The following is a 109634-nucleotide window of genomic DNA, read 5'->3' as shown; positions in this document are numbered from 1 at the left end:
GCAGTTAAAGTGCATGCAATATGTGAAGGAAGAAGCTTTAAAGCTGTATTTAAAAACTATTATGGGACAACAAATTGGCATCATTCTTTCTTTTAGATACTTCAAGCTATCAATGAGTAAAGCATTACTGGGAATTCATGTACCTAATATTGTAGCAACTGCTTAAAAGGTTTATTAATGAAAGTGCCGTAATTATTCATTTGCATAGTTCATCTTGTATATCGACATTAAACATTAATAGACATTCTTAGAGTAGCTTGCTGAAAGCCAAGATGAACGTGTGAGCACTACTGATTTACTCCACGTGTGTCACGAACCGAGGACACAGATAGATAAGGAACCCAGGTGCAGGGGATACGAGGGGCTCTGTCTGTACCCCACGATGCATGACGGCCTGGGGTTGTTACAGACAGGCGCAGGAATGAACCACAGACAGAAGATCAGGTTTAAGAGCTGTATTGCATGTGATGGTACAACAATAATTGAACAAGGAATGTCACTTGGCAGGAAGCCCTCTTGCGGGACACACGGCAGATAAGCCTTCTTGCGGGGCACACGGCAGATAAGCCCTCTTGCGGGGCACACGGCAGATAAGCCCTCTTGCGGGGCACACGGCAGATAAGCCCTCTTGCGGGGCACACGGCAGATAAGCCCTCTTGCGGGGCACACGGCAGATAAGCCCTCTTGCGGGGCACACGGCAGATAAGCCCTCTTGCGGGGCACACGGCAGATAAGCCCTCTTGCGGGGCACACGGCAGATAAGCCCTCTTGCGGGGCACACGGCAGATAAGCCCTCTTGCGGGGCACACGGCAGATAAGCTCCCTTGCGGGGCACACGGCAGATAAGCCCTCTTGCGGGGCACACGGCAGATAAGCCCTCTTGCGGGGCACACGGCAGATAAGCTCCCTTGCGGGGCACACGGCAGACAAGCCCTCTTGCGGGGCACACGGCAGACAAGCCCTCTTGCGGGGCACACGGCAGACAAGCCCTCTTGCGGGGCACACGGCAGACAAGCCCTCTTGCGGGGCACACGGCAGACAAGCCCTCTTGCGGGGCACACGGCAGACAAGCCCTCTTGCGGGGCACACGGCAGACAAGCCCTCTTGCGGGGCACACGGCAGACAAGCCCTCTTGCGGGGCACACGGCAGACAAGCCCTCTTGCGGGGCACACGGCAGACAAGCCCTCTTGCGGGGCACACGGCAGACAAGCCCTCTTGCGGGGCACACGGCAGACAAGCCCTCTTGCGGGGCACACGGCAGACAAGCCCTCTTGCGGGGCACACGGCAGACAAGCCCTCTTGCGGGGCACACGGCAGACAAGCCCTCTTGCGGGGCACACGGCAGATAAGCTCCCTTGCGGGGCACACGGCAGATAAGCTCCCTTGCGGGGCACACGGCAGATAAGCCCTCTTGCGGGGCACACGGCAGATAAGCTCCCTTGCGGGGCACACGGCAGATAAGCCCTCTTGCGGGGCACACAGCAGACAAGCCCTCTTGCGGGGCACACGGCTGGCCGCAACTCAGGAACATGGCAGGTTGCCCACTTGCAGGGCACACGGCAGGTTGCCCACTTGCAGGGTACTCTACTTGGGAGTCCACTTAGTGGGGCGCAGGCCGCAACTCAGGAACACGGCAGGTTGCCCACTTGCAGGGCACACGGCAGGTTGCCCACTTGCAGGGTACTCTACTTGGGAGTCCACTTAGTGGGGCGCAGGCCGCAACTCAGGAACACGGCAGGTACTGGAACACGGCAGGTACTGGAACACGGCAGGTACTGGAGCAAGGCAGGTACTGGAGCAAGGCAGGTACTGGAGCAAGGCAGGTACTGGAGCAAGGCAGGTACTGGAGCAAGGCAGGTACTGGAGCAAGGCAGGTACTGGAGCAAGGCAGGTACTGGAACCACTCAGGAATCAAACAGGTAGTCCTTTGACTTCAATGTCAAGGCCAAGACTGCAGGGCTGGGCAGGCTTATAAAGGCTGTGATAATCAGGTAAGCAACTGCAGCTGGACCTGATAATTGGTTTGAGTGGTTCTGAAATGCAAGGGCGGCCACTAGTGGCTGGAAACATGAAATGAGCAACGTAAAATATAAACAAGTCCGGTCAGCGCATGGGGAAACGTGACAACGTGCCACTACACAACATGCCATCGTGTGGGGTAAGATAACTATTGGGGAGAGGGAGAAGGTCCACAAGGATTTGAGCATGGTCATCAGTATACTATGAACCAACAGGCCAATCAAGCATGGCCGTCCAGAGAGGGTGGGCAAGCTACTACTACCATGATCATATATGTTTTCTTATTAATGGGTAACTAATATTTGCCTTTCACCAGGAAACCACCCCAGTATGCAATGGGGAGGAGATAAGAAAGTATTGGGTGGGAGAGAGGGAAAGTGGGGAGGATATTTAACCCCTTGGGGAAAAAATCCCAAAGATATCACTCTATGAACAGATTGTGATAAATTTAAGGTTGAGCACTACCTTTTTAAGTTGACACTTTATTATTCACCATTTATTTTAAATGTATTCCCATATGCCAAAAGGATAATCAATATAATTTAGTTTGTTTTTCTTATTTTTGTAATGTTAACAAAACATTATCTTTTCACCAGCCTATTGCATATTTTGCCACGATTCTCTGTATTGACTATGCAACTAATAGATAATTGGCAACAGGCAATGCTGTAATTCCTGTATTCTTATAAATTAATACATTTAGAGATTAAAGAAGCAGCTACAATTAATGAAACAAAAGGTTCATATATTGGGCCTATGACTTAAACAGACGAAGGCAGCTACTAGAATATGCCCTGCACTTATAGTACTTAGAACGTGGAAAGGTCCAGTTATCTACCAATGGTTTCAGGAATAAGGGATACACAATTTCAAATCTGAGATAGGAATAAAAACAATTCTGTAAAAAAAATCTCGACATGAATGTAGCTAAACTCTACTTCCCAGTAAGATTATAAAAAAAAAATCCATATTTGGGAAACGTCAGGATATTAATAAAACTGTCAGTTTACCTGGATTTACAATTTAGATCTAGTACAGTAACAAATATTCTCCCAACTGCTGGCCATATTGATCTATTTAAATAAGTTTCCTTATGTATTGGTGAATCAATAAAAGAAAAACAAAATATTAAAGGAAATAGGGGATTTCATATTTTATTGCAATGGTATATCAGTTGATATGTGCAAATTTACTAAATTGTTCAGTTTAACTGTACATGCACATTACATATTACACACCATGAGCTTTCAGGCTGATTGCATGCACAGTTACGTATTTTTTTCCCCAAATAAAATTTTAATTAAAAATGACACATGTATATGAAAAAGTACAAGATTATATTTACACAGTTGTCAACATTAAGAGCGGTTTTAACCACTAAGTGGTATAGTTGTGCCTAATGGATTGCCATGGCATTTGTCGCATTCTCCAGTGGCACCCAAAGGAAGACTACATGATAAAAAAAAATAAAAGTTGCAGTGTAACTTAACCCTTTGAAGGCCAGAGGAATGAACAAAATATCTTAACACTGTGCATTGCTCACCTCTGTGATAGTCAAGCTGTTAAAAGCTCAACAGGAGCACTTTCTAATAAAACTGTCCATCTTGTAAACAACACAGAATTGGGGGACCGTATACAATTTACAGTCTTAGTAGGAAATATATTTCAGGTTCATCAGTATTGCTTGGCTCAGTCTGATAATTGAAATGATCTATACAAAAGGGATCATTATATCTATATGTTTGAGAAGTACATGCACCCTCTGGTATGCCTCTCCTTTCAAGGCTCTCTCTGTTAATGTTGTTATAGTACCCTGCTATATAAGAGCCAGTGGAATGTCTGTTTATAGTCTGAGAAGGTGTAGGTGGTTTGTTTCGAAGAACAACTCCATTAAGGTTGGGATTGCTGTGTTTTTGCTTATTGGCCTCCTGGCGTTCCTTGGCACGGTTAGCAATGTTCCTGACCCTGCTTTGACTTCTAGAGGACAGCTTTCGGGTTAGAGGTTTAGGATCATCTTCATCTTCACAAACAGATGATTTACTACAGTCGTCTTTGTCAAACAGCATCAATTTACGCAACTGTTCTGTCAATGTATCCGTGGATTGAGGTCTACTTTTTGCCAAAAATGCATTTTCCTCCACAATGCCCGATGAGAGAAAGCCCCTGTTGATTCGTTTGTATTTGCTGTCAAAAGTACAAGAAATGTCATCTGATGTCAGATCACCAAGACTTTTTGATTTGCATGTACTGGGTTCCTTGTTACCTTGGAATGTTCCAACACTGGAATTGTTGAATGTGGACATGTTGCAGCTCTTCATTCTGGCCCTTTGGGGAACACACATATGTTGCTTTTGATAAAATTCTTGATGTTGATAAAGCTGGTCAGAATCTTGTTGTCTGACGGACACATGACTGGTTGAAAGCCCATATGATGTAGCCCCATGGACATCTGTGTGTAATGTATAATTTTGGAAGATTTTCTTTGGATGTTTATCTATGTTTAGTGTCTGTTTTTCTGCCAAACAAGGCAAGCGTTGCCTTTTATCTTTGGCACTTGAATTTATTGAAAATTGGGATGTATTACCATTTGCAGCACTTTTACTGGGACTTTGAGATCTATCAGGCTGGATCCTGTTAGTATAAGCAAATGAACCACAATTCACTTGACTTTCTGAACTCGCTTGTCGTATTTTGGCTGGGTTTGGTTTTAATTCAGGATAGGGGGATCTGCAAGGTGAACTTCTGACGTTATGTTCCGAACGACTTAATTGATTTGCATCCATCAATGAGCAACTAGCATCATGAGGAAGGTCTTCTTCATGAATAATTGTGTAGACTGAATATTCACTTGCTTCTGGCCTAGAGAAGACAGTAGTTTCAGCTGTTGAGTATACATTTTTTCCCAGCTTCAAACCCGACATGGACTTTTTAGGTGTGTAGATGCCAGGTGTGAAAATCTCAGAGTATTCACTAAACTTGGTGTGGCTACTTGGGTGTTGTAAACTTGAGACACAAGTCAAATTGGTTTTGTCTTCGGTGAGGTCAAACTGCTTGATTAGCGCAGACACTGAGCTTCCAAGCTCACTCTGAGTAACAGAAGGTAACTCATTTATAATATGGGAAATATCATTTTCCATCACAGCTACCGTGGATTGTAGATTATTGATGTCTGAGCACATGGTACTTGATAAAGCAGTAATCGAAAATAATTCAACTTTCATATCATAATCTGATGCTTTGTTTTCTCCAGGTATTTGAAACATGGAGCCATTCTGTTTTGGTTTTTCATTTTCGTCATCCGATTCACTGGTAAAGGTATCATTAAACTCTCTAATATCTTCATCATCACTCCGCTTCCCATAGTCTAAGTGTAAACTCTTCCATTTTTTATGTACAATGGGTTTGTTACATGTAGCTTTAGTCTGGCACAAATCTTTAGAAGTACATGCAGAAAATGGTGCAGGTGAATTATTTTCAGGAATCGGAAAATCCAAATCTTCTATAAACAACTTTCTTCTGACTTTACCATCCAATCCTCCTATGAAACCAAAACAGACAAAAAATAAATGAATTACATCATATATATTTTGTAAGACAAACAAATGGAAAAGTGACACAACATTATGATTCTGTGCATTGTGTAAACAAGGTTTGGTGTGAAATGAAGACACAAATCAAGAATGGCAACTTGGTTGGACTTTTCCTTGAAAGTCTATTATTACATCCAACATGTGATGTAATACTTGTTGCAAGTAATGGTAATATGATACCATACTGAATACATTCCATTACCTTGTGAAGTTTCCTAGTCAGATCTGTACTATAAAACATAAAATAACTATGTTAACATCTTAAAAGTAAGCATAATGACAGCAACATGGCAGCATAATAATTCACATCAAATCATGCAAATGATTTATAGATGTCAATGGGAATTTCAGGATTTGATCATTCCGAATACGGATATGTCCTCTTAAAAAATATGGGTTATTGTCAGATACATCAATTGCTTATTTTTTATTTAACACAAAGTTGCGTCTCCATGTATGTTAAAGACTCCCTTTAATAAGGCACTCACACATCATATATTTTTTCATAATAGGAAATCGGAGTCTCTGTATTATTAAGTAGGAAAATACAGAACTGCATTGCCAATAAGACACGAGGGAAAAATTCAATTTCCTACTGTCTGTGCAGATTAGAATCTAGTTAATTTCTGTAATGCGTATACATATAGACAGGTCCAGATTTCCCATAAGGCAGACTACGTGTTTGCAGAGGGTGCCATATCGAGTATTCCCCAAGAGGCAAACAATATGGCTTAATGATAATGTGTCTGTTACAAACATTTTCCTATTCTACTCCTTACTCAAGACCCTTGTGCAGAGCTATACTTATGTAAATAGTTCAAATGCACATTGTAGTTAAAAGTAACAACATAATAGAAAAGGTTAATTACTAGTTTATTAGATAAATAAACCATAGTTTCCCAACTAGGCCAGATGCTTGTCACAAAATCCAGTTAGGTACCCCTAGGAATTATACCTTCTTCCACCATTACAGCACCATGCTTCTTTTAAAGAATCACCAAATAATACGACAACAGAGATAAATGTATTAAATCGATTTTTGGTCTCCCCTTCCCCGAGATGTACCCCTTTTTCTAAACTCCCACAGGCGTAAGATATGGAACTACCTCTAAATACATAAATTGTGTCCTAAAGACATTAGCACCACAATTGCTTCATGCTTGTATGTAGTTCTTTCACTCAGCATTTACTAATGGAGTAAACCATTGACTGGCACACACATTACCTCTTCCCACTTCCAAACAGGAGAAGTTACACATAACCGTTTGTGGAAAAAAGTTCTTTTGACCTCCTATCCTAATAGCATATAGACCACATGGTTCTTACGGGCAACCCTGCAACCCAATTGGCATTGCATGTTGCCATAATTCCCCAAATCAATACAAGTCAAGTCATGTCTTTAGATGACATTAGAGAACATGCAGCAAACTGTTTTACACCATAGTCTCTTTTTGACCTGCATAAGTTATTCACTGATATGGCAAATCCCAAATTGAAATAAATAACCATTTTCTTTCTATGAATTTTACCCATGTTTCGCTTTACATTCACTCCTCTTATTTTCCTCAACTTATTCAGTTTTGCAGTCTAAGCTTTAGTCAATCTTTTAACTCATTTAACCTCTTCTTGATTTAATCTACCAAGCAGAAGGAATGGATTCGGTTCCACACTATTCTACGATAAGAATAGATCCCCCCTCAGATGCTGCAGTGTCACGTAGATCTCCATCTTTGTGTAGTCCCTTTATAGCATCTGCTTTAAAACACTTCAGAGAAGATCAAGAATTGCATGTGTGCTTTCTGCGTTCGATTATGTTCACACACATTATGGCTGAGACTCCATACTGAGCTATCTCACCTGAAGATGGGTCATGCATTTTGGTATCTTTTGAAGTATTTGACGTTGAAGGTTCAAAAGGCCCAAGAAGGAGCTTGTCCACAGGCATTGATACAGGGCGTGCTTGTAGGCTCCTGGAAGTTCTCCTGAGCACAGTTTCTTTTTCTTTAGCACCTGATACCTCACAGCTAATGTCTTTACTCTCTGTAGATTCTTGAAATACCATCTTGGTTTTCTTTCTGCCTTTTGCTGGTGCACTGGCAGTACGTCTCAAGATGCGGTCTCCGATTGATCTTTTCCGTACGTGACCATTGCTTTCAACTGAACTGTGCTTGGAATTCTTATGAAAAAGCCCTTTAAGACCAATAAACTGTCTGTTCTGTAAAGAGCAGAATACGAAATCATACAAGAGTCAAAACACTTTCTTTACACATAATGAAAATTAATAATGGATGAAAGACGCAAAAAAAAAAGTGTGGAGTACATTGAATATCAATATGAGCTGAAAAACTCATGCAGGGATGAAGAGTTCCAAGTAATTAAGCCACAGCCACCGTAACCCCTCACTGCATACAACTTCTAATTAGCAGACAATCTGACCTACAAAGTGTATGACAGTAATAGATTACGACTTGGAACAACTATGTTTAATGCATGGGATGCGTAAAATCACATTGTTCAACTATTTAATGCTCGAGTGAAGAGTGACTGGTAATGATAGCTGGAGTTAATTGACACTCAGCAGAAGCCATGATGTCTACCTTTGTAGCTCCTAAAAAGTGCAATATAGTATAACTTGGATTGAGGATTAAGGGGCTCCACTGAAATGGAAAGAAAAGTTAATTTTTAAGACATTTATTTAGTCGTACTCCATCATGCATATCACTATTTGGACTGATTCACATTTCTCGTCAAATTTTGTTTTTTAATGCACAATATTTATTTCACTTAGAGACAATATTAACAGAATAATGCTAAAAAAATTAGCCAGTGATTTCATGAAAGCTAGAATTTGGCAGGGAGATTGGTATTTTTACAATAGCATAACCACACCACTATCTTGCCAGCAATATTATGAAAGAGGGTGCTACTCTGAGAGGTGGCTATTGAGAGAACTATCATAACATATTCTAGCCTGTTATTTTTCTGTAAACTTTAGCAAGTAGCGCTTGATTTTCATATGTCATGGACTGGGAAGGACTTTAAAAGGCCATCAACTGGCAAATAATGTACACGCGGCGGATCATAACATTTTCATACTCTCGTGCGTGGCCAGCAGATGCATGTACCCAGCGAGTAGACTCTACAGCAGCGGTAAGCTTTAGTATGGGCTAGGTGGCCAGTTGGGGTCTGCAGGCTGTACACCTCCCCTGATATACACACACGAACAGACTGATTTAATGGGTGCTTCATACACGAACAATAACTACAACAAGTAAGGTGAATTCTATCAGTCTGCTAATTAGTGAGCCAATAAAGACATATATATATATATAAACTATATACACAGATCCTGAATAGTTGACAATCAACCATAGTAAGTATTTAAAACAGCAATATGATTGCAAATGTTGGCCTAGAGAGAATACATGACGATAACGTATATTCATCTGAGCCAATGCGTATTGCTAACATATGAACTCTGAATGTAAATAAGAGAAGTTTTACTTACTTTGCCATATATCTCATTAATAGTGACATGGACAAATATGGAAGCTTCGGTCAGACCTTCTAAGTAAACGTGGCGATATCCTGGTGGGATCAAAGACATTTTGTATTTAGGGACTACGTTTTGCTATATAATTGGTTACATATAAAATACCATTGTCTAGTTAAGAAGGGTAATACACCCGCAAGACCATACCAGGCTAGCTATCACTGTGCTTACCAGGCATGAGGCTGCTGAAAGCCACAGTTCTTTGTCCAACGAAATCCCGACCAATCGGATCGTGGTCCCACACTAAAAACCGTACCAATGCTATGTCCGCCATGTGAACGGTAAAGGTGAGGGTCTCTTCCCACACTGGATTAAAACCTGTAAACCATGAAGAACATTTCAATATCAATTCCACATACAATCACACTACAGGAGCTCCATTTGAAATCCACATGCATTCCTTAGCAGAATGGGAATTGCTCATTTACGTCTAGTGTTAACAGTACTTTGGTTACATATTAATAACAAGATTTTATGAAAGAGATGCATTTTATTTCTGCCCCATAGTTTCTCTCGATGCTCATTTTGATAGATGGCACAGCAAAGTTATCTTCCCTATACCAAGTACTCTAGGCAGTGCCGCACATGTCTGTAAACGGACAAGCTATAATTTAGCTATACCAATTTATAGCAACCTCAGTAAAAAGCACTGAAATGGAAAATGCAGTATTGTTATAACATGCGCAAGATGATAAATCCCGCTAAAGATAGGAATACTCTTAAGGCACTACAAGCTCCTTTCTCAAAATCTGGGGTTAGACTCAATGACCCTTAATTGGTGTTAAGAGTGGTCAAAAATGTACCATACAAAGCTGAAATAAATACGTGCTCAGAGGCAAAAAACACAGTGTACCAGCGACTATCTAACCTTCCAAAGCCAACATTACTATAATGTAATGATGCTCCTTTTTAAAACTTAATTATATTGGTTGATACATATTATAGGCTGCAAAAACAAAATTAAAATATCTAACACAGGAGTAAATAGAAGCATTAAAAGAAACTCACGCCACAAGCCAGTTAGGCATAATGAGCTTCAGCTGTGGAAATGCACATCAGAAGTTTGCCTTTGATGCTATCAGTCGCACGGTGGTTTCCACGTGCAATCAGTGCAGGCTGGGCATTCTCTAACTAAATATTTAGGTGCATTTGAGCAGTTAGCAACCGTCTTTGGATTTGTCCCTTGGGATTTTAACTGCTTTTAGTGTGCAATATTAATTTGCAGAAAAGGTCTGAATTTTAGACTGGGCATCGAAACAAGCCCATGGAATCTGGCAATTCCCATTAGTTTCATTTATAAAACAATACATTCTTAATAGTAAAATAACTGGATACAGTTTATCTTAAATAAAAAAAAAAAAGTAATAAAAAGAAACCGAAGTTAATAACTCCTACTCCTGAAAATTATATACATTATCTTGTTACTTTAAGGTTGTGCTGAGGCGTTCTTCTGTGTCTAATGTTTTAATTTCCAAATGACATTTAGTAATTTTTATGTTCCATACGGCAGGCAAGTGAGACGGTTGTGGTGTTCAAAAATGAAAAGAAAAAAACATTTCCAGTTGAAGAATCAGAGCCTGGATTGTAAATGGGTCACTGAATCGAGGCTCTTGAATCTGGCAACTCTTATTAGTCAATTTATAAAACAATGCATTCCTCAGACTATAATAACTGCACACATTTCTTATTAAATCATTTTCAAGACAAACCTTTTGTTAGTACTTGCAACTCCTACTCCTCATAATTACATGTATTATCGTGTTAGTTTTAGTTAGTACTGAGGCATTCCCCTGTGTCTAAGGTTTTTGTCTTCGAATGACATTAGGTAATTTTATTGTTATATATGGCAGGCAAGAACGAGAAAAAAAAAATGAAATGTTTTATCATTTGGATGGTTAATACAATTATATACAATTATATACAATTATGCCCTTCCAGCTGAAATATGCCAAATTAAGTCTTAGATATATCAAACGGAATCTGTAGTTTTTTCTTAATGGGAGTATTGCACATACTGTATAAAAGATTTATACTTGCAAGAAATAAAATAGTCATAAGCGAAAGCATAAGCATAGTGCAGGTTATTTAAGTAGCTGCATACATGATATGATTGCTGTGCGAAAGCCTCCGTGCAGTTTAACACTTACAGGGAAGCGCGGCTTCATCTACTCAGAAGATCCTGCTGAAAAGACCTGGATTTTAAAGGACTCCAAGATATGTTATGCTGCACCGAGAAGTCATTCGGGATCTCCGCACAATACAACAGACTACAGCGGGGCATCTAAGTAAGCCCTGTTACGTCAGTAGCATTTACTGATTAGAAGCTCATGTCTAGAATAAGATACATTGAATTCAAGAGCATTCTGAAATCTACCAACTAGAGACTATAGTATAACTGGGTGAACGGATATTTGGGGCTTATTTTTTTGGGGGGGGAGGGCAGTATGCAGGTTCTGATGTCTGTTTTTGAAGGAGACCATTGATCCTTCTCTCCCCACTTAGACAAGACCATATTAAAAATCTGTATTAAATACAACGGGATACATACTTTAAGAGTAACTTACCATGTGCTTTTCCCCCAAGAAAAAAAACCCTATTATTATAAATCAGATAATGAGAATCGATACTAGTTCACTAGTGCACTGTACACTACAGAAAAGACACATACAAGTACTGACAGGCTCAGCATTACAAGTAAAAAATAACCTGTTTTTTGTATATCCTTTAGTTTATTACTTATATTTTGGGTTTTAAACCCTGTTTCCTATGTGAACCCAGATGGGCAAACAAAGTATATTGTGTAGGCCTCTGCCAATATATAAGTTTTGATTTTATATTTAAAAATATTCACAATAAAATTGTTAATTTAAAAAACCCCACAGATTTGTTGGCAAATCCCAGATATTGTTGTAATGTGCAGTCATATACCATGCCAATTCCTATACATTGCTGCTGTTGACATCAGGGTATGTGAACTAAATGTTAAGGTAGAGTGACGGTAAATATGTGTTTTTTTTAGGCAAACTCATTGCCTCTGGGATGAGTGATATGCTATACGATTCTGTGCATCAACACACTCTTTACTGAACTAGTAGAAATACAGGTCAAACAGTCTGGTATATTTCATCGCTCACACTACATAACAAAAGAGTAGTAATCTTACCGTTGTCATCGACCACTCGAGTTTGCTCCTTGCAACAGTCCACGGGCAGTCCAATAATTTCAACTTCTACAAAAGGGTCAATGATCTGCGCAGCAAACAGTTATAATGATTAAATATGCACCAATGCTAAACAAAATAAATAAAAAAGGCTAGGGCTTTTTAAGCACCATGAGATTTCTGAGGGAAAAGCAAGCCTTCTGGCTTGTCTGGTGTGTGTAGATGTGTGTTTAATAATACTTCTACTACCCCTTAAATTTAAGTGGAAGGGTTTCCATCACCTTTTACCCACCATAACTTATGTAATGGTATTTCTTAGCAACCCCAAGCCTCATACTATTAAGCCAGTATCACAACCTCATGCTGACGAGTCCCATGAAGGACGAAACAGCTGTCCATGAGTGGTGATCTGGCTACTGCACCTCTTCCTGAGTTTAGTCTAAAGGTTGTCTTGTACAGCGGGCCATTGCTTTCAAGGAATCCATGTATAAAGTGGATATAGAGGCAAAGGTGATAATTGTTAACCTTGTTTGCATGTGCCTACCCAGAATCCCTTGTGGTTGTGAAAGCACCATGAGATTTCTGAGGGAAAAGCAAGCCTTCTGGCTTGTCGGGTGTGTGTAGATGTGTGTTTAATAATACTTCTACTAACTATTAATTATGGAATACTACTTAATTAAGTAAGTTTTTTTTTAACAAATCACATTAGTGCAGATAGGAATTCACCATGTTTAGCTCAGTATGTACCATACTATCAGTGTTATTAAAATAACGTACATAATTTTAAGCTAGCTTTGGGGGAATTTGTAATCAGAATCACAACCTTACCTCTCCTCTGTCTCCTAGCATTGAATCTGGGGGTTTCGGTAGCTGCTGTCCGCTTATAATTTTAAGAATAAGTTGTTTTTTAGGACTGGCAGGAAGGGGATCTCCAGAAAATGGATTAAACACACCTATAACACAATGGAAACACACAAGATCACATTTCACCAGTTATGAAACGTAGCACCAACCATTAATAATGATAAACGCCGATAATATCCCTAATTAAATCCACCACCTTAGACCTTACATTCAGAGTTTTGTGGACAAAATGTCATGAATTAATGCAGTTTGACAAGTACTTGGAAACTGAAACTGATTATACATTCTAGTTACTTAGATTTTCTGTTTAGAATATTAAGTTATATAAAACAAATGAACAGGCAGCCTAAATAAATAGGTAATTAAAACCCAATGCTGAGCAAGAAAAACTATTTAAAATGATCTCATTAAAATAGACGTAAAACAGGGCAAAGCTTTCCATAAGTCCAAGAAAGCACTGGCCTCACAAGGCAATTTGGTCCCTTCTCACAGACCATTTATTTAACGACACATATATCTATACAGACACAACATTTAAAGATACTCACAAACGTATACAGACAATAACTCACAAATAACGCTTTTAACAGCAGGAAATTGTAGGAAAATTGTCAGGGGGGATATAACATTGTGACATTTTGATGACAGATTGCCTTTAAAGATGTCTATATGTTGGAGGAAAGAGCTGAAATACCTTTGCACATCTGTTGAGGTTTAAGGACGTATCCACAATTACCATTCACCTTGAATTTTGCACGGTTTAATTCCATCATGCGTCCCTCTGTTTGATAGTTTAGGGCCACTGCAGACACAGAGACAATGGTAATCACACGAATACAATGCGAGAGAGAGAGGCAACACAATTATTATAATGAGTGCAGCATTGCCACTGCTAGAACAGGCACTCCGTGTGGGGGATAAGGAAGAGATGTGCAAAATGATTCCTCATTATTCCAAACTGGTATTTAAAATAGTGGCCTTTATTAAATGGAAGCCAGAGTTACTCTGCTTACCCAGCTGAATCCCTGCATTCCAATATGGCACGGGATTAAAATTGCTAGAGTCTATCCTGTACGCAGATGGATAAATCCTGGTGAGTTGTTTCTGGTTGTATAACATAAACGGTTCTGATTTCTGTTGAACCACCTGATGGGCTCTTGTTTCGCTGAAGGACAGAACATTTCCTCCAGAGCCTAAAAAAATATACATGAAAGTTGATTAAATCAGTCAAAAGCCAGATTTCATAAGAGAAGATGATCAGAAAGCTCGAGCTTTGATACACAGCAGGGCCTCTAATACTCGGATGCTGCATATTAAGTTTGAAGTCTAGGCACTAAACCAAAAATCCATCAGCTCAACCAACGGCAGGGCCACCATCAAAAATCTCTCCGGCACAGTGTCAACTTTAGGACCCGCATCATGTCACAGTCTATCATTGTAATCAACCAAGGTACCCTGCTTGTTAAAAAAGCACATCCAGCCCATTCCTCAACCCCACTATGGTAAAATACAAGTTGCTACCTTGAAAACAATGAATTGGTGGCTGAAAGTCTTATGAGGAAAGGTTTTATGCTTCTCGAAAGAGGTGGGTTTTCAGAGAGCTTTTGAAATTTGCATATGAGGGAGAAAATCTGACAGAACTGGAAGGGAAATCCAGAGAAAGAGTACAACATGGGTGAAACCCTAGATGTGGGAGTGGGAAGAGGTAATGATGGTAGAAGATTATAAGAGTTACGAAGAGAGCGGTTAGGGGTGTGTTTGGATAGAAGGGCAGAGATATAAGGGGGTGCAGAGTTGTTAAGGGTTAAATCAGGATCACGAGTTTGAATTGGATTTGGAGCGGTATTTTGGTTGTTTCCTATGTGAGTAATGGGCAGATTCGGGAGATGTTTTTCAGGTGAAAATGGCAGGATTTGGTGAGGGACGAAGGAGAGAGGAGAGTCAAGTGTGACACCAAGACAGCAAACTTTGCCAGTTGGTTGGATGGTGAAGTTGTCAACAGTGATAGAGAGGTCCGGTATTTTGGAGTGGATAGTGGGATTAACAGAAGCTCAGTCTAGGAGATGTTGCGCTTCAGGTTATGCGACACCATCCATGATGTGATTCAGGAAAGATAGCCAGTCAGACAAGTTAGAAGAGAGGGTGAAAGGACAGGAGAGGAGGTAAAGATTAGGGTGACGTCTGCATTTAGGTGGTATTGGAAATCAAAAGTAGATATGAGTTGTCCAAGTGAAGAGGTGTAGATGGAGGTATTAATAGGTTAAGCCACAAAAAATGCTGTAGAAAATGTTTTTACATCTTATATCCCACAAAATATATTCAACTACATTTTTTCATGGGGTATATTTCGCATGGCTCAGACTTGCAAGAACATTTTGTGTAAGTGAAAATCCACAGGTACAATTCCACAGAATTTAACCTTAAAATATAACACCAGCTTCCACATATAACTTATAACGCTGGTGAGAAAAAGAATCCTTGTTCACCCACAATAACCTTTACTTCAGGAGATGAGAAGAGATCAGGATGCTTGGTATATGAACCAAAAAGGTAAGAATAATGAAAAAAAAACAGAGAAAAATCTATGAACAAGCCATCTCTCTACCACTTACGCTCTACAACGGCAGTAAACCTTTAAAGGGTCATACGATGTTTCATCTAATCAGAAACACTGTAGAAACAGATGCTATCATATCTAGATTTCAATAAATCCCCACATTGGTTTATTTACTCTTTGCAGAGAGCCGCAGGATTACATAAATCATGGTGACCTGATTGCATCTGTATTTTATTATTATGTAATTATTGGGCATATTAATATAATACGGGACAAAAACAGCAAAAAAACCTCCAAAAACAGGTGTACGTTTATATCTCTTCACCATGCTATAGTCACTGAGCTTATGGAACAACCATTTATTTACGGTTGTTTATTTATATGGCTCATTGTAAATATAGGGGTTACATAAAAACGGGTATACTTTTAGTTTCCCGTTTCTATTTCCAGATAGTGTCCTATGCACATGCAAGTATTGCCAATCCTATAAAAAACCAGGTCAGCACGGTGCATGCATTTGATTTAAATGGAACCACTGGCCATATAATGCACTGGATAAAAATCATGCACCCAAACGACCTCAATGAAAATATAGCTTTATATTTTCATATATTTGTAACATAGCTATCTATTATAAATAGTTACTTTGTGTATCACTGCAAAGGAACAGAATACATTGTGTTTTCCCCAAAGCACACAATATCAAAGACTTACAAATGTTCTGTGTCATATAGTGCTTTATTAGCTCCAAATACCATTGTGCCGAGCGGAAAAGACTAAGGCAAACTGCTTTTGTATGAACCTTTTAAGTAATGTAATAACTGCGAGCATGATACAAAAAGGCATTTGTGTTGCCTAATTAAGATAAGCTGCATTGTTTGGATCGATGTCAGAAAGACACACAATTATTATAAATGCTCAAATCGCAGACCATAACAGACCCAAAAGCTTCTTCTACAAATCTAAATGCGTCAGTAGAAATGTAAATATAATACGGAAATAAGAATTTCTATGTGAAAATAGAGAAGAATACGAGTTCTATTGTCTGTTGACACGGCTAGTTCATCCGAAAATAGACAGAGCTTAACTCTTTAAGGACCAGGGTTATTTTATAATGTTTTCCAAAAACAACTAGAGTGATTTCCATGTTTTTGCAATATTTTTTTCTTTCCGGACACATAAGGCTTTCTTTTGAAAGCCACTACACCTTTAAATAAAATAGGGCCACAAGGGTGAACTAAATCCGAGAAAAAATATTATTAAAGAAAAAACAAAAGGAAAAAGGGTAGTTCTAAAACATAACCTTTATTTAATAATAAAATTAGTTAAATGGTGCAAAAAGCTGTCTGATTCTCAGGTAGGACAGGATATTTTAATAGGAATGGAAGTTAAGTTCTGTGTGCTAATCTTATACTAAAACATGTACTCATGGTCTCAATAACCTATCCAAGATTGCTACCTAGTCTGCACTCTCCCTAAAGAACCTAAGCCTACCCTATCTAAACACAGACTAGGAACTACGAATTTCAATACTTCTACTGAACTTTAGATTCATGAACAGCAGCCCATTCTAATCCATTATTGGTGTTATTATTAGAATTTAGAGAATTCTTGAAATCGTTTGTAGGAGCCAGTCCAGACTAGACTACATCATTGACACAACGGTCCCAGAACGCAATATACTGTGTGTAATGGTTTAGAGTGGATATGAACCATTTCCAGTCATCTCTCATGTGGACTATATTGAGGTTGGACTATAAGATTATTAGATATATACTGAGGGCCTGTTTGATGTCTCTTACAAGGTAATTGCAGGACATAAACATGACTACATTAATAAAGCAATGACATACCAAGTACAACATGAACATATCTCCCTAGAGGCTATCAAGTGATTAGTGGGGTTTATGTTTGTCCTCAACATTATTTTAAGCCTGTCACTTCCCACCAAGGTTTCAATTACGTCTTACATATTTTATTGTGGTGTTTGAGCTATGATTTAATGTCTGAACCAATGTCATTCTTCTCCCGACTTGTTAAATATATTATTGGTAATCATTCATCTGGGTTGAACTTGATAACAAACCTGTCATTGTTGTGGCTAATAAGGTATTGAAACCTAAATATAGGTGAAACATGCGTCAGAACTTTTATTTGATTTTCTATTCTGAACAAAAGCATATATAGATTTTAGTTTACTAGGGGCATCTTTTATTTAGTGACAATCATTATCTAACATTACAGTAAAAAAAATCACAAGCTATAACTAAATCGAATTGCTCTTTCTTTGTAGTTTTCTGCCATTTATACCCTATGACAAAGCTTTTATAACCAACAGAAAGTCAATCTATATATCAACATATTTGTAGACATAGATTAATTGATTATGATATTACTGATGATATACAATATATATAAAAAATATAACCAAAGCAAAGCCATTACATTATGCTGCACAAACAAACATTTATGTGGACAAACAAAATATTACTGTTACTACGAATGGCCATTAAAGCTATATGTCATATGTTACACTGCAGCATTTCAGTCCCTACATTGATCTACAGCATCTGCATAAGGTACATTTAGTAAAACTGTTCAACGGAATAACATTGGGTCCAATGGGCTTCTTACTCACAAGATTAGGTGCCATTAATAGCAAGTGGCAGATAGTACAGGACAACAAGTTCTCAAGGCTCTGCAGCCCTGTACCAAAGTCAAACCTTTTCCCTGGTGGTTTACTTTAACTTCCCATATCTAGCAGTTACTTTAACATCCATGTCTTAGCATAAAACAACCAAGAAGGCTAATAATAGGAGATAGGAGGATGTGACCCTTCATGTCTTTACGGCATTGTATGAGGTTGACTGAATTGCCTCCATTGTTAAACCATTCTTAAATATTACACATAATTGATGCATTTTTCTGATAAAAGATCAATATGTTCCAACCTTACCATCATCTATAATGTCCTGTGCAGCCACTGAGTTTGTGTAGACAACCAGATCTGATAAAGCTCGACACAGTTTCATGGTCTTCCTTCGTCGGCCCAATCTGTTGATGAATGTTACATTTCATTTCAAATAAAATAAAAAGATTTGAGGTTCACTTTCATAAGAGTAATGCTCAAAACTAGACAGTTATTCTCATGTAATGATTTAATTGTCACAAATAAAAATTGCTGTGTTTTGTTTTTGGGAGGGGGGACTTAATATATTAATGGCAGTGATACCTACATTTTAAATGTAAGTTCCATAAGGTATGCCTATGACACAGCAAGTAGCTGATGGAGGTTTATGGTATATATAGTCCAATAACATACGGCGCTCTACTTTTTTCTGTCCAAACTATAATATTGGGTTAAAAGTGAGGTAGACAGTTTACAAAACATCTCTGTGGTTTGTATACCTATTTGATAAACATCACTGATATAATACATAGGTACGCAACACATTCTTACCGGTAATGCGCATTTTCAAAGTCTTCTTCTCCACCAACCCAAGCACAAGTAAGCAAGATGCCATACGTGGCTTGGCTCCACCTACAGGAAGTAGGAGGTAATGACTTCATTTACGCTACCCACCCCCTTCATTTCCAATACTTCTTGAAAAGTAAGGCAAGAGTTATACGAGAACAAAATTCACAGAAAGAAGATAGAAAGAAACCAAGGAAATAAAGATTGACTAGTAGAAAATGAACTGTGAGCAAATCCAATTAGATTGTAAGAAGAAACCTGATGCCTCGCTGGTGCAATTCTAATAAAAAGTAAGATATTTTCATTTTCTCCCAATCAGGAGAGGAAAGATTGTCATTATAGAAGAAGGGAGAAGGAACAGCTGGACGGATGGATGGAAATGTTTATGATGTTTGTGAAAACTGATGTAATATAATAAACAAATGTAATAAAAGACACAGCCAATGGACAGAGCTGTTGAATATGATGTCACTTGTGTATTACAACACACACAACTGTCAAAGCCTGGGCCAGCGTGTTATAAAGAGGACTTCGTACATCAAGACCTTCATTATCGCCAACACAGCTCAGGAGTGCGCAGAGTTAAACTATAATGAAAAATCCTAGCAAATGTTTGCCGTTCACTTGATTGTGTTTTAGCTGCTTCTCTGTTTCTAATGTTATATTATGGAGCTTAAATTCTTTAATGTGGTTAAAAAACCCTATTCATAAGATAGTATGACATGATGGTTGTTGCCCAAAGTAAAATACCATAAGCTTATACCATTTTAATGGTTAGTTTTTTTGTTTGTTTGTATAAAGGGTTGATACAAAAGGTTAGATTTGGGTCAGTCCCATAGAATCAGAAATAGTACAGGAAGGAAAGAAAAAGGCATATTGGATGTGATGAAGGGGGGGAATTGCCATTTAAAGTGAATTTACACACTTTATGCGTAGTGGAAACGCATTTCTAGCAGGGGATTAATTTACTATTATTATGGCTCTTACCTGGGTTTGCATTGGTGGTGGAGAAAAACGTAGTAACTAAGAGTTACTGAACTGTAAACTAAATCATTCCAAACTGCATTTTTACCTTCATCTAGTATTATTTCCACATTAACCTCTGGGGCAAAATTAAATGCACCAAAAATAAATACAGCATGCACCATTACCCGCATGGCAGCAATTAGAATACTTTCAGCTAAATAGTAGAAGGTGTGCCATCATTTGTCTGGTCTCTTTAGTTTGTATTAGACCGTATCTGCAAATCTCACACTGGTGAAACGACACAGCTACATTTCCAGCAATAATTTGTTTGATAATTCATACTGGAATTGTCTTAAATTCTGTTGAAATGACGTGATATGGAAGGTCTGAATGTGGACATGATTTATGACTAATCAAGACGACAGGACAAATCAGATGACATCTGACGGGGGAAAAGGGGAATAGTAGGAACACTTTAGGCACCTTAATGGCATCCGGCTACAGTCGCATTATAGCTACAGGGCTGTAGGTTATTATACACAGCCTTATAATGCAGTAATTCATTTAGAACTTACCAAAGGTCCCTGAACACATGCCAAATGGTGAAAAACAAAAAAAATAGCATATCGAAGAGGTCTTGTTTTTTCCATTAGGTATGGTAGCCGAAGCATTAATATATCATTGACTTTATATCGTAACAAATTCAGACCTGTGCATCTGTCCTGCTTCCTTCGGAGGGGGATCTTCCTCTTCATCTGTGCTGCATGATTTTGACCTCGATTTTGAAGTCCGCTGTTGGTTAAACAAGAAGATAAATTATTATGCACATTGTGGTGTACATTTGGATTGACAATTTGAAAATTTCCATAATCACCACGACACATCTAATTACAGCGTTCACATGGTAATAGTAGAGTGCTTTGAAGCCAGTTATAAGAAGAATTTGAAAGCACATATATAATATAACATACATTATATATATATATATATATATATATATATATATATATATATATATATACACCGTACTTACCGGCGTATTACACGCACCGGCGTATAACACGCACCCTCGCCGGAACCGGAAGTGCGGGAGACGCGGCTGCAGATCGTGCAGCACAGAAAGTTATCGGCGTATAACACGCAGGTAGGGTTTAAACTTATTTTTTTAGATATAAAAGTGCGTGTTATACGCCGATAAATACGGTATATATATATATATATATATATATATAACAGATGATGACATTTCATCCATATATATTACAGAAACTAGTTTTCTAAATGCTCCAGAAATAAATAGAATGTAAAAATGTGTTTACAGAAAGTTTTGTAGATACAAAATGTCATGGAAATGCGTACAACAGTGAGTCTAATAAATCCCCTCCACTGACTGTGGTTAATATGACATTCAGCTTCAAGGGGTAACAAGCAGCGGTTCGCAGGCAGGGTATTTGTCTCTTCATATCTCTCTTTGGAGTTTAATGATTCCTTGATGATTCCATCTGGAAGCTAAATCCCTTCAGAAGTCCTGAATGTTGGCAGTGGCCTCACAGCTTATTTGAGAACGTAATTGGGCAATTGGTTACAGCACTGCTGTAATAGTTGATTATTTATGTGTCTTATGCTAAAATATCTAGTATCTAATTTGTATCTCAATATTGACTCTTATGATTCTATGTCTTTTAAGGTCAACTACAGTTATGCGATCAAAAATATACCCTCCCTACTTTTAGACTCTAACTTCTTAACAAAATATGGTATAAACTGGCTATGGAAAACCTCACAGCTACAAATTCAAAGTCAAGTAGCGGTCTACCATAAAGCTTGGGACCTAGAGTTGCAGGAGTTTTCGCTCTACAGCCAGGATCTTGATCCCTGCCCTCCGGTCCCCCTCTCATTTTCTTTGTACAATTACTATGATGGGCTAGTAATTGTGAGTTTTTATTACACCATTGTGTATGCCTCATTACCTTTATGGTGTCCTTTGGTAACCATACCAATAAGCATTCCATGGTTGGTGTTGACCTTCCCGACCTACCCACAGGTTAACAATAATTGATGCACTGTATTGGGCTGTGCTTTTCTTGTCCTGTTTTTGCCTTTTTGTCACCTTGTTTTAAGGTGGTCTGGGGCAGGAGGATTTATTTTACTCCCTATTTTTTATTCGGGCAGGGGGTAAAGGCTGCTGTGAACATTTAGCTATGTCACTAAATTGTAAGGTTTATTCTTTATAGCATGGGAGACATGTTACATATAATATTATTGGGAATATTATCTAAGAGTAGAATGCAAATGTCCGTCTTACCATAAACACAGACAGCTGCCTCTTGGCATACAACACACCTTAGCATAAGTGTTGCGGCATTTACTCTTCTTTTGATTACTGGTTGTGCCTTCATATTGAGATTTGTTGTTGGTTCAGAGTGGATAGCGGCACAGCAAAATTGAAAATGCAGGGTGCTGTGTGAACTTCACTAATAAAAAGGATTCATGGCCGTGGGGGGTTATTAATGTAATAGGTGCAGCAAGAGGACATGAAAGCTATGATTTTGTATCTTTGATGAGAAATGTTGATTACCCAAAGGCATGTGTGAAGAACAAAGTAGCTCTCTTCAGGGGAATGTTTTTAGAGGAAATAGTAAATTATTTGTCTAAATGAATTTTTCGTTTGCATACAAACTAACAAGCTAAACCGTACACATCGTAGATGTTTTGCAAATGCTCATTTTACATGGAAACACACTTTTACAGTACAATGTGGTATTTGTCTGTAAACTGTAATACAGATTCTTACATACAAATGCCCTCTTGTATAATTGTTTTAAGCTCAGGCATTTACTTAATTCTCTGAGGTGTATTTGCTAATTTTTCTGGTGAATGAAACAATTACGCTTTCCAGGTGGGAGTTTGCAAGAGAATTATGCTTTCAAATTTACTGACTTCATTATACATTGTGAATGTAACCTTAAACCCCAAAAGAGTTTGGTATGGCCCTAAACAATGCATAGTTAGACTAGGGAGATTTCCGTTTGTCATCTTGTCAATTAAGCTATACAGCTGAGCCCTTCTTGCAGGAGAAACTTGCCAGAGATGGTTCTCCATAATTTACAATTAATTGAATTAATGGAAACCACAATTCTCTAGCAAACCCAGTCTAAGACTCTCTCTTGATAAAGAAAGTTGACAATCTTCCCACTCAGCTGAAAAGATGAACAGTCAGGATCTTTTTGGTCCACCTCAAGAGTGTCATGAGGTGGGCCATTGATGTCTTCAAGGAGAGACACAGCCAAAGGGCACAACGACTCTCCATCCAAAAATAGCTGAATCATTTGGTATTTTCTGTGATCAAATTTGTGTCTGTGTCATCCTGACATTGTAATGTTAGATATCAAGAACAAAATCATGCAAATAGAAAAATATACAAAACCTAGAGGCACACATGCACAAAAGGAAAATTTATTGAGGGTAAGTTGCATATACACAGAGTAATCATTTTTTAAAATGTACCCCCCCCCAGATCTTTCTATTCCTTTCATCCCACCCATAACAATTGATTTTTGGCATGATTAGCAAGTTCCAAGACATGTTACGTTGGTAAGCTATGCTAAGCATTGCAATGTACCTGAATCACCACTAGTGAAATGCCGTTATGCCTGGTGGGCCAGTGCCCAATGGTGCCTCCCATGTACTTTTATTGGTCCTTGTGTGGCAGATACTGTCATTTAGTGTGCGGCTGCCAGCTCAACACATGCAGCTACATGCAACAAAAGTGTACAGCCACGCATTTTGGCCACTGGCTTTAAAGTGCCAGTGTCAATTTTAATCCCGTCTCTTCCTGCCATTTGGGATCTCGACCTGGAAACCATGGGATGCCTGCACTGATCTGTCTGCCGTAAAATGCATTGCAGTCCAATATGCACAATGGACTCCAATATTCTTTTAACAAGAGCACAGTGCTGTAGTAGATGATGGATTTCTCACCTTAGGGGAAAGCTGTCACCAGCATACGAATGGACATTTACTATCCTGCAGTGCAATGCAATAAAATAAATCACATAATGAGAAAGTACCCCTCAATTTCATTCTGAGTAATGCTTTGTAGACGGAAATCTTGCAAAATATACACTAGCAGGTTGTTTTCATCTTGACATGATTAGAAAAAAAAATAAAATAAAATATATATATATATCTGGTGATCTTACCTTGTGTTTAGTGATGTTACCCATCGAAGACCTTTTGGATTTCTCTCGATCTTTTTTGTCTGAATTCTGTGTAATATAATAAAAATGTTACCGCTAGAGTCTATTCTTTATCCCAGCCAACAAATTGTACATTGTCTACGGCTAAATGTTTTCTCTTGAGTGTAGAATGGAGGGGTGCTAAGTTAAGCGTCTCTCAACTCTAATCTTTTTATTGGGGACTGAACTCAGAGTGCTGATCCAACATTGCGCAAGAGCTGTCCCGCTGAGCTGTGGAATCATAGAAACATCTATGCTTTTTCAGCACATGCAACAATTGATTCGCAGATCCCACATGCCCACCTCACATCGTATATGATGCGCCTTCATGGTACCCTAGTTAACATAATTTATTTTAAAATTCAGATAAATAAGATATATAAAATGTTTTACAATTACGAAAGATAATCTAAAAAAGTGTGACCTAGTTAATGTTTAACTATTTGGCTGTCAGTACAGTCTACGCTCAAGAAATTAAGTATATGAACATAATTACCGGTATATAATAAATATCTAATTTCAAAAATGGCATTTTCGATTACAAAATATGTATAGTCAAGTGTCAGAGGCAGGTGTTTTTTCAGATACAAAAACAAAATGCACAGAGGGAATAAGATAAATGGAATTCCAAATGAAAAACAGTTCCTGGAACGTAACGTTTATCTAGAATCTCCCAGTTATGACTAAAGATGACATGTAAACAGTGAATATCCAGGGCTTTTTGTATTGTTGGGGGTGGTTTAAACAGAAGCTAATTTGCCAGTGGGCAACCGAAAGACAGATGTGGTCTTTATCAAGCATTCTGAATTTCAGTTCTACAAAGCTTCCCTGAGGGACGCTGCTTTAAAGCTGACCAAATTTGTTTTCTGTGCTAGCATAAAAAAAAAAAAAAAAAATCACTTATTTTATACCTAGAGGCTCTGCAACAAAGAAACCTAGTTCTTAATGAACCCTTCAAACCCTTTAGACCTTTTCCCAGAGCCAGGTTTAAGATGCTACTTGCCCTAAGCAGGGTAACAAATTAGGGTCCCCCTTGCAGGCCATTAGACTTTACTCACAATACAGGAGCTGCAGCTGGCACGTGCAACCCATTTAACCATACTATGACAACTGGCAGGACCACCATTGGGCCATGGGCCCTAGGCAGTACATAGTTACATAGGCTGAAAAGACATGCGTCCATCAAGTTCAGCCTCTACCACATCTGCTAATTGCTGTTGATCCAAAAGAAGGCAAAAAATCCAGTAGCTTTTTCCAATTTTGCAACAAACTAGGGAAAAAATTCCTTCTTGACCCCAGAACGGCAGTCGGATCTCTCCTGGGATCAAGAAGCGATTTCCCCACAATTTAAAAATTATATTTGGATAATCTATATTTGCCTTCAGTATCAAGAGCACAGAGAAGCCCCCATAACAATAAGTCAAAGTGTATAATGCGCAACAATGAACATAGTTGGAATATGATGTGGATTAGAATACAGTTTTGTGGTACTTGGCTAAAAATAATGAAAAAGCAGATGTTAACCGAGGCAGTGCAATTCTGTTATAAATTAGGATGCGTATTATACTGCAAGATTTTAATTATGTGCCTATTTATTTTACAAAATAATATAAGGTAGAAAAACAAAGATAGATTCATGGAATTAATCAGAGTCACTGAGGCAGCGATCTGCTTCCAGGAACGTCGCATGAAGATTGTGAATGCAAATTTACATCCTTGTAGCACGTTTTATAGCCGATGTAGGAAACTAGCGATGGGTTCATACGGGCACTCAAAATGTCCATAGAATGATAACATTTATATCAATTATATTAAATTATGGTTAGGGTAGCAGCTACACTGCACCTAAATTCTAATAGTGAAAGCTGCAAAATAATTGACTAGAGGCAATAAACATAACAATATTATGATAATTATTACAAATTATAACCTTCCCGTTTCTTAATATTAGATCTCTTCTGGGATTTTTTGTTACACCTGACAGACTGGGAAGTTAAAAAGTGGAACAAAGCAAGTAACACTAAAAGATAAGTATGAAAAGCGGTCTATAATAACGAAGCAGAGAAGCACAAATGGTTGTGGACATGATTACATTTGGAATTAAAAAAAAAAATCTATGAAAAAAAATATGCTTTCCCTTTAAGAATTAGTAATTCATTTATGAATTCTGTATATTTGTATGTAAAGTAAACTAAATAATTCATCTGAATGGTGCAGCACAGCATATTAATGTTCATAACAAGGGGTTTGGTTGGACCTGAATGAATTTTTAATTATTTTCAGGTGGCGGGATAAATTAATGGTATTTTCATCAACTGGGCATGACAAAGAAATGTTTAGTTCTGCCAGATACACAATGAGATTCAGATAATACACAGTAACTGAAAGTCTCATCAGACTATTTATGATTGTAGGTACAGGTGTATACGGGGACGGGGGAGCCTATTTGGGTGCGTAACTCTGGGTGTCTGCGGACGTGTCATCCTATGTAATTCCGGACCAGGGGGGGAGAAGAATCAGGAGCAGGGAGCTGTAGCTGGGGGGCTCACATACATATAGCAGCTGCCCCTATTCCCTTATGGAAGTTATGACTCTGTGTGCAGCAACCAGAACGTGGCTATGTCTTCTTTGACGGCACCAGAACATGTGGCTTCATTGGGGGCCACAGGGAAAAAATCTCGGTACCACTGGTATACTCGCAAAAGCTACAGGACATAAGGTGCTTTCCAGCTGCGGGTGCTTTGCAACTACGTAATATCTCTTCCATTTTTCATAACCACCGGATCACTTTAACATCACTGCAGGTTGGAATTCACACAGTTAGAAGGCGGCAGGCACAATTTCTAGGAAGCAGATGTCTGAAGTTTAATTACAGAAGCAAGGGTGGTTTTTCTTTTCTCTACCTGTTTCAGGTTCACATTCAGGCCTTCGTGTGTTGCCTTTAATAATGCTCTCACAGTAAAGCTGTCGGGATCTTCCTTGTCTCTGATTTGCGATTCCTTCAGTAAGGACTCCAGTTTTTTCCTTATGAAAGACTCCACCTGATGCTCTGTTGTACCGTTGCTCTGGGAAGGATGAACACAAAACCCATTAGTGTGTTGATTCTGCGTTCCAAGGCTTATTCATCAAAGCCTGTATAACTATAGCCGATTTTTTTTTTGTTTGTGTTCCAAAGCTACAAATTAATCAGTGTAATAGACAGCACCAACAGACAATTGGAGGTACATGCAATCAACAATGGCTGGTATCTAGGGTCCTAATGTGTATGCAAACAATTAATGATTTCCGAACAGAGCAGAGTGGCCTCCCCTACTGGTATCTCAGCTGGAATTGGAAATTTCTTTTTAGTATTTTTTTCTGAATGAAATTCAACCAATTCTCAGTAAACTAAACACATTCTGTTAAACAAGCAACACAAAGAATAATAATACCCTCAATGGAGCTTAACAAATATGCTTTCATGTCTAAATTGAATCAAGGAAATAAGACATTGCCTGGAAAGTTTACATATTGTGCTGGAAGGTGAATACACTCTCAGCATTAAGAAAACAAATTCTGAGCCTTATGTCTTGCATGAGCCCAACAATCTACAATTCCCTTCAAAACTATCATGCTATACAGTTACCTACAAGGAATGGGGAAGAGGCCATAGGGCACCCAGGAGGGCCATGGAGCCTGGGACTAGTTTTTAACTGCACATGGCTTTTAATCACTAATCAATGGGATGGGTTGCTTTAAATAACCTTTGGGTTAGTCCTGCAAGCTGGGCCAGTCTTTAGCTTGGGGACAGACCTGACATACCTGGTCCAATGTCACTAGGTACCACCCCTACGTAGTTCAAGGGCCTGGCACGGAGGTGCTAAGGATTGCCCTGTAACATGTAGTGTTATGCTTAACCTATATTGCATTTTGAATGTAAAAAAAGATGGTGTGGGGCCACCAGAGAGATTTGGTGCTATTTGGCTGCAAGAATAGCCAAGATGTCTCTACAGGATTCACATTAAACATAGTTTTGTCACCAAAAGGGACAACACGACAATTTGCTTTAAAATGCATTCAATGCCTGGAGTGTCCCTTTAACCTAAAAAGATATTGTCTACATGACAAGCATTTATTACACACACCTAAATAAGTGTTAACCAGTAGGTCTCCTAGACCTTTTACTGTCTCTTTAAGGGACATAATAAAAGCTTTCAATCCAGTACAAGTATTCAATGCAGCTGTGTGCAATCGTGATAAGAGACTAAGAGACGTTTGGTAATTTAAAATGCATTAACTTACAAAACAGTGGCTTAGTTTGCATTCCTCTTCTATCTCATCAGCACTGTCTTCATCGGAGACCTCTCCTTCTTCAACATCCTCTGCCAAGTCATATGGCAATTTCTTCCCCTGAAATAACAAGAAAAAGGGATATGATCATCTTAAACCAAGAGAATATGGTGTCTTTTGTCAAAGATCATACCTTTTATTGGGCCAACTTAGAAAAAGATGCAAAGATACAAAATTCACATGGAATGCTGAAAAGACATCTCAGATTCTGAAACCTTATGTAACGTTATTTTCTATGCTGACCAGATAAAGGGTATATTACCTTTCACTAAACATTACTGTGAAATACTAAAATTTACATTCAAGAAGATATTGGGATTTTTGTAGTGCCAAATGATATTGTTTTACAGATGATATTACAATAATGTGTAGTATTTGTCCTATAGGCCATGGTCTTCTCATGCGTTTGCTGAAAAATGCAGATATCTAAAGAATCCTCTATTTGTCTTGGATATCAGACCACCTCAAAACATGGCGACGATCTAGAGCTACAGATTTAGAGAGAGCATTTTACAATGGGGTACCGGGGGTCATCATAGTTTTAAAAAAAAAAAAAAAAATTGCTGTTAAAGGATGCAATTGCATTTAATTTTTTTTACAGCATGCTTAATTAGTAAATGGTCTAGTGGCTTTTGAAGAAATGTTACAGTTAAAGGACATTGTTCAAGCCTGCATTAAACGATTAAAAAAGCATAAAAAAACCCTGTTCTTCATAAGTCGGCCACCACAGCATTGTTAATTGATACATAATTGGGCTGCCAACCATTTCTCAGCCTGCTGGCATTTATATCAATATTAGAATTATTCATTATTCATTTTTACAGTCTTCACAATTCTCTTCATTAAACCGAGTTATGAGTTTATGCAATGGTCAAAGAAGCTTCATCTGCTATCCTTCTTACTTATTGACTTGATGTATCTCAGTATGGAACAGAGAGGCCTAATCTCTAAAATGCAAATTGGCACAAAAAATATGAGTTTGCAGCATCCATGCTAGGAAATTCACTAATATCCACTTGCAACCAAAAAACACTCAACTTTGATAAATTTGACTGCGGGAAAGTTGAGTTAAAAAAGGATGCAAAAGCACAGATTAGATCTCCAAAATATCTCCTGACAGCCCGGGGGAATAAATAAAATACATTTTACATTACGAGGAACCCCAATTAACCAGGGGAGTAATTAAAAGTATTTACCTTTACAAGTATTTTTCCCTTCAGAGCTTGGGGACTGGGAAGCTGCTTGGATTCTCCAACTGGAACTGATGACAAGTCAAGTTTATCACCAAATATTTCTTTAAGGTACTGAGCTATCTTTCTTTGCTGTTGAATGTTGCAGTGATTTTCAATAGAGAGTATCACGGGATACCTACAATATAAGATCATTTACTGATTATGTCATTAATTAGCTGCGGACACATAAGGAGTATTCACTTAATAGAGTTTTCAACTCCCTGAATCTACTATGGATTTGAAATAGCCAACCTCATTGAGCTTCTGCTAAATGAAGGCCTGAGTTGGGCCTGTATAATGCATAGTTAATACACAGAGATGACTTTCCAAAAATATGAGGACCAATGCCATTCTCCAGACAAAAGTTCACTGGCAATGTTGCAAGTTGATTTAAATTTCCCACAAACACCTGGTTTAGGGAATTCACCTCACAAGAATTGGTAAAATAAAATGTATTTGCTTTACTGGTCCATGTCTTTTAATAAAATAAAACAATGATTTACTGGGGGGGGGCTTATTTTTGCTTAAATCTAAAGATCTGCAGAGACACAACAAAAGAATAACCGTTTAAGCGATTCCAGCATGACCGCCAATTCCAGCTATCCATTAATAGATTCAAGCGGGTATTACTGGAGAATACAAAGGAAGGGCTAGAGAATGGTCATTGCAGGAGACCAGAAGGGGGGGTGTCCATTGCAGAAGACAGGAGGGGAATAGCAAAATATGGATGTTGCAGGATTACGGGAGAGAATGGTTGGAAGACATTGTGGGAGATTGGAGGGGAGAGAGATGGATGTTGTGAGAGGCTGGATTGGGTGGGGGCAATGCATCATGTTAGGCATCTCTAGGTGTGGCTGTTACATGCAGCTCCCAATAAATGATAGGATCATGGCGCTCCTACCAAATGATGCTAAGTATTGCCTATACAAGAGCTGTACATTATATATTGTATTACTTAAATCCAATAATTACAGAACACAATTAAAAGCAGTGCTGAACACCTGGCCCACTTACTCATTTTTCACAAAGGCATGCTTGTTGATGGCCTCAACAACATCCTTAAAGGGAATTTTCGAGGTGAGTGTGTACCCATGATGCACCACTGGCTCTCCATCTGGTCCATCCCAACAGTCAACTGTTAAAGCAAAAAAAAAAAAAAACAATAAATAGAAGAATTCCACTGTAAATCACCAGGGAACATGGCAGAAATTTCTAAATACACAATAATAAAAAAATACAAGGTGATATATGTGAAATATCTGCACAGCCCTTTCCTGCCCTTGCCATCTGTCTGACTCTGCACCTCCTATGCACTGAACTATCCTTCCTCTTCTATATTAAACTAGTTCTCTCGTCACGGAGGATGAGGTTTGTGCTCTGTCCTCTTGTCTAACCACATGTCCCCTCAACCCTAGGGTTTCAGGTTAGGGGCTATGGTATCAGTTGAGGAGATATGAGCTAGTGTACTGACAAGAGTAGATCAGAGAGACAGGGTAAGAGAAGAGACTCTTACCCTGTCTCTCTGATCTACTCTTGTCAGTACACTAGCTCATATCTCCTCAACTGATACCATAGCCCCTAACCTGAAAAAGCCCTCCCTGGACCAGACCGATCTGTCCAACTACTGTTGCATCTCTTTACTTCCTCAAGCCTACAAGCTGAATTGTATCCAAAAAGGTTATTGACTCCAACTCTTTACTTTACCATCTTCAAACTGAATTTTGCTCTCTACATTCTACTGACACCGCCCAATTACCAATGACCTACTATCTGCTAAATCCAAGGGCCACTACTCCTGACAACCCTGGCTTTTAAAGCTTTTTATAGTGGTTCCCCTACTTACATCTCCATTATCTCTAAATACACTCCCACTCAGTCTCCAGTCTCCACTCATACTTCTAGTGTGAAAAGTCCATCCCTAACAGCGGCACTTTTGCTGCTTGTGTAACACATTGTAACTTCCTCTAGATTGTAAACTCGTTTGAGCAGAGCTCCCCTTACCTCGTATTTCTGTAAACCAAATTGTTATGTTATATACTACTTCTTATGTCCTGTTTACCCATTGTACAACACTGCAGAATATGAAAAAACAACAATAATAATAACCTTCCTACAAGTTTGTTGACAAAAAAGATTCAAAATTCAGACAGGGAAAATGTACAGAGAAGAAAGAAAATATACATAAAATATATTTTGTTTTGGCTGATATGAAGTGCCTGTGAACTGTGTCTTGGAAAAAGTGTTGTTAGTGGAGTTCACAACAGCCGAGGCCAGCAGGATTTGTGTCACAGTTTAAGAGTAATTGGAAAGGCAATATCAGATGCAGAAACAGATACACTGTGTTGACACAAGAATAACAGCAGGCAATTTCTTCTTAACATGTAATCAAATCTCGTATCACAGAACAGCAGCTGAAGAATGCAGCACGCGATTCCAACTTTTCAATATTGTCTTCAGTTACAGGTGACAGAAGACACGTCATCTGCCTGTTTTGACATAAAGCATCCAATATATTCTAGCACCATTAGCCTAAGATGGCAAACAGCCTAATCACAAGGAGGTGTGAAACACGGTAGGTACTTTAGGGTGAGCGATTGTTTCCATTCTTACTGCTAAATTCTTAATGGGATTCATTTTTCTTGTGTTTATCACTATCATAGTGTAACCATAAGGCTGCCATCATTAGTCATAAATTGGACTGTTTAATATGGTTAGATTAATTTCTGCTCCAGGATGCTTTGTTTATTTATGATAGAGAAATGGGAAAGTAAAGAATATAAACTGCAATAAGTGTTAATGTAATTTTGCTTGACCAAAATCTGAGCTTGATGCACTGTTAAACCAAGCTGTGCCATCTCAATAAATAGTATAGTCTGCAATCTCCAAATTACTAATGAATACATCATATACTTTGAGACCAGTGTATTACCTCCAACATTTCAGGTGCCTAAAACAGGATACTTGTTTGGGGGTGACTGGTTTTAAAGTGGTCAAGGATATGATTAAGGGCAGCACACATCTTAACAGGCTTAAGACCTTGTGGGTGAGTCAGGGGGAGATCTTCTGATTTCTCTAACCAATCTATGATCCCCACAGGCTGCAAGAGCACAAAAGAGGGGCACTAACAGTGCCCAAAATTGTCAGGGCAGTTGGGAGGTCTTTGTCTCTTTATTGGTCTAGAACAGGGGTGTCCAAGTTTTTTCTGCAGTCGGCCACTTCATCAGAATTGTATACGTGCGCGGGCCGCACTCATTTTTCACTGTGACAAAAAATATGGCCTTTAATAAAATATGCAGATTAAAAAGTAAAATGACACAAAACCTTTACTCTTCCTCTCACTGATTTCTGGGCCTAGAAAGTTTTGCGACTACAAATTCAGGATTCCCTAGATTTATTCTAGGGATGAACTAAAATGAAAATTCTGGACCAAAATATTCAGGGTTCACTTAGCCAAAACCGAAAATGGCCCCCACCTTTAAAAATAATAACAAAAACTCACATTTTTAATAAAAGTAGGTAACACACAACTGGACAAAATTAGCAATATGACTTGGCAACCAGTAAATGCTGGCAACCCAGGCAACCAGTAAACGCTGGTACCTAGGCATGATGGGACTGTGCTCGCTGTGATTGCTGTTAGCAATCACACTCCTATCATGCCAAGTCAGCCAATACACGCTGGTACAGGGTGGCTGTAAGTGATGTGCAGACCCCATACTGCTGGCAGCATCAATACACAAGGGGGGCAGCTAGCCAGGTTTCAGCATGTACTGGCTGACTTGGCATGATAGGAGTGTGATTGCTAACAGCAATCACAGTCCCATCATGCCTAGGTTCCAGCACTTACACATCCATCCAGTAAATGCTGGAACCTAGGCATTATGGGACTGTGATTGCTGTTAGCAATCACACTCCTATCATGCCAAGTCAGCCAGTACATGCTGGTACAGGGTGGCTGTAAGTGCAGACCCCATACTGCTGGCAGCATCAATACACAAGGGGGGCAGCTGGCCAGGTTTTTAGCATGTACTGGCTGACTTGGCATGATAGGAGTGTGATTGCTAACAGCAATCACAGTCCCATCATGCCTAGGTTCCAGCACTTACACATCCATGCTAACACACACACACACACTCATTTATTTATATAATCATTCATTCACAGATTCATTCCCTCAAACACACACACTCATTCAAACACCCTCCCCACCCCCTTACCTGCACTGCAGCTCCTCGATGTCGCTTACAGACTTCAGCAGGGGGCGCGGCCTCCCTCTGCCTTCTCTGCTAAAGCACAGAGGAAGTAGGATGTCACGTGAACTCCGCTTCCTCTGTGCAGTCCAGAAGACCCTCCCACAAGTAAGTAGCAGGGCTTGAGGTGCGGCTCGCGTAAGATCGGTTGCCCTGGCTGCCAATCTTACCCGGGCCGCACCTCGAGGTCCGCATGTTGGACGCCCCTGGTCTAGAAGGTAGACTAAGTCTCTTTGTCAGTTGCCAGGGGAGGGTTGACACCTTCTGGTCCAGGGGGACATATGTACAGATGGTACAGATATGTGTACATACTAAAGCTTTCATCCACATACTCCTACCAAACACACACTTACACACCCATGCTAAAACAAACTCCCTCGCAAACATATACATGCTCACACACAAACGCTTAAACACACATGCTCACACACACACACACACGTATTCAGGCTCGCACACACAAAATTGTTTACAAAGCATTTGCTCCCTAGGTAAACCCTCAATTTATTTACAGGCCCTCTATAACAAGATATATGTGCATTATGACCACGTGTGTGCTCTTCATTTTGACATTTCAAATACATATTGCAAAATTTGTCATTGGAAATACGCATATATATAAAAAAAAATGAACATACCCTCTATGCACCGGCAGCCATCTTGCAACACCCAGGCATACATATCTACTTTCGACTGAGAAAGAAGTTGGTCCCCAGTTAAGTAAGTGTTATGGGATGAAGCAATATAGTAGTTGCAGAGTGGTTGATCCATGTCCTGGTAGACCTCACTATGCAACGGGTTAAAGATGTCCCCAGCAGGACTTCTCATGAAACTGGTAAAACCTTATGAAAAGAAAAATCAAAGTATGAAAAGTATTCTGTTTATATAATCACAATCCACATCTAAATCTTTAGCACTGGTACCCTGTTTCATGAGGTAAACAAGAGACTCTTGTCTTGGGGAGATGTATAAATAGTTGTAGAAAAATTCCGGTGACTAGTGACAGCAATCATATTGCCATCTGACTATACCACACTGGATTTAGACCTCAGGGCTTTCTAGGCACAAAGATTTCTGGGTTCACATACACTTGAAAACAACATATATTTAAAACATCCTAAAAGAGAAGGATGTATGAAATAATTGGTGTTACAGCCCTCCTATTTTGTGTCGTGTGTGTGTATATATATATATATATATATATATATATATATATATATATATGCCTCATTCTTCATGGCATACTTTCTACAAGGTGCTGGAACCATTCCTCAGAGATTTTGGTCCATATGGACATGAGGGCATCACACAGTTGCTGCCGATTTGTTGGCTGCACATCCATGATGCGAATCTCCTGTTCCACCACATCCCAAAGGTGCTCTATTAGATTGAGATCTGGTGACTGTTGAGGCCATCGGAGTACAGTGAACTCATTGTCATGTTCAAGAAACCAGTTTGAGATGATGTGAACTTTGTAACATGGTGCATTATCCTACTTGAAGTGGCCATCAGAAGATGGGTACGCTGTGGTCCTAAAGGGATGGACATGGTCAGCAACAATACTCAGGTGGGCTGTTGCGTTTAAATTAAGCTGAATTGGTACTAAGGGGCCCAAAGTGTGCCAAGAAAATGTCCCCCACACCTTAACACTACCACCACCAGCAGGATGGATCCATGCTTTCATTTTGTTTATGCCAAAGTCTGACCCTATCATCTGAATGTTGCAGCTGGAATCAAGACTCATCAGGGCCAGGCAATGTTCCTCCAGTCTTCCATTGTCCAAATTTGCACACTTATGCAACCAGGTTATTGTGAGGTGTTTTTGTTTATTTTTTCCCCTCAAAGATTTCAGTTTGTTTTGCGATTGAATTGTTCACATTAAAGGTGGAAAAAGTTCTGACATGATTTATCTTTGTCTCATTCTTTAACATCACAAGAACCTGGCATTTTAACAGGGGTGTGTAGACTTTTTCTATCCACTGTATATACACACACTGCACCACCCCAATAGACTTCTAATACTGGGATATTTTAGGATAATATATTATACTGCCTCTTGTCTGCTGAAAATAGCAGACCTTTAATTTAACTAATTACCTAGGTGGCATTTAAAGCTATGGGAAATCAATGAGTTTAAGGATCATAACAGTTGAAATGCAAACATTGGAATACACAGTATATCACATCAGGCCTCATACCCTATCATGTATCTATGGTGCACTGTGAAGCTTTAAGGATGCATTACTTCACATCTGGGCATTTAGCATCAAATGTAAAAGATAACAAATATATAGATACTGCATATTACAGTGCAGCGATATTTCTTGTAGCTTCCGAAACGTGACCTATTTTTGCATTTGTACGGATGGATCGAGACGAGAACGTTAAATAAAGTTAGTTTCAAAATTAATGTACCATCTGTGACCTGGATTTTTACAACCTTAGGGCTTTTGTAACTACTGCAACATTCAAAGAAATAAGACAATCATTTCCAATTCATTACTTAATAAAAAGAAATAAAGTTTCAAAGTAAAGTAACAGAAGTAAACAAAACATTACAAATCAGGGGAGCGCTAAGGGAAAGTCATTCTTGGGCAGCATATTGTAGTGTTAAACACGAATATGTGTTGTTTCTCACCTATACTATATATCTGCGGCATTCTTCACTGCTGTAAAGGATTCTCCATTAGAAATACTAATGACTATTTATTTATTTTACAATGTATGCACAGTTTGGCATTTGTGAACTAAATAGATATAAAAGTAAAGACATTTCTATAAAAGGAAAAAAAAAATTTGGTTAAAATAAGAAAAAGGGATTTTGCCACATGAAGACACTGAAGGCTAGTCTTTCCCACTTTATGGATAAAATTCACTTTATTAGAGGTAGCCCAATTACACACACATCAAAATCATGTGGTTTGTAAGGGTTTTGGTAAACTAACCTCCCCTAAACTAACCTGTTAATTTAAACATGACATTTGGTTCTATGGCCTGTGAACTAACGCATGGCACTGTATTCTAACTGGATACTAAATAAAATACTAAACCCATGACAAAAAAATAGCCACTAAAAAAAAATTAAATGGTCTTACCTTCAATTCCCAGCACGTTTTGTTCCTTGTTTTCCTCCGAAACTTCAAACTTCTGAATAATGTCAAGGCAGTACTCCGTCGTCACATTACTCATCTGTGTACACAAAATGACAGCGCAGGGTAAGTTCTATCTGTCCTGTGGAGCAGTGAGTGTTAATTCAACGGAAAATCTGAGCCCATGGCTATGGGAGAAATCCCTTTGATAAAGCTCTGGATGCAGTGAACCATAGATAAACTGTCAGCAAAACATTTATAAATATTGCATTTCAGTAGCTCTCCATAAATCCAACTTTTCATCTACAAAAAGACACAGTGCTTACAGTATAAAACAATAAACAGATCTGACGACATGTTGAACACACGGGACACATTGGCATGGCAAGGAATTTACAGGATAGAACTGTACTGCCAACCAAAGGTGATGGCAAGTCTTAGAAGGACATATAGATTTTCTTAACAAAGAAACATGATGGAATCTTTTTAATACAACATGTCTCTAACTGGAGACCTTGTATAATCTGAAAGGGTCACAGAGTCTTAATCATTCAATGTAGGCTCACTAAAAGGTATCACAAATATCTAAAGCCTCTAGTTTTAGAACGATCTGTTACGACTACATTCAGATTTGTGGAGAACAGGTATTAAGAGTACATTAATAGGTTGACTATCTTGTGAAGAAGTCATTCAAAACTTGGACCATGGCTCCAAAGAATTCGACTTATTGCATCTTTTGCTTATGATCCAATAAATGCTTGTGCTAAGATATATGCTATGCTTATGAAATGGACAATCATGTGGAGTAGGTATTCTTTAATACATATGAAGTTAAAGATGAGATATTAGTGAGATTTCAATAACTTCTTGACACCACTCCACAATAGAAAACGCAGGCCAACTACATTTATCTCACGAAATTGAACAAATTCAAGGTTTAGGATCGAACATAGTAACGAGTAATGTATTATTTTCTGAAAGATTTGTGTTATTATTTCACACACGCATATTATTTTAATTTCTTAAAGTCGATGTGCATGAAATATACAATACGCAAAGTAACATCATAATGAAAACAAAAAATGATTACTTTTACATTTCAGTAAATTTAGACCTTCGCCTACATGTTTTTGGTGACGTGTTAAGGACATTGACTGAAAGTTGCTTGCTCCTGTTTACAAGGAACTTATCATAAGGAAGCTATATTTACTTCTGACTTGAAAGGAATCTGTCATAACCGTTTTGCATAATCTTATTTCATGGTTAAGCCCGTACGTGCGAGAAGCGGATTCAACGCAATATACAGGCCTTATCATTTTCCGCTCAATATAGTCATCAAGTATGTTTTTGATTTGTGTCGCCACATGCATAAAAAGTATTATTTTTTAATACAGCAACATAACATTAGGTGCTTGTGGTATTTCCATTTAGTTGACTATACTTTTGGGAGAACATTTGTATAATGGCTTCTGAAGCAGAAATAAATAGCTTTTTACTGAGCAGAATTAATAAAAAGATATAAACACAACTAAGCACTGTGCAAATTGTTGGTGCTATATAAATAAAAGATAATAATAATAATTATAATAATAATAATCAGTAACAACTTGGCCTCCAATGAGGTCCTGCCTAAAAAAATGTATGTCTAACCTTTTGTTCCACTCTCAGAAACTGAGCAAGTTCTTCGACCGTCAAGTGATCTTTCTTGTCGCTGTAGCTTAAAAGCAGCAGGTACAGATCCCTCCGTAATGACATCATCTTGTAGAACACGGAGAATTCTTCAAAGGTTAAAGTTCCTTGGTTTTCATCAGTGTCTGCTTCCTGTGAGGAAAATTGTTCGCATCATTAGCAGCAATTAGAAACTTGCTATACATAAGTATATTTAAGTATGTATATATGTATTTTTATATAAGTATATTATATAGCATGTGCTAAATGTGCTGTCCCACCTTCTCAGCAGAATGTAACACTTTTGTAACTAAATCCATTATAAGCAACACAATTCTAAGTAGGTTTAATGTCCAAAACATGTACACATATTTGTTTGTAAAAATGTCCAGAATATTTGCTGGGAATACTCTGGTGTAACACAAAAGAAGGCAACGATAGAGAAAATAATTAAATGACAGATTGGCTAAAGTATATTTTGCTTAACATTTGATAAGACTTAAGAAATATGGGGACGTTCAGGGAAAAATGTAAAGCACCGTACAAACCACTTGGATTGTTGCGGTCTGGAAGTGGTAAGAAAATGAATTCTGTCTAAATGTCTTTTATTTAGCCAGACAGGACACCACCAGGGGAGCGCTAGCGGCTGAAGCAAAGGACAATGTTCTTCTGGACTTGAGAATACAGGCCACCAACTACAGCCTTTTGCATGGACAGTTATGACCACAAACACCTTAAATACGATGTTGGTATTGCTCTATTTAGACTGATACATTACTAAGGGGACTATGGATTACAGAGCTGCCGGCGCACATGACATCTACCAGCTTGTAAGATGAATTGTGCCATGCCAATACAATTGTACACTTTGTATGGAATCCATTGAGTGGAAACATTTACTTTCTTCAGGGAGACCCCCAATGTCTTATTTTTCTTTAATTTTGTAATAGCAAAGAAAAGTAATTTAGAAAAGGAGAAATTGCTTTCTAAATTTGCATCTCAAGTTCCCAAATTGATTAAACTCTGCAACTTATCTTTGACCTCATTCCAGCTCAGGTCATTCCATCTAAAATAGTTGAGCTGGGGCTAGATTTGATGTCACTGAGGTTCTGTAATTGTATTAAATATGCGTCATTTAGGCAGCGACTTCACTGCCTGCTCTTATTCCAGGCATTTCCAAACATATGGATCGGATAAAGAACCTGTGCCAGACATTGTGGCATTTATGGGTCGTGACACATCTGCATATAAAATATTTAAAACAATTATTCTATTACGTTTTCGGTGTGTAGACTTAATAAAGCCCTAATCCATGTCATCTCTAATGCTTAAGCATATAATGCTACTGATGCATTTAATTATTAGCATTATTAATTTGGATTGTATGTTCTTTGTGAACCCAAATCCTTTAGGGATTTCCTAATTTGCATTTCTGCTTTTTCCCTTGCCATGATTTTGTTTTTACTATTAGACATTATGAAAAGATATACCGTTATCTGAGATCAACAGCAACCCTTTCATCAACATATTCCTTTTTGGGAACCTGTGATGTACACCGTGTTTAGTTTCTTTGCAAATACAAACCAATGGAAGCAATACAATACCACGGGATATTTGCTGCATGCTTCCCATTACAATGTGCTTGATTTACAAAAAAAATTGTTATTAGAAATACCTTATCTAACTAACCAATTTAAAAAAAAAACATGCACTTATATTTTAGGTTTGATTATTTTGTGTGACAAGAATAAAAAGGTTTTGAGGTCAAGAAAATAACAACAAAAAGAGAAAAGTACATTAACTGTATCCACGGTCAAATGCTTTTTTTTTTTGTAGTTAACCAAAAACAGTCCTATATAGCATGGGGTCTACATTTATTATAAAGAACACACCAGAGCCAATAAGACATGGCTTGGGGGTGTTTCAGTCAGCTGAGACAGGAGAACCCATGTAATCATTGCTTCTGCTTCAGACATCTGCCTAAGAGGATTTTCTCGGGATTTATCAAACATTCGACAGAGGCTTTCTAATATGCGTCTCTTTTTATGTAGGTCTTGAGAACAGGGCAATCACAAGACTAACTTACAGCGCATTGCGAAACGTCACAGAGCCAAAAGAAAGGTCTGGACCTCTATACAAGAAGACTGATGTCGATAGTAGTTGGATTATCATTACTGCCAAATCAATAGGCTGGCCATCAAGATATCAAAGATTTGGTCGCTGGATCACTAATGTTACAAAGGCCTTTACATGCATAGTGTCTTGAATATTGTTAATACAGCAATATGACACAAAGAAGGGTGACAATTAGAAGGGAAGGACAGAATAAGGCCACAAAATTTACAGATGACGTGAACTCAAAAAAGCACAGCTGCACCAAACCAGAAACATTAAACTGGATAAAGCATTAATGGTAACCCAATGCGATATTTTTTTTCTCCTACATTAAATATTCTTGTTTTGGAAAATATGAAGAAGAAAATGAAGTTTTAGGTGTGTAGGGTAGCCGGCAGTCAAGGCGCGATAATTGGTTGTCATATGCAGTCATAGTCTATGTTTCCATAATAACTGTACAATTAGCAGGGAAAACTAACAGTAGAATAGAACCAACCTGGAACATCTGCCTGACTTTCCTGCGAGGCAAATTGACATTAAGCTTGTGCATGAGTTGGTAGATTTCTTCTATATTCAGCAACCCATCGCCGTTCTTGTCAGCTTCTTCGAATGTCTGTTTTACCCATGTATAGATTCATTAAGGAAGTGCTAAAACTCCAGAACGCGGCCAGCGAATGTTGGGAAACAGCAACAGTCATGCCATGAACGGGAATAAAGCAGCGCGTCTACAGCAGTGAGACATTATAGGTGTGAATCCCCCCCCCAGCACCAACACAAAATGAAATTTTAAGGGAATATTACTGGTATTTATTAAATGCCTTAACTGTGATTGTCAATTGAATAAGTTAAGATAAAAATCCATTTAAAGGGATAAGACTTGGCCTAATAAAATGAATGGGATTGCAATGTTTCATGAGGTAATCTTTACCTAAACGCTGTCTTACTTTAAATCTTATCAACAAGGATAGTAATCACAACATCTACATCACTTGAGTTACAGATCGCATAATACAACCTGCTGAAGAGATTATACTTTAAAAGTTTTCCATGTTGTATTATTAGCAAGAAGATGGTGTAGGATGCACTAGAAGTAAAAGGGGTTAATGGTCTCAGCCGAGGGACCCTGGATATAGACTGAACAATTCCCCCAAAGAATAAAAATATAGTAGTTTACATCACTTTTCGAAACTTAGAGAGATTGCTGACATCTCCACTCTTGCATGCAAAAAAATCTTAAGGTCTCAAGCAAGTCTCATAAATATTTAATCACCAACGCCTCTTCCACTGAATTAATAGCACTTGTCTTTTGGGAGAACTGAGAATGTCTGGAATGTGAATCTTACGCATGTTGATATACATACTGATGTTTTGGGGTCCTTTATTAATTTTTTTTTTGGTGGATTTTGTTTTTCCATTTAATCGTCAGGGCTCTGGTCTCATTATAGGGGACAAATTTATGTCTGACTGCTTTTGCAAAGATTATATGTCTTTTTTGGAGCTGCTACGGGGCATGAGTAGCCAAACCTACTCCCCCAAGTCATACATTTTCCTCGCCCTGGCCCACTTTTTTTTAGGACACAGGGTACTCTTTGTGCTTAGCACTATCTGGAATACAAGTGTTGGTTCATTATAACACGCTTCACAACATCCTGACCATATTTTCTGGGATTCACGGAGTTTGAGGGTTAAGCATGATGGGCATTATAGTCCCCAACACTAAAGTTTTGGGATACTCTGTTCCACATCTGTATTCTCACCCTCTGCGGGACATGCTAGTGCCTTCTGGCCAAGCATTATAAAAATAGTAAGATGAAAGAGACTTGACATCAAGGCTGTCAGCCATTCCCCAGTTCTCCCTGTGCTAAACGTCATCCGCACAGTAGCAGCCATTTCAAACCCCTGTCTCCATGAAACTATTCCTATGTGGCTCTTGTCAAGTAGTCCTGCCAGCTGGGTCTGTGCTAAGCTCAGTTCCTGCAGCAAAATGCCAGCTGCTTATATTATCCAAATAAAATCGGAGGGGGCTTCTCTTACAGAGAATGTACGCCGATTAATAAATATTCATTAATAAACAAGCAGAATTTGGTAATGTACTTTAAATTATTCATTCAGAAGTACAGTGTCACATAAGATAAACTTAAAAATATATACATTGAAATCTCAAGATAAAGGCGCTTACGTTGATTAAGAACTAAACTACTTAATTTAAACCCATAGAACGTATCGAAATAAATTATCACAGGTTCACAGGAGTCTAGCTTTGTATATATTTCCTACCGGTCTTGTTTGATTTTGAGTTCAAATGTTCGGGACGCCATTCATCCACATACCATCCATCACCCCGCTTCAAGGTTTACCCTAAACTAAAGTGTTAATACTTAAGTGTTAATCCCAACCAATCTACAGTCCTACTTTTTTCTAGCACTGAAAGAAAATCAGGTTGGCTTTTGAATATGCCAGACTGCCTCCTAACACCTACCCGCATATATTAATCTCTGATTTACACCAAAATTTATGAAAACTATAAGCCAAAAATGAATTTTGATAAGGTCATTGACAATAAAGGAAGACAAATTTTAAAAGGATATTGATCGTGCGTCCTTTGCCTTTTTGCAAGTGAATCTTCATCACTAATTCCGGCCATCAGATATTTCAACCCTGTAATCCAAGTTCGAGCCTCCTCGGGATTCGATGTTATCAAATCAAGAGACTCCATGTGGTTTCCATGGTAAATTGTAAAACAACAACTGGGGTCAAAGTTCCCGTCTGCATGCCGATGGAATATTTCTGACTGTCGTCCCTCTGTGACTTTGTAAATTGAATCAATTATAACTGAAATGAGAAAAACAGCAGATTATACGCTAGATAGAATTCTCTGAAAAAAATATGCAAAAATGTTTTTAACACATAGTTTTGCCTCCTCTCCTTCCAGGTGCCGCAGCCTAAACAAGTTAATAGTTACAAAATATTCGAAGGGCTATAGAGGTGAGTAATGTCTTATTTATGTTAAAATGTAAAGAAAATAAAAAATAATAAAACAATTTAACAATTTAAGTTAATGTAACAAAATATTTGCTATCTTTATGCCTTTCCATGGACTTTCTCTGGGAAACACTCTGCTAAGACCGTCTTCCTTAAAACTGGTATCCTAGCCTATGTAATGGAGGCACGGCCACTAGGGAGAATGAATTAGTAACACAAGCACAGATAACCACTGCTGCTTTCTGTCTGACTAAGGGTGAGTGAATGAGTAGCATTAAACACAGGAAAAAGATGTGGGAAATGTTGCAACAAATCTAAAATTATGGAAACGCTGCAGTTTACAAATGGTAACAAATGTGTAAAAAAAGAAGAGCTCTCCCTCTTCTGGGGGAGCGGCTTTATGAGCGGGTGGGGCCAGGTTGCTGCATGGGTGGGGCTATCCCCAGACAGTATTTAGTAGGTTAAAATTGGGGAGTGAATCGGCAAAGCTAACTACTCTCCCTGACAGAAGAAAGAAAGAAAAAATTAGGGCTTCACTCAGAGATAGACTCGGTAATTTCCTCTATATAAAAAGTAGAAAAAGGACAAGGAAAAAGTACACTTTATTTACATTTATCAGGACATCATTAAAGTGTACCTTCTGTTACAAGTGAATGAAATGTAAAAGATTTTATATTCATTTATAAGTCATCATTATAGTAAAACTAAAACGTTGTAATAAAATGAATATTTTGCTGTTCCCTTTGGATACATTTTAGAGAATGCAATTACAGAGCACATCCTGAACATCAAAGTCACACTTATCATCCTTTATTTAAGAAAGGGTGGCCCTATTTTTAGATATTTTTAGAATAATTTATTTTCCTGTGCCAAAAAGAAGAGTTTAAAACAAATTAAAAAGCTCTGAAAAAGTGTGTGCGTGTGTATAGATAGATAGATAGATAGATGCACACACAGTATATTTAGATAATTTAAAAGAATGAAGAAGAGGAGAAGGAGTCAGGGGAGGAAGAGAAGGAGGAGGGTTGGTGGAGTGTCCGGTGCTAACGCCTTAAATAAAGGCAAACAAGTTTGAGGTGGAAAGAATTTAACAAGAAGTGATAGTCCCTCTTCACTACTTTGATTTTATTTGACAATACAAAGAGAAAAGAAATGTTTCATTTTCTTCAATAAACCTTTAAAAGTCCCCTTTTGTTTTTCAATTTACAGGAAATATTTATCACCTTTTTTACTTTCCCAGCCAGTCTGTTTTGCTCTTAAATACTTTTTTGCCTGACCGGATTTTTTTTACTGTGCCCCCATTGTGCCCTGTATCTTAGTCTTTTTATTTTTCCTTTACTCTGATCATCAGGCCTTCAGTACCTAAAAGGTACACATAATAAAATATTTTTCTCCCTACTCAAACACCACACTGAGTGGTTTCTTTGTGGTAATGCTGATGAAGTCAGAGAGTGTCAGTGTCTCAGTGATCAAGATTTAGATAATCTATTGTTTGTCTAGGAAACTGGGCTAAAATAACAACAACACAAAAAATGGTAATATGCAAAAGCCTGAAAACAACATATTATTATTCAAAAACTAGACCTAGAAAACAGTACAATATTTAAAAAAAAAAACCATTGTTAATTTGGTACTATTACTAAAACAAAATTGGTGGAAGTGCATCTTTACCCTTTGTTTTTTAATTGCTACAGTCTGTGTTTGTATAATAATTACACACTTTGTATGCAGAAAGGAGACCATACTTTTATCCATTTGTTTTTATATATTATTGTACGTTATTTTCCTTAAATTTAAATGAGCCTTGAAACATCTATGACCCCAGGGGCCTTTGACACATCCTTGTTAATGTCCTGTTTTGCTACGTTGCACCCCAATGCATTAAAATCGTAAGTATCTGCATTGATAACACTTGATGAACTATCATGCGGCGATTCCTTTTATCTCTCAAACCATACATTTTTTTGGGACATACCATGAGTTTTTTGTGTGCATCTCATTCTTAGACATGTCCTTATTAGCATATGTATATTTTAATATTGCTAACATAGAAGATACACAATTTCTCCTGGTTACAGAATATAAAGATACTGTAAAAAAATGAATTACTTTTGGCTTTCTCGCTTTTCCGAGACGGTCTCCATCTAATGCAGGTGCGATGCTCATCCAGGTAAAAGAGACGGACCAAACCCTTGGTTCCACTCTTCAGCTTGATCATCTGCGTCCCAGACTGCATTACACTCATACATCTTTCAACTGCGAAAAAAACACAAACAATAAAAAAATAAATTCACGGTGCTTCATTTTAAAAATGGCTACAAGCATACCAGAATACGAAAAGCATTAATAAGGGTAAGCGTGTATTACGGTCATTGGCGGCAGACATATTAGGGGCCCTAATCCATGATTTTGCCAGGATCTATGAAAGTAATAACACTGAAATAATATGGAGTTTCCACTCCACTTGGAAAACTGCATGATACAGATAATAACAGAGAAATCCACGTCCTATCATATGCTCATGTGGAGTAATGTATTGCTCTGCACACACTAAGAATTAAATAGATTATCCACAGCCTTGCAAACCATATCACAGTGAAGGGACATTATTCATTATCTAGCAGCACGATGTGAGATTAAAGGGTTCTTCGCATAGATCCATACTTTTGTGTTTGATAAATGCATCTTTTCGCCACTAATTAGCCGGGTGTTTAATATTTTATGAGCAGAGTAATGCATAATAGTACATAATAAAAAAATGTCACATTTTCACATATTAATAACCATTACTACCAGAAGTAACTTCATAATGTATTCATTTTGCGTCCTGATTGCTGTATGACCCATGCGTTTTGTACATTAAACTTAATCTGACGGAAGCTATAGTTATCTCTTTCTGCTGGAATTTTCAGAAAAACGGGTACATTTTCAGATATACAGATTATCTGTAGTGGGCCCAGAGGCATTCGATCCTAGGGAGATCCAAGACCTGAAGAAAAGCAATTACATGTAGAACAGCTAATCAAAATAAACGGTAGTCTATAATGGCATCTAAAGATATTGGCCTGTCGGCAGCTTGGCTTCCTGACATGTAAATAAAACATTACGGAACACGGCATTTATTCAGGTAATTGCAAAAGGATTATCCGCAAATCTATGAAGCTCCGATGGTTTCTGCTGTCACAAGAGAATGGGAAAGCCCCTTTGTAAGCTGCTCGACAGATTAAGAAAGAGCATAGCTGACAGGTCCTACCCACTTTCAGCCCATTCAATCACAATTGTTGAATGAGATGATTATTTTAATGTAAAAGTGGTTCTTGTCCAACTTAGCCCTTAGGGGATACACTCTAATAATAATAATAATAATAATAATAGAAACAATAAAGGCATACGTTTGCTAAGGAACCATTGGGGAGTTGATAATCAGCTTTGTTGTAATATGGCGCAAAGCATACTCCACACCTAACTGATTAAGACCCCACTGTGCAGCCTGTAGGTGTATTCTATACAATAATTTATAGGGGTACATGTTACTTTTTATTAATTACAAATCACAGCATCAAATATGATCATTAGTTTGAGCTTCATTCTTTCATCTATGCTCGTCAATGATGACCTAGTTTTCAGAATCGGGAAAAAATGCAAGAATAAAATAAGCAATGTTTCGATTAAATGACACTGAGACATGCCAGTGCAATTTACTATATTTCATAAAGATGTAGCTACTGACCTACATTAATGAATGAATAGAAATCATTAGGCAATAAACTGCATGCGTAGCTCAGTGCCAGCCTAACAGCTCATGTCACTTAAGGTAATACCTTGTGTAGGGGTCACCGTGTCGAAAAGAAAGCATATGTAGGTACACAGAGACATGGAGGCACAAGTAAATGTTTGCCTAGGGCACAAGAAACCACTTTAAACTGTCCCTACCCAGTAGACTCATTAACTGAGATACAAAAAGCCTGCAAACAATGTGATTTGTCTTAACCTGGATACAAGAGGGTCAAGCCCTGCTGCAAGCATTGCAACACAAAGAGGAAGAATGTGTATAATTATATATAAATGTATGTATGCATAGTGTGTACGTACATTGTTGAATATATATATACATATACACACACGCACACACAGTTTGTGTTTATTATTTCTTTATTAAATTACAAATAAACATGAATGGTCCATTCATGCATTGTATGACTATTTCATAACATCCATAGAGTAAATACATTTTGTGTGTGTGTAAGTATGTGTGTGTGTGTGTGTAAGTATGTGTGTGTACCAGCACACACATTGTTATCTTAGCATCTAAGACTTCCAGGATATTACTTTGTATGATAGACAAGAGATCACATTAGGAAAACACACAAGGGGGGAAAAAAAGGACATTAACACACGGGGTGCTGGTTGGTTTTGAAACACATTTCTAATGCAGATCCTGCTGTCGCTGAAAGGTTAATGAAGCACTGGTTACTGACAAACAGTATCGCATCCTGTAAACTATTATATGTCTAACGTACCTGTGCTGAGATGCAAATAACCATTAAAAAAATCCTCACTATGCTTTGAAGCTGTCAGCGGACATTACTCCATTCTTTAAAGTAGACGGTAATGGCATAATCATCGTAAGGGTGATATTTAAATGGGTAATTACTGGACTCAAAGCAGCTGCTTTGTAATACATCGTGACAGCCTAAACACTCAGTAGATAAACGTATCCGAGAAGACACTGAGCATAACTTGAAGATTTTAACAGATCATCCCTCTGTATGTCTTAGTGGCCATAATAAACTTTACTATTTCAGTCAAGCTCACTCAAACTTGGAAAGCTCACTCAAACTTGGAACGTTTCATACAGGTAAAAATAGGAGAGCTCTGATAAAAGATACAAGATGATATAAAACATTCATTTCTTCTGCGAAACGCAAAGAACACAAACATTAAAAAGCTACCGGACATGACCATAAGTAAGATCTGCATAAATCTGTTATAGAAAGAACTATCCAAAAACACAACGCACTTCATCAAACCAAGTAACGAGCAAAGGGATAAAGTTTAAGTCAGGTACTAACCCATTTGTGCCAGTCTGAATCTTTGCGAAGTGGCTACACTTCCTACCACATGGTACATCTCAGACGCCAGCAGGGAAGCCATCCGGGCTACAGAAAGGGTCCAGATGTTGTTTGAGAGCTTCTACGTTAAGACAGATGATAGTTATTGCACCTGACAAGATCTGCTTCCCATCGCAGAATAAATCTCAACAGCTGAGCTGGAAGCAGTAAGCTGGAACTCTGAGCAAAGAGCGGGGCTGTCATCGGACGTTCAAAAAAGCGTTCTAATCCACTAACCACCAGGAGACTGTGCGGCACGTAACCCAGTTCTCAGAATTTCACAAACAGAACTACAAAAAGTGCTAATGGTTCAGTCCTACAGAGCAGGCATCCAGCCGGCGTAATATTCCTTTGATAGCAACACAAGGGGCAGTATTCAGCCTACACATATGGTAAATATCCAAAGCATTAATGTTACGTGCCAAATATTTTATGCATGCCAGTGATTAATTGCTATTCCGACTGCGCTTCCAAACAATTCATTTACAGTAACCCTAATTATTTAAAAGGAATCTATGCTGATCGACAGACATGGATACAACAGCAGTATTGTGCCAGGAAAATGTTTGCAGAAAAATCAGCTTCTAGATTGTAAGCTCTGCTGAACAGTGCCTTACGCCCCTTTTGTTTTTGTGCAAATAATACCTATAATATAATGGCGCTATTAAAATCAATAAGGAGGTACAGTTCAACACTTTACTTTCCTAAGTTTAAGTCTCTTTTTGATAATATTGACAATAAAAATATGTAGCAATCAGAACTTTAAAAAAAATGTAGTATGAATCCCATTTCTTTTTTTCCAAATGTGTCAAAACTGTGCTTGTGACGTGAATTATGCAGGGCAGCAAATATTTTTTTTAATATGGTCTTGCTGGATATACTGCATATTCCATACGCACCCACAGTTAACTAAATCTGTCCCATTCCCCAAATCCTACACCCAACAGTTTCATGCACTAAGTTACATAATGGAAATATATGTGTACACTATGGGGAAAAGAATTCCTTTTTTCTCTGGAATTGGCATGATTATTCCTCCCCATTAACTTATCTTCGCCTTACTGTTAAGTTGCTGATTGTTTCTGACTTCTTGTTGGTAGGGTGAGGAGAAGGAAGAGATCATACCCCCAACATTTCTGGTGTTCAAACCTTTGCTGGAGGCAAGATGGGGTGTTGTTACATATAGGGCCGGGGCAGTATCATTCCAGCCACCACACACAGTATAAAAGCAAAACACCAGAACGTGATGTCATCTTGCGGCGCGGTTTCAATACTTTGCAAGGTGGTCACACGGCATCTGCAATTTAAGCCTGTGCTATATGAGCAAGGACTTTGATCAAATTTGCAGCTCAATTGGGCAGTCAGGGGAGATCCTATGATCTCCCCAACCAGCCTGTGATACCTACTACCTGCAAAACCAGGACAGCGAAGCAGCTTGTTGGGAAAGCAGGGCAGTGGCCAAAAATCAGGACATTTATCATGCCACTAAACGTTGACAAAAAAATGCACAGGCCATGTGCATTTCTCCATCAACAACTGGTATATACCACCCTCAAGTACACATCAAACTTACTCTGAAACAGTAACCATGTTGAAAAAGATCACTTTAGTAGTCTTGTTTGTGTATACATAAACTTATGTATACAATGGTATATTAGTGTAATTTTGACTACGATCCAATACTTGTTCAATGATCTATTTAGGGGTCCTGAAATATTCAAACATGATAAAATCTACTATACTTATATATATATATACTTATAGTTATTTTAAACCTGATTTAAACATTCCCTACAAATAAAAATAAATTACAATAAACAACAACAATAATAATGAATGTACTAATACCATCTCATTCCTCATCATCTGATTACAAACTGGTATACCGGGCAGGGGGAGCAGCGCTTAGCCTTACTTACCCCACCCACGTTCCCTCCTATTGAAAAACACCTGGGGCTAATTCTGCCCCTTTGCAGGGCTAGCGCACCCTTGCTGCTTACATATGTATGATTAGCCCCGCCCCCTGAGAAGCCATACCTCCAAAATGGGGGGCTCAGAGTAGCCTCCCTTGGGAAGTTCCTAAATTATAACCCTAGTGATGAATCTATATGCAATTACCCACACTAATTACCAAGATAAAGCAGTTATCTTTCTCATGTTTGCTTTAGTCGCTTGAATGATATTTTAATTACTATTTTAAATCTGATCATGCAATTTACTGGTACCTATAATATTTATGGGTTTTTTTACAATAAGCTGATTTTATTGCTTTGTCCTGTGCCTTATTTGTATATTTATTTAACCGTCCAAAACTGTGGACACATTAGAACTCAATAAATAGCTCTATGAATAAACCATAAGAACTCTTACTTCTCAGATTGAATTACAAAGCACACAAGAGAAAATACTGAATAAATACATGAAAGAATTTGCAATTATACAAACAGATTTATTTAATCATCTCCATCATATTCCCTGCATGTTGCACTACATCCTAAATGAGAATACTTTAGTGTCCTGCAGAGAAAAGGATAACATTTTGTCATATTGCTATTTAGTAAGGATTAAAAAACACCCTTATTACAAACCTAGACAAGGTGAAGTGAAAATTCAATGCACTAGACGATAATCATGATAAGAAAAAAAGGAGAGGTTCACCTCTGCTTCCGAAGCACGGTTTGGACTATATGAACAAGCATTAGAAGTCTACAAACTGGACTTTGGTTACAAGGGTCGTGGAGGACTATGTGACCCATGAAGTATCCTTGGTGTTCACTAATGTAAGCTATGCCCAATTAGAGAACTATTGACATATTGGTGGTAAACATATCTGGGAACAGGTAGGCCACACAGAGCTTTCCCTCTACACAAGGAGTAGATTTGTGAAGGGGCAGAGTTAGCCCCAAACACCGTTTAGTTGGTTGGTTGGTTGGAGGTGGCCACATGCTACTCCCCTGCCAGGACAAGGAAGAAACTAGCCCGGAGTCCTGGGTAAGCAGGTAGTCCATATAATACGGACTACGGACTTTCTGAACGGTTAATTTGATTTTATTTTGTTTTTATCCTGTTTGATTTCATTATTGGTTTATTGTCTCCTGAAGAAGCCGACGTGCTATCGGCGAAACGCGTCGAGACTAATAAAATTCAATATTTTACGGCTGTTTACCGGAGTTTCCTATTGATTTGGCATTTGCACATCACTCTTTGAGTTGTGCCACTTCATTTATGTAAGTGCAATTTTGATTTATTCCATTGCGGCTTAAAGATACTGCACCATTGTGGTTCTCCTTGGTTTTACAGCCCTCAAGACTTCTTTTAAATCTAAGTGTATCCAGAGTCTGTTTTTGATGAGCTTTATGCATCCAGCCCATTTGTGAGTGGATCTTACACCTTATTTAATTACTATTTGATTTACATATTACACTATTGGTATTTACTTTTGTTCCCCCATGTATATGCGCTCCATTATTGGCTGTTAAGCAGGGCTTTATCCTGAGACTCGAGTCAAACCCGGAGAGTTCCCAGGTATGGTGAAAAGTGAATCTGATTAGAAACTGCCTACCTGTCTTGCCGAATAACATATAATAGTTTGTAAATAGACTACATTTAAGAAGGAATTCTAATTTCAAAAATATTTTCTTTAATATATTTTTTAATAACAACAGTTCGTAAACAGTGATTTAAAAAGGACACAGACAAGTAACTGCTTAACATGCAGTCCAAATCAGTTGTTTTTTTGTGTGTTTATGGCTACATATCTTACATATTATTAAATAAATACATAATCCATAATGTTCTTTTCATGACATTGTATTTTGAAAGTTTGTTTGAACAGATATATCATAATTGGAATCAAGGCTTGAATACGGTTGAATACTTAATTCAGGATGTTTTTACTTCCTTACAAGTAATTACTTTCAGAAGAATCATTTGATGTCACTAATGAGCTATTACAATAAAATCCACGTGACTGACTGTTAAAAACTAAACATCTTCAAAAAGTTAGCTTATTTTTAATTTAGATCAAGTATAATCATTGATGTCTTCTGACCCAGGACAGCAGATACAGGGGGTTAGTAGCCCCTGGCCCTCTTCACTTTGGGCAACTGGTATCTCTAGCGCACCGCAGCCCTCAATGGGCTGGTTGGAAAGATCAAAGATCTCAATACATCTCCAAAATCTCAATAGTATTGTGTCAGGAAAGGCGCGCCATGTAGAAATCGAAGAAAGAACCCAGTGGAGTATAATAAGGACATCCATGGCTCAGGAGGTTTGAGGAGGCAGCACCTTAGGCCAGGCTTAGGTCAGCACTGGGTATTCGGTTGAGCATTTGTAAAACATCATGTAGAGCTTAAAATGATTCACTAAAGAATGAAAAAAATCTACAAATTGTACTAATTGATTTTCAAAATGCTTGACATTTTTAAAACCATTTTTCTCCAGTAACTCGATAAAATGATTAACTTCCACTGGGTCTTGTGAATTTCTATGGATTCAACATACATTATATAAAGACTGTTAAAAAAAATCCCAATATGCATTGTAAAATACATACAATGCAACCTGAATTAAGTTATTACGTCTTTAAGTCTACGTTTCAAGCTAACAAAGTTAGATGTTTATATTGGCGTTTCTAAGGGGTTTCATTCTGGATTTGATGAATGTCATGTTGCTACCCGATGCAGGCATTAGATCTCCCACTGCTCTGTATTGCTAGGAGTTTATCTGATTCCGGGAATAAAGAAGCATTTTACAGCACTTCTGTTGAAATCAATAGAAATTCACATTATTTACAGCGCTAGAGCCAAATTCAATGGTCACTTGTATATTCTGCCGTTATTTCCTTGTGAATGTGATTAGAATAATGAAGTATACTATTTCTTATTTGATAGAAAGATTTTAAAGCACTAAACTTAAAAAAAATAATACATTTTCCGACCGCTAATAGTTCCTTTAAACTAAAAGCCATCACAGAAATGTCTATGTTAAGGCTGCACAATCCCTTTGTCAATCCTAATTTACATTGGATGTGAATTAGACTCGATAATAGTTCTGTGGAGCCGTTTCATTAATGGTGACAGGGTTTGGGTATTGCTGTATTCATCATCAGGTGAGATATATTCACCTGATGATGGTATTTCCCGAAAATTCAATATAACTTCAATATACTTGGCACAAATTCTGCCATAAAAAACTAGGTCAGGAACTCCGCTGGCGGAATAGAAGGCCTAGATGTTTCTCATCTGACTGGATGCCATCTGTTAACTGTTAAAAGATACAATTAATCCACAACACTATTTATTTTTCATTTCAAATATACAGCACTATATAAATTATAATAGAGCAGTTTTCCTAGACACAACAATGTAGAACTGCTTAAAGAGGAACTCTCATCATTTTTTATTACCAGTACCTGATTAGAAATACATTTTCAAAAATATAGTGTGCCGTTTTCAATTTTACTAGTTTTTGCAATATATGTTTTCAGGAAGATGCATATTATCCATTTGTATGCGTTCTAGCTCTGTTATCTTAGCTTAATTTACTAGACAAATACCCTGACTCTTTATTATATTGCCTTGTGGTTAATAGAATTAGTCAATGTTAATAGTCAATGTTAATCATCCAGTCAGAAATTCTGCAATGGAAGTCTATGGAGGAACGGACTTCACTAGCAGTCAACTGACTGTGATGTTGAGTGGGGAAAGTCACCCAAAATAGCAGCTGACCGACAACAATGGCAGCCCCCAGGCCCGTAAATAAAGGGAGTTTATAAGATTAAACCAGGGTTTTACCAATGCTGAAAAATATTTTTCCATAGTGCTTCCCCTTTAAAGAGACAAGTTTATTAACATTCATTATTATCAGATGCCTAGTAAATACTTCTCACAGCAAACCTCACTAACACGTCTGGAGGATGAATTGGGAGATCTGATTGATGTACGTGTTCAGGATGGTCTCAAATGGGTAAAAAACGATTTTCCAAAGTTATATTTTGTAAGCAAAACGAGTTCTAGTTCTATATAATACAAAACGTTTAGATTTAGAGATAACGGAGGTAGTTGTCTTAAATATAAGAGAAGAATATGCAACTCTATGTTAGTAAAGCATGACATGCATGGAGAAGCATACCACTTGGTTCTTTATCAGTGCAAGCAGACCTTCCGCTAGCCGACTATAAACTCACCCAAAAAAGCACGTCAGAACATATCAAAATAAAAGATAAGAGAGGCAAGAAGTCATAGTGTATCCTTTCTGGTTGTCATACCTTGGAATATACAAAAAAGACTTGCTTTCGCTGGAGATGAAAGAATGCTCTTTAAGGGTCAGTGCTAGTTCATCGCAATGCTGGGTAAATCGGTTTATCCGTATGATACAGGTGGGCCAAAGTAAATTAGATTGCCAAATGGCACACACACATTATATATATATATATATATATATATATATATATATATATATATATATATATATATATATATATATATATATATATATATATATATATATATATATATATATATATATATATACACACACACACATACATATATATATATATACATACACGGCCTTTAGTACTTTCTGCTGGTCCAATCCTTTAGTAAAGGGCTCTAACATCAAATATCCCCCCACTACAATACTATATATTTTATTTATTTATTGTATCGAGCTGGCCACCCTCCCAGTGACAAGTACCTCTATATAAAGCCACATGTGGCTACTTATGTATTTCCTTGTGCCCAGTGATGACCGAGATTTTATTAACACGCTGGCCATGTACAAATGAAATCTTCTGTTTCCTTCGATAAATATTTATACAGACATCCAGCGTTTAGGAACTTGGTAGCCGGAGTGTTCTGAAAAGTGTTTATAGTGGCTTTCATATACATAATAATTCTATTACACAAACAGTCATACATGCGCTGCATCATTTTCTAAATAAGAACGGATTGGATGCAACAAAACTGCCCCCTGCAGCAGCTGCTGTGAAATGTTAAGTCCTTCAGAATACAAACAGCCTCTCCTCACAGATGCCTTAATTATTTTATGTTGATATGTGAAAAGATTTGAAAAGTTTTAATACATTTAGGTTAAAAGAAATTTTGAAAGGCACATTCATGCGCAGAAACAAAATAACTCATTCTGTCCTTTCATTTTTTTTGTAACCCTTTGTCATAATATATTGTTGCAATTGTTCCGTAGCACAGTGTAATACTAGTTCTCTAGTTCTTATGAGCCGCATATAGATGGCCCTCTACAAGCTGATTAATTCACTTCACACTTTGAATGTTATAATCCGCCAAGCCTTCACATCTACACTTCTGCTGTTAGTAAACCTTTTTTCTGGGATATGTATAAACAAAGTGACACCGATCACGGAGCATAAACGCTTAAGAAATCTGGGAGTCACCGTGTTACCAACAGTGCATATCAATATTTGTAAAAAAAAAAAAAAACAAAAACAAAAACGCATTTGGTGAACATGCATGTAACAGTATGCTGATTACCAGAATATATATATATATATATATATATATATGTTAAGGAATTATTCAATTACATTTATTAGCTCTAATCCATTCTTGTCATCAATAACCAAAAATATAAAAAATATATATCACCTATAATAATAATAATAATAATAAAAATATATTTAGACAGTTATGGAACATGTATGAGACTTTCTGAGAAAAGACCTGGATTCTGACATGTCATTTACTGGCAAATACTCAGATGAGAGGGCATTTATTGCAGCCCCTTGTGAGCTTTAACAATCAATCAATGAAATCTGAGTCACAAAGCATCTGCATTCACATTTGCAGTACTCAAAATGTTATGTTATCTTTCATATAAGCTTGGGTTTAGTAAAATGTCTCTTTAATTTCAATCAATGACTATTTGATCTTGATTAGTAAATTCAAACTACAGTATCTAAGATTCCATCAACTCTTTCCTTCATAGGCATTGTTGGTAACCATGTTTAGAGGAACAGCTAAATCTCAATCCTGGTATCCTGATGAGTCCCCAACTTCTTAATATGTAACACAATCAAGAATACCTACTGTTATCCTTACTTACTTTTGCCAAGATATTATACCAAGAGTCGTGTATTATATCAATGGCTTAATTTCTCCTGAACCTTACAGGACCATATGGTGGGTTGATTTGACCACAACCATCTAAATACATGTTTAGATAAGGCAGCAATTCAGAAGGCTTGTTATTGCATTTTACATTTTAATTTATAGTAGTTACAATTCAAAATCTACAAAACTAGTAATAACCTGAGAAAAGAATATACAATATACTGTTACAAAAGGAGAATTGGGCTCTGCTCTTGCAAGCTAACATACGCATTGCCTTCAGAGCCTCGGAACAGTTCCGTATACCGATCTCAGTAGAAAATATGCAAAGTGAAGTATTACAGTAACAGGAACCTTTAAAACGTCCATCATTGCCATAGTCTGAAAAAGCCAGTCTTTTAACTGATTGCTCTTTAAGCAGCTATCAGTCAAATGGACCTCCACCTGATAAGCATTTTCAGTGACATCAATATGGGGAAGATGTCAATCTTAGACGCTTAGCATGACCTCATGTGGGGTGAAAAGCTTAACACAGCTCCACATAGGGTGGGCAATGTCACCCACACAGAGAAGGCACAGATGACTGCTGAATGCCAAATGAACAATGCTGCTCTTCAAGATTAGGGGACAAAACTGAAAGCTATAAAGTCAGTCTCTGACCCTTTGAAGAACAGTATAACCCTGCATTACATTAATAACTAGAATTACCAAGTCATAATTGTTTACAGAAAACATTATTACTGAGTTTATGAAACAAACCTAACATGTTAACAAAATACTATTTTGTACAATTAATTAAATAAAACCGATGTCCTAACTTTCACACAGGGAAATAACAACTCCTGAAATATTCCTAGTCACAAACTATAGGTGAAGACTGGCACCATAAATCTGCCCTATCCAACATCCGTAATCGCCTAGACATTCTGTATTCCACAGAGACTTGGATTATTTGATCTACACCTTTAAAAAGGTGGCCCGAACTGGGTCATGGAAGGAGAAGCACATTGGCATTCTCCAATGCAGAACTTTAATAAGACAAAGGATGTCTGCCAAATAACAGCTTTGTTTTGAGAAAAAAAAAAAAAAACATAATTCATGATTGGCAGCTCAGCCATGCAAAGGGTTATTTCAGTTCTTTGTGTCATAAAGAATATTCTGAAGATTTTTCTCTTTGCGACATTACAATTCAATCAGGATGGTGTCTACACAAGTAGAAATATTTGGTTTTATTTGGATTAGCAGTAAACCTAATAAAGTTAGTAAAATGAGTTTCATATTGTCTGACTGGAGTGGCAGAAACAAGGGCTAAGATATATTTGAATTGGGTTGAATTGCACAAATTAAAGTATAACTACATTTCAAGAAAAATAATTTCATCTTATAAATTACAGAAATGTCCACACAATAAAATAAAAAGTAATTATGCTGGCATAACGTCTACTATTACAGAACAGTTGATGAACAAAAAGGTCTCCCCTGTCAAAGGCCTTAAATATACTACAATAATCCTAATTTTAATAATTTATTTTACATACCAAAGTATGGTGTGTATTGTATACAAACAAGGTTCCTCACGACAAAGAAGCCAGTAGAGTTAAACCCAACCGGTGAAGAACTGTAGGGTTTGGACTATTGTACAATGTAAGGCTGCCCGTGTAATTTCCAGATGGTCGCGATCATGCCTGCTATGTTCCCCTCATCAGTTCATATCTAAGGAACATATGAAGTATTACAATACATACAAGCTACAGGTAGTTTTTATAAATGATTTAAGGGATATAAATACTCTATGATAATTCTTTTTAAGTCCTATGAGGCACACTCAAAGCACCTTTACAATATTTGTTGGTGGGGCTATAAATTAAAAAAAAAAATCTGATTATGTGAAATTAAATGAATAATAAAGTTCTTATTTCTGTTCCATACTGCGAAACCTATTCTGACAACGGAATCCACAGTTCTTCTTTCTTATATGCTACTCATAACCATCCCAGTATATCCTTAGCCATTTAAGTATATTCTTACTGGTAACACACCAGCTATAAATAAAACATTTTCTTTTTTATTAAGAGATGGACTGTTTAAAGTTCTATTTAAAAAGAGAAGGATTTTGATGTTTTGTTATATAACTAGAGTTTTATCTTAGTGTGAGCCTGGATCTTTTCAAGTATAAAAGAGAAGAGGTTTCCTTTGGTAAGAATCTTCTACAGAAGAACTGAACAGCATAGACCATTAAAAATGTCCCGCTACGAAGGAAGGTTGAGGCACTAAGATCTTGTGCCTTAGTCTTTCATCTACTCAACAGAAGCAGAGACGGGGATAAGATATGCACATACCATCAGGAGACACTGGGACATATTTCTAAGCAACAATTCTGTTGTTACAAACAGCAACATTTGATTGGTTGCCCCAAAGTGTGAAGAGTTGTGATGTCCTCAAAGACCACTTATGAATCTTTGCTCTAAAGTCATTTATAATACATAACCCGTCCACCTCACACTGATCTTTATAAATATGGACCATCTTCTCTAGTTTTTGTTGTATCGAACGGCATTTGTACTTGTGTAATGCTTACAGTCATTAATAATATATGGAAACCAGCATTATTGTGAGTGGTGCCTTCATCAGTGAAGGGTGCCAACTCGTGTTTTGCCCCTTAAAGGAGTAGGTGCTTGCTCTTCTGAATCTACAATAATCTACCAACTCAACATTACACAGAACAGCGAGATAGGGGCTGTTTTATATAAGGCAGTGCTTCATTCTCAAATGGACATTAATCAAGCAGCTTGATCAAGGATACAAATAAAACGGCCTCCTTCTTCCTTTTAAGGCTAAACTTTGCTCATAAATGGTTTGTTTCAAATATTGCCTCATCTGGGGGTAATACACAAGTGTTAAATGGCAACTGTGTGAGAATGAGCCCACCAGAAATACACCTTTCAGTTTTCATCTGAGAATTTAAAGCCTTGCACAAGTGGTTGATGAAAAAATGAGGTGTCCGTTATAGCCACATTAGAACTAATCCAGCCATAGTCTGTGAATTGTAGTTTTGTCATTTTGAATATATGCATTGTAAGATGCGCTGTGTAAAGCGTTGACGCTAAATTCCTATTTTAAAGAGCCTCAAGGTTAGGTCATAGAGAGTTCACAGGCAAACCCATCAGCTAATTACCAGGTCTGGCGTTTCTAGTAATCAAATCAGAGCAAAGTGTTATCACTATAGGCATTTTTCCTCCTTCCATTGGGCTTTCTCAAGCGGGAACGTTTAAACCGTCCCTTTAAATTTTGCATAATTTCAGTATCATTTCCTCTATTGTATATCTTACATAATAGATACATTCTAGAGCTGTGTGTTGATATTGTACTTAAGTTGAAGACACAGAAAAATATTACTGACATAAGGTCATCAACAAAACTCCTGCTCACAAGAGCGTCCAATTTTGCCATTTAGAAAACAAAATCTAATTTTACTTTAGACAATATACTTTGCTTGGTTGCTTTACTTGCTTAAAGGGAAATTCAATAATTCTGATCTAAGTCCAAGACTGAATGCCAGATCGGATCATAACAATTGTGTGGGCATTCCGTATTGCCTCCCCATGCCCCTCTACCACTAGACACTTCACTATGTGACTGGTGATTTTTAATGATTATCTACGTTGAGTATTTTGAAAACAAACAATACATTTAGTTAAAGGTTGTTGCCTGGCGGTTAAAAAAAGAAATAGGTGCAGGTTTGTTGACATTGTGAACTGGTTCTGTATTAGTAGATACTATATGACCAAAAGCATGTGGACACCCCTCCTAGGTGTCACCTTCAACCATTGCTAACAGGTGTATAAAATCAAGCACATAGGCAGCCATCTCCATATAAGCAGTAGAATGGGTTTTCCTGAAGAGTTCAGTGACTTTAAACTCAGCACTGTCATAGGATACCACAAGTCAGTCAGTGAAACTTTCTGCCCCAGGCCACTCTAAGCGCTATTTGGAATTTGAAGCCCCTAAGAGTAACAACAACTCAGCCACAAAGACATAGACCATGCAGACTCACTGAAAAGGGCAATTTAAATAATTGTATGGTTCCAACTTTGCGGGAAGGCCCGTTCCTGTAACAGCATGACTGAGCCCCAGTGCACAAAGCAGGGTCCATAAAGACATGGTTTGACGAGTTTAGTGTGGATGAACTCTAGTGTTTTGCACAGCCCTGACCTTAACTCCACTCAGCACTTTTGGGATGAATTGGAACGCCAATTGTAAACCAAGCCTTCTAATCCAACATCCTGCATAGATTATATAAATTAAATGAATTTCTTTATTTTCTGGATTTCGATATATTTTTTGTGTATCGCTACATCTACTCCAGTGTCTGGAGGTTTTTGCAAACTGCATATACGAAGCTCCACGTTATATATGGAGCAACTTTTGTGAGTCTATTTCATTTTTCTTCACATACACAGATTTACGTCATGTATTATTGATTTTGTTGCAGATATATCTTTTGCTATTTTTGAGTGACATGGAAATGTATGTTTTTTTATGCAGTTATATTGGTTGTTTTTACGTGTTTTGTTGTGTCATCTGGTGCAGGGGTTACCCATTTCTTTGTTATTTTTTTTTAATAGTTGTTGTGCGCTATTGCTACAGTTGCAGCAGGATTTCACATTTCTCTTTTTGGCCGCTCCTCATTCAGTGCCTGACTTCAGAAATGCTCTTTGTCTGTGGGAATTTGTGCCCATTCAGCCAAGACTCCAAAATCTTGTGGAAAGCCTTTCAAGAAGAGTGGAGGATGTTATAGCCACAAAGGGAGAGGGGGACTCCATATTAATGGCCATGGTCTTGAAATGGGATGCACAACAACCTCAAATAGGTGTGATGGTAAGGTGTCCACATACATTTGGGTATACGACTGATCTGATTACGCAAAGTATTGTTAATATGAACCTATTACATAAAACCAACTTGTTGCCTGCTGTTTTACTAGCACGGTACGTCATCATCATCCTTGATCACCGAATAAAAATAAACTGATTGGTAATGACAAGCAGGGCCGGCCCGACAATGGAGCCGAGTGGGGCAACCAATCCAGGCGGCACTTTTGAAGGGGCGGCACTTTGCCGCCCCAAGCCCCCCCCTTTTTTTTTTTTTTTTTATTTATTTATTTATTTTTTTTAAAGTGAAAGACAGAGAAAGGGGCGCCCCTCTCTCTCTCCTCTGCAGCGAGTCTCCCTGTTCGGTCTCGGTGCCGGCTTGTAATTCTGAGTGCCGGCGCTCAGCATTACAAGCCGGCACCGAGACCGAACAGGGAGACTCGCTGCAGGACTGCTGAAAGGTAAGTACAAGGGGGGGAGGTAAGGGTAGATAATAGGGGGGGGCGGCAGGGACGGAGGGAGAGGAAGGGTAGATTAAGGGGGGGGCGGCATTTTAAAATTCGCCCCGGGCCGCATTTTGCCTTGGGCCGGCCCTGATGACAAGTCTAGATTTTTTTTTTATTAACTAAACTTAAATTTCTGGTGATGGTATTTATTCATCAAACCGGTTGTGGTTATAGGTGGTACTGCATTAAGTATGCATTACGTGCGGCCGACTTTGCTCTTTCAGCTCAAACTTGTTTCACGTTGGCTCCTTATGATCCATATTTCAGTGAATGGACTCCTAAGACTTAAACATCACACAATACTTCTCACAGCAAAGAGCTTAATGAAGAACCCGACATGATATTGTGGTCAGGTCCAACATAGACTAGCTTACATGGGGACTGGTGGACAAAACCAACACTTCAGGAGGGTATTTGCAATATTTGTACTTTTTCTGAGAAAATATCTGTCATCATGTCAATTATATTAAATAATAAAAGTAAAAATGTATAAAATATTTGATTATTGGAATATTCCAAAGTTGCAGCCCCAATGTATATTTTTAATATGCCTACACAGCTACTACATAGCTTTTAGCATCACTAAATATACATTTACAGAAGCTTTGAGTAACGTTCACTCAGTATATTTGGTTTAAAGTTTGGTTTAAAAGGTTTATTTTACCAGCTCTCACCTGATCTGGTGTCATGTACAAATATGCTGTAGTGTTGAGTGTTGTGCTCTTGGAATAAAGCTATCCTTGTGTCTGAATTAAACATTATTGATTCTGTGACTTCATCGAGAAACCCTTTGAGCAGATGACTGTTCACAGGTATAGAAACATGATCAATGAGGTGCTACATCAAGTTCAAAGGAGGCTGTCTGAGGACATCAATACATCACCCTCACCCCCTACTATGTGCTTTAAATTAAACCACAAAAATACATCTCCTTATACATGAAGTGTAAATTACACTGAAAATGTCATATGTACTATAGCTAATAACCAGATCAGACAATGCTCCAATTACATCAGTCAATACTCTGAAGAGGATGCTGTAGTTTATATATCTCTTTTATTATTTCAAGTTCTTGCTTCTTGTAACTTTAGTACCTGCGGGGTGAAGTTTTGCGAGACCAAATCTCTTTTAGACTAGTAAGGTACTGAATCATTGCAAAGGCACAATATAGTACCAGTGACATTTGGGACAAGTGGTACCTTGGAAAAAAAATGAGAATTTGCCAAGGAAACTAAAAGAAGCCAGAAGTATGCATTTAAAACTCACATGTTATCTTGAGCCACAGACTGCCTATAGCTTGGCAATTATATTTCATCTAATTATGTTTTCATTTAGCCATTTAACCCCTTAATGACAAAGCCCATACATGTACGGGCTCAAAATGTATTGTTTTCAATGGGTTTACAGACTGCCCATTGTCCTTAAGGGGTTAAGGTTAAAAAATCCTTTGCCTGACTGGCATGTATCATTTTCAGTAACCAAAGTAATGTCCAGACTGAAAAAAATGGTTTGCTTTTATGATAAATCATTAGATGCCCGTTTGGAGAGATCATGGAAGTATTATTTCCACTTCTAATTAGTCTTTCTATTCAACGTCTACTAAAACGATCAGCATTTACCCAGCATCGCAACTAAAGCGATCTCTATAATCAAATTACATTATGATTACATCTATAATCAAAATACATTATGAAATAATAGGATCGTGGAAATAAATAGTTAGTGGTGCATGAGTATCTTAAAATGCAGCTATTCTATTAAATATATATATATATATATTAATATTACACATGTATACATACACACACACTGTATAATCGACACACTACATACTTTTCTGCTTAAGACAGAAAAAATAACAACAACATGTTTATATGTGTTCCAAAGAATCCCATCCTTCTCACCGAGAGGTATTTATACCAACTAATATTCCAAGGGCAGCTGGAAGGCAGACTTATGCTATTAATTACTGTTGTAGTTTGAAACAGGACTATGATTATCTTATTCCCCAGGGACCCCGGCTGCTCCGAGCTAGGTACGTACCGGTGAAACCAGTGCATAAACATATTGCCAATCTGGAAATTGGCCATTCCTCCTGTAAACACCTAATATGATATTCCAACAATCTTTTAGCAAGACCAACGCGTCTTTGCAGAACAGGAAATTCATTTAACCCTTTCCAGTGCAACAGGGAACAGCATCACCCTATACGACGTAGTATAAAAGCAAATGGGGAGTCCAATCACCGTCATCGGAAAACACCAAATTAATTATTAAAATGTTTCTCAGACGCATGCCTGTCAGGTAATAGTAACAATGAATGACTATTTAATAAGCATGATATAGCTTGCAATGCTGTTATTAGCAAGTAATCGTCTAATAGAAGAATATTCCATTTCAGCACATTGGACAGTTCGTCCTTGTAAAGGTTTGTGCAGTTCTGTGTCTGCTTGGAATAGTCTGACATTATTGTGCAAATGTTATTTCTTACTCATTCATTAATATGTTATCTGTTGAATGGGAACTCTCCAATCCGTATAATCACAGCATTTTCCGCATTAATGGTTTTAATTATACTGCAAAACTGTGAACTTTCTGAAAAATGAAATGATCATTGACACTGTGTCAAGGATTTATGCCGATCAACCCACTCAATGCTACCTTTCCTAAAGCCCTCAGAAATATTTGAGCTGTCTCAGTACAAACAACGTTAAGTTCTCTCTGCAATGTTTCCATAGGGAATGACCCTACAGTATAAACAAGGAAACAAATCTGACCAGTTTTAAATTTCAATAAGCCACTAAAAACATGCATTTTTTAAAATAAAGGCTTCTAAGGCTGCAAATTACGGTTATTTGCTTTTCTGCGGTCTTCCAAATGAACACAACGAACACGACACATCTTCTTACCTTTTTCAGGGCTTAAATTTTTGTATACTTCAAGGTCTGCCATTAAATTTGTTACTGTCAAACATTATTGAAACACACAATGCAGTTACTCCCTGGATTGAAGCTTCTTCACTTTCCAAAACTGCATTTGAAATAAAAGATTTTCCACGGTGCTCTGTAACTTTCCTTGAAGCTGCTCCAAGACTCCTCATTCCGTTGTTACACCAGTAGAAACCCAGGAGATCGCATAACTTTCTCGAACGTTGAGAGACCCTATGGATAGGAATCCAGGAGCTGTCTGCTGGGTTCAGCTGCTATTGTCGTAATGCACTGGCTGTGACTACTTTTGCTATGAGACATGCATGCTTAGTGGAACGATTAAATCCTTGAGGCATAAAATGTGCAAATTCCCTATGAAGTGCAGGTTTCGAGCGTAAAGGAGATCCTTCTCACCTAGGGTGGTCACTTAGAAATTAACATATTTCGTTCCTGAAAAAAAAATATGAGTGACGTAGGGTGAATGCTGGAGGGGAAAACTCTGCATCTTTCATGGAGGCAATCTGTGAAGGCAATTGCTATTCTCATCAAATCCTCTTTCGGAACTGCAGAACGGTTTGATTACATTCTATATTATTGTTCCGGGTCTGTAGGGAGCATACTAAATTACCAGATCACGCTTCTTTTTGTACAATGATAGATAATACACATTGAATCAATTGTGACAAGTCTGTTCGGAAAGTAAATACTGGATTTCCCTAATTGTAGAGGAGGAGAAAAATCAAAGGGAATAGTAAACGTTCATTTCAGTCAAACCTATTTTGAAACACCGGCCAGCGATCAAAAGAGAAGAAATGGAATAAATCATTTCAGGTTCATGATGTCTGTAATTGTGTTCTGAATTCTAAGAAATGCACATTCTCTACTACTTTGACTTGCACAGTGACACCTAGGTTCAATTATGGATGTACAACAAATGGCAGCAATAGTAAATAATTTGTTCTTTGCTAGAAATGACGTGTATGGCACATTTCCCCCTGACATATGAAAGTGCATTTGTATAGCGATTTGATTTTCTTGTAAACCATGGGTCAGAACACTCACTCTATCATTTTTAAGGGTGCTTTTCCGCCTGTTCTGCTTGGAAAACATCATTACTGCTGCCAAATATCTTCCCAGAAATAATGTTATCATTTCAAATTTTGTCTCATTCATAGTTTTTCAGGGAATGCTTAATTCTCATGTGACACAAAAGCAGGCTGGTTGTTGCCATAGATACTGAAAAATGTCTACAGAAGAAAACAATTAAATGACAACTCTGCTGAGGGTTCTTTGTGTAGCATGCTAGAGAGCTGAGTTAATGTTTTTCTTAAGTAGAACAGCGTTAAAATAGTAAATTTGACATTAAGACACGTGTCTTAATCACAGTATGGGCTTTCTGTTTCAAAGTTTCAACGTTGGTCTTATCAATAGAAACCAATAGACTGGCGTAGGCACCAGGAACATGCCTATGTCATGTGTCTACTTTGCTCAAGACTCACATAAGTGTAATATGTGTTTTATATATATACACCCAACAGCCATAACATTATGACCAGCGGATAGGATATATTAGTCGAACATTTCATCCCCAAGGTTGATGTGTTAGAAGCAGAAAAAGGATCTGAGTGACTTTGACAAGGGCCAAATTGTGATGGCTGGACGACTGATTCAGAGCATCTCCAAAACCGCAGCTCTAGTGGCACCAGTCAGTACCTATCAGAAAGTGATCCAAGGATGGAAAAGCGGTGAACTGGCGACAGTTCACCATGTGATGCACATGGGTGACCAAGGCTCATTGATGCCCATGGGGGGCAAAGGCTGGTCAAATCCAAGAGACAAGCTACTGTAGCATAAAATGCTGAAAAAGTTAATGCTGGTTCTGATAGAAAGTTGTCAGAACACACAGTGCATCGCAGTTTGTTGCGTATGGGGCTGCGTAGCCGCAGACCAGTCAGAGTGCCCATGCTGACCCCTGTCCACTGCTGAAAGCACCTACCATGGGCATAAGAACTGGACCACGGAGCACCGGAAGAAGGCGGCCTGGTCTGATGTATCAAACTTTCTTTTACATCACGTGGATTACCGGGCGCGTGTGTGTCACTTACCTGGAGAACACATGGTACTAGGATGCACCCATGGAGGCCTCACCATGCAACTTACAAGACTCCTAACGCCTTAGTGCCAGATACCGCAACACACCTTTAAAGGTCTAGTGGAGTCCATGCCTCAGGGCTGTATTGACAGTGAAAAGGGGACTTACAAAATATCAGGCAGGTGGTCATAACATTATGGCTGTATATAATAAACATAGACACTATAAAAAAAATTTGAATTGCTATCAGCAGGTGCTAAGAACAGATGTTAAACACGGATTGAGGTAATGTGTTACATTTGCTCACAATATGTTGCACTACTACATGCTACTGTAGTCAAGACACTAAATGGCTTACATTATGATATAACTCTAAATTTAATTAAATACTTTGTTAATTAGTTCAAATCTTCAACTAACATCTTTTAAGTGACCTGTATACTAAAGTAGGTCTCTACACACATAAAGGCTCATTAACTATATAACACAAATCAGCCACATTTAATTAGCCCTGCAGGTTGGATTCTACTGGACAAAGTTGTCAATGAATGGGATAATAAAACATATTAAAATTTGCAAATCGCTTATTAGCTATCCAGACTCTTACTGTCTTTGCTATTTCATGAAGCAAAGATTAACCCCTTAACGACAATCCACGTACATGTACGGGGTTGCCGTGCAACGGGTTAACGACAATGCCCGTACATGTACGGGCTGCCGTTAAATAGCTGCATCGCCGCGATCGGCGGCTTTGCAGCATCCACGGAAGCCTCCCAAGTGAGGCTGACCGTGGATCCGGGGAGGGCAGCCCTTGGCAGCCCTCCCCGGAAGAAAAATGGCCGCCGCCGCACCGATCATGAAAGATCGCGGCGGCGCCCGGCTAAAACAGCTTAGGAAGCGATCTGAATCGCTTCCTAAGCATAAATGGTGTTACTGACATGCCTCGATATCGAGGCATGTCAGTAACACTACCCCCCTACCCCGATCACCTTGTGATTGCTCCGAGGAGCAACCACAAGTGCCATCCTGTAAATGACATTGCCGTCATTCACAGGATGGCATCAACAATAGAAATGAGTTCATAGAGGGTCTATCCAGACCCTCTTGTGAACTCTCGAGCTCCTCCTGCAGGTTGAATGCAGGTACTGCATCCAACCATGCAAGGTCAATGGAGCCCAGCTCACTAATGAGTGATTAGTAAAAAAAAAAAATAAAAAAAAAATAAAAAAAAATGTTTAAAAAAAATAAAAATAATATGGTAACATATAAAAATCCCCACTGTCACCAAAAAAAAAAAAAAAAAAATTAATAAGCAAGTCCTAAATTTCTTTATCTTTACAAAAAATTCCAGCATGGAAAGAGTTAAAATATTGGCATTACAAATGCCCATAGGGTGTCTCGTATTAAAAAATGCATGAGTGGATGGGATAAATTGAATTGGCCGGGTTCAAAGGTGTCCCAAATATGGGACATGGGGGCAGTAGGATCAGATGTCTAAATGGCCAAAAAATACACACCTCACAAAGGCGGACTTTTACCTCCCAAATAACCCAACAAACCCATGCATGTGGGGTATCACTGCGCTCAGGAGATGTCACTGAACCCATATTGGGGTGTTGTTTGACAGGGACATATACCAGGAGCGATAAATTTATACCTGAAGTACAACGTGTGTGAAAAAAATACAAAAAAATTTACTACCATAAAGTTTCACAAAGGCTGGTGGTAAAATTAGTGCATGGAAAGGGTTAAATTACCAGCATGTGAAATACCTTGGGGTGTCTAGTTTTTAAAAATATATGACTTGATGGGGTAAATTGCATTGGCCGGCTTCAAAGATACCCGAAATGGCACATGGGGGGAAGAATTACCAGATTTGGAAAAAAAGGTTTTGAAATAGCAAAACGCTACCTGTACTTATTGCCCCATAACGTGCAGAAAAAAGCAAAAAAAACATAAAACCATTGGGTATTTCTAAACTCAGGACAAATAGTAGAATCTATTTAGCAGGTTTTTTCATTAGTTTTTGCAGATGAGTAGAAGTTTTTTGTTTAAAAAGTGAGAAAAAGTAATTTTTTAACAAAAAATCCCCATATTTTATCATTTTTTTTATTTAAAAATTAGATGATGTAAATTAGATGATATGATAAAATTAATGGTATCTAAAGAAAGCCCTGTTTGTCCTGAAAAAAACAATATATAATATGTGTGGGAGCACGAAATGAGAAAGAAGAAAATCACAGCTAAACAGGAACACCGAAAAATGTTAAAATAGCCATTGTCCCAAAATATACTACGAGTAATAACCCCTATTGTCCTTAAGGGGTTAACAAACATGACCTTTTTCAAGACTTGATTTAATGTATTACTTTAGCTGTAACTTAGATTTTCTATTATGGGGTACAAAATGTTAGTACTATGTATGGGGTATAAGTACCATACACGTGTATATATATTCAAGGTTACGGAAACAATATACCGATAGAAGCTTTTTTTTCTTAAACAGAGTAGTTAAGATGTGGCAGTAAAGTGATGTAGTTTTGGTAGATTTAGTTTATATTTTCAAAAAAAGGTTGATTTCTTATTCAGCGAAAAACAGGCATTTGGCATCAAGAGGGAATTCGTACATCTTTGGGATAATATGTGATAAAAGTCTTATTTGTATTCCCCCCCCCCTCCATTTTCTTCTGAATCACTAGACACGGATATTTGGGAGTGTTGAAGTTGATGAACTACATGTTCTTCCTTCAACCTAGAGTTTGGAATTAATATAAGCATGGTAGCTACCAGCTGCCCAGCAGAAGTGGTAGCGTTTAAAACAGTGACGGAATCAAACAATAGAAGAAAAAGGTTTATAAGAGAAGTTTTTTACAGCAGAGTATATGAGCAGACACAGTGCTGATGTATTAAATATATGAACCATTGTGACCACTGTCAGCCAGCATCAGCGCAGTGCTTAAGAGTTATAAAGTCAATAAAATAACAACATTATGTAATAATTAGGCCATTATTTCTGGCAGTAGTCAAATGCAGCTGAAATCCTTTCCTGATGAGTTACAAATGTGACTCAGAAATGGAAAAAAACTGCAATTGCAACAATGTTTAAAAACGTCTCCATAATGTCACGCACCAAAAGTTACATGGTACACAAAAAGGCACGCAAAACTAAGTAAACTATAGAAGTAAAGAACTCGCTGTGAATTCATAAAATGAAGAGGTTAATGTGGCGCTATTAGCAGGGAAGCTCCAGAGGTTAAATTTCACCACTTTTCAATTGACCTTTTATTAGTATTAATACAGCTGGAAGTATCTTGTAAAAAGGATCATGAAGATATTTATCAAAGCCAGGTATTATTTAATATCACCGTCTACAATCCTCCCCTGATCTCTCTCCCTCTGTCTTAGAACATGTAACTGCCTCGCCTCTGTCTCTAACTGGATGTCTGCATGTTTCCTAAAACTCAATTTTACAGTTTCTGTAAAAAAAAACTACCCCTTTCATCTTAAAACATCCGTCCCTTCCTAACACAAGATGTCACTAAGACTCTTGTCCATGCAGTCATTATCTCCCACCTCGATTATTCTAACTCTGTCTTAGCTGGTCTCCTGCTTACCCGTTGCTTACGATGCACCATGAATGCTGCTGCTACTTATCTTCCTCACCCATGGCTTTACTAACACCTCTCCCCTCTGTACTTCAGGATTAATTTCAAAATCCTTACTCTTACTTTCACAGCTCTTCATAGCGGTTCCCCTACTTACATCTCCTCACTCATTTCTAAATACCATCCTAACTGGTCTCTCCGCTCATCCAATGATCTCCGTCTGTCCTCTCCTCTGGTTTCTAGCATGCATGCTAGCTTACAAGACTTCTCTAGGACTGTCCCTATGCTCTGGAATGCCCTTCACTGGCCTTCAGTCCTTCAAAAAAACCCTGACCCCACTTTTTTAAGGCCGCCTATGAACTTACGCCTTAACACCCTTCTTCCCATATTCCTTTAGCTCACCTTTCCTAGTCCCTTTCCTGCAATACTTATACTAGTGTGGCTGGTCCATCCCTAACAGTGGGACTTCTTGTGTAATACACCCTAACTCCCTCTAGATTGTAAGCTCCTTTGAGCAGGGTCCTCCTCACTTGTTTCTGTAAGTCAAATTGTTATGTTATATACTACTTGTTATGCCCCGTCTACCCTTTGTACAGCACTGCTGAATCTGATAGTTCTATATAAAATTATAATTATAATAATAATAATAATAATAATAATAAATAATAATAAAAAGGCGTGCCACAAAAAGCCATATTGCAAAGCCGTATACATTCTTTTACAGTTATTTATTGTAATATTAATAATATGTACCGCTTGCAGACAGCTCCTACCTAGAATTAGGTTTAATAAGCGCCTTGCACATTGTTTCCAATACTCCTTTTAAATATTCTCCTGTTCGCCTAGCTGAAAAAGAGGGTTTGCTCATAAATCTGACAGGCTGAAAAAAAATTTACATTTATGTCAGACCAAATTTAAAAAAAAAAAAAAAAAAAAAAGCTATCAGCCCAATTTTAACCAAAGATCCCAAGTTGTTTGAATAGCTGATATCTCATTGCAGGGGCTTGAGATGTTTCCATGGTAACTGAGGCCCTGCCATACTAAGTCAGAATCAAACCCTCCTCAGCTGCCACTCAGATATGGAAGTAAAGCCACAAAACAGAAAATGGGATGTATTTGGATATCCTCCAAACAAAAATGTAATACATTATGAGGAAACATAAAGAACACGTAACGCAGTATATATACTGAAGTATCATGTTTTATACAGTCTTACAGCAAATACTTGAATCCTACCCAACACTAAGATTTAACATGAGCCCAATAGTCTGAGGATGCTGTTAATTAGTATTACCTTGCATGAGGAGAAAAAAGGTAAATTACCTTTATTTATAGAAGTTGTATATTATTATTTAATGCTTTATATATATATAGCCATCTTATTTCATAGCGCTGTACAACGGGTAGGCAGGACATAAGTAGTATATAACATAATAATTTGACAGAAACAGCAGGTGAGGATATATTGTTATTATTTATTGTTTTATATAGCACCATCAGGTTCCGGGGCACTATACGCAGTATATATATATATATATATATATATATATATATATATATATATATATATATATATATATATATATATATATATATATATATATACACACATATACACCGTATTTGCTCGATTATAAGACGAGGTTTTTTTCAAAAAATAAAAAAAAAATAAAAAGGTTTTTTTGAAAAATACCCCTCGTCTTCTAAATCGGGGTCGTCTTCTAATCAGACCTCAAATAGAGGTCTGATTAGGAGACTAAGATCCAGATCCCCCGCACCGCTGCAGGGGACCTGGATCCTCCTGTCTCACCCCCCCCCATCATACACACACTTACCGGTGCTTCCTGCTGTGTTGCCGGGGCAGCGGGTTGACGTCTACGCGATCCGCGTAGACAACTTCCGCTGCAGCCGGAAGGAGGTGTGGCTAGCAGCGGGGGTTGTCTGCGTCCGTCGCGTAGACCTTCCCCGACTGTCAGAGATCAGAGCTCCCTGCACCGGTGCGGGGAACTCTGATCTCTGACAGCCGGGGAAAGTATACGCGACGGACGCATACAAACCCCCGCTGCCAACTCCACCTCCTTCCGGCTGCAGCGGAAGGCGACGTCAACCCGCTGCCCCGGCTGGAAGCACCGGTAAGAGAGGGCTGAGAGGGGTGAGAGGGGAGAGAGGGGTGAGAGAGAGAGAGAGAGAGAGTGTGTGTGTGTGTTAGTTAAATGGGGGTATAGGGTGTGTGTGTGTGTGTGTGTGTGTTAAATGGGGGCATAGGGCATTTGTGTGTGTGTGTTAAAAGGGGGCATTTAATAGAGCACTCTGCCTCCAGAAATGCCTTATACCTCCCTATATGCCACTCTGCCCCATAATATGCATTTTAACCCCCTAAATGCCAGAATGGGATATAGGGGTATAAGGCATTTCTGGAGGCAGAGTGGCACATAGGGGGTCAAAAGGCATACCATGGGGCACAGTGGCATATAGAGGGTTAAAGAGCATATCATGGGCCACAGTGCCATATTGGAGTGGCAAGCCTGGGGGCAGATGTGCGTAACTGGGGGACAGGTTGGAAAATACAAGGAAATAAAAACAAAAAAAATATTTTTCTCAATCATAGCTTTTAATATAAAAAATAGTTTACATGAATTAACATTTACTGGTAAAACTTTTTTCCTTTGGGGTCGTCTTATATTCAGGCTTTTTCTTTTATTCCTAAGTTAATATTCAGATTTTGGGGGGTCGTCTTATAATCAGGGTCGTCTTATAATCGAGCAAATACAGCATATATATATATATATATATATATATATACACACACACTGCGTATAGTGCTGCAGAACCTGATGATTGCATATCTAGGAACTCTCAGTGTTTTTGCCCCAATCTCAGGGTCTCAGGGTGATGCAGCAGATTCTCAGGGTCACACAGTCTTGAGCTGCCTCCAGAGCGTTTCACTGTTCTGATCATAAATAAGACTCCAAATTGGTGTCTTTGTTCTATTATTACATTCCTGCATGAATGTGTCACTCGAGTAAGTATATCTTTAAATAAGGATAAGTCAAGTTTTCCATGAGAACCATATTAGAGCCAGGTGGGTAACACAAATTGGTAAGTCTCTATGAAGAATCTTCTTGATGGGCTATTAAATACTTCAAGAATTTTTGGGTTGGCTTATCAAGTCTACTGGGCATTATGTATAAACCTTGTGATTATCAAAATACACATTTTGTGGGGGAAAAACTATGGAATACCCTATTGAGCCTAAACATGTAGGAATTTAAAAACTGGGAGAAATCGTAGCCCATATGATAAGCCAAATCCAAGTCAAAGAGAGAGACTGTGCCAGGAACCCTTTGACGGTACAGAAATCATTGTTTAAAAACTCCTTAATTTGAAAGATTCCTAAATAAGGGTTTAGCAGTTGTTGCCACCTATTGTGAAAAAAAATTATAGTGAGGTTTTCTGTAATGTTTTCACTAGTCTCCCTCTAAAACACTGGGCAGCTGGCACGTGTGGTTGCAACTAGAACATCTTTATATGCTTTAAGTAATCTGCCGGTCCTACTGCTTTATATGAGCTGAACCAATTTTGCAATCCAGCCACGGCTCCGAATTCATATATTGCATTGCCAATCTGGTACGCGCAACAAGAGATTTAGTTATTGACTTATCCATGCTTTACCTAGCAACTTCACAAAGCATGCTTCTTGATAAAACTATTTATCATGTTAGTAACGTATAAAAGTAAAAGAACTCAGATGGGAAAAAGTTTACTTATCAATAAAATGTTCTGGCATAATAACATCTGAGAAATTGTTTCACCTTCAAAGAAAGCTTTTAGATAAAGTATAAAGTAGTTTAATGCCCAGGTAGTATTTCTTCACAATAGGCGGTCTAGAAGAACAAGGTAGATTTAAAACATTCATCTGCCACTGTGAAGAGATGTGGACATGCATTCGTATCGAACAGCTTACAAGTACCAAAGAAGAACAAAAGAAAAAAACATTTAAGAGACATTTATACATAGACGCAAAATGTTATCTACAAAAAAAATCAATCAACTACGTCAGAGTGACGAAGTATTTATATCAATTAACAGAAATAGATCTCTTGATGCCCAACACAAACCAATAGAGGTTCTCCATTCCCCGTCTCACCTCATGCTCCAATCCAACCGCGGGAAAGGGACACCAATCCCCAGAAAGGGTTCTACTAGGCCCCAATCCTGGGAAAAGGTCCTACCAAAGGCCAATTCCCATGAAGAGGCCAATGGGCTTGAATGCCTCGGAAGAGCATAGACACAGTCCTGGGTAGCAGGGCGGCCAATGCCATTGAAGGGGCTCATGGCTGATCAAGGAGGTCAAGCCCTCCTGCTTTGCCCATACACAGATACTGGTTATATCTGTGTATATAGGTGTAAAAAGCAGTTGCACAATTTCCAAACCACTACCTTGCTCCCTAGTAAAATAGCCATATAACAAGTTACACATACTGTACAGCAGATGACTAAAAGTGGACAACAAAAGCACCTAAGGAAACTTGTTCTGAAACAAGGAAAGAATACAAATGAAGGGGATTTGAAACAACACAGCAGGGGGGAAAAGCATTTCAAGGAAGAGAATGATATTGAGCCTTCAGGGCAGAGAGTTCCAATAATATTGAAAATATCTTAAAGAAAAAGATTTTGAAATCTCGGGAACTATTTAGAGAGAAATGGATCACATTTAAAGCTAGTGAAAAGAAAGACTTAAAAAAAGGAGCAGAAGCAGAAAACCAATAAAAGAAATTCCATAATCTAAACAATTAAGGCCAAAGGCGGAACTCCCTATGAATATATATCAATTTTCACATATCAGATCATACCTGCAAGCAGTCCAAAGCTTGCCTGGACAGTCTTAAGCAATGAGGATTTTGTCCCAGCTGTCAATTGTTCCAGCAAAAGTCCCATCCATTAGGACTGGGGATGTTGAACTCAAAAGGGAAGTCGCTTCTACACAGCACACCCTTCCATCATCGTGGTACATTGTTCACACTACACCATCACACTCGCAAAGGTTTGCACTTCAGTATTAAAGAGTTTAAATACACATGGAGTTGTGCACACCAGCACTGAAAATGTGAACCACACACACATAGATGGTTTTCACTAGACTTGGGCACCAGGGGGCTCTTCGTGTTCGTCTTCGTGCTCGTCTTCGGGGAAAAAAAAATCTTCGTATTCCGCGAATATTCGCCCGTTCCTGTCTTCTCTTCGGGCGAATATTCGCGGACATTCTTCGTGCTCGTTTAATCTTCGTTTTCCTCCTGGTTGCCTAGCAGGGGTTAATACGGGGTTAATAACACATCACAGCAGCAGCAGCTGCCGTGAAGGTACGTGTGTGCAGCTCTATTGGTCGTTTCGGCAGGGGGCTGGTCTGGCATCAACGAGTGAATTGCAGAACTGCAGAATGCACTTCATTCGTTGATGGCAGGCGAGCCCCCTGCCGAAACGACCAATAGAGTTGCACACACATACCGAGGTGTACTGTCCATAGATGTTTAATAAAAGAATAGGGAATATTTTACATTTTTAAATTGATTTTGGACCACTTTACATGCCTAACATTTGCTACCTATTTACAATGGCATACTTTGCAACAACCCAACTTACTTATTGGACAGGACTGGAAAATAGCAGGACTGTCCACCAAAATCTTGGGTGTGTTGGCAGGTATGCTGATGGAAAAATGTTGGACAAGAACTAAAAAATAGCTTAGGGTTAATGTACGGTTATGTTTAAGATTAGTAGCAGTGCACTGGTTTGGTTAAAGATGGATTATGTCTAAATAATAATAATTTAATTTTAATGTTTTTTTTTTAAAAAAAAATAGGGGTTTATTTAAATGTATTTTAAAGTTAGATTTATTATTTAGTACTTGATTATATTTATTAAATGTTTATAGTAGCGTTACCTACCAAGCTATAACTACCTATGTGTATTTGCATTTTGCATACCTAGTTTAGCTAAATTAGATGGGACAGGACTGGAAAAAAGCAGGACTGTCCCTGAAAAAGTTGGGTCTGTTGGCAGGTATGTGGATGGAAAAATGTTATAGGGTGAAGTGTGAGTTATAGTGTTAATGTAATGCTATTAGTGAGTGAAGGCCAGGGCAAATAACAAGGAAAACGTCCTTGTGTTTTGTGCATTGTAAGTGTGTGTGTATGTGTGTTATGTGTGATGTCACTGTGTGTTATATGTGTTATATGTGTTATTGTGTGTGTTATGTTTGGTTGGTTGTGTATCAGAAGGAAAATAATGAAATGGAAAAGGAAATGGGAAAGGCAAATGAGTGGGCAATTGGCGACCCGCTCACCTGTTTCACCCCAGGGCAAAGCACCCAAACACTGTCAGTCTTAGACGTTTGGCAGCAGACTTCCAGAGCTCAGACACAAGGCCCTAGCGTAAGCTGGCCACTCCGGCGGAGGTAGCAGGCGTTGCCACACCGCAAACAGAGGCAGCCAGGGGGGAGAAACTGCCCTTACCATTAGGGACATTTTGGGCATGACTCTAGCCAGGAAGCGAACTGGCAGAGAAGAGATGCTGGCACCACCACCAGCAGCAGCATTGAAAAGGCGAATGAGTGGGCAATTGGCGACCCACTCACCTGTTTCACCCCAGGGCAAAGCACCCAAACACTGTCAGTCTTAGACGTTTGGCAGCAGACTTCCAGAGCTCAGACACAAGGCCCTAGCGTAAGCTGGCCACTCCGGCGGAGGTAGCAGGCGTTGCCACACCGCAGACAGAGGCAGCCAGGGGGGAGAAACTGCCCTTACCATTAGGGACATTTGATTCATGACACTAGCCAGGAAGCGAACTGGCATCGAAGAGACACTGGCACCACCAGCAGCAGCAGCAGCAGCAGAATTGGGAAAGGCGAATGAGTGGGCAATTGGCGACCCACTCACCTGTTTCACCCCAGGGCAAAGCACCCAAACACTGTCAGTCTTAAACGTTTGGCAGCAGACTTCCAGAGCTCAGACACAAGGCCCTAGCGTAAGCTGGCCACTCCGGCGGAGGTAGCAGGCGTTGCCACACCGCAGACAGAGGCAGCCAGGGGGGAGAAACTGCCCTTACCATTAGGGACATTTGATTCATGACACTAGCCAGGAAGCGAACTGGCAGAGAAGAGACACTGGCACCACCACCAGCAGCAGAATTGGGAAAGGCGAATGAGTGGGCAATTGGCGACCCACTCACCTGTTTCACCCCAGGGCAAAGCACCCAAACACTGTCAGTCTTAGACGTTTGGCAGCAGACTTCCAGAGCTCAGACACAAGGCCCTAGCGTAAGCTGGCCACTCCGGCGGAGGTAGCAGGCGTTGCCACACCGCAGACAGAGGCAGCCAGGGGGGAGAAACTGCCCTTACAATTAGGGACATTTTGGGCATGACTCTAGCCAGGAAGCGAACTGGCAGAGAAGAGATGCTGGCACCACCACCACCACCACCACCACCACCAGCAGCATTGAAAAATTGGAAAGGCGAATGAGTGGGCAATTGGCGACCCACTCACCTGTTTCACCCCAGGGCAAAGCACCCAAACACTGTCAGTCTTAGACGTTTGGCAGCAGACTTCCAGAGCTCAGACACTAGGCCCTAGCGTAAGCTGGCCACTCCGGCGGAGGTAGCAGGCGTTGCCACACCGCAGACAGAGGCAGCCAGGGGGGAGAAACTGCCCTTACCATTAGGGACATTTGATTCATGACACTAGCCAGGAAGCGAACTGGCATCGAAGAGACACTGGCACCACCAGCAGCAGCAGCAGCAGCAGAATTGGGAAAGGCGAATGAGTGGGCAATTGGCGACCCACTCACCTGTTTCACCCCAGGGCAAAGCACCCAAACACTGTCAGTCTTAGACGTTTGGCAGCAGACTTCCAGAGCTCAGACACTAGGCCCTAGCGTAAGCTGGCCACTCCGGCGGAGGTAGCAGGCGTTGCCACACCGCAGACAGAGGCAGCCAGGGGGGAGAAACTGCCCTTACCATTAGGGACATTTGATTCATGACACTAGCCAGGAAGCGAACTGGCATCGAAGAGACACTGGCACCACCAGCAGCAGCAGCAGCAGCAGAATTGGGAAAGGCGAATGAGTGGGCAATTGGCGACCCACTCACCTGTTTCACCCCAGGGCAAAGCACCCAAACACTGTCAGTCTTAGACGTTTGGCAGCAGACTTCCAGAGCTCAGACACAAGGCCCTAGCGTAAGCTGGCCACTCCGGCGGAGGTAGCAGGCGTTGCCACACCGCAAACAGACGCAGCCAGAGGGGAGAAACTGCCCTTACCACTAGGGACATTTTGGGCATGACTCTAGCCAGGAAGCGAACTGGCAGAGAAGAGATGCTGGCACCACCACCACCACCAGCAGCAGCATTGAAAAATGGGAAAGGCGAATGAGTGGGCAATTGGCGACCCACTCACCTGTTTCACCCCAGGGCAAAGCACCCAAACACTGTCAGTCTTAGACGTTTGGCAGCAGACTTCCAGAGCTCAGACACAAGGCCCTAGCGTAAGCTGGCCACTCCGGCGGAGGTAGCAGGCGTTGCCACACCGCAGACAGAGGCAGCCAGGGGGGAGAAACTGCCCTTACAATTAGGGACATTTTGGGCATGACTCTAGCCAGGAAGCGAACTGGCAGAGAAGAGATGCTGGCACCACCACCAGCAGCAGCATTGAAAAGGCGAATGAGTGGGCAATTGGCGACCCACTCACCTGTTTCACCCCAGGGCAAAGCATCCAAACACTGTCAGTCCTTGGCGTTTGGGAGCGGACTTCCAGAGCTCAGACACAAGGCCCTAGCGTAAGCTGGCTACATTGGCGGAGGTAGCAGGCGTTGCCACACCGCAGCAAGTGCAACCAGGGGGGAGAAACTGCCCTCACCATCAGGGACATTCGAGGCATGACACTAGCCAGGAAGCGAACTGGCATTGAAGAGAGACACTGGCACCACCACCAGCAGCAGCAGAATTGGGAAAGGCAAATGAGTGGGCAATTGACGACCCGCTCACCTGTTTCACCCCAGGGCAAAGCATCCAAACACTGTCAGTCCTTGGCGTTTGGGAGCGGACTTCCAGAGCTCAGACACAAGGCCCTAGCGTAAGCTGGCTACATTGGCGGAGGTAGCAGGCGTTGCCACACCGCAGCAAGTGCAACCAGGGGGGAGAAACTGCCCTTACCATAAGGGACAATTAAGGCATGACACTAGCCAGGAAGCGAACTGGCAGAGAAGAGATGCTGGCACCACCAGCAGCAGCAGCAGCAGCAGCAGCAGCAGCATTGGAAAAGGCAAATGAGTGGGCAATTGACGACCCGCTCACCTGTTTCACCCCAGGGCAAAGCATCCAAACACTGTCAGTCCTTGGCGTTTGGGAGCGGACTTCCAGAGCTCAGACACAAGGCCCTAGCGTAAGCTGGCTACATTGGCGGAGGTAGCAGGCGTTGCCACACCGCAGCAAGTGCAACCAGGGGGGAGAAACTGCCCTTACCATAAGGGACAATTAAGGCATGACACTAGCCAGGAAGCGAACTGGCAGAGAAGAGATGCTGGCACCACCAGCAGCAGCAGCAGCAGCAGCAGCAGCAGCATTGGAAAAGGCAAATGAGTGGGCAATTGACGACCCGCTCACCTGTTTCACCCCAGGGCAAAGCATCCAAACACTGTCAGTCCTTGGCGTTTGGGAGCGGACTTCCAGAGCTCAGACACAAGGCCCTAGCGTAAGCTGGCTACATTGGCGGAGGTAGCAGGCGTTGCCACACCGCAGCAAGTGCAACCAGGGGGGAGAAACTGCCCTTACCATAAGGGACAATTAAGGCATGACACTAGCCAGGAAGCGAACTGGCAGAGAAGAGATGCTGGCACCACCAGCAGCAGCAGCAGCAGCAGCAGCAGCAGCAGCATTGGAAAAGGCAAATGAGTGGGCAATTGACGACCCGCTCACCTGTTTCACCCCAGGGCAAAGCATCCAAACACTGTCAGTCCTTGGCGTTTGGGAGCGGACTTCCAGAGCTCAGACACAAGGCCCTAGCGTAAGCTGGCTACATTGGCGGAGGTAGCAGGCGTTGCCACACCGCAGCAAGTGCAACCAGGGGGGAGAAACTACCCTCACCATCAGGGACATTCGAGGCATGACACTAGCCAGGAAGCGAACTGGCATTGAAGAGAGACACTGGCACCACCACCAGCAGCAGCAGAATTGGGAAAGGCGAATGAGTGGGCAATTGACGACCCGCTCACCTGTTTCACCCCAGGGCAAAGCATCCAAAAACTGTCAGTCCTTGGCGTTTGGGAGCGGACTTCCAGAACTCAGACACAAGGCCCTAGCGTAAGCTGGCTACACCGGCGGAGGTAGCAGGCGTTGCCACACCGCAGCAAGTGCAACCAGGGGGGAGAAACTACCCTCACCATCAGGGACATTCGAGGCATGACACTAGCCAGGAAGCGAACTGGCATTGAAGAGAGACACTGGCACCACCACCAGCAGCAGCAGAATTGGGAAAGGCGAATGAGTGGGCAATTGACGACCCGCTCACCTGTTTCACCCCAGGGCAAAGCATCCAAAAACTGTCAGTCCTTGGCGTTTGGGAGCGGACTTCCAGAACTCAGACACAAGGCCCTAGCGTAAGCTGGCTACACCGGCGGAGGTAGCAGGCGTTGCCACACCGCAGCAAGTGCAACCAGGGGGGAGAAACTACCCTCACCATCAGGGACATTCGAGGCATGACACTAGCCAGGAAGCGAACTGGCATTGAAGAGAGACACTGGCACCACCACCAGCAGCAGCAGAATTGGGAAAGGCGAATGAGTGGGCAATTGACGACCCGCTCACCTGTTTCACCCCAGGGCAAAGCATCCAAGCACTGTCAGTCCTTGGCGTTTGGGAGCAGACCTACAGAACTCAGACACAAGGCCCTAGCGTAAGCTGGCTACACCGGCGGAGGTAGCAGGCGTTGCCACACCGCAGCAAGTGCAACCAGGGGGGAGAAACTACCCTTACCATCAGGGACATTCGAGGCATGACACTAGCCAGGAAGCGAACTGGCATTGAAGAGAGACACTGGCACCACCACCAGCAGCAGCAGAATTGGGAAAGGCGAATGAGTGGGCAATTGACGACCCGCTCACCTGTTTCACCCCAGGGCAAAGCATCCAAGCACTGTCAGTCCTTGGCGTTTGGGAGCAGACCTACAGAACTCAGACACAAGGCCCTAGCATAAGCTAGCTACACCGGCGGAGGTAGCAGGCGTTGCCACACCGCAGCAAGTGCAACCAGGGGGGAGAAACTACCCTTTCCATTAGGGACATCTGAGGCATGATTTCAGCCAGGAAGCGAACTGGCAAAAGATACTGGCACCACCACCAGCAGCAGCGTTGGAAACGGAAAAAGGTGAATGAGTGGGCAATTGACGACCCACTCACCTGTTTCACCCCAGGGCAAAGCATCCAAAGACTGTCAGTCCTAGGCGTTTGGGAGCGGACTTACAGAGCTCAGACACTAGGCCCTAGCGTAAATTGGCTACACCAGCGGAGGTAGCAGGCATTGCCACACCGCAGCAAGTGCAACCAGGGGGAGAAACTACCTTAAACATTAGAGAGAAAAAATTTAACTTTCCAAGCTAAGAGCTGGGTAACCCAATTTGGGCAGATTGAATTTAAGAAAGGCAATCTGCTCCATCAGATGAGGTGCCATGCGTGAGCGCTGTGGACTCAGTATGTTTCCAGTCATAGAAAACACGCGCTCACTTTGAACAGTGGTTGGCGGACATGATAGAAGCTGCTGCGCAACCCATGAGAGTGCAGGCCACACACTCTTCTTTTCATCCCAGTAGCTAAGAGGATCAACATTAGGAGCAGAAGGAACTTCACAGAGGTAAAGTTTGACCATTTCAGCAGCACTACTCTCCTTTCTGCTGCTAGCTCTGTCAGATGGTCCAACTATACTGCCAAGTGCCTCTTCCCAAAACGCAGCTGCTCCACTCAGCTGTGTTGTGCTGCTTGTGGCACTGCTGCTGATGCTGCTGCTAGGGGTAGCAGACCACATCATCTCTTCCTCCTCCTGCACCTCACCCTCCTCGGACAGCATTCCCATTTTACGCTGCCAGTCACGCACCTTGTTGACCAATTGCTCCCGGTAGCTACTGAGAACATTGAATTTCAAAGCTAGCTTTCCCTTAATTCTTGGATCACAAAGGCACGCTAGCATCATTTCGGGACTCTCTTCCATTCGCTTGCGAAGGTGTACTTTTAGCAGATCCTTCAGCTTCCTGACTATGGCTGCTACGTCAGGATGTAGAGTGCCACCTTGAACAGCCTCACGGTTTCCAAGGAACACATCCATCTTGCTGCCTAGATGGGAGAACACTGGGATTACCTGGGCCAGACTGGCAGTGTTTGAGCTTAAATTTTCTGTGGCATCCCTGAATGGTTTAAGGACTGCCACTAGCTGGGCGATCACTGTCCAATCCTCCCTATTCAATGGAGAGGTAATCCCTATATTGTGCTCTGAGGCAAGATTATGGATTGCCCTCTGCTGCTCCAAAATCCTCTCTAGCATGTCTAACGTGGAGTTCCACCGTGTACTGACATCCTGACGTAGGCAGTGTACGGGAAGACCTGACCTCTCTTGCTCTTCCCTCAAAAGTTGGCTAGCCTTAACACTATGGTGAAAGTGCCCAGCGATCTTTCTGCAGCGGGACAGAACTACTGCTGCCACATTAGTTCCTTCTGACATTGCTGCCTTCACTACAAGATGGATGATGTGGGCTGCACAGCGCACACCAACAATATGACCATCTCGCAGCGCTTTCACCATATTGGCACCTCCGTCAGTTACCACAAAACCAACTTCAACATTGGTGCCCGCCTCTGCTCCCACCCAAAGGCTAAACATTTTCCTAATCGCATGCAGAATATTTTGGGAAGTGTGCTTTTCATCCATCACTTCTGCATGGAGAAGGAATGATCGGTAGCCTGCTGCAGCAACTTCCTTAGACACACCGGGCTGCCACCAGTGTGCTGTCAAAGAAAGAAAGGCATGCTGGGCGCTAGGTGCACTCCACAAATCTGTAGTGAAATGAACACACTGACCAGCAGCCTTGGAAAGCTCCTCTTTCACTGCTGCAACACAGGACCGATACAGCGAGGGGACAATGTTCCTGCTGAAAGTGGAACGTGACGGAACTGTGTATTGTGGAGCCACAGCCGCCATCAATTGTTTGAAAGGCTCCCCTTCAATCATGGAGAAGGATGCCCCTCCAACAGCAATGAACTGACCAATAAGTCGCGTTACTTTATTGGCCTGCTGTTTGGGCATCGTTCTCTTGGAGTGGAATGCCCCAAATTCTTCCAGGGTGGGCTGGGCATGCAGTGCTCCAACCTGCCTTGGTCTCTGGCTGCCAGCACTAGTTGCTGCTGCTGCTGCTGCTGCTGCTATTGGCTCAGAAGAAGAAGCTGTTGGGGTTTTTCCACGGCCACCAGCTATGCTGCCTGCACTAAGTTTTACCTCTGCATCTTTCCCCAATAGCACAGCGTTGTGTTGAGTGCTGAGGTGATGCTTCATGCTAGCACTGGTAAAATGGCCAGACACTTTCCCTCTGCTTATTAGCTTCCCACAATGTTTGCACTTTCCATAGCGCCCTTCTTCAACATTTTCAAAGTGCTCCCAAATTGGGGCGCGCATAGCCTTGGAGTGTGCCTTGGGTGCTGCTCTTACTGCTCGGGGTGGATGAACAGAGGCAGAACTAGTGGTGGTGGGACTGGTGGTAACAGTACTGGCCATAGTGGGACTGCTAATTGCTTTAGATTTGCTAGGTTTTGCTGCTGCTGCTGGTGGTGGTGATGGTGATGATCGTAGCGGAGAAGGTGGAGGCTCAGGGGAAAATTGTGCACTAGTCATTTGGACACTGCTCCCTGAGGAATCTGATTCCTGACCACTCATCTCCTCTACTTCCTCTGGCTCATAGTCTAGCTCTTCATTAGCCAGATCGAATGGAATTCCTGCTAGGCTGGAGCTAAGACTGATATCGTCGTGAGACTCGTGACTAGTAGTAGTGCGAGCAGGAAGAATAGACTCTGCACTTGGCCTCTCAGTCTCAGGCTCCTCTGCTACCTCACTAGGTGGAGTTCCACTATGTGTAGCCCTCTCTCTAACTGTCTTTACAAAAATTTTGTAAGGACTTGGTGGCTTGCTAGAGGTACTAGGAGGACATGGCGTGGCGGTACCAGTGGGAACAGTAGGCGCAGCACTAGTGGTGGTAGAGGCGGTAGAGGTGGGGGTGGTGGTGGTGGTTTTCCCTACAAAGGAATGAGATCGCTTTGGTTTGGGACCCCTCTGAGTCTTGCTGCTAATTTGGCTCTGCTTGGTACCTTGCATGCTGCTGGTGGATGGGGAAGATGCTGCTTGGGGCAAAAGGCACTTCTTTTTAGTCACTGGGCTGGTACTACTTGTGCTACCCTTTAACTTTGAACGTGCTTCTGGTGCTTTAGGCTTTCCGTAAAAAACCATAGAGCTTGTGGGCCTAGCCGCACTACTACTGCCTGCTTTTGGTGCCTTTCCTTTACTTGATGATCCTTCAAGCAATGCTTCCCCAAATGATAAGCGAGAGCTTGGCCTACTTGGCCGACTAGACTGACGCAAAGGCTGCATCTTAGAACTGGTGGTGGTGCTGGTGGTGGTGCTGGTGGTGGTGGTGGTAGATGGAGCTTGTCCCTCCTTAGTCCCAAAAGGAGGATCCATTTCAAATTTTGTGTTGTGTGTGTAGTGTAGTGTAGTGTAGTGTAGTGTAGTGTTTAAAAAACTATAAAAAAAAAATAAAAAAATAAAAATAAAAAAAAGGAAAAACGAATTAAAGACAAAAAAATTAGAGGAAGTTCTCTTCAGTGCTACTGCTTAAAAAGTAAAACTATGCACTACTGCACTGTGCTGTGTGCAATCTGCCAAAATCCTAAAGTTATTTAAATTATTAACTCAAGATTAACTATTTAATAACTAGCAGTATTTTATTTTTAATTTGAATTTACACGGGCCTAAGAGCTTAGCCTACTACTATGCTAGCCTAAAGCTATATTTCCTTACTATAAGTCTACCTCTAGGCAGACGCTCTCAAACCCACTAAGCTAAAGTGAGGTTAAATCAGATTCAGTATATGATTTATTAATTAATATTAAGTTATATAATATTAATAGATTAGAACTAATTTACTTATATATTATGTATTATAGATAGAAGAATATAGATTATGAATTAGAATTTAGAATTAGAATTACTTATATTATAGATTATGAATTAGAATATTATTATTTATAATATATTATAGATTAAGATTAAAGAAGATTAGAATTATTTTAGTACTACAGCTAGTAGCTTGAAGCTTTGCTTAGTACAGCTCGTCACAGTCAATTTTTCTTGAAAAGAATTAGAAATAAAATAAAATGTCACAGCAAAACAGTTATCTTCACTGCTTGCTGCACTCACTAGCCCAACAAGTTCACTTCACTGATGGACTGAGGTGAGCAAAACACTAAGGGTACTTTTAATAAAATTGAAATAAAATGTAAAATAAATGAGAAAATCTTTGCAAAACAGTTAACGTCACTGCTTGCTGATCAAAAAAAAACACAGCACTTATGCGGCTGCACTCACTAGCCCAACAAGTTCACTTCACTGATGGACTGAGGTGAGCAAAACAAATGAAATAAAATGAAAGATTAATTAAGAAAAATTGACTTGGTCTCTTACTGTTGCTAAAACAAAGCACAAACTATAGAGCTGCAGCACCAGTACTAATAAGATTAGCTGAACTATACGCTAGTAGTAATTAATTAATATTATTACTTTTATTTATAGCTAATTTAATTAACTATTAAGATAAGAAAGAATTAGAGAATTATTGATATTACTGATTTTAGATTAGACACTAGTAGATGTTCTGAATGTCTACAGTACACTCTACACTAGTATACTATTACTAACTATAACTGACAAATATATATATTTTATAATGAATTCAATTATTAATTATATTAATTAATATTACTGATTTTAAATTAGACACTAGTAGATGAATGTCTACAGTACACTCTACACTAGTATACTATAGTATATATATATATATGACTGACAAATATATATATATATATATTATAATGAACTATTAAATTATAGATTCTATTAAATTGTAATTTATAAATTCTATTTAATTTATTTAAGCAGGACAGGCAATAGGCACTAGTGCCAGCCCAGGGCAAGGGCACCCCAGTGCCACTGAGGCACTGGGTGCACTGTCAACTCAACAGCACTTACACTAAAGTTGATGACAAATTAATTTTAAAAAAATTAAATTAATCAAATTATTATTATTAAATTAATTATATTAAGTAGCACTGAAGTGAGGATGAAGTACACTGTGAGAAAGGCTTACCAGTCTCACACAGAACAGAACAATCTCTCTCTGTAACGCTCGGATGCAGCACAGCAGTGTTGCCAAAGCAGTCACAGCGAAAAATGAATGGATCTCTCAGGCAAGCTCTGGTCTTATAAAGGCGCCTTCAGAATTCAAAAAACAGCAGCACAGGCATTGGACGAGACCCTTAGCGTTACGTCACAAGAGTGAGCTGATTGGACAGACGAGGATCAGCTCACTCCTGTTTGAAATTTTGGCGGTTGCGCGGCAAAAACGAAGACGATCACGAAGAATCTTCGATTCTTCGTGATTGTGAGTCTTCGTCTTCGCCTACGGTTTGCCGGCACTGTATTCTGTTCTACGTTCCTTCGGAACGAACAAAAAAACGGCCTCTTCGTGCTCGTTTTCATGTTCGCCCGAAGACGAATGCACAAGTCTAGTTTTCACTGCAGCAACACAGCTCCTTGTTACATTGTGTCGGTCACTGAGGAGCCAAGTACGCTGCTCCTGCTGTGAGAGGGGGCACCAAACTGTAATACTTTAACCTCCCCCCTGCAAAAGGAACTCACTGTAGACCAGGTCAGGGTATCCAACCGAGTTGACCTTTTACAAAACAGGCACATAGTGGTCATCTGGCATCCCCAATTAGAATTGCGGATTATTCATATTTAAATTGCTCTTACAACAGACATCTTAGCAATGATAAGTCCCCAGCAGGATAAGTTGCAGCAATGCCACCTGGTTCATGTCACAGAGAACCATCACTGTCATGTCTCTCCTGCTGTGAAGTGGCAATCAGCGAGATCAGCAGGCCTGATCTAGGTTGGCCTGCTTGGAAGGAATGAGTGTATGTGTTTTTGTCTGAATAGGGGAGGCTGTATGGGTGTTTTTTGTATGGTGTGTCGTTTAAGGAAGCTGGAGAAGATGTTGGAATTATTAATAGTATTATTTTTATATATGAGCATTTTTCTAGTATTGGCCTTGAGGGCACCTGCGGACAAAGGGTCATGGCGGCAGCTGGTGTAGTTGATGCATATATTTTTGTCTTTAATATGGGTATTTGGGGTATCGGAGTAGAGGTGGAGGACTGTCAGCCGGCCGGCTGAAATTCGGTTCAGGGTTCGATTTGATTTGAACATTTTCCCCTGATATGATGTTTGATTTGGTAAAAAAGTTAAGATTTTCAAAGCATTAGTATTAGCAGAGTGAAGCTCTGAAATTCACTCAAATCGAAATAAGAAAATCGCAAGCTGACTGTAACATCTCAACAATGCCAAGCTACAGCTCTTACAAGCTATCTCAAGGAGAACAGTTACAGGAGAAAACAACTCTTCTAATTCAGAACAATGGGGGTTATATATATAAAAAAATGATTCTGGTGCAAAGTCTAGAAAGTGGTCTTTATCACCACAGCAACCGATGGAACGGTCCAATCAGCAGGAATGTCATCTTTAAGCGTGAGCCTCAATACCTCAGTTACTTAATCTGTATGCAACAGAGCGAGCGCAGAGCTGAAAAATCAGTTCTTTTTAACCGTTTGAATGCCACAAGTATACGTAAGCATAGCTCAATACCAGGTAGTCTTAGTTGTTGGAAAGGTAGTTTAAGAATCTGCAGGCCACAGGGAGCATTTATGTCTCCCATACTCAATTTAAAGTGTTAGAGGAGGCGGATAGTACTTTTTAAAATACACGCTGTAATTACTCTCTGTACTGCATGTAAGTAAAGTTCAGGTCAAGCTGTGCAGTAAAGTCCAAGCAACAACAAAAAAATCTTTTGGATTAAGAAATAGTGAAGATACGAGAACTGGAACAAGTTTTATGAACAGTTCAGAAAAAAAAAACATGCTATTGTTTGGTAAAGAGGTAATAAAGATAATAGAGATAATCTAGAATAGTTAACAATAGTTATCAATTGACTTAGCTGGCAGATCTCAGACTGGGGCAGGTCAACTATTATCCAGGTCAATGGGTACAAGTCTGTTAAACCCAAAAGCAGCCTGACCCCATCACGGGTATTAGGGGGAATCTTAGCTGCCTTTAGAATGGCAAATTACCGCACAAAGCCAATACACATTACCTTTTGTTAAAATGCAGATTGCTTCACTACATACTTGCCCATATTTGAGTGTTTCTATCGCAATACGTAGGCTGTGTTGTGTTCTCAAATTGTATATTGTATTATAGTTTATAAAAATGTTAATGTTATTTTTAATATGCCTACTCTATAAATATATGAAATGCAATCTGATTGCTAATACGCAGCAGCCGCCATTTTTAGCAAAGGTAAAATATCATCACCGCTAATAAACTCTGAGCAAAAAAATGTTAAGACATTAAACCTCCTAAATCGATAAAGGAAAATAACTAGTCACGAAACCTAATGACATGGAGCAACATGTTTTTTAAACCAAAGGTTTCCTAGCCTCATACAAGTTTACAGCGTCTAGAAAACCACAGCTACATGTTGTTCTATGACCTGGCCAACCCAATACAAGATTGACGCAATACCGACCCTTAGAGAGTCTTGTCACGCACGTAAATCATAGCATGGAAATTACATGGGCTCTGCCACAAATAAATTAATCATTCAAAGTGAGCCTGGGTGAGATACATCTGCCATGGAGAAGGGCAATAAAAACCAAATAGTTTTCAAAGGCTGCTGCTGAAAATATTTTTTGCTGCAATAGAGAAAAAGAAAAGTCATTTTACAGAAACTAGTGATTAACGAAACAAAATTGCTCATGATGAGTAAATCAACAGTTAATTCATGAAATGGTAAAAATATATAATCGAATAGAATCCTTACACTGTACCAGCAATAAAGCGGAAGCTATCAAATGCTGTATAATGTTTGAACCATGTAAATTTTATACATCAAACAAAATATACTATATGACCAGAAGTACGTGGACCCTGCACTGCCCTGTATTGTAACAGTGCTAAAGGATCGACTGGTGCTATATAAATAAATGTAATGTTGCATTTTATGGAAATATTTGTCAAAGGTACAATACTGTAGTTATAGAGAGAGATACTAACAGCATTTTAATTTGCAAATAGATTCGCACTCAAACGATAATATGAGCATTTATAGGCAGACAGTAAAAGTAAGTGGAGATAAGCACCATCAATAATAACAATGAACAGAGCTTGACACAGCAGTCTACCCCTGGGAGTCTAACACTTTATTATTATGCATCGCGTTCAACAGACATTCCTGTATTCTATATAACCCTTCACAAACTGCGCCCTAATCTGGATTTTCTAAAATCAACCTGAAATCTGCTAGGTCTGCATCTTCACAACGAAGGCACGAAAGAATGCAAATGACCACCTCTTCACGACTAATCACCCACCTAGCACAGAGTAGGAGAATGTCAGATGCAGGAGATGACAATAATAGCGTCTACAGTTTGACAGCTGGAATTCTGGAAAGGAAAGGGGGATCATATACAATGACTGACAATGCCTTCCAACCCACTGATAGCTTTTCTGAGTTTTTTCTTTAGATTTTAACGTTTATTAGATGATTCTAATTTTGTATTTTAAACAGTAAGTGCCACTAGAATCTTTTGCAAGGTCTCTGTTTACACTCTCTACCTACATCTAAAAGTGTGATTAGGAGCTTGGGTCACAAATTACACAAGTTATTTAAACTCAAAAATGGTGAGCTTACTTTCCAAATGTCTATCTTTAGATGCAAATCCCCCCTTTCTTCTGATGACCTTATAGGATTTCATAACGTTCGTAGGTATGTCACAGTTTTCCTGGCTCTTTCAATAACATCATGGGTAAACGTGTTTATAAAAGAAATAATAAATCTGTGTCTGGCATAAATAGCTATCGATGTCATTTAGTCACTAAAGTGTAAGTTTAAAATATTAGCTCATCATATTTGCTACGTATGGGGAAGGCCCAGTGGATCTTCTGCAAAAAAAGACCAGACTGACTCTGCATAATGCATGATCAAATCACTGAGACTTCTTGAAGGTGGATCTAACTACTGAAATTTTAATTATGCAGTGCCACATTAAAATGTTTCCAATTCTTATGGGGGTTGCACCCCTACACAAGGCTAGTCCTGCCCCATTAACTAAGCTAGCCCCGTTCCTACATCATACAAGGTATAGGAGGAGGTATGGCTATAATACTGCCAAAGCAAAATTGTTCCAATCAACCCATCCAATCTGTGCACACCCTTTTAAATATTCCTTACAGTGCCACCACCTACTTAAATACCTTTCACTCAAGCTTGGCTTGTGAAAGCTCTCTCTCTCTCTCTCTCTCTCTCTCTCTCTCTCTCTCTCTCTCTCTCTCTCTCTCTCTCTCTCTCTCTCTCTCTCTCTCTCTCTCTCTCTCTCTCTCTCTCTCTCTCTCTCTCTCTCTCTCTCTCTCTCTCTCTCTCTCTCTCTCTCTCTCTCTCTCTCTCTCTCTCTATATATATATATATATATATATATACACACACACACACACATATATACACACACATATATATACACACACACCCTGGTATGTGGTTGAAAGTCCTGTAAACAATAAACACTGATCTAGAATGTTGAAGCACCTAAAATAAATACAAACAACTGAATGTAACCTGTATAATGTGAATGCTAGAAAGTAGCATAACTAATGAGCGTTACTTGTTAAAGCAGTCGTTGGTCTTACAGACTTCTTTTATTAATACATAATAAAAGCGTTGTTGAAACAAACACATATGAGAACAGATGTGAGGACAATCTTTGGGAGGCTGTCTATCAATTTATTCAGAAGAAAGCCAGATATGTCATCTGAGACTTGGTTCCAGCTGCTGCTGTTTTGTAACAGCAGGAGTTGATGCTGCAACTGAAGATAAGACTGCTTAGAAGGAAACAACTTAGAAAACAAGACGTATTAGGGAGAAAAAGGGCAGAGGGTTCACACAGGACTGAGTTTAGAGAAATATAAAAATTATTTTAGAGCAATCAAGTACTAATAAGCTACGTTGTTTCCTAAAGATTGTATCCATGGATAGAATGTAGCGTGGGGTGACCAGATGTCCCAGGTTTGCGGGGACAGTCCCTAGATTGAGGCTGGGCACTGAAGTGGCCAATGCGGAGGCAAGGCTGTCTTTAAAGCAGGTCAAAAGCCTGCAGCAACCGCGATCGCAGGAGCCCTGATGCTTACCTGTGTAACATCTCTTGTACTGCCCAGGGGATGCAGGAACCCAGTGGAGTCACGTCACATGACCCTGCTCCGTTCCTGCTTCCCCTGGGCGGTACAAGAGAAGCAGTGGCCCCTGCGGAAGTCTGTGAGCGGCACCAAGAGATCTGAAGTTAAGGTAAAGGGGTGGGGGAGGGTGTATGAACAAGTATTCGTGATTGAGGGAATGAATTAATATCTGTGAATGAATGTGTTTTTGAAAATGAGTATATGAATGAATGTGTGTATGTAATAGCATAGATGTGCAAGTGGGGGGGCATGGCACAGTAAGGCTGTTTGAGGCTAGGGTGCCACATGGAGGCTGCTTGGGGGCAAAAATGTCAAATCATTTGCCTCCAATATGGGTGTTGAGCGGGTTCTGTGGATGCAATCTGGATGCAATCCAGGGCTGACATGATAACTAAAGGAGTGGGGAAATATGCAACGGTGTGGGTGGGTGCTGGCTGGGTGCATCACATAAATCAATACTAAATGTGCGGCTAGCTGGGGGCCATGCACAAGGGTGTGGGGGCATTAGGGTGACCATGTCGGCCACGTTTTCCAGGACACATATAATTTTTACATATTGATTTATGTAATGGCCCCAGCTGCCCCCTTGTGTATTGATGTCACCTGGATGCTGAGGAGTTACAATTCCGGCTATTTTATTTATTTATTTCCATAACACAAAACCACCGAAATCCTACTACAGGCCCATGATGCTCTCAATCTGCCCAAAAGATTCTAAGTATTTTTTTTATCTCATGGACAAAATGTGAGAAATAACATATATATCATACAATCACTCAATAAACACATACAAAATACACTGCATGTATAGTTTGAATAAAATATGCTTATAAATTTTGTACCACTTACCAATTAAAATGAAATGTCTGGATTTCATTTAAAAAATCTGGTCACTGTAATGTAGTGCAAATGTTCTGGGTTTTCCTATGTTTTTAATACAGAGCTCTTTGTGGATATTAATAAAAGTGTCATTGCTTTTAGATTTTTTTTCACAAATGCTCTTTTTGAAACAAAAAAATCTTTAGATTTTTGGGGATTTTAGTAGTATCTGTTTGGTTAAAAAAAATAAAAAAATTAAAAAAATAAAACTCAAATCAAATTTGTTTTCCTAAACACAGGTAGAACACAAGAATGTATGTGGTCCCTAAACTACAGTGTATAGCGGCCTTCTATTGGCTGGATGCAAGCGTTTGTCTTTTGGCTACCCTTGTTTAGAAGGCTATGCAAGATTATAAAAGGATTAGTAATGGGATTGATGCTGAAATCAGTGTCAATTACATTGACAGCATCCTCTTATACATTCTTTGGTTTAATTTTCTTTGTAAAAAGATTGGAAATATTATTTATGTTGTTGGTCATCTACCAGACCTCTACCTACAGATGCAGAAAGTGGTAGTTGTTCCCATCTACCTTAAATTTAAAGAAATCAAAACATTTAAAAATGAGCGTGGCAAGCATTTCCAAGAAACATCTGAAAGATTTCAGATTATTATGCTAGAACAGATCTTCAACCTGTCTTGTTTTCATTTGAATTCGGCTGGTGCCATCTTGTGGCAATTACACTACGCTCATTGCAAACATTTTTTTTTGTCTTTTTTTATAGTCTTCAATCCACCTGTGTGTTCAGGTCTCACAGGGACTGGCGAACCAAAACCTGCATTAGTTTAAAGCTACATTAGAAGTACTATAAATCCATAGAATCTAAAGAGAATTTTCCAAATGTGTTAGGTCTAACATTTTTATCGAGACTAACATTTATTTATACAGCTCCAATAATGTATACAACATATAGGACATGACAAAATCAGGCTGACAGAAATACTAAACACGGTACTTGAAGTGAGTTTTCATTATCAACTCCCAGCTTCCGTAAGACACTGCAAGTTCAATCTCCATTATTTTCCTTGGGAACTGAATTTGAGAGCGCAACTTCTGGATAACTCGGTGCTTAACACTGCTTAAAAGAATTACTGAGGTTTCAAAAATCACTTCTTATTTTCTACTGTGAGATGGCTAAAGCTGGCTCTTCCGACCTACAAGTGAATATCCCAAGATTAAATAGACTCCATAATTAAAAGACCACCAAAACAAAGCTGGGCTTGTTTGATCACCCCTGTTTGTAAGATCATAAAGAAATAAGCCAAAATTTGCTGATCAATGAGAAACAGACAGTTGACTATGAGGTTTGCCTTTCCTTCAGATAGGACATCAGATCTTTTCTTGAGTCCATGTCCTACCAAGGTTATTCATCTTTTTAATTTCTTTGCAGCTATACTTCATCTTCACTTCTTTTTCGCGTCAGGTCTTGTTCAAGAAGATGGACCATCTATTGCTGTAAATGTGTGTTAACTTCTTGAGAAAAAAACCTATGAAGCCTAACAGATTGTAAGCTTGTTTGTGCAGGGCACTCCCTACCTCTTGTTTCTCTAAGTCGAATTGTTTTGTTATGCACCACTTGCTATGGCCTGTTTACCCGCTGTACAGTGATGCAGACTAGAGCCCTGCGCCCGTTGTTTTTAATCCCGCTCCCGCCCGCTCCCGCAATGTGGGTGTTCTGCTCCCGCCCGCTCCCGCCACATTTGTGGCCAATCCCGCCCGCTCCCGCCACATTTGTGGCCAATCCCGCCCGCCTCCTTACCTGATTTCCCGCGCAGTCCCGCAAGTTGTTCCCTCACAGCGTCTCTTCTCTTTCTCCGCCCAGGAACAAGGCGGAGTCACAGGAAGTGATGTCACATCACGTGACTCCGCCTTGTTCCTAGGTGGAGCAAGATAGGAGACACTGTTATGGAGCAGCGAGAAGACAGCCTTGCGGGACTGCACAGGATTACCGGGACCCGCAGGTACAGACCTCCCACTCCCGCCCGCAGCCCCAGCAAGACCGCCCGCAAGTTTTTTTTGCAGTCCTCTAATGCAGACTATAATGGCGCTATATAAAACAATAATAATGATAATAAAGCTACAAGGTAAAAACTTCTTACATGTCAGATCAACAATGATATGAAGGAAATATTTGAACAAAGGAAGAATTTTCTTATAACGTTTGCTAGGAAATTCAGTAGGACAGGAGTTCTAACTACAATATCCCTTAACTGAGAGTTTAGATAAAACAAATCATTTAATCTCATAGATATAGGAATGCACTCTGAAGGGCCAAGACAGGTATATATATATATATATATATATATATATATTCTGTTTCCTCTGACCTCAACTCACCTCGAACAGTTTATTGAATACAAAACGCTATGCGAGAGAACTTGAATTCTGTAAGGTCTTGTGCCAGCAGAAGGAACTCAAGATTTTGTAGCATGGATATGTCACCCTTATCCACATCAATGTAAGACCTAAGAACTTGGTCTTTCTTATTACATAGAATTTCAGGTGTTATGTTGCTGGATAATAATGAAGCCCTGTCACATATATAAGAATATATCAAACATACTTACAGTTCAACATAAAGGTTTCTTCCTGTTCCCACTTTTTAGAACACCTCTATACACTTTTTAAGACGACCCGTGTCCATGGTTACCACACTGTTTAATAACCTCCTTACTTATTAGGTGCTGCCCAATCCCTGTCCAATTTTTCAGTGTAAAAGTTATAATAAGACATGTTTCCTTATCATTATCATCATCCTCTAATTAGTATGAGTGACCTCGAGCTGCGGACTACTTGCCCAAGACATAAGATAAGGACATGAACCAAATGCTATAATGTCTTACACTTTGACACTTGTGTCAAACTTTCAATCTGTATATTTGATGTATAACAATTATACAAAGATAGAGGAGCGCACAACCTATAAAGTATGGAAGGCCTTAAAATTCAGATTCCCAAACTGCTGCAAGAATAATAATAAGTAACAAAGCAAGAATTCAGCGCATACCCTGTGAATACCATTGAAAAAACACCTAAAAAAGCACAAATATTGAGGATTCTGTCACAGTATATGGCCATATATTTCTTAGCCCACCACTACAATAAAGTACCCCAAGTTTGGCAAGTCCTATCTAGTTTTTCATGGCTATATTGCTTACCAAGGAGCTCAATCATGTCTCATTGATTCAGCTCCTTGGTAAGCAATATAGCCACGAAAAACTAGATAGGACTTGCCAAACTTGGGGATGTATTTCTTTTCTGACACAAAGCCATGTCTAAATCCTTTGTAAAGTACAATGTTCATGACACACAAATAAAGATGGCATGAGTTGCCCCTTACCATGAAATGTGCCATTGTCTGCCAAGAAGTGCCTGCAGTACTGCGGAGGCCGTGCCTTCTCCAGATTCCTTGAACTCATTCTTCTGAAATTCTATGCTTACCATGCAGGCACCTGACCTGAAGAATAACAGGAGAATGGGTAAAACTTAAATTAGCCAATACCGAAATGTAATCCGTTTAGTACATGTAGTACAAAAAAAAGTGTATTAATCAGTTACAGTGACGAAATGTGAATTATCTGCACATTAGCAGTTTACATAAATATTGTTCCAGTAACCAATAATCATAGTGAATGTAAAGCAGATCTGTCACTTCTACTCTTTGTAGTTATATTCACTAAACAGACCTATGCAACAGTTTATACAGATTATTAAAATACTAAATGTGTTTTTCACACTTTATGAATATACAACTGGAATAAGCAATTGTGTAAAGGGATGGCTCCCTTTGGTGGCAATTGATGGTTCTTGATTAACTCTGTAAGGATGGGAGAAAGAAGGTAATATCAGGACAGTAAACTGATACGCTTGTTTTGTCATACTTTCCCGAAGTCAAACAATCTCTGATTGTGTTATAGGCTTACTGATTGTACAACTAAAAGGTCCTTTTTAAGCAGCCCATGGAATTAAAAAAATACTAAGGAAGATACAACTTGTGGTTTACACTCATGGTATATACCATGGTAGCTTAGGCCAGTATAGATATAGGAGGTGATAGCCCTAGGGCCACGTCTCAGTGGACCAACTGGGCATTGTAACGGGTCCATTTACACTATTGAGATCAGTGCAATGAAAGGCGCAGAACTCTGTAGTATCCTTTACACTGCGCAAGCTCCTTTATGTCTGATTTCGTAAGGGGATCAGGTATGAGTAGATGCATGGAAAAAATAGCCTTATGTTTCGAAGATTTGATAAGACTTTCTAGTGATTTCTTCTCAGAGGAAGAGTTTTGTAGTCTAGGAAAGATTACATGAGAAAAAGCAACTATAAGAACTATAGCCGCTACAGACATTTCTGTATCATTGCTGTTCAAGGAGTGGTTCAAGAATGGCTCTCCGTAGAACTGACTTGGCGAACGACAGATGCAGAAGACATAAGGGTTTATGCGCTTGCCTGAGTTGACCCAAGGTGTGTGATAATTCTTTGATGAATTATTGTGTTAAGCATTATCTAACCTCTGCTTAGGTCCTACTTAAAAACTAATCTCTGCAGGGTCACCTTTCACCTTGTATACTGCCAATTCTGGGGGGAGGGGGTAGTAAAACCTCCACAAGTTTATGTCAAGGTTTTCACAGTCGCTCACATTTCTGAATTTTCACTTAAGTCAGAAGCATAAACAGAACTGAAAAGTAATAATATTAATAATGTCAACAACTGAAGCCATCTTCATCCACTAATAGAGAAGGAAAGTGTAAAAAATTAAAAAGAACAAACCATCCTTTCCCCACAAGGCCAGGCTCCAGCAACTTCTACGATAATGGGGGGAGGTGAATTTGTAACACCAACTGACCCTCATACTCTCGTTACTTTCTCCTCAGGACATAGATCGATCAAACCTAACCCAAATGTTTCACCTCCACAATCCCAAAATCACTTCCCGACATGACCAAGTTATATTTGAAACATTTAAAGCTCCCAAGGAGGTTTCAGTAACCGTGTGGAAAATATTCTAGCGAAGCAAAAAACAACTTGACAGAAGTTTGTGGGAACGTGCAGGTGCTGGAGTCCTTGTAAACGAAAAGTCAAAAGAAATTCAAGGTTCCCTCTCAGAGTCACATCTTTTTGTGGGAAAAAGCAAACATGTTGTCACATTCAAGGAGGGTACAGAATCCCGGTAGTTTAGGTCCCTTCATGTGCTAAAACATATCCCAAACAAATCATTAGGACGTAATAGCCTAGGCTTTTGCATCAGGGGGACTAATTTCTGTTTGTACAATTCCTAAGAATCAGTCTCAAAAACATTTTATCCTCGCTCCAATGTTAACATTACTTTGACCGCCTCCATCAATGTTAATGGTGCAACCATCATCCTTATCCCACTCTTCCTAACACAAGATACAACTAAAGACCCACATCTTCAGGGAAGCCGATGAACTGACAGGTTAACTACCCATCCTCCCACACCTTTCCTAGCGTTACCCCAGCTGTCAGGTTTCTCCCATCGTACCATCCATTTCTGACACCTAAGCCAATCTGTAAATATGTCTAGTGAGATGACAAATAATATTTATGTTGGGATATAGTTGTGCTGCCTCCACCTCAAACAGGCCTGGGCTTGTCATGGCGCCACTCACTTACTTTTATTATCACTTGAGCAGTAGATTTGGTCCTTTAGTGTGCAGCCGCTCTCTGGGTACACCTGACAAGTGTAAGAGCGTAGTGTGTGCGGCAGAGTATGCCATGAATGTGTGTGCACAGCATCATTTATTGTCCAATTGCCTGATTTTAATCTCCAGTCCGGCTCTGACTTCAAACATGGTTACACATTAGCTGCCAAGGAATAGTCATATGTATCAACCTTATCAGCTCACATAAAAAAAATCCATCCATAAATTATACCTACTAGCCACCAATGCAAAATAACCACCAGCACTAATTGCATATGTTTGTGGTGGAGCAGATGGGCCCCTGGGGCAGGTCCCTGGTCACAGCTGTTTCTCCTAAAACCCCTCTTGTTACCATCAGAAGAACAATGCAGAGAGCAGGTTAATAGAAAATTGACATTGCAGAAGGGAACTTGTAAAACTAGATCCACGCATGGAAGACACAGGCTGCTCATTAACAGGTGTATAAGCCAGTATTTACACAATATAGCTCTCCCCCTCTCGATGTCCCGGAGCCATTAACCTGTTTTGTGCAGAACGCTTGTTAGTAACCCAATGTCGTAAAAATGACTATACAACATAATAAGTAAGCAGGGATCATAAACACAACTTTATTTTCATGTTCTCAGCATCTCAATGATTAGAAATCCCCATCAAACTATCCTTCCTTTCATTAAGTTATTCAATCCTTTGTAAGGACGGGGGGGGGAGAAGGGAGCGGACAGGAAATTATCTGCTATTCAGCTATTCCCACCGTTTGTCTCAGATCTGAGCTTTTTTTTGAGTAGAGAAGTTTAGCTAAGTTTAAAGAACTCTATGTATTTGCTCCTTTATGTCAATGCTTCTGAACAGAGCTTTGTTTTTAAAAAAATAACTTTTGTGAATGAACATGTTTATCAACACATGCTGATACATTTTAACACCTTAACACTAGACTACCTGATAAAATGTAGTCATATATATATATAAGCGGATGTGACATAATTGTGTATTACATTCTGCTGTTTTATTTTATTGGAAGCGTGGTAGATAAATAGAACAGACTCCCATCAGAAGAGGTGGAAGACTGTAAAGAGTCTTTACATCAGGACAACTGGGCAGACTGGATGGGCATAATGGTTCTCATCTGCCATTAAAATCAGTTTCAGTCATCTATTCTTAAGTGTTATCAGGCTTAAAGTTAATAGATTGTAAGCCTACAAGAGCGAGCCCTCGTCTCCTTCTGTACCAGTATGTTACCAGTATGTTAATATTATTAACCAGTGTTAATACTATTGCCGTTTTTTGTCAATTTAAATGGACAGTTATTGTGATAGGTGCAGAGGTAGCTTATTTCTTGACACTTCTGCTCCTAACCCAAATGTGTATCTCTGTATAATTATTATTATTATCAAAAAAGGTGAGAGTCCCTCCCTTGTGTATCCTAATGGGCAGCACTATTCATATTCCAGCAAATCCCCTCATTAAGGGAGTCCTAAATTGCCCTGTAACTATTTGTTACTGAGGCACTCAGTTGCAATGCACTCTAATCCACAAAGTGGAAAATCCAGGTCAGGCTTTATGCGAGTGCTTGAAGGGGTTAAATTACACAGGTGTATCTGTCCTCACAATTCCCATGATACTGTCACTCTATCTCCTTCTGTCTGCAACTAACAGGACATAATCTGGAGGAGCGACTTTGGTTTCTAAGACCATTTAACCCTTGCACTGCTACGACACAGGCATCACTGTGACTACGAGTACAAGTGGCGTTAAACAGCTTTTGAAAAATGATTCAGCAAAGCAATGTTAAAAGTAAGATCTGTGGAATCAATTATTTGGGGGTTAGAAGAACTAATGGTGATTTCTGACAGCTTTCCCTGGTCTTCTGCTGAAGAAGCTGTTCTCCAACCATAGAGAAACTGGCTTCTCTATGGAGGTAGGTAGACAATGCAGTAGAGCAGCAGGTAATGCGAGCAGAATGCTTGGTTGTATAACGAGAGGTATTAGCTGTAGAAAGAGGGAAGAGCTCATGCCGTTGTACAGATCACTGGTGAGACTTCACTTGGAGTATTGTGTACAGTACTGGAGACCGTATCTCCAGAAGGATATAGAAATGTTGGAGAAAGTTCAGAGAAGGGCTACTAAAATGGTTCATGGATTACAAGATAAACCTTACCAGGACAGGTTAAAGGGTCTTAACATATATATAGCCTGGAAGAAAGACGTGACAGTGGGGATATGATAGAAACATTTAAACGCTTAAAGGGAGTCAACATGATAAAGGAAGAACGTTTATTTCAAAGGAGAAATACTACCACAACAAGAGGATATAGTCCTAAATCAGAGGGGGTAAATGTTGAAAAGTAACATCAGGATATATTACTTTACTCAGAGGGCAGTGGATGCATGGAATAGCCTTTTCACAGAAGTGGCAAAGGGTTAATTCAGCGAAGGCATTAAAGCATGCAGAAGGCTTTCCTAGACATAAAATAGACCCAAGGACTAATTAAAGTATTGTTTCTATTCATCCAAGACTGCACACACACACGCATATTACATAGCACATATAACTCTGCTTTTAAATCAAATTTAAGAAAGAGAAGACCAGTGCAAAGGCATACATAAAAAATAAAAGCACATATGTAATGGATAACTACACATGAAACAAATAAATCACCGGAAATTGATATGTATATGTTAATTGATTGTTCTAATCTTGAGCAATTTGTGTGTTTGCACAATTCCTCTGACAATTGTTCCTCTTGGAAATCAGAAAATCTTTTAAAATGCAGACTTACTGAAGAAATGTTCAAGGAACTTAAAAATGTGTGTATGGTTTTTAAAGGCATACAATGTAAAATAGCTTGGAATCGTTAAAAAAAATCCCAAATACAGGAGGAAAGTCCCATCATCCGTGTATTTAAAGGCTACCTCCAGGACCAACATCCACTAATGAAAGCACCGGGACATGTCATCGTGAACATACCTGGGAACTTTTGGGCTCCAGCAATCCGGAACCTACCATTGCAGGACGCCGCCAGATGTCGCAGGAGATACCCTAATTAAGGGGGAGATGGAGGGGGTGGGGCGTGGGGGCTTTGCAGGCTAGACACAGACCCCTGTAGTGAAAATGTAAAGGGGGGGAGTCTTGGCCCACTGAGTAAGGGCAATTTGCCAACAGTAATACATCAAAGGCTGCCACCCAGGCTTGGACTAGCCATTGTGCAACAGCCCAGTGGGCCACTGGCCATTGGGGTCCAATACTCCTAGTGGCAGATCGGGTGCTGTGGCGTGCTGTCCGCAGCTGCTTGGAGAACTGTACTATTCATCTTAATAAGGAAAGTGGATACCTTATATTAGGCAACATGGAAAAAGATACAGAGTAACAAATCTTTCCTTTCATCATGAGGGAGACAACCTAAGTTACTTAGGCTATGACTTAGTGGCCTTCTAAGTGACACAGAGAATTAACGGTTAATTAGATAAAAACCCAAAGAGTCTAGCAAGGCTTGTTCTTGCTTAAAGACAGATTTGGACATCTCTGATCCTACGTATTGTAATTCCATTTAAAATATTGTCACTCCATATGTTGTTGTAGTTAACCCAAAATCCTTATGTCAAAGGTCAGTTTACTAAGTTCTAATGCCAATTAACCATCAGGCGGTAAGACATAGAGTAAATCCGTTATCCCAGCAGCCCAGTGCTCACAAATCCGTTACATATGGCGATGTCTGGGTTTAAAGCCGTGAACCCACAAGAAAGGTAACTAATCGTTTGAATGCCACATTCCCCTTAATTCACATTGTATTGAGTGCTAAAGCTCTCAGCCAGGTACAACTGCATGCAACACAATAGTATCAGGATAGTTTTCACCCAAAAAAATAGATGTTTCATAATATTCCATGAAACCGACAGGAGCAAGAAACCGTAGAACTCTGTAATCATGGAGAAGAATAAACCTGATATGTACGGTAACCAGAACAAAGAAGCCAAGAGACTGCTTTGTAAGGCGAGATGGGATGCGAGAGAATTTGCTTTATCTTTACTGCGGGTGTCTGTTTTTCCTGTAATTATTATAAAGTTGTAGGATTTCTGTAGTGCTTTCTTCTTGGCATCCACAACATGTCTCTCCTGTAATAACAGTTTGGAGTCAGCGGTTTAGTATACTTAATTAGGATGAAACCATAACTCTCTTACAAACCCATGCTTGGACAGGAATGGATACAGACTGGGCTATGGGGAATGCGTTACCAAGTGTTTCTAAGTCTCATTGTGACTTATTCATATTTTTTTATGTAACTGAATAAGGCAGAAGAAAATATAGTTTGGCCACCTGTGAGGATGTGTGGCATGACGCTAGCCTCGCACGCAAAAACGCAACAATGAGTGTGCTACAACTGCACAGACCTTCATTGATTCTTATAGCCGCCAGGGACAGTCAGAGGTGATCAGAAGATCTGGCCTCTGATCCTCACTTTCCACAAAAGCAGGAGAGCAGAAGAGTGCTAAAAAATTTAGGATTGTTGGTTGTTTTATTTACGAGACTTCATTCATAAAGCCATTTTCTGCTCTTTCACATTATTTTGACATTCTGAGCTCCTGGAAAGGAGGAACAAAGAGATGTCTTGCCTTCCAACAGTCCCAGGTTCCACGAGGCATGGGCACTGTCCCGCTCTCCTGTGTTGCTGCCCCACTGTCCTGCTTTTGTAGGAGCATGGGCTAGTTGGAAAGGTCTTCAGATCTCCTCTGACCAGCCTAACGGGGGTGAAAAAGCAAGAGGTCTGTGCTATTGCAGCAAAGAACCCCATTGCAGCTCCAGCTTTGCCTCCTTGCACCTCAGCCTCTCTGTGCACACAAAAAGAAACTGCTCCTTAAAATAAGAAGGGATTACATTTAAAATGTTACATTCTCCCCAATATTGTATAATTGATATACACACCTGCAATCTAACGTCTAGAAGAAAATGGACTAAGGGCATTGAGGGACACCTTGAAGAGGCTACCTAGTATTTTCAGTAATTTATTGAATAAAGTATTGCATATTTCCAATATTTGCAGCCCTAGTAGTAACAATACGTTATAGCCATATAGTGGGAGGTTCTGATTCACCAGGCGTGAAGCCACCTATTTACCATTACCTTCTATTCTGAAGAAAAGTCCCAGCAATGGCTATTGGGTGGAGCAGCGCCGGCAGTGAAATAATCAGATGTGACTCATACCTGCAGTTAATATTTAACTGAATTTTCATTCGAACAGTCTTATCCAACAAAAAAAAGTTTGGACTGAAGGAACAATCATTTTTTTTTCATGACTGCCCTTTTATGCTTTGTGTAATATTTGAGTTCCCCCATGTTCTTCAGAGCCACTCGTCCCTTTCTATTTGACGGCATAGTAGCCTGTTCAGCTAGCCAATACACCATTGTGATGGAAGGGTCCGCAGAGAACGCATTGGGATCGCATTGGGATCAGTGACCCAAATGATAACCCTTGAGAATAAAACAAACGCATGTAAATGCATGTCATGGATTTGTATGTGTATTATAATCTATCACTATGTATACATTAACTGTTTACATGAGGCTTTACAACCTTGGGGAATAGGCACATTCACTAATATGTGTTTTTTGTTTCAAAAGTACTTTGGTTAAAAAGGGACGATATTATCTCGAGAACTGTTTATTCCCCAAAAGTTGGCAACATTTGCATATCTAATCAGTTTCCTGTACAGATGCTCTGTCCTTTTGTCATCCTTATTAAGGCTACCTGAACCAATCAACAACTTAAGAATAGAGGAGAGATAACTTAACGGGGAGGAATAATCACACAGATTGTACGAATAGGTAGTTGGGGAGGCTGTTTTTCTAATACAACTTATTTTCATTTACAGAGAGCATTATGTGTGTTTAGTGTGGGGCACTATAATTGTGTAATTTAAAAGAAAAAAAAAACAACAAAGCTGTAATCCGTATCTGGTGCTGTGAGTAAATAGTTAAGTGAATAACTTTACCTTTTACCCCACCCTTTAGTTTCAGGTGTAAGAGTTTGTAACACGGGTATAAGGAGAGAAGCCGCAGTTCACTAACCAGAGACGGTGCCACGATTAAGAATAGCAATCGATACTGAATCCATAAAACCGAATGACTTCTTTGCCTAATTCTTTGCCTAATTACACCCCAAACCCTTTCGCAAGAACCATCAACAAAGGAAATTATGGCTGCGATGCAATTGTCAATAGCGGGTCGCTTCATTTCCTTGTACTTGTAGCTTCTCTCATGCCACATTTACATATTCTCTACCAACTAAAGCCACATTTACACCACAAAGCCCGGAATATCCTAAGCCCCCATCCACCATAAGATAATTGCCGACACGGGTGGATTCTAAGGTATACATTCACGTGACAGAACTATACATGTTCATACCGCGTATATATGTAAACACACAGAATAAAGCAGTGTCTCGGGTAGCATCGCCATCAAACTATGATTCTTAAGGTACTTTTTAAGTACTTTAATATGCTTTTTTATCTATCTAAAAGAAGACAAAAAAATTACCTTTAATTTTCATGCATAAGGGCTCTCGTAAGACCCCCTGAAACTCATGCACAGCCAATGCTGGAGCTAGCTAGCTGTGAGTACCCCATGCATGCGCGCTGCTGAGCAGAAGATGCATTTGATGGAACCTGTCTACTGCAAAAAGCTAGAAGCAGGGCAAAGTGAGCAGATACAGAGAGGGCATTCAGATGATACCGTCTATCCAATTGCTTGCAAAGTCTAATAATAATTCAAAGGTTATACTCAGTCTTAAATAAAACACTTTAACATTATATTTTAAGTGCTTTCCAGATTAACCATTGGACTGTGGCAGTTGTTAGGTGCCTCCTTAAATCCAAGCCCTGAGGCTTATATCTAAATTATGTATAATACATGAGAGACGAGTTATGATCACGTAGGTCCCCAACACTTAAAGGTCCATGTTTCTGGCTGAATATTATTATTATTTATGCAAAACCAACAATTTAAGCAGTGCCTTACATGGGGCATGTCACATTTGAGGACGGCGCACCCTGGCCAGTTTATGAATACTTTTTTGTTTGTACCGTTTTAGAACGACAGCGACAGAAGCTTAGGAGCACAAGCGAGACTCCAGTCTCTATGCCCTCATTTGACTCATCCAGGGCCTTGGCTCCACCACATGTCTAAAACTACATCACTGAGGTCACTGACCCTCTCCGGGACCTACTGGCCTCCAGTCTCCATTCTCTTTGTCTCAGCTCTCCCTCCCCCTTTCCTCTTATCTATTCTGAATTGTCACCCGCTCCCTGCATTCATACAACTGTTTCTGAATATGTTTTTATGGAAAACATCAATAAAACATGCTTAATTGAAAAACAAAGCCAGGCCCAGGAATCCCCAATTGCCACTTTTGTTTACGTAGCAGTTAGAAGTAGATAGGGCTCCTTCCATGAAGTCAGTGAACCATTATACAATGTAATTTGAAGGTGTTGCTTTTGGCACGTCTCTCCCATGGTGTTTGACTTCAGGAGTTAAATGCAAATAGTTCTAGCATCCAAAGCACAAGGCTGGGGAGTAAAACTTCTCATATAAGATTTTAAACTCTACAAAACATGGCTTCTATTCCCTATGGTGAGTTTACATTTTCCCCGATATAATACATGTTCACTTATCTAAAGAGGTCGTGTTTGATATCTTAGGTCTGAGGCAGACCAACTTTGACTGCAACCAAGAAGCAACATCATGGTGCAAAGTTATAAGAAAATTTCAGTATGTACCAGCCGAGAGGTAACAGCAAAATAAGGCAAATGAAACCTAGTTGGCATCGAGATTAACAAAGTTTTCAGTTACTATAACTTTAAGTACACATTGTGTAGCATACCATGTCCTACTTAGCCATGGTGACCTTGCCATCAACCATCCATGAATGACAGGTCAACTGAACTTCACAAAGTTCAAGCTTAGTGACCCATCTTAGTGAGAACTAGAAGCCTCACACATGGGATTTGCATATAGAGTGACTGTGACTGTGGACCGTGACGTGACGTGGACCGGTTAAGGTTTAAGTCACCAGTGACCAGACGTGACTGTGGACCGGTTAAGGTTTAAGTCATGGCAGAAATATGGGCCGTCTAGAAAGGCTGAAACGCTATTAAGTAGTAATAGGTAGAAAGCACTAATGGTGATGATGTGCTTGGCAGGTAGGTCTAGAACATCACAAGATAGAGTTGTTTGAGGGGACTATTGAAAGGACCTATATTCAGTAATAAATGTGATAAGTATTTGAATGTTATTTTATGATGCATTTTACAATAAAATACAGATACAACACTTGTATCCAACAGTGAAAAAACAAGGCAAGATTCTAACCATGATGGGAATCTGGCTGGAGAATCTTTCAGGCAATATGTTTTCGGGTGAGCGCTCATACCGCTTCACATAAAGCTTTTGTTCTTCCCACTAGCTGAGAATCTCCCTAGCATCAAATGCTCAGCGTTGTTTACCCTCCTCCCAAACTCCTTTTAACGACTGCGTTTTATTATACAACTGGGAGAATGTAACCTATTAAATCCATCAGCTGCATATGTTATTAAGATTTCAGTTTAAGGTCATCAGAGAAGCAGAATGAAGTTTTTACTGGATAAAAGTTTATAAAACCTTAAATTGAAGTCCCTCGTTTAACGCTTCATCATTTGGAATGAAACATAAAATCATTTCGTGGGTACTGCTCACCCTCGCCGGCTGTTGGTTAGTAACGTGTTATACATCAATACAGTTCACCTTGAGTCCCACTAAGAACTTCAGTAATATGACTCTCCATGTAAACGGTGTATGAATAGACTGAAACTGGCATGGACACAGAGGTAAAAGGGGTATGAATACAGTGTACCTTAGACAAGTATCGGGGTATATAATCACCCTGCTGTAAATGATCAGTAGCACACTGAGCAGACATATCGCATATCGATAAAAACTTTTAAGAAAAAACACTGTACAGCCCATGGATTGCCCAGATCTTACAAAATCTAGTTGATTTAAAAAAAAAGTTGCTAGTAGAACAAACAGAAAGTACAGCAAGTGAGAACATCTGAAATATATATATATATATACATATATAGATATATTATATACACATGTATGATATCTGTTGTTGGGTTAATACCCTGTGACTGTTGCCATCACCCGATCGGTGAAGATCCCTGGTATTTGGTGCAGTGCATGGTGTGTTTACACGCAATCTCATACATTGTATCCACACAGCCAGCTCATCACAATAGTATGACCCCAGAGCAGCACAAGCTGTCCCCGAGCAGCTCCAGCCCCGCATCCCGGTGTGTCACAGCAGATCGTGTACCTTTATGCACGTGTCAGAAAGGACCCGTCCCCCGGTAAAGTTCCTCGCGGCAGATCGGAGCTCATCCCCCGGTCCCAGCACCGGCTGTTAATGCGAAAGTACCGCCACCAGCAGCCTAGTGTTTCAAACTGCGAGCCAGCGGGGATAGCACGCAAAACCCGGAGCCGGAATGTGCAGGCTGGGAGCTGGAGTTCCAAGTGACACCTCCCCGCAGTCACTGCACAGGTGGAGGCGCCGCATACAATAGGCGAGGAAGTCAGTCCAGGATTTCCCAGCTGTCTGAGTGTCTGGCACAAGGACAACGTACACGTTCCCTAAAGAATCGTGCCTTCAGTCACAAGATGCACCTGTCCTGGCATCACGTGACATCATACTCCTATGTACCCCTGTGTACCCCCTCACAGGGGGGGGCGGGAAAACATTGCAGTGTTCATTAACAATGCAAGTGGAAGTAATGAATGAAACAGGCACTAAAATGCATATAAAATAGAACAAATATCCTCCTGTAAATGCCCTTCACTAAATAATAGTAAACATTATTATCTTTTATTTATATAGCAACAGCAATTTATACATACAGTCCAAGGGTCTGACACAACTAGAACAAGCAAACCACACATAAGGTAGAGGGCCGCTCACACGCTACACCCAAGGGGAAACATCACCTATTTTTGGCCATTCTAGAGTTGTTTTATATGAATCGTCCCAAAAACGTATACAGAAAAGCCAAACGAGGTGTATTCTATAATGGATGCCCGTTGTAATTCACGAACCATGTACCCCTCCAAACTGCTTACACCGTCAATACTATAACGCA

At 39.7% G+C, this 109634-nt stretch overlaps 1 protein-coding gene across 1 annotated transcript; it reads right to left on the bottom strand.

Moving 5' to 3' along the window:
* Positions 1-3160: 3160 nt before the first annotated feature.
* On the bottom strand, positions 3161-108924 carry PLCH1 (phospholipase C eta 1). Its single transcript, XM_053460395.1, has 24 exons — positions 108818-108924; positions 97145-97261; positions 46198-46344; positions 43695-43938; positions 41603-41732; positions 38974-39144; positions 37330-37423; positions 34873-35076; positions 30999-31119; positions 29949-30120; positions 28705-28812; positions 27327-27488; positions 24388-24453; positions 20895-20977; positions 18701-18798; positions 14201-14380; positions 13882-13989; positions 13152-13276; positions 12327-12411; positions 9335-9481; positions 9119-9198; positions 8208-8267; positions 7468-7825; positions 3161-5558 (listed from the first exon to the last, which is right to left on the bottom strand). The coding sequence occupies exons 2-24, from the start codon at positions 97221-97223 to the stop codon at positions 3661-3663; spliced, it is 4920 nt and encodes a 1639-aa protein (XP_053316370.1). The 5' UTR covers positions 97224-97261; positions 108818-108924; the 3' UTR covers positions 3161-3660.
* Positions 108925-109634: the final 710 nt, after the last annotated feature.

The sequence above is a fragment of the Spea bombifrons genome, chromosome 3 (assembly GCF_027358695.1).
Source record: "Spea bombifrons isolate aSpeBom1 chromosome 3, aSpeBom1.2.pri, whole genome shotgun sequence".
NCBI classification, from domain to species: Eukaryota; Metazoa; Chordata; class Amphibia; order Anura; family Pelobatidae; genus Spea; species Spea bombifrons.
Note: the sequence above shows the minus strand (reverse complement) of the source record. Positions and strands in the feature narration are given on the sequence as shown.

Bases quoted from the DNA above. Each gene is read 5' to 3' on its own strand.
- PLCH1 (XM_053460395.1), bottom strand. From the start codon at position 97,223: ATGAGTTCAAGGAATCTGGAGAAGGCACGGCCTCCGCAGTACTGCAGG. The intron at 39,145-41,602 runs GTTGGTTCTATT...TTTTCCTCACAG, and splicing joins AAGTCAGGCAGATGTTCCAG to GAAGCAGACACTGATGAAAA. The intron at 13,277-13,881 runs GTATTTCAGCTC...ATTGTGTTATAG, and splicing joins ACCTCAACAGATGTGCAAAG to GTGTGTTTAATCCATTTTCT.